General features: G+C 37.0%; 8 protein-coding genes, 1 long non-coding RNA gene and 2 pseudogenes across 18 annotated transcripts; 8 read left to right on the plus strand and 3 right to left on the minus strand.

The window, feature by feature from the left end:
- Positions 1-517: 517 nt before the first annotated feature.
- On the plus strand, positions 518-31,927 carry EDA25 (CCAAT-binding factor). The gene is made up of 16 exons (XM_088958043.1): positions 518-1,416; positions 2,116-2,191; positions 3,393-3,512; positions 6,903-6,978; positions 8,798-8,866; positions 9,084-9,164; positions 15,896-15,967; positions 16,409-16,501; positions 17,589-17,744; positions 22,657-22,740; positions 22,952-23,095; positions 24,709-24,798; positions 27,703-27,785; positions 27,886-28,281; positions 30,010-30,232; positions 31,081-31,927. Exons 1-16 carry the CDS (start codon positions 714-716, stop codon positions 31,669-31,671), a joined length of 3,057 nt encoding a protein of 1,018 aa, XP_088814169.1. The 5' UTR covers positions 518-713; the 3' UTR covers positions 31,672-31,927.
- Positions 31,928-35,386: 3,459 nt separating this feature from the next.
- On the plus strand, positions 35,387-62,931 carry LOC148842083 (alpha/beta-Hydrolases superfamily protein). Of its 7 annotated transcripts, none has more exons than XM_088959796.1 (12): positions 35,450-36,431; positions 37,336-37,612; positions 38,019-38,204; positions 38,649-38,786; positions 43,964-44,084; positions 44,172-44,434; positions 45,538-47,871; positions 50,426-50,637; positions 50,738-50,893; positions 58,091-58,325; positions 58,852-59,165; positions 61,893-62,931. In XM_088959796.1, exons 1-12 carry the CDS (start codon positions 35,659-35,661, stop codon positions 62,197-62,199), a joined length of 5,316 nt encoding a protein of 1,771 aa, XP_088815922.1. In that variant the 5' UTR covers positions 35,450-35,658; the 3' UTR covers positions 62,200-62,931. The 7 variants fall into 7 exon arrangements, 4 of the variants coding, with proteins under 4 accessions (XP_088815924.1, XP_088815922.1, XP_088815923.1 ...); XM_088959797.1 differs by having other exon boundaries at positions 43,964-44,066; XM_088959798.1 differs by having other exon boundaries at positions 35,387-36,431; positions 37,374-37,612; positions 43,964-44,434.
- A 2,123-nt stretch (positions 62,932-65,054) lies between these two features.
- Positions 65,055-65,753, minus strand: LOC148842084 (18.6 kDa class III heat shock protein-like). Its single transcript, XM_088957806.1, has 2 exons — positions 65,722-65,753; positions 65,055-65,331 (listed from the first exon to the last, which is right to left on the minus strand). Exons 1-2 carry the CDS (start codon positions 65,751-65,753, stop codon positions 65,055-65,057), a joined length of 309 nt encoding a protein of 102 aa, XP_088813932.1.
- Positions 65,754-68,619: 2,866 nt separating this feature from the next.
- On the plus strand, positions 68,620-69,664 carry LOC148842085 (auxin-responsive protein SAUR76 pseudogene; annotated as a pseudogene). The gene has a single exon (XR_016103756.1). The product of XR_016103756.1 is annotated as an auxin-responsive protein SAUR76 pseudogene (transcript).
- A 9,990-nt stretch (positions 69,665-79,654) lies between these two features.
- On the plus strand, positions 79,655-82,557 carry LOC148842086 (putative pectinesterase 63). Its single transcript, XM_088958238.1, has 4 exons — positions 79,655-80,990; positions 81,333-81,545; positions 81,829-82,064; positions 82,226-82,557. The coding sequence occupies exons 1-4, from the start codon at positions 80,460-80,462 to the stop codon at positions 82,383-82,385; spliced, it is 1,140 nt and encodes a 379-aa protein (XP_088814364.1). The 5' UTR covers positions 79,655-80,459; the 3' UTR covers positions 82,386-82,557.
- Positions 82,558-92,140: 9,583 nt separating this feature from the next.
- Positions 92,141-94,798, minus strand: LOC148842087 (uncharacterized). 2 transcript variants are annotated; one of them, XM_088958240.1, is made up of 3 exons: positions 94,061-94,798; positions 92,576-93,196; positions 92,141-92,478 (listed from the first exon to the last, which is right to left on the minus strand). In XM_088958240.1, the coding sequence occupies exons 2-3, from the start codon at positions 93,045-93,047 to the stop codon at positions 92,450-92,452; spliced, it is 501 nt and encodes a 166-aa protein (XP_088814366.1). In that variant the 5' UTR covers positions 93,048-93,196; positions 94,061-94,798; the 3' UTR covers positions 92,141-92,449. The 2 variants fall into 2 exon arrangements, with proteins under 2 accessions (XP_088814366.1, XP_088814365.1); XM_088958239.1 differs by having other exon boundaries at positions 92,576-93,199; positions 94,061-94,656.
- Positions 94,799-99,659: 4,861 nt separating this feature from the next.
- Positions 99,660-102,420, minus strand: LOC148842088 (cytochrome c oxidase subunit 5C-like; annotated as a pseudogene). The gene is made up of 2 exons (XR_016103355.1): positions 102,281-102,420; positions 99,660-100,011 (listed from the first exon to the last, which is right to left on the minus strand). The product of XR_016103355.1 is annotated as a cytochrome c oxidase subunit 5C-like (transcript).
- Positions 102,421-102,806: 386 nt separating this feature from the next.
- On the plus strand, positions 102,807-106,383 carry LOC148842089 (uncharacterized). Its single transcript, XM_088958241.1, has 7 exons — positions 102,807-103,157; positions 103,297-103,407; positions 103,896-103,989; positions 104,112-104,188; positions 104,312-104,368; positions 104,805-105,068; positions 105,877-106,383. The coding sequence occupies exons 2-7, from the start codon at positions 103,303-103,305 to the stop codon at positions 105,979-105,981; spliced, it is 702 nt and encodes a 233-aa protein (XP_088814367.1). The 5' UTR covers positions 102,807-103,157; positions 103,297-103,302; the 3' UTR covers positions 105,982-106,383.
- Positions 106,384-120,168: 13,785 nt separating this feature from the next.
- LOC148842090 (Dormancy/auxin associated family protein) lies at positions 120,169-120,769 on the plus strand. The gene is made up of 3 exons (XM_088957807.1): positions 120,169-120,418; positions 120,552-120,651; positions 120,742-120,769. Exons 1-3 carry the CDS (start codon positions 120,169-120,171, stop codon positions 120,767-120,769), a joined length of 378 nt encoding a protein of 125 aa, XP_088813933.1.
- Positions 120,770-128,267: 7,498 nt separating this feature from the next.
- On the plus strand, positions 128,268-131,763 carry LOC148842091 (respiratory burst oxidase homolog protein E-like). Its single transcript, XM_088958875.1, has 8 exons — positions 128,268-129,139; positions 129,355-129,516; positions 129,724-129,770; positions 129,937-130,050; positions 130,535-130,969; positions 131,048-131,194; positions 131,314-131,453; positions 131,590-131,763. The coding sequence occupies exons 1-6, from the start codon at positions 128,560-128,562 to the stop codon at positions 131,135-131,137; spliced, it is 1,428 nt and encodes a 475-aa protein (XP_088815001.1). The 5' UTR covers positions 128,268-128,559; the 3' UTR covers positions 131,138-131,194; positions 131,314-131,453; positions 131,590-131,763.
- A 474-nt stretch (positions 131,764-132,237) lies between these two features.
- LOC148842092 (uncharacterized) lies at positions 132,238-133,002 on the plus strand. Its single transcript, XR_016103511.1, has 3 exons — positions 132,238-132,323; positions 132,442-132,520; positions 132,728-133,002. It is a non-coding gene; the product is annotated as an uncharacterized LOC148842092 (long non-coding RNA).
- Positions 133,003-144,179: the final 11,177 nt, after the last annotated feature.

Raw genomic sequence — 144,179 nt, forward strand, 5'->3', positions numbered from 1 at the left:
ATTTTCAAATATTATTACATTTGGATAATCAAAATGTTCAATAACATTTGAAGGGTAAAACAGGTAAACTTTAGGGTACACTCAAATCTTGTTTACTTTTCCAAACATCAGAGTTTAATTTTGTGTTTTACCAAACACAACTTACGCAAAAGCCAAGGTTATTGCTTAGGATTTATCAGAAAAAACAGGGGAGGTTTATAGGATTGTCAGAAAACTCAGAGAGGGTTTTTAACTTTTTATTCCTCATATGTGTTTGGTACCATTTATGTTTATTTGTTGGTAAAACAAAAAAATGCAATAATTGCAACCGTTTATAACAATTAGACGCCACTTCAGCATAACAGTGAATAAATGACTGACGTTTCCAAAAACAATTTCTACAAATGGTTGGCACATAAGCCAAAGTTCAATTTCCACATTTTCGGTGTACCAAGAAAAGCAAGAGAGAAAAAAATGATGAGATGATGCCTATGTGACACCATCAATAAACGTTTACTGAATAAACGGTACCAAAATCACCGTGTTCCGAGTAAGTTGAACGACCAAACCCTAACCAGCCGGCCAACAGGCCATTTATAAACGGCTTTGTGGCCTTGTGGGGTGGGTTGGGGAAAAAAAAATTTCCACAAATTACCGTCATTTTGTTCAAAGTTCTAAAACCCTATGTGACATTCGACGTCTTCTGTTCTGTGGACTTCACTTGCGACAGTTCAATGAACCCTGTAAGAGAGGGTGGAGAGAACATGACGATATCCAAAACTAAGAAGCATGAGAACCCTGAAGACGTAGAGCTTTTGAAATCGGATGTAGCGTCCTTTGCTTCCTCAATAGGTCTATCTTCTGCAGTTTCGTCTTCTCTCCCAAATTTTGATTTTGACGACTCGGATTTTCGAAAAACTGGCCCCCTGAAACCTAAAGAAACAGAGAAGACTCCAAAAAACAAACCTACACATGGGGATAACAAGAAAAAGGAAACGAAAGTGGCCGAGGAAAAGAAGGGGAAAAATGGTGAACGAGCAAAGACAAGGCATCCTCCCTTATCACTTGACCATTATAAGCCATTTGATCGCTGGAAGCATCTTCCTAAGCTGCCGTTGATGAAGGCAAGTTCTTTGGGGGTTTGGCACGTGGATGCGGATGAATTGGAAGCAAAGGTAATCGGAAATGAAAGGAAGAGAATTGAGGTAAAGAACGCGGAAGAGCTGAAGAATTTGGTTGCAAAGAAGAAGGAACTTGGGGAAAGGTTGTTGTCACAATATACACAGGATTTCGAGACGTCGAGAGGACAGAGTGGGGATATAAAAATGCTCATGGCGACGCAAAGATCGGGAACAGCAATTGACAAGGTCTCTGCTTTTTCAGTATTGGTAGGAGAAAATCCAATTGCAAACATGAGATCACTTGATGCCCTTCTAGGTAAGATTTGTTTCTTGAGAAGCAAAGGTTCTATATTCTCTTTGGTTCCACAATTCCAACTTTTATGATAATGTAATGTGGTTTTAGAGGACAAGGGGAAGGCACAGGAGAAACTGGTTTCGGGCAGTGAGAAAAGTGTTATTAGTTCATTCACAAACTAGTTACTGGCTCATTCATTGTCAGAAGATATGGTCTGGAATAAGGTAGAATGACTATCTTGTCATTCTGACTTCACTTCTAAACTAAGAGTATATATTTGCTTCAATTACATCGAAGGGAAAAAAAGAAAGAAAAGAAGCTAGTAATTAGTATCCTGAATTTAATGTGAGGTGGGGAGAAACAAATTTTAGTAAGGTTAAAGCTAAGCTACATATGCTAGGTTTTTGTTGATGCTAGTTTTTTTTTTTTTTTCCTTTTAATATTTTGCAAGCTTCTGAAGTTTTTTTCCTCCTTTTTAATCTGGAACTCATGAGGTATGAAAAATGCATTTGATACTACGAGTTCAACTAATTTGACCAGAAAAGTAATTTATATTAGTTTATAGAAAACATATTGTTGTGAGTGCTTTTTGTTTACACCCCAATGTTCATATTTACTGGTCAAATAATAGCAACACATTTGCCTTTTAATCCTTTGTCATATCAACCTCTATTTGTATAATGATTTGCTTACGAAATGGCCTTGACCTTATAAATGCAGCAATGGTGACTTCAATGGTGGGGAAGCGCCATGCATTTTCTGGATTTGAGGCTTTAAAGGAGTTGTTTTTGTCAAGGTCTGCATTTTTCTTTCTGTTTTGTGGACTGCTTTTTCCTTTGTGTGCTATGCTAATTTTTGCAATCTGTTTTAGACTATTCTTTGCAGCTCTTTAGCCTCATTATGGAACTCTAGAATGACAAGAATCATGTGTTTATCTTTGAGGAATACAAATATGATTCTATTATTGTTTTACATATCTATGCAATATACCCATAGTTTGTGGTTATAAAAAGTTGATGTCAAAGACATATTTATTATACAATGGACCTTGGGGTTTGATTTCTTTTATTAGTCTAAGAGATTGGTGAGGCACCTTAGACACTCCAAATCGGATGATTACTATTAGTGGGATCCATAACTGGATCCCCAATAGGAATACACCTTCAAGTGTGTAAGCACAGACTGCTGCATACATACAATGCATGGCCTGTATTTACATGCTTGAAGGTGCATTCTTATTGGAGGATCTAGCAGTGGATCCTGCTAATAGGTAGCCAGCATATTCCTATGCTGTTGCAATGATGAACTTGAAAATAATATAGTTATGAATACATGAGTGTAAAAAATGAAACAAAAGCAAGATAGTATTTAGTTTTCAACAGTGTTTACCTGGGACATGGCAAGTTTTTGGGTGTTTGGCATGTTATTCGGAAAAATTAATAGCACTGAGACAATAAATAGGAAAACCTTAGAAAATCAAAGTGTATTGTCTAGTGCCAAGTCTCAGCATGGGTGTCCAAGTCCTATCTTAGCTACTTGCTTGGAATGTTGGAAAGCTAGATGATTTCTATTCGTACACTGCGTGTGCACTCTATCTCATCATCCACAGTTTGAGGCAAGCACCTTGATGATATTGCTGAGCATTCATCTAAAGGCTTTGGGGATTTCCTTGTGTTAGGTGCTAGATTAAGGTCATTAGGTAGTATTCAGATAAAATTTATGTTTCAAGTAATTGCTTGAGTTATATGTTTTCATGCTTTCTGGTAGGTGACAATTGTTCTTATGTCAAGATGGAAAGATTTTCACTGTTTTCCACATGCTTTTCTCTCGTCTAAGAAGCTATGCTCTTCTTGTTGTTCATTTAAAGAGTTCTGTCTGAGTTCATTCCTGTTCTTCTTTATGCCTGTTCTTATGCCCCTGGTACAAGTTAAGTGCTTTACTTGGACAGCAATGTGCTTCTCAGGATTTATTATTTGATTACCTGCTTTTCTTTTCAGTCTATTACCTGATCGTAAGCTGAAAAACCTCCTTCAGCACCCGCTGAACCATCTTCCTGAATCAAAAGATGGCTACTCTCTTTTACTTTTCTGGTATTGGGAGGAATGCTTAAAGCAGAGGTATGTTGTAACTAAGGCTCAGTTTGGAAGGAGTACAAATACAAATATATAGAGTGCAAAACCTTGCATTTTGTATTATTTTATATGTATTTGCACTCTACATATTTGTATTTGTAGTCCTTCCAAACTGATCCTAACTAACTATTTGCATGACAATTTTTGTTTCCTTTGGAACAATATATGCTAATATGCATGAGCTTCATTATTTATGCACCAATGTTTTAAAACTCAAATCCGACATTGGACCTGAAAGCTGACTGGGCCACTGATTCAATAGGGTTGTTCAGCCATCCAGCCCCGTTGGGCCATTCAAAATGCGGAAATTAGAAATCTTTTTGGTTACTGCTTTGACCACCCTGTCTTTTTTGGGTTTCAAAACATTGGCTTATAAAGAATCCTTAATTTTGCTATGTGTGCTCATGACAACTAATTGGCCTTTTAATGGTGACTTGCAAATCAATAATATATTGAAAATTCTGGATTTAGATTCTATTCTGTGAATGAATAGTCAGTGCAAAAACATGAATTTCTAGGATTTTATACCATAACTGTATGTGCATGGCAAATTCATTGTAGAAGAGTTTAAAGAAGATACAAGTTTTGTTACTCTTTTTCAAGATGCCCTGATGTACATTGTTCTTCTCTTTCTTTTGACAATACATGAGTTATTGTTGTTGTTGTTGTTAATAATAATAATAATAATAATACTAATAATAATAATAATAATAATTATTATTATTGTTATTATTTGATCAGTAACGAGAATTCATTATCTTCAATTTAGGTTACATTTCAAACATTATATTTTAATCTATGGGAAACATTCCCTCCTTCATTAGAAACACCATCCAGATTACATATGTGTTTGGTTCCGTGGGCTTTTATTGATGAGATGTTTATCAGATAAACGTTTATTTGAAAAATGCTACTTTAAACATTTATTGATTTTGTTGTTTCGTTGGGTGTTTTATTGGTGTTTCAAGTAACACCCCATAAAGTTACTTTTCACCTCATCTTAAAGTGCATCACGTAAGCATTTTGTTTCAATAAATGCCCATGCATTGGGGGAAACAAGAATTTGAAGTTTCCCCAATGCCTCATGCACATAAATCAAAGCATTTCTGTTTTTCAGTGTTTATTCGATAAACTTGTCATGTTGTGATCCACCTGATCCAAAGCTGAGATATACACTAGGGTTTCTCTCATCTCATTTGCAAGTTTCCAAGGACCACTTTTGACATTTTACCTCTAGTTGATTGTATTAACCAAATCACCTTCAGTGGCTAATGAAGTGAAGTGCCACTGCCTTACCTTGCCTAGAATGGGAGTTGGAGGGGTGGGGTCTGAGGGGAGAACCCAATGATATATGGTGGGTGCATTCTAAGATCATCTGAGATACCTATGGGATTGTTTGAAAGGATGAGTATCACAATTTTAAACTGTCTTTTGTAAATAAGTCAGCACTGATGTACTCCACTGTACAATGTACACAGAATTAACATATGATATATTGCTTTTTTTCCTTTGTAAATACAACCTTTGCCCTATTAGGAGACAAACTATACATCTAATGCTTCAAAGCACTCTAAACCTGGTTGTAAGTTGGATCTAGTGGTTTCAACAGTATGCAGGAAGAATTGATTATTTAAATGTTGAACTTATCCTAAAATATTCTTTTGTTCATTGATTGTTCCTACTAAATTCTGTGATAAGTATCTAGATCATGGTCATCTGGACTAGAGTTTTTGGTGTACTGCAACGGTCAAAGTATTGGTATCGGATATCGTATCGGACAGTTTGGATACGGATACAAATATGGATACGCTTTGGAAACGCATGGATACGGACGAAAGATAGGAAAACACATGGATACACTATGAAAATGATACAAATTTCATAAATACATCAACTACAATAATTTTAAAAGCCAAAATAACCACAAATAAAGCATAAATACATAAAGAAATATATTACTAATATAACAAGATACATAGTTATCTTGTAATTTTGTTGATAATCCAACAATCAAGAGTCCAATACTCATGTTGTATAGTTTTTACAAAGTAAAACATGCACAAAACCATTATTATGTTAAATTCCATAAGTCCAAAATACAAAACATATGCAATTATTATATTTTAATTACTATAACAATTATTTTATATTTTTACTTTTCAACATTAACAAAAAAGTCAATTAAATATTCAATTTTGAAATGTTTGATAATATCAAAATTACTATCATATGAAATTTATAATTTTTATAAGATACATATATTATTATCATATTTTTACTTTTAATCCTAACTAAAAGTATATCAAAATTATTAAAATTTCTAAGATACATATCATATGAAATTTATAAATTTTAATTATTAAAGTAACAATTCCATTATTAACATTTTTATTTCCTATAGTTTTTTTTTTCTGAAATAACAAATCATTTTTTTTATAATAATTTAAATTAGTGGATTTGATAAATTCAATTTAATATTATATTTTTGAATATTTTGTAAACATTTTTTTTTATTTTGTAAATAATAAATATGTTATTTTTAGTCTAAATTAAAATATCAATGAATAATTTATAAACAAATATATTGAATTTGAAGATACATATAATATACAAATTTATGAAATTTAAGTACTAAAATAATCTATATATATATACTTATTACGTAATGGATCTTTTCTCCTTTCTGCAAATGGAATCTACTCGTGCGAGTAGATCCAAAGTCGCACGTGAAAACAGTGCAATCGCGTGTTCTTGCTTTCGTGTGACACGTATCTATTATTAATATTTTTATTTGTATAAATTTATTGAAAGTAAAAAACAATTTTTGATATAAATGTAAATTTGGTAGATTGTTTACTTTGTTAATGTTTATAAAGTAGTAATTTTTAATATTATTTATTTATTTTAAGTTTAGGTTCATGCTAATGATAAAGTTAATAAAATTTATTTTAGTTCAACAAGTATTACAAATTGAATGTTGGCATAGTGGCCTAGAGTCCTAGCGCATAGTGGCATGTGTGTGCAGAGACTTGAGTTCGAATCCTCGTAGCGGCGCTTTTTAGACAAGATAATAAATGTGCGCGTGTATCAGCGTGTATCGAATCGTATCGGTTTGTATTGGCCGATACGATGCGATACACACCGATACACACAGATACGGTGTCGATACGCACGACTGGACGTGTATCGTACCAGTTGTAGCGTATCTCGTATCCGCTCTTATGGATACTGATATGATACGCCCCGTATCGGGCATATCGTGTCGATATTTTAATCCTTGGTGTACTGTTTGAGCATGACTTGAATCCATTTCATTGGATGTTTTTTTTTTTTTTTGGTTTCATTGGCATTGTAAATGCATGGTAACCTTTGCAGGTATGAGCGGTTCATTTTCGCACTTGAGGAGGCATCAAGAGATACATTACCTCCTCTCAAGAATAGGGCTTTGAAGGTTAGCGTGCTCTTTTATTTATCTTGTTTTCTATGCCAAACAAATTTATCCATGAGCCATGTATATTTGTATAATGTGCTTCAATTTTGTTTCTAATATTTGATTTGCTGTTTATTCTCAGTTATTTACTTTTACTCATTTTTCAAACCACTGTTTTCTAGATCAACTTGGTCTTTTTTTTATTAGAAATTGGTGCCAACTGCCAACTATTACTTGGTTGCTGTGTTTAAATGGTGATACCATGAATGAAAAGTATGCAAGATTTTTTTTTTGATCAGCAGAAGAAATTTTATTGGTGAGATTCGAAGATTACAATCAGGTTGATTAAGATACATCCCGTAAGAACAAGATTTCACAGAAGCGCCCAGAACAGCTTCTGTCTTGATGCCCCTTGTTTCGCTAGAGTGTCTGCCATTCAATTTTCTGTTCTTCTCACCCAATTGAAAGAGACATTCAGTTCCCTTTTAAATGATCAATCTCCCTATATGTTTGCTGAAAAGCCCAAGGGATTTGGACATTTGCTTTTGCCCAAGAAATAACCACCTGGGAATATTATGCTGGATTAGTATCAAAACTCTGCTATCTTAAATCTCTTTAATTTTCTTGATCATTAGTCTCTACTTAAAAATCTTGGAAGAGTCCCTGCAGACAATAGATTGTATGATGCTATTGTTATTATTGGCTTGAAATAATGATGTATTGATTCACCTGATGCAAATTTACAATTGCACCATGGATGTGCCCTGAAGTAAATTGTTAGAACAGTTCATCTCAGAGTGCATGCTGGATCACATTTTCTGTTACTGGTGTTTGATATTGGGCTTTATTGTTTGTTTAATCTTTTTTATTCAAATAAGGCCATTACCCAATGTTTGTCCTAGCTATCTGGGGCCTTGGGAGGGGTTGACTGGATAGAGTCCTAACATTTGACCTTATTTTTTGCACAAAATGGCCGCTCTCAGACTCAAACCCACATTCTTACACTTGATAGCCTGAGATTTTACCATTATACCAAGTAATGTGGGTCATTATAGGACCCAGCAGTTTTACAGGGAGTACAGATTACTAGAGAGCTGAACTTTGAGAGATTGCTAATTGAAGGTGACTCTAATCTGGTAACCGGTGGCTGAAGGAACTGGAGACAGTAGCTTGGTCCTATAGGGTATCTATGAGAAGATCCAAGTGGGATGGCAGACTTTCTGGCTAAGCAAGGGGCGCATAAGGATCAATTATTTTGGGCTCTATATTAATTCTGCTTTGTTTTTGAGGATGCATCTCGTGCCTCAATGTGGAAAGTCTTCATTGTGTAACTCTGTTGATTGGCCATTAATAAAATGCTTATTATTATTTATCAAACAAAAATGTGGGTCATTATTTGATAAACTACAGAGGTTAGTCAGGCAAATCCATTAGAGTTGGTATCTTCAGAATTCAGAATTTATTTTTATTTCTTGTATAATTTGATAGTTTGATCAATATTTTACTGTTTAAAAAAATCGGTAGTTTGATAATGTGTTTTTAATGGTGTTAACTGGGATTAGAAAGCAGCTTGAGAGGAGTTGGTAAATCTTGCAAAATGAGAATCTATTTTCCATTTAAATGAGTATTATGTGTGGCATCAATATTTCAGCATGCTATGTGCCCTGCTTCTTACTTTTTTGTCTGGTCAAGTGGAAAAGATCTAAGGTATTTTTGTAACTTGGTTTCTCTTCATTGGTCAAGCTGAAGACTATATTCTCTAGACTAAATTAGTTATCATTGTCTAGGAAATGACTATATTCATGGGACTATTCTTATGTTGTAAGGAATTTCTTTGCAGATTATGTATTCCCTGCTAAGAAGTAAATCAGAGCAAGAACGCAGATTGCTCTCTGCCCTTGTCAATAAGGTATGTCTCATTGAATTTCTCTCTAGATGAAGTGCTATTTCTGTAACTATTTTGTTTATGAACATTATGGTGAGATGGAATATATTGAGCCTTCTGTGTGTGCTTTCTTCTTTTGCATGCTGTCTATATGAAACTGATATAATTCCAGTGTTACATTATTGTTTCTCAATTAGATTTTTGATTATGAACCTTTTCTAATCTTTTCAATTACTTTCAGCTGGGGGATCCTGAAAATAAAGGGGCATCTGGTGCTGATTTTCACCTGTCAAACCTTTTATCTGAACATCCAAATATGAAGGTGGAGTTATCTAGTCTCATCATTGTTTTCAATGGTTTTTTGAACCTGTTGGAGATGTGTGTGGAAGTATGCAGCATTATAGTTGTATTAACTGCTTTTTAAATTGTTTTTTATCTGTTGGAATCACATAAAAAGCTGGAACTACATGGTTCCATCTAACTTTCAGATGTGGTCTTATGTCTAGAGTTCTTGAATGGGATTTGTGGAACTCTTTAGGGTTTGACAAATTTGAAATTACTTACCTTTAACTTTTTCCATGTATCAGTTGAAATATTGGGTGACCTTTTCTCTCATAAAGTGAGGAATGGAGCTTTGGTCTATTATCTTAAACTAATTTTCTTCTCTTCTATCTTCACTTAAGCTCACTGTATGCATCAAGCTTATTATTCATTGATGGTGGGGCCATAAGAAATGGCAATGGAATGGACATTTATTAGGTAACTTTTTTGCGTAGGCAATAGAACAAACTTCAAATGGTGTATGGATGTTATTATTTTGTCAAGGGGTGCAGTGAAGTGCTATTTTGGTCTGTGTAGTGAAATGAAACTTCTATTTAAATAAAGGCTGCATAAGATTTTTGATGAGATTACTCTTTGAAACCTGGTGCTATGTTGTTTCTAGAGACAAAGAAGATAGTTCTACTGGATGCAAGCAATCCAGAGAAGTGGAAGTGTGAATGTTCTTCCTGGGCCACTATATCTGTAAATACGCGTGCTTGGGTAGTGTAGTAGCAGATGGAGACTGGTCTTGTTAAATAATGGACATGCTTGGATGGTAGTTGGTAGCATTGGGGCTTGAGGTGGATGCTGGAGAACTGACAGACTATAATATGTATAGCTTGCGTGAGTTATTTTATTTGCTCTAAGTCATCAGCATTGGCAGGGGGCCGGGAACCTCATGCACTGGGTTGAGTCGTCAGCATGTTCATTATCCAATTTATGCACTCTTAGAATTTGATGTTTAGCAATAAGATTTTCTTACTTGCAGGGAGAAGTCTGAAAACATCCGCCTTTCAAAATATGCTAGTGTGAGCACCATAGATTCGTTTATTTATTTATTTTGATAAGAAACAGAAACCATAGATTCGTTTAAAAAAGGTGAGCACCAACTATACAAAATGTTGTGACTGAGATTTCTGCTTGTGGTTAACTGAGGCTAGTGACTTTCATGTAGCTATACATATTAATTTCTTCATAATCAATAAAAAAGTTTCACAGTTATCGATAAAAAAGTTGTGACCCTAAAACAGAAACAGAATGAACTTGACTACTCTCCTCTTCTCATTTATGTTAACTGTTCATTATGTCAATAAGCAAGAAGTAAAAAGGAAAACAATATGTAAAATTGTAGAAACGCCCCTCAAAAAGCAATGTAGCGTTGGAATCTCTTGAAGCTTCTAAGTTAAGAATTTAGTTTATGCTGGATTAGGAACAGGCTATTAAGCTACTCCAATCACTGCTTATAAAGAATTCTTGTTGGGCCATTTGTATAGGCCCAGCTATGTGGGCAGTTTAAAATATTTAATTTGTGCCTGCAGACCATTTAATTGGGCAGCAAGCCCTAAACTAATTTAAGCAAGGTATCAATCTTGGTTTTTTAAGTGATCCACTTTGTGAGCCTTTTAGGAAAGTTAAGCCTCTCTTTAGGTGGGTTGACGCATCCCTAAGGGTGATGGGGTGGGGTAGTTAGCTAATCACCTTTGTTTCTATAAAAGTCCCTCTCCTACAGGGAGAAGAGGTTAATGCTAAATTGGTAGTGAAATTTCCGCAGATCAAGAACAAGATGAGGAGCACAATCAAAGGAGAAACCTTAGTCCAAGTTAAGGTAGGGGTGAAGATGATCTTTCTTATCTTGACTGCTATATCTATATACCCTCCTCCAAGAGAAGTAAGGTTTTATTTCTACTTTTCTCCCAACCCCAGATCTATCTGAGGAACCTGTCAACAGATTAGCACTCCTAGGCACCCAATTGAATGAGGAGCTCAAAGAATCACCCAGAGAGTGAGCCTTACCCATGGCCTGAATTTCCAAGGTATCTGATCTTGTGCCTTCATCCATAGGATAATATGTTGACATATTATCCTTCAATTTCCAAGCTCAAAGAATCACCCAGAGAGTGAGCCTTACCCTTCAATTCATTCATAGGGTTTTTTTTTTTTTTCTACTTTGTTCTATAAGTAAAAAGCTCATTGAAATTTCATTGAATTCAATAACGATAAGCAACTGTTACAAGCATCCCAGAGAGAGGTGCGAGCTGCAGCCTCACTCTAAAAGAAAAAAACAGCACAAAGCTAATTACCCCTTGCTTAGATAAAGAATCAGCCACTGCATTGGCCTCCCTCCCCACCCATTGTATAAACAGATTCATATATGTTGTGTTAACCATTTGAACTTCTTCATTTCATCTCTATAACACCATATCACTGAATCTGGATGTTTTAGCCCTCTCCACAGATTCTTATGTTGTGTTATTTCTACTTTCTTCAAGCTCTATATAAAGAAATTTACTCATTTGGGGGGAGAAAGCCATCTACAGCCTTGTTCATGAAACTTGATTAATTATTGGCTCCCTACACAATATTTATTTGCAAATTCTAACAAAATCTTAACTTTATTTAGGGGAGGACAGTATTGATTTATGAATTTAGCAAATTCTTAATTTTATGTGGGGAGAATAGCCATGTACAGAATTTGTCAAAAAAAGGGTGTGACTCCTGAGACTATTGATTTATGAATTTTAACAAAACCTTAATTTTATGTGGGGAGAATAGCCATGTATAGTATTGTTCGTGAAACTTGGCTGATCATGACTCCCTATACAATATTAATTTTATAAATTTTAACAAAATTTTAATTATATGTGGGGAAGAAAATCGTCTATGTCCTTGTTAAACTTGGTTGATTATGGTTCTCTACATGAAATAAATGCTAGAACAAAGGCTTATAGCCCATAATAGGGTTGGACTGATTGCAATATATAAAAGTTCTATCTATTTGTTTATTTCCTCTGGATTCTTTCTCAAATGAAAGAAGGAGATATAAACCAAATAGGAGAGTTCTGCAGTTAAACCGTAAAGCTTCCTTTAGATCCCCCCAAAAATCAATGCTTTTTAGTTGGGAAGTTTGCCATGCTTGCATCAATACGTGCAACTTGTTGCAAAAGAAAAGATCAAACTGGTGCTTGTCTCTTAATTGGTGCTTCTTGTGTAAGTTGAATGATGAGAATGCTTACCACCTCTTAATCTCCTGCCCCTTTGTTTGCTGTATTTGGCAATGGTTTTGCTCTCCTTTTGATTGCATGTACATCCCTCCTGTTAGATTGGATAGACTCTTTAGCCCATCTTTCATGAGGAGCACTAAGAGAAGAGGTAGAATATTGTGGAGATGCACAAGGGCAACGGTAGTTTGGACAATTTGGGCGGAGAGGAACTCAAGAATCTTCGAGGAGAAAGAGAAGAATAAGGAGACAATTATTGAGATTGTTATTCTAAGGGTAGTACACTGGGTGAAGACCATGAAGTTTTTTTTTAGATTTTACAGTAGAAAACCTCTTCAGAACTCAGAAGTTAGGGTTCAATTGCTGGCTCATTGTCTAGGAAGCAAAGAATCCATGAGGTTTGGTCAACCCCAGATGGAGGATGGATGAAATTAAACTTTGATGGAAGTAGTTTGGGAAATCCGGGACCCTCTGCAATTAGAGTGATTCGGAATGGGGGTGCATATGTGGATTGTTTTCGGTGCAAATTGGATAAGGTGATTCAGTTAGGTCAGAGTTAATGACTGCTGTTTTGGGGGTATAAAAAGCCAGGGAAATGGGAACCACAATGTTGATTGTGGAAGGGGAACAAAAATAATAATTGGGTAGCTGAAGAAAAGAGAGTGGGTGATTTGGCAATACAGGAGTGATCTCAGGCTGTTCAAGATGTTGTCAAAAGCCATGAACATTCAAGCTAGTGTTTGGAACCGATGCTGTTTTCTTGAAAAGTAGCGCCACATCAGCTCCATGTCTGAAATCCGTTTTTTCAGAACACACCTGATGTTTGGTTATATGTTTTTCCAAAAAAATGTTTTCTCAGACCACACCTTGGAAATCAGCAAAGGTTTGGTCTGAGAAAATGTCCCTTTTGGTGTTTTCTCATTTTAGCAACAGTATGCTGATGTGGCATTGGAAAACACTTATGTGGCAGCAACCAGCAATGGTTCCAAACAAAAAAAAAGTTGAGAAAATGACAAAACAGTGCAGAACCGTTTTCTCACAAAACACCTCTCAGTAAAGGGCATTGGTTCCAAACATGGCCCAAGTTAGATGGTTAAGGTCCGCTAATGGATTGCTGATGGATTAGCTAAGCAAAGAATGCATAGAAATCACTTGTATTGGGCTCAATTGTAATGGAATGGTGGAGTTCTTCTGATGTAAAGGGTGTTAGATTTAACTTCTTGTTGTAACCTATTTCTTAATTAGTTTATAAGGTTTTCTTTGTTGCTGATAAAAAAATCTGCAGTTAAACCTTGTTTAGTTTTTTTTATTCATTTACACTTTTAAATCAGACTCAAAAAGTTTTCTCTGCCCTTAGCATAGATGTAATTAAGGGAATATTTGTGTGATATCCCGAATGGGACTTACCAAATACTAAAAATCCAATCACTAGTCTAATTGGGTGAATTGTTTTATGTGAGAAATTCATAAAAAAATTCCATTAATAGAATCCAATGCAAGTTTAACATGGTTACTTAATATGTCTAGGAAGGTACATGCAACTATCCAACACTTGATGACACCTAACTTACAGTACAGCACAGGGTTTTGGTCTAGGTTAGTAGGTAAGCTTTGTTAATTGATGACTGTTGGGCTGTTCACACCTTTTCACCTGACATCTTCTCAAAAAGCATTTAGGGGCAAATTCAGTGTTTCTTAAATGTGGCTCCTCTTATTACCTCCAAAGTTTTGTGTTTCTTTCCTATGTTAAAATTTTAATTTATTGAACAATAAAATTTCAAGTTATGGAAAAAACATTTGCAAGTAGTGTTAATGGCCTTAAAGCAAGTTTTATATTTGATATTTCAGCAGAGTTTGATTTCTATCCCACTTTTGACATACTACTTTTTGAAGATCAGAGTTTGTACACAGGGCTGCAAAGGGCATCTGTTTGCCCAAATTTGTATTTGAATTTTTTTTAGAAAGAGTAACTTTATTAAAGAGAAATGAAGAGTACATGAGATGATGCACAAAAGGCTAGCCTCACACAGGGTACATAAGCATTACACTATCACTATAGAGGTTTTCCCTGTGAGCACCAGACTTGGCTAAATTATCTGATATAGGGTTTAGAGTCCTGGGAATCCAGATTAAAGTTGCATCCAAGGAGTATAAGAGATCTCTAGCCTCGTCCAGGTAGTGAGCCAGTCTCCAAGGTCTGCCTTCCTTCTCCCCAAGCCACTTTATCATGTTGCTAGAGTCACCTTTGACCACCAGGGTGGTCAAGCCTAGTCTTCTTGTGATAGGAGGCCATTTAGCAGTATTTGAATTTTAATCTAATCTGATTAAGGTGATCCAAGTTTGATATGCTTATAATTGGGTCTAATAAGGATTTACCCCAATTCAATCTGATATGATCTGGTCCGATCTAGTAGTGTTTAATCATTTAAATTTATGCTTATATCATCATTACCCAAACCTTATTCCAACTATATGGGGCTGACTACATGAATCCTGTTTCACCATTCTATTTTATTCAGTACCATTATCCATTGTTAATTTTTTTTGATGAGTCATATACATTGTTAAATTATGGGTGCTTAATCATTTATTACTACTTCTCCCCAACTCCTTTTTGGTCTGCTCCTAGCTATTCTAGTCCCTTTAACGTGTAACGGATCACTTCTTTCAACTGGTGTCTTCCGTGCATGTAGTATGTATCTATTGGTAAAGTTGGTTTGAATGTTGTTTGTTTAATAAAGATTCATAAATTCAAGTCTCATAAAAGTTGTTTTGAAGTCGTTGTATTGATGATATACAATATTAAATTCATTTTTAGTTTATCTTACAAATAACATATAATTTTTTGATATTTTTACTTTAATTTATTAATCATTTTCAATATCTCAATTCAATCTGAATCTGATGGATAAGCAGTTTTGTTCAAATTCAAATGTTAATGAATCAAATATGGATCTAGGTATATCTGATTCCATCTGATCCATTTGCAACCGTTCATGTTGTCAGTTATCCTGTTGCATGTTTGCACACAACTATTATAAGATTATGTGGTTAACTTATCAACTCATTTACACTTGAAGGGGAAGTTCTTGTGTTGGTAAGGACCATTTTTTGGGTAAAATGGTAAGGACCATGCATAAAATATTCTAATGGTTCTAACCTAATAATGCCATTTATAAATTAATGTTTCTCAATTCCCCCACATAGCTGACAGCTCCATTTAGGAGTAGGTAGGGCTTTTTTATAGTGACAATTCCATTGCCATGTAGCAGTTTTATTTTACTTGGTATTATTGTTTTTTGTAGTGGGTAGAACTACTTGTTCATATTTTGTTAATTGATGTGCATCTCCTCCTATATCTTCCTTCTTTATACGTAGAATACAATCCGTTTATCATATCTTGAAGGGAAAAATATCATTAATAATGTATCTCCTTTTTTTACATGTAAATCTTTGATTTTCTTGAATGTTAGATTTTGTATTTGCATACTGATTGCAGAAAAATTTCCTACAGATAGTAGTGATTGACGAGGTGGATTCTTTTCTCTTTCGGCCTCGTTTGGGATTAAGAGCAAAGTACCATGCTGTATGTCTATCATTTTACTGCAATTTGGCATCATTTGAATTTTTTCTTTTGATCTCAATGTTTGTTAATTATTGGCTACTTTTGATATTGTTGGTTAGAAATAATTGCTATGCTTTGTTTGGGACCTATAACAGTGACAAATTTAAAATTTTTCTTCCTTATTTTCTGGACAACCAACTGGTTGTTGGGAAAAGAACTGTTTTTTTCCCTATGTTTTATTTTGTTCTCTATGCAATCAGACATGGCCTTAATGACCAACCTGTCCAGAACCCTGGTGGGAATAGGTTGCTTAAACAATTTATTCTTTGTTTGTATTCATTGTATTTTTAATTTCAATGACTTGGGAGTTGGAACTTTCATCTTTTTCCTGACTATATTTTGAAATCTTTTGGAAGCTTCAAAATAATATAGACCATGTCAGCTGATGTTGTCCATTTTCAGGTCAACTTTTTGAGCCAAATTCATTTAAGCAATAAAGGAGATGGACCAAAAGTGGCAAAGCGTTTGGTGGATGTTTATTTTGCATTGTTTAAGGTATGAGGGGATTTCTTGTATCGGAAATTCCAAATCATAATATTTACCTCATACTAAAGCATATTCTTGTTCCTTGGGGAACATACCTTTTGCAACCTTGTTACTAAGATTCTGATTTCACAGTACAAGAATATGGAAAAACTAAAATGTTGCACAGTAAAGAACATGGATTTGGGGAAAATTGTTGGAAACTTTGGGGCAAAGTTGTGCTTTCCAGCTGATGTGAAGAGTCTCATGAGTGCTTGGTGGCTAAGGGGGGGTTAAGTAAGGCTGGCATAGTAGCTTGGAATATCATACCTGCAGCAGTTTTTTGTGCAGTTTGGTGAAAGAAATAACAGAAGCTTTGAAGGGGAAGAATTCAAAAAAGTAGGTTTTCAAAAAAAGTTTTGGGCATGTTGTTTTTGTAGTTACCGAATCACTCTCTGTTCAAATTCAGACATACAAGTTTGTTTTTGGATAGGGATTTTCTTTTGGTCAGAAATATGTAAATTTCTTGTTGGTTGGGTTTGTTGTAATTGGGTCTGTTGGGTTTTCTCTAGTACAGGTTCTCTTTGTACAGGGGGTTCTGGGCTGATTGTATATCTTGGAATATTTTGTTTTATCTTAATACAATACATTAGCTTTTTCAAAAAAAAAAAAAAAGAAAAAACTAAAATGTTCTCAGCAAAAAAAGTGGTGGCTATAAACACTAGGTTGCAGATTGTGGGCAAACTATCTGCTCTTGTGTTGTGGTTTGTTATCTGTTCTTGTTCACCTCACTCTTGATTGTTTTTAGTAATATTATCAACTAAAAAGTTAGACACAGACTGAACTCCCTAAGGTCACTTTGTTTTATAAAAAACTTAAAACAAAATTTGGGAGTTGATTGTTGAAGCAGCAGGGTTTTGCATGTGTGTGTGTTGAACTATTGTTGTGTTTCAATATCTGCCTTTGCACTTCAGTATGGGAGCGATGCTTGTGCCCAGGCTTAATTGATAAACATAAAATACTTATCTTTGACCTGTTTTGTGGCAGTATATGATTCAAGTTATCTTGTTGCCTAGAATGGATTATTATTAACTTTTGCAGTCACATTTTATAATTTCAGGTCCTGATTGCTGAGGCAGGTGGGGGTGAAAAAATAGACAGTATCACGAAAAGAGATGGTAAAAATGGTACAGACTCCCCTAAAAATGGTAAAGGACAAAGTGCTATGGAATCTAATGTTGGAATGGATTCACGACTTCTTTCTGGTCTTTTAACGGTCAGTGTTGTTTTCTTTTATTCGTAGCTGCAAACTCCATTTATAGTCCATTTGAGCTTACTCTAAAACAATTAATCTCAAGTAGTAATGTTTTTGGTCATTAACAGATCCAAGAGAATGATATTATCATATAATATACGAAATGAACAATCTGCTATAACGTCTCCTTAATTGGAGAGCACCCTATTTTGAGCCTTCAGCTGCACTTTTCTTTTTTCCCTACCCCTCATCCAACCTCTTACAGAGTTTCACATACATCTCACGTTCTCAACTTGATCCACTCTATCCCTTGCTTGAGTTTTAGTAAGTACATTAATTGATTTATTAGGTCTTAACTCTTTCAAATGAGGAGTTCAAATTACAGGTCAGGAGTCCTGGGCAGTCAAGAAACATGTAGTATGGAAGAAATCCATATGCTGAGATGGATGAGTGGAAAAGCTAGAAAGAGTAAGATTAAAAAATGAAGTCATTCGAAGGAACCTAGGAGTAGCTCCAATAGGTGATAAAATGAGAGAAGCAGACTAAGATGGTTTGGTCCAGTGCATAGAAAACCATCAACAGAACCCGTAAGATGTAGCGATCTGTTGCAAGTTGAAGGGACTAGAAGGGCTAGGGGTAGACCAAAAAGGACATGGGTCAAAGTAGTAAGAAATGATTTAAGCGCCCATAATTTAACAATGGATATGGTATTAAGCAGAACAAATGACAAAGAAACCAGGATTCATATATCTGATCCCATATGGTTGGGATAAGGCTTGGATGATGATTTTTTTTTTTTTTTTTTTTGTTTTGATCAATAACACAATTCATTAATTATCACAATGGGAATTACAAAGAGGAAGACAAACTTTCTTATCTTTCAACTTCAGCTTGAGCCCCAAGAAATGAAAAAGAGAGAAAGAGAAAAGGAAAAAGGAAAAAACAGATTTAAATTACAACTGTGCCCAGAACATTGACTTCCTGTCCACCCCTTGTTTAGCTAACCCTTCAGCAAAAGAATTAGCTGATCTTTTTACCCAACTGATTTTAACTTCCATTTCTCGAACCAGCCATCTGAATTTCCTTCTCATATTGCTATATCTCCATAAACCACTATCGTCTTTATTCAGCCACCCTACCACCACCTCCGAGTCCCCTTCAATTATGAGTTTTCTGAGATTCATCTCCCTAGCTTTCTGAACTCCTTCCAAGACTGCATGGATCTCAGTTCGAAGGGAGTCGCTACTTCAATTAGTGAGTCATCCAAGACTCATCATTCTGGTCTTTATGGGAAGAAAAAAACTCCAGGATCTTCTTTGAAGAAGAGAGAAGTGCTGAAGATCTGAGGGTGGTTGTTTTTGTGGTTACCAAATCACTCTCTGTTCAAATTCAGACATACAAGTTTGATTTTGGATAGGGATTTTCTTTTGGTCAGAAACATGTAAATTTCTTGCTGGTTGGGTTTATTGTAATTGGGTCTGTTGGGTTTTCTCTAGTACAGGTTCTCTTTGTACAGGGGTTCCTTCCACCTGTCATCCACCTAATAACTACCTGTGAATCTCCTTCCACCACCAATCCAGATGGCAATAAGTTTGAAGTGAGCTGTAAAACATGTATAGTGATAGTAGATCTCTACTACAGTTGCGAACTCCAATGGGTCTGGAGTACACCAACTGTATCACCCCTTTGTGGTTCTGGAAGACCATATTTCCTGAACTACCTTGGTTCCAAACAGCGCTCCCTCAAACTTTTATTTATGCCAAAGACCCACCTTGAACTTTCAGATTCTGGCACTTTGTCCCCACTCTGTTAATGGCTTTGATGGTAAGGATTAAATTACGAAAATGCCTATCCAAGGTTCTGTATTCTTTTGTATTTTTCTTTTTGTACTTTCCTCTATTTTTTTTTCAAATTTTTGTATTTTTGTTGTATTTTCTAAAATTTTACTGTTTTTTTGCAAATTTCAGTGTTTTCATATTTTCCTGTTTCATGGTTCTTCCCCTTTTCTTTGGCTACCTTAGGAAGTTAGGATCAAAGAGAGTAGCAAGGTTTTGTCGAGGAGTCTGCCTACAACCAATGAGAGAAGAAAACCATTCCGAAATACTAGATATAAAAGCAGAAGAGATCAGTAAATGGGTTGTTCACCACTAGCCTTACAAAATATACAAGTGTGAGGGGAAAGACACCAAAAAGGCTTTCTTCTCTGAGGCATGCCACAATTCACAAGTGTTGATCCTATTTAGGTCCACCTCCCAACAAAAATTCCCGACTTTAGGAGGCACAGGCCAAGGCTGGAAGGCTGCACAAGCACATTGAAAAATGAGGCACAAACAAACAACTCAGAAGAAGGAGACCATATCCTACTACCCGCGCAAGAGAGATCCAGAAAAACTCTATTAAACAAAGCCAAACTATTAATAGATAGAAGAAAACTCTCCTAGGCCTCTCCTAAAACCCAAATCCCAATTTCCCCATTGAAAGAAAACACAGAAATGGGTCTCAAATTATAGGTAAAAAAAGAAGGTTTAGGAACTGCTCTTTGAGAGGAGATTCCCCCACCCAAAAGTCTTCCCAGAACAAACCTTATTACTATTGCAAACATCATACCTGATATGATTGGGAAAAGGACGGAGAAAGTGTGGACGTTGGGAATTGAGAGGAGACTTACGTGGAACCATTTAAGTCCTTTTTTTTTTTGATTGGAAACGGTAACTTCATTAATATTACTTAAAATAACTTTCCAGATTTAAGTACAACTTTCAACCCCTAAGTAAGTATTGAGCCCCCAGTAATCTCTCTTACAAAACTGCCCAGAACATACTCTCCCTCATAGTCCCTTGTTTAGCCAATATGTCAGCTAAACCATTAGCTGATCTCCTTGTCCATTTGAAGCATGCACCGATCTCCCTTGTTATGTTGAGGATTTCCCTTATGGGCTGTCTATAAATCCAGGCTCCCAACTTAGTAGATTGCAGCCACTCAATCAACAATTTAGAGTCTCCCTCTATCTCAATTTGGTGTAACCCCAAGTGTTTTGCATATCTTACACCTTGAAGCAAGGCCATCACCTCCGCTCTCAATGAGTCCTCCACTCCTATTGGTTCTTTAGTTGATATTGATGTTGAATGTGGCTTTTGATTACTTTTCCCCAGGCCTTTGATGGCTGTTGGTGGCTGATCTTAGATAAATTTGGAGGAGAAGACAATAGAAGAGAGTGAAAGAAGGAAACCTATGAACTCTTAGAGATTCTAGAATAAGTCTAGGGCTATATATATAGTTGTAATTATTATTTTTTGATTGGATATATAGTTGCAAGTATGCCAGTCAAAGTTCAGCTGAAAAATTAAACAATGACTCAAACTTATTAAACACAAGTAAACTACAACTAGAGAAACCAAACTATCTCATTGTACAAAGGACCATACGCTTTTGATATTAGTACAACACTTTTTACTTCACCTTTCTTGAAAAAAAACCAATACGTTGGCCCCATTTAACATATTCTAAAATCACCAAAAATACCCTGACTGCCTAAAAATACAAAAATTACATAAAAAATGCAGAAGTTCCAATTTTGACTTGTTTTCTTGTATACTGTCTAGTTTTCACTCAATGTTCAACTCTCGTAGTTATCGAATCAGTTTGTAAGTTCTGTCCTAGTTAGAGAAGATTCTCACACTTCTTTCTTCTGAAATGGTGTAGTCCAAAGTATTTGTTGTTGGAAGGGGCACGAACATTCAGCTTTAGTTTTAAGTTTCTGTTTATTCCTTACTTCCTTCCATCAGTGGGTCTAGATATGGTGAATGTAATATCAATTTGCAGAAATTGGTGAATCTTATTCTAAAAATCATTTGGATTTTAAAAATTTGATGGCAACCCCCGCTCAAGTTTTGTCTATTTCCAGTTTTCTTACTCCCCCTCTTCTTTTTTCCTCTTTCAATTGATATGGGAAGAGGGTATCAACAGGTTATTATAAACATTTTTCATGACTATTTTTTCCACTGTTTTATTTATTTATTTGTTTTTTGCAATAAATACTAAGGTACTTTTGAGACTGTGTTCTGTTCTTCATTCTTCTCAGGTCTCCTGTATTCACATTCACAGTTATTTTGTTTTACCTTTATAGTTGTTCCATACCATGGTTATTGTTTGGGAGAAAATAGCAGGAGTACTGAAAGCAATAATTTGATAATTAAAGGAAAAGCTGCAGTAACTTCTTGTATTTTGTATTTGACTGGATATATCAAATTATCATATTTGATCGCTGATAAGAGAAGTTACCATATTTGATGTATTCCTTGTGGTAGGTTTCTTTAAAGGACCCACTTTGAATGGTAAGATTGCAAGCTGGGATTATTGGTTCAAATTACAAAGATGGAATTCTTTAGGATGCTTTTGGATCTTGGGAACAGAACTGGTTGGAAATTCTGTTGCTGTCTCAATCCTGTGAGATGGCATTTAAAATTCTGCCAAAAATGGGTCCGATGATCTTCTTTTCATTAAATTTTGCCATGCTCATAAATGAACTCAAAAGAATTATAGATCCAAGGGACTGACAATTCAATCCCCTCACCAAATCCAAATCCATCCTAACCCAAATGCAACCTTAGATGATGTGATTGTTTGAAGCATTTTTACTTTAAGTGCTTGTATGGTTACATATTTCTCCTATGAGAGATAGAGCCAAAGCTCTGGTTGATGTGGTTCTTTTTCCTTATGTATGTTTTCTTTTTCTAGTTCTTTCCCAACAGTTTGCAAGTTCAAAACCTCAACTAACTGTTTGTGAGGTCAATTCTTAGGAAAGCATTATATGAATATTTGGAGTTTTATAAAACTTATTCAAATGTACAATGCTTCATATTAGATTATATGGAGGTTAATCTTGTTTCAACCAATACAGAAAAATGATCTCAGTTAGCTCTCATCTTTGCAGGGAGTCAACAGAGCATTTCCTTATGTTGCAAGTGATGAGGTTGATGATGTTATCCAGGTCCAAACACCAATGCTTTTCAAATTGGTAAGCTTGAGAGATTGATATCTACTTCAGCATGATCGACAAGCACTAATTCATTTAGTGCTTATACATGAATTTGTAATTGTTAATCTGGACATTTGGATATTTACTTTAGTATTAATAGAAATCAGAATTTCAATTCATTTTCCTTTTCGTTTTTTTTTTAAGGCTTAGGGTGTATTGTTTGTTCTTAAACTAGATCTTTTAAATGCAGGTACATTCAAAAAATTTCAATGTTGGGGTTCAAGCTTTAATGCTTCTAGATAAGATTTCATCCAAAAATCAGATTGTCAGTGATCGTTTTTACCGTGCTTTGTATTCAAAGCTTCTGCTTCCTGCTGCCATGAATTCTTCAAAGGTATCTGATTTTGGCTATTTATACCTCTTAAATTGGAAGGAAAATTTTATAAAACAGTTGTAAGGCCAGCTATGTTGTATGGAGCAGAATGTTGGGAATTCAAGAAACATGTCCAAAAAATGAGTGGCAGATAGGGCTGTACACGGGTCGGTTTGGTTTGGTTGCACACAAATTTTCCAACCGAATCGAACATCTCAGGTTGACTGTTACATCAACCGAAACCGACTGAATTAGAACAAGAACTGAAGTATAATAGTATGTCTCGGTTTGTCAGTTTGATCGGTTTATACCAAACCGAGTAACTCTTTTCCTTAATCTTGATTTGATTTGGGCCCACAACCCAAGGAAATTGATCTGTTTAGAGTTCAACATGTAAATAACTAAATATTTTATTCTTTTGTTAATAGTTTAGACAATGAGTAGAAATTACAGCCTATACACCCCTAAAAAACCTAATATTATTGCTTTATACTTAATTATTATTCAATTATTAATCTCTCTCTCTCTCTCTCTCAAAACAATATATTATTTATTATTATCATTTTTAAAAGTAAATCAAGGATTAATATGAGATATGAGAGAGAACAACTAATAAGTTTGACTTTTGATAGGGAGAATAATTATGCCTAGGGACTAGGGGTCAAGTCACTTCTCACTTATATAATGCCTAGGGGCTATGCTGGGTCAAGTCACTTCTCACTTATACAATGCCTAGGGGCTATGCCTAAGGATCAGACCTTCACACCAGTCATTAATTAACTGCCTCTTACGAATTGGGAAATGGGAATTGAGACATGGGAGTGGTTGAGTTAAGTTAAGGTCACATGTATTATTAACATGTACTCGGTTTGGTTAGGTTTTATTTCAGTTTACAGATTTATAAACTGCAACCGAACCGTTCAATCGGGTTATGCTTATTTCTAAACCGAAACCGACTGGCTTATTTGAGAACCGACCACGTTGGTTCGAGTTGGATCGGTTTGGTTGGTTTTTACACTAGTGTGAATAGCACTAGTGGCAGAAATGTGTATGCTGAGATGGATGAGTAGAAAAACTATGTCAAATTCTTCTTCCCTATATTCCCTAAACCCAAATTTCTTGCCTTTCAAACAACTTCACTACCCTTTTCAAGTTTCTTGCCTTTTGTGGGTCCTCACCTTCATAAAAATTGATAGTATCATCTGCAAATTGTAGGTGAGTTACTGAAATGTTGTTCCTATCAGTCCCCCATCCTCTACAAAGATCCACTCTACCTGCTTTCGTCATTGTGGATAGCATCTTTTCTATGTTTTCTTTATACTGCTTATACAGTTGCTTTTTAGTGTTACTTCTTAAAAGCACAAATGTTATATTATCTATAAATAATTTGTAGTGCAAGAAATTGTTTACCAGTTTTTTCCCCTTAGGTTTTTATTCTGCCTATATCTAGAAGTTTTCTTGGGGATGAACATTGTTTCCTCTATTATTTTTCTATATAGAAATTATACTTCACTTTATCCTATCAAAAAAAAAACTTCAATTTATATTCTTACATAAGCTGAATAAAATCCTTATAGATTGTCATTCTTTTCTGCAAAACTTGCTTCTTTGCATTAACCTGATTTTATTTTCAGGCAGAAATGTTTATTGGGCTGCTCTTGAGAGCTATGAAAAATGACATAAACTTAAAGCGGGTTTCTGCCTTTTCGAAACGTCTTCTGCAGGTTTGTGATGAAAGAGATTCTTTCTTATTTTTCTTTACTGGATACATGAGTTTCTGTATTGGAGGTCTATGTATATCTTAGAGTGTGAATTTATACTTCCTGAATATCCAGATAATCCTTGCCTATGCATATTTTGCATTAGTTGTAAACTTGGAATAAGGCTTTGTCGAGTACTTGAGTTGATTTGGTTCAAGTTGTTATGTGTAGAACTGTAGATACCCATCTTATCCATGAATCATGGTGACAATACCTTGTCGAGTATTTGAGTTGATTCGTGTAGACAGCCTCATATAAGGCTTTGTCGAGTACTTGAGTTGATTTGGTTCAAGTTGCTATGTGTAGAACTGTAGATACACATCTTATCCCTGAATCATGGTGACAATACCTTGTAATATTTCATGTCTAGGGCTCTACGCCTCTACCCTATAATGTACTAATATAATTTTCACCTTACCTATCAAAAAACAATGGATAAAATGGGTAATCAGTTGAAAAGGGTCCTCAAAATGGCTGATGGAAGTAGATTGTATGCTCCCATAGCCTGAAAAGCCAAGTGCAGTATTTGGTTGTAACTCTGAAGGAATTACAATAAAGGCCCAAATGAAGTCTGTCTTTGAAGGAGACTGGTACTGCAGGTGCTGTTACTGTTATAAAATATACTGCATTTCATTAAAATTGATTATTTAATTGCTTGAGCAGGTTTGTGATGAAAGAGATTCTTTCTTATTTTTCTTTACTGGATACATGAGTTTCTGTATTGGAGGTCTATGTATATCTTAGAGTGTGAATTTATACTTCCTGAATATCCAGATAATCCTTGCCTATGCATATTTTGCATTAGTTGTAAACTTGGAATAAGGCTTTGTCGAGTACTTGAGTTGATTTGGTTCAAGTTGTTATGTGTAGAACTGTAGATACCCATCTTATCCATGAATCATGGTGACAATACCTTGTCGAGTATTTGAGTTGATTCGTGTAGACAGCCTCATATAAAGCTTTGTCGAGTACTTGAGTTGATTTGGTTCAAGTTGCTATGTGTAGAACTGTAGATACACATCTTATCCCTGAATCATGGTGACAATACCTTGTAATATTTCATGTCTAGGGCTCTACGCCTCTACCCTATAATGTACTAATATAATTTTCACCTTACCTATCAAAAAACAATGGATAAAATGGGTAATCAGTTGAAAAGGGTCCTCAAAATGGCTGATGGAAGTAGATTGTATGCTCCCATAGCCTGAAAAGCCAAGTGCAGTATTTGGTTGTAACTCTGAAGGAATTACAATAAAGGCCCAAATGAAGTCTGTCTTTGAAGGAGACTGGTACTGCAGGTGCTGTTACTGTTATAAAATATACTGCATTTCATTAAAATTGATTATTTAATTGCTTGAGCAGATTTGTGATGAAAGAGATTCTTTCTTATTTTTCTTTACTGGATACATGAGTTTCTGTATTGGAGGTCTATGTATATCTTAGAGTGTGAATTTATACTTCCTGAATATCCAGATAATCCTTGCCTATGCATATTTTGCATTAGTTGTAAACTTGGAATAAGGCTTTGTCGAGTACTTGAGTTGATTTGGTTCAAGTTGTTATGTGTAAAACTGTACCCATCTTATCCATGAATCATGGTGACAATACCTTGTCGAGTATTTGAGTTGATTCGTGTAGACAGCCTCATATAAGGCTTTGTCGAGTACTTGAGTTGATTTGGTTCAAGTTGCTATGTGTAGAACTGTAGATACACATCTTATCCATGAATCATGATGACAATACCTTGTAATATTTCATGTCTAGGGCTCTACGCCTCTACCCCATAATGTACTAATATAATTTTCACCTTACCTATCAAAAAACAATGGATAAAATGGGTAATCAGTTGAAAAGGGTCCTCAAAATGGCTGATGGAAGTAGATTGTATGCTCCCATAGTCTGAAAAGCCAAGTGCAGTATTTGGTTGTAACTCTGAAGGAATTACAATAATGTCCCAAAGGAAGTCTGTCTTTGAAGGAGACTGGTACTGCAGGTGCTGTTACTGTTATAAAATATACTGCATTTCATTAAAATTGAGTATTTAATTGCTTGAGCAGGTTTGTGATGAAAGAGATTCTTTCTTATTTTTCTTTACTGGATACATGAGTTTCTGTATTGGAGGTCTATGTATATCTTAGAGTGTGAATTTATACTTCCTGAATATCCAGATAATCCTTGCCTATGCATATTTTGCATTAGTTGTAAACTTGGAATAAGGCTTTGTCTAGTACTTGAGTTGATTTGGTTCAAGTTGTTATGTGTAGAACTGTAGATACACATCTTATCCATGAATCATGGTGACAATACCTTGTCGAGTACTTGAGTTGATTCGTGTAGACAGCCTCATATAAGGCTTTGTTGAGTACTTGAGTTGATTTGGTTCAAGTTGCTATGTGTAGAACTGTAGATACACATCTTATCCCTGAATCATGGTGACAATACCTTGTAATATTTCATGTCTAGGGCTCTATGCCTCTACCTCATAATGTACTAATATAATTTTCACCTTACCTATCAAAAAACAATGGATAAAATGGGTAATCAATTGAAAAGGGTCCTCAAAATGGCTGATGGAAGTAGATTGTATGCTCCCATAGTCTGAAAAGCCAAGTGCAGTATTTGGTTGTAACTCTGAAGGAATTAAAATAAAGGCCTAAATGAAGTCTGTCTTTGAAGGAGACTGGTAAAGTAGATTGTATGCTCCCATAGTCTGAAAAGCCAAGTGCAGTATTTGGTTGTAACTCTGAAGGAATTAAAATAAAGGCCTAAATGAAGTCTGTCTTTGAAGGAGTCTGGTACTGCAGGTGCTGTTACTGTTATAAAATATACTGCATTTCATTAAAATTGAGAATTTAATTGCTTGAGCAGGTTGCACTTCACCAGCCCCCTCAATGTGCTTGTGGATGCCTTTTTCTTCTGTCTGAAGTCCTTAAAGCCAGGCCCCCTCTTTGGTAAGGCTATATTTGAAATATTTTGATCTATGGATAACTTCCTCTTGCTGTGATTTGAGTTTAAAGTATACCCTCTTTAATATTTGCTCTGGTCATGCAGGAACATGGTGCTTCAGAATGAATCAGTTGATGAAGACCTCGAACATTTTGAAGACATAATAGAAGAACCTGAACATAAACAAGGATTAGGTCCTAATATGCAACAAGAAAAGGCTGTTGATGATGTTGTGAATAGCAGTAATGTTGGTAAAAGTGGCAGCAATTCATCTTCTGATTCAGAAGATGAAGACACTCCAGCCTCTTATTCTGAAGAAGATGGTGGATCAGATGGAGGAGAGGACCTGCTCATGGGAGATGGTATGAATGTGGTTGAAAATTTTAAAACAGTATCTAATTGTGACAGGGGCCATCCTCAAAATCCCAGTACTGGAGAGGACTCTCGAGCCTCTTCACTGCCTAGAGGGTACAACCCATTGTACAGGGAACCTTCTTACTGGTATGTTTTTTTAACCTTTTTCATTTCTTTAGTACTTTGTTTTTCCATGTTCAGAAGTCATGGTCCTTTGAATGTTTGGAAACTAGCAGTTTGAAATTTGAAGATGTTTAATGCAAAATCTACTTTCTATGGAAAGAGAATCAATTCTAAAAATGATTAATATTCAGTGCTTTGAAAGCAAGAGGCACAATAAAAGCGCAAAGGCCTTCTACCATCCAAGGCATAAAGTGAGGTGCATGTTTGGACGAATCAGGGTACACATTTTTGAAAAAGAATTTAAAAATAAAAAAATAGTATCAATTTTATGAAAACCTGGATTTTAAAAGAAATTAGATGTTTTGAAAAGCTTATTAGCTCAATTCAAAATACATAAGCATGTGAAACTCTTGATGTGTTTGTCTATCTCTTAGTTGCATTTTACTTAAAGTATCTAGTGTCATGTTAAAGTCTTACATATCTAATCCTAGGGTTGACCCTCTGCATCCACAAAGGCCCCTCAAGGCAAGCCCAAACAAGCCCTTGTGAGGGTTTTGGTGTGGCACCTCACCACAAATTGTTAGCTTATATATATAAAGTATTGATTTTGTAATCTTGGTCACACTTCATTCTATTTTAAGGTTAGGGATGAGAGATTAGTTGTATGTTGCTTTAGTGAAAATTTTGCCATTTGAGATCCTATTTGCAACAATGAAGGCTTCAGGTATTCAGAATTTCAGATGCTCTTTGTTTTTGTTTCTTTTAAAAGTTGATATTATCATTGCTGGTGTAAAAGCACTAATGGAAGACAAATTGAAGTTAGATGACTGTTACAGACATGTAAAATGCATAAGAATATATAAAACGTAATAAAAGCAACTTATAATAGATATGTGCCTCAGCTTAGGCATGTGCCTAGGTGTGCACCTTCTAATGGGTTGTCTCCTGGGTTCAAGTGAGGTGCATGCTTTATAAAATGTGCTTTGATGTGCACCTAGGACCACCTTTTAAAACATTAACAGTGCTATCCATACAGGCTGGTTAAATTGTATTTGCATTTGGATGTTTGAACACCATGGATCTGCTATGCTATATGGGGTTTGTTGTATTGCACTGGACCTAGGGGTGTCAATGGACTGGTTTTGGGTTTGGACCCATCCAAATCAAAATTAATTTGGACGGATTGGACGGACCTATACCGGTTGAATTGGACCAGTCCTGACTTAATGGTCCAAAATATTTATTGGATTGGATTGGACCTGCTCCATCCATAATGGATTTATATTGGATTGGGTCAGATTGAACCAATATCCGATCCATTGATAGAAGATAAGGATACAGATGTCAAAGGACCAGGTTTTGGTTGGAACCAATCTAAATTAAAACTAATTTGAACAGATTGAATGGTCCAGACATTGAATTGCACTGGTCCAAAATGGTCCAAAGTATTCATTGGATTGGATTGGACCTGGTCCAATTGACACCCCTAACTGGACCCACATGCAAACACAGTTTGATCAATCCATATGGGTATCATTGCTCATGTAACAGTAGTAGTATACAGCCAGTTATAGAGATGGAAGGTACTTGAGTCTTAAAGACAATCGAAAGGTAGTTTTGACTCATTGTTGTATCATGAAGTATTCTTCATCTTGGGTGATATTTGAATCGTCTTTCTTGTCCTCCTATACATTTTGTCTTTCTAAAAGCAAGTATGTTATATCCATTTCTTTCTTTTGTTTTATGAAACAGCAATGCAGACCATGTTTGCTGGTGGGAGCTGATGGTACTGGGTTCACATGTGCATCCATCGGTTGCTACTATGGCTAGGACCCTGCTTTCTGGGGCTAACATTGTCTATAATGGGAACCCCTTAAACGATCTTTCACTGATTGCATTTCTAGACAAGTTCATGGAGAAGAAACCAAAGTCAAGCGCATGGCATGGTGGTTCCCAGATTGAACCTGCAAGGAAGGTTAGTTTCTTTATGAGCTTATGCTTTATTCTAATAGTTTCATATCTATCTTCTTACTTTGTGAAGCCGCTTGAGTTATGTTTCTTTTTTTCTCCATTCATGGTAAGGTACAACCCTGCCCCTGAAGGCTGAAAATATTTATTGCTACTTGTCCAGTCGATTCAATTCGAAGCTGCACTCTGGTTAAGGAGATGCTCAATATTTTGAAAACAGGGAGATTTGGTGGATCATAGCAATGTTAAAATAATTAGAGAATATGGGCTTCTAACAATGTTTTGAAAACTGATCCAGAACTGGAACCGCTTTGGCACTGGTTTCTGGGTCAGTGGTTTGACCGTCTGGTCCAAATGGATGGCCTGTTGCAATTTTTTTGATAAGTAATTGCCTGTTGCAATTTAAAAAATAAAAATAAAACAATTAATTAAAATAAAAACAGCCAAAAGCTGTCCAGGTCAAACAGGTCAACGGTATGACTGTCCAGGTCAGCGGGTTGCTGACCAAGTCAATGTTTAGATTGCCTGGGCGGTTTCCAGACCAAATGGTCCGACCGCCCGGTCAGTGATGGTTTGAAAACCATGGCTTCTAAAATGAAGGAAAGAAAAAGGTTGATTACCTGAACTCAGCTCGGACATGGTTCTTTGAGTGCTAGTTTAGAGTTTATGTTGTTAAAAAGTGGAATTCGTGTGATATGAATGCCAGGTTTATCTCCCAATATTTTATTTGCTATGGTGCTTCACATCCCTACTGACGGTTTGAATGACCTATAACTCCATATCAATTGGTGGAAGCATCTTTCAGATGGCAATTTCTCCTTGTTTCAATTGCTGATTGAGGCTATGTTTTTACAGTTGGAAATGAATAACCACTTGATTGGAGCGGAACTTCTTTCATTGGCTGAAGTGGATGTTCCACCAGAGGATCTTGTCTTCCACAAATTCTACATGAATAAAATGAGCTCTTCAAAGAAACTGAAGAAGAAAAAGAAGAAGAAAGGTGCTGATGATGAAGCGGCAGAAGAGCTATTTGATGTGGATGGTGGGGATGAGAGTGACAATGAAGAAATCGAGAACTTGTTGGATTCTGAGGAGGTTCCTCTGGAATCTGAAGGCGATTATGATTATGATGATTTGGATCAAGTCGCCAATGAGGATGATGATGACCTAATTGCAAATGAGAGTGATGTTGAGACAGACCTCCCATCTGATCTTGGGGAGGGGCAAGAAGAAGAAGAAGAAGAAGAAGAAGAAGAAGATGGTCATTTAAGTACTGGCGGTGCCAATAATGACACTTCCATTTCCAAACAAATAAAGAGGAAACGGAGGTCTGGGACAAGAGCTGGCGTATCCCCATTTGCGAGTCTTGAAGATTATGAACATCTAATGAATGATGATAGTTCCACAAGAAAGAAGTCTAGATCAAGAAAGAAAAGAAGGCAGTAAGGCTAAACTCGCCTTCCACTTCGTTACAATATTAAGCATGGGCGACAAAATTTTGTAAATTTTATCCATTCATCCATCTGTGTTTTATGATGTTTAATTGATGATCCTCTAAAGGTGCTTGGGCAAGAATTTTGTGCATTAGTCCTTCCCACAATTTTTGCTTTAGAAAGGAAATACAAAGGGTTAAGGAATGGTGAGAATACCATGTATTTTCTTTAAATTATCAATTGATTGCCATTCTAGAACTTTATGGTTAGTTTTTATATAAGTATTGGAGGTTTGGTTGGCGTCCCTAATAAATAAAGTTCCATACAATGCCAAAACTACTCCTGTTAGTTCTCTGCTTGGGGGAAGCTTTGTATTTTAGATTTTCCACCAACTGAATCCAAAGTGCTTTGGTACGAAGTTCAACAATTAATCGATTTTAATAATGTATAGTATTTGAAGACCTAAGTAGGAGGTCTTTCTTTAGCTCGTTCAATTTCTTTGATCAAACCCGAAATGATAGAAAAGATGTTTTATAACACATAAGAGTCCGTCAGATAGACCAAGCAATTGCCGGTATTTGTTGGGATGCTGTAAGTTATTGACACAGTTTGGATGGGTTTAAAATGAGTTTTTCTATTGATGATAATATTACAAAAATGATAATTTAATAAAATATTTAGGGCATAGTAATCAGCAGAACATGCCATTCAGCCGTTAGATAACAGCTGATGTCTTAGGTTCAGTCTGTTCATTGTTTGTTCGAAAATATCGCATCAACAAAACACAAAGTCCAGTTGCTGATCTCTCTTTTAGTTCACTGATAACTGTTATGGTTTTAAAGGCTTGGTTTGGAAAGAGTATAAATACAAATATATACAGTACAATTATATACAAATAATATAAAATACAAGGTTTTGCACTCTACATATCTGTGCTTGTATTGCTTCCAAACTAAGTCAAAAAGACGGTAGACATTTTTAAGCTGAGAAGATATTGGCTTCTAAAGGAGAAGAGTCCCCCCCCCCTCCCTCACAAGATGCTTAAACTTTGACGCCAAATCACCATCTTTTTGCCTAAGAGGTGGGTAGTCCATTTTTATCTAAGAAAATTTAGAAACATCTCCCCATGAATAATAAGTAGAAATATTGAGATGTGCTCTTTGATGATCAGATCCAGACTCATCACTGCCACAGGAGATACCCATCATTCGTTGGAGAGAGCTTTTTTTCTTCCCATTTCTGTGTCACTGTTGCATTTTTCTATGCCCTTCCATCGGTACAAAATATTAACGAGAAGCAGAAGAGGGTTATCCTTATCTTCCTTGAAACCATTGTTGATTTGAGAGATATGCTAGATAGTTAGATTAAGGCATACTCCTTGGTGTTGCTAATGAATCAGGGTTTAATTTCATTAAGGCACATTGGACTTCTTTAGATTGGGTATTTTTTTTTCATGATAAATTGTTTAGGGTAAAATATAAAAACCTCCCCTGAGTTTTCTGACAATCTTATAAACCTCCCGTAGGTTTCGACCCTGACAAAAGCCTCCCTTAACCTTTTGAAAATGGGTATAAACACGTCCCTTCCATTGGTTTTATTGACGGAAAACGTCAATGTAATACATTAATAGTTTTAAAATACCAAATTCATCCCTGATGTGGTTTATGCAAAATCTATGATGAAATGAAAACTATGAGGAAAGAGCACAACAACAACCAAAACCAAAGCTCTCTGTCACTCAAATCTAATGTGATGGGGACTGGGCAGGGTTTTCTTTTCTTTTTGGGTTGATCCTAATGGAATATCAGGGGCAGAGGTTGAGCCTTTGGAACTTTCCTTTGCTTTTGTCTTGAATGCTCATCGATTGTGAGAGTCATCATGCTTATTATTCTAGTGGATCAAAAGGCTTTAAGGTTTGATGAGATTCTTAAATCTTAATGGGGAGGATGATAGAAGAGTCCAGGGTCATTGGGGTTCACCAGACGCCAGAAGATGGAAAGTGTGTGGGCTAGCTGTATTCGCAATTGCAAGCCAATAAGTGGGCGATGATTCATCCAAAGTCCAAAAAGTAGAGTTGTTTGTATAAGGGCATTTTAGCAATTTCAACATCTCAATTAGTGAAAATCCAAGAAAAAGGAGGTATTTGTACATTTTTCAAAGCATTTAGGGAGGTTTTTATTGAAGTCAAAACACATGAGAGGTTTATAAAATTTTCAGAAAAATTCAGGGGAGGTTTTTATATTTTACTTAATTGTTTATCCTGTCTATTATAATAATCATGAAGGCTGATATTAATTATCTTGTAAGATATAAAAGAGTAGGAAGTATTGTAAGGCTTGGCTAGTCCAATTTTGACTTTTGGAGCTATTATCACAATTCTACAGCCTAAGAGAACTGAAATTCATAGTTCATCTCCCTTCTTCGGCAACAATCTGACTATTCTTCTCAAATGTATGATGGTGGAAGCCGATAGCGGGCTCGCCCAGGCTTTTTTGCCCAAAACAGCCGAAGTTTTAAGTTTTTTTTCCCCTCTTATTATAGTATTGTAAGGTCGGACTCACACAGAAGTTGGCCTACTACGCTTATCATTATCACTCATCACTCATCAAAAAGGAGCTCTGAATTGGATTTTTTATTTTTCCGGTGCCAGCAGCACATGGCACATGGCAGTCCAGTGGGTGTATCAGTTATCTCCTCCTTGACTCAAGCTCATCCGCCGTCCGATTAGAACTCTTGTTATGGGGAATGTGGGGGGAATTTTGTATTGTAGTCGTGTAGACATGTTTGAATACACAAGCCACACGCAAGTTATGAGATTCTTATCCAACGGTTCTTCTTATCATTGTTCAACATTGTGCCTGACCGCTGTGGAGTGTTATAAACTTATAAGGGAAAATTCCCAATTACTACTCAGTACTTTGGGCCTAGTGCCATCTTAATTCCCAAATTTTAAAATGATAATTCAGTATCTAAACTTTTAAAACCTGATAATCCAGTAATTAAATTAGCTATTAATCAGCCTTAAGTGATATTTGAAAAAGACACAAATGCTTTTTAGGTGTTATTTAAACATTGACAAAAAATTAATCGTCTCAAATCTTTGTTTTTTACATTCAAGAAAGTTGGGGTTATGTTTAAGTGGGCATTCTGATGTCCCCAATTTTCTTGAATAGAAAAGACAAAGATTTGAAACTATTAATTTTTTGTCAATGTCTAAATAATCGATAAAAAAATTAGATAACACTAAAAAAATATTTATATCTTTTTCAAATACCACTTAACAGCTAGTTAAAAGTTAATTAACAACAGATACTAAATTCTACTCATGTTTTAGAAGTAATAATAAATTATCTCATTTTAAAATTCAGGGACCATGGCATGGCATAGGCCGAGATTAAAGGGTACTAATTCAGAAATTTCCCAACTTATAATCGGTAAAGCCCGCTGAAGTCTGAACAGCTAATCTATTTCTCGCTCCTCTTCAATCTCAAATTCTCAATCACTCCTCTTCATTCTTGTCGTCGTCCGTCTCATCCTTATATCTCAGGCTCAGCTCAGGAAAAGTGGCCAAGTGGGTTTTCGTTATCCACCGTACAATCCGACGGTTGAGAAGAACAGACATCATTACCTAGATGATTGAGTGATGGGTAGGTCCATATGTCGACGCTCCCAACCGTTCGCTCTGCCTCTGGCCCTCTGCTTAGCCCACGCGCCAATGCCCATGGCCCATGGTCCCACGATCAGACCACCCTCCCCACCTTCAAAGGGATATCCTCCGCCAGGCGCCAACCGTGAACCGCCATCCACCATCTCTCTATTGTTTCTGGAGTTATTGTGCATTGGCTTTGCTCTCTCTCTCTCTCTCTCTCTCTCTCTCGCGGTGGTTTAGACAAGAGATTAAACAACTCTAATCTCTAGGCTCGTCTCAACTTAAGAAAAGAAACTCTAAAAACAATTTCGAATTCGAGGGATCTCAATTCATAATCGAAATCATACACATATGAGCTCCAAGATAAATTATGTTGATCTTAATCTTCGACCCTCATGTTTCTTACCAGTCAACAATCTTACCTATCGTCGTCCAAATTTACAATTCCGTGGGTCTTGCGTTTGGAGGCGTCGAAAACTAAAATCCCCGCCAAAATTCACTCTAAGTAACCGGTTAGGTCCTTCAATATTTTCTGCCTTGGACGATTTATCTCAGGCCCTGCTTTCCCTCTTCCCTTCCGTAAATTCACTGGATTTGATTGCTCCGGCGTTGGGTTTCGCGTCGGGACTTGCTCTGTATTTCATTCATTTGAAGTCCTCTCGGGATTTTGCCGTGTCCCATATTGGAAGCTGGATTTTGTTCACTAGTCCTACGCCGTTTAATCGATTTGTGCTGCTTCGTTGTCCATCTTTATCCTTTCAAGGGAGTGAGCTGCTCCAGGACGTCAATGAGAACCTCGTCAAGGAAGACCGGCATTTCGTCAAGCTCAATAGCGGCAGGATTCAAATCAAAGAACCCGCTGGCGTTTTCGAGGGAAAACTTCTTTACCAGCGAGTTTGTATACCCACCGATGATGGAGGGGTGATTTCCCTGGACTGGCCTGCGAATTTGGATTTGACCGAGGAACCTGGAATGGATACCACTCTGTTGCTTGTTCCCGGAACAACAGAAGGAAGCATGGATAATAACATACGCATGTTCGTCTATGAATCTCTGAAACACGGATGTTTTCCAATCGTCATGAATCCCAGGGGATGCGCAGGTTCACCACTGACCACTGCTCGGTAAGCTTTACTTAACGATGTATTCTTCCTTTCAAGCTCTGCTGTTGTTCGGTTGCACGGAATTGCTTTGAATAATTTGAAAACTTCCAAGTTTGAGTAGTCTGTTTCTCCTATTATCTCACCATCTCTACTGACTGTTCCGGTAGTATGTTTATTTCACAGTTTACGACCTTTGGGTTATTGATATTAGGTCTAATTAACAGATGCAATATCCTTGTAAGTTTTATTTTATTTGTACACCAAGTGTTCATTAAGAGAATTTTGTTTATAAGGGAGGGAATTCCAACGTTCAATTATGAATCCAGCATAACCGGCCTCTACTCTAACATGGAACTGTAGCTCGGTTCTCTGTCATCCATTTACTGTTCACTATTTATTTTAATACACATTTTTCCATCTTCACTTGAGGTGCAATTTGCCCTTTTTCTTTGTTACAGTTCTGCGATGCTCCAAATTCCCTCCAGCTTCCCATTTTCCAGATTATTACTCCAAGCAAGGAGCTTATGGTCAACTTACTAGTATACCAAATGATCAAATGACTGACTTTAGTCCTTGAAAACACTCAGTATATCCCAAGAAAGAAACATTTAGAGCCTTGAACTACCTTAACTGTTTTGCACCCTAGCATGTCCAATCAAGGTTTCTATGTTAGACCCCAAGAGCAAGAGATGATCAACATGGAAAGAACCTTGAAGAATCGAAAGTCTGATGAGATTTAAATATTCCAAGTTGGGAAAAAAATTTACTTCTTTTATTCTTTTCATTATAGGATGCATCCCATAGTTTTGCCTTTACACCATGATAAACTGCTTATTTCCCTTGATCAGGAAATCATTAATCCCAAGTTCCCTATGTTTGCACTATAAAGCTGATTATAGGACTTTTGGTTACTTCATTTATGTAGGTTATTTACAGCTGCTGACAGCGATGATATCTGCACAGCTGTACAGTTCATCAACGGGGCAAGACCGCGGACAACCTTGATGGGTGTTGGTTGGGGATATGGTGCAAACATGCTGACAAAATACCTTGCAGAAGTGGGAGAAAGAACACCTTTTACAGCTGCGACATGCTTTGACAATCCATTTGACTTAGAAGAAGCTACAAGGTCATCTTCTCATCACATTGCTGCAGACCAGAAGTTCACTGATGGCCTGATAGATATTCTGCGTTCTAACAAGGTGAATTCTTTCAAACCACAAATTATCATGTTCAGAGTTTTTTTTGGTTTCTGAAAGAAAGCATTTTTTTTTTAACTGTAATGAAAAAAGTTTTTAGGAGTCATTGTTTCATGTAATGGTAAAATCTTGGTCTGACAAGTGTGAGAACATGGTTTCAAGTCTGAGAGAAACCACTTTTTGCCAAAAAAAAAGGCCAGAGGTCAGGTCTGTGTCCAGTTCATGTCTCTCAAAACCCTGGATATCTTCAACCAACATTTGGTAATGGTCTATAAGGCAAAAAAAAAAAAAAAAGAAAAAACCTTCATGCACAGGCAGTTTGATTGCATTTTATTATTCTTTTTCTGTTTCATATGGTGATTATCTTCTTATACACATGCTAACTACTACAAAATTACCATGTGTTCAGGAACTCTTTTATGGAAGAGCAAAAGGGTTTAATGTGGAAAAGGCTCTATCAGCAAAATCTCTGCGTGATTTTGAGAGTGCAATCTCTATAGTTTCTTATGGGTTTGAATCCACTGAGGAGTTCTATGCAAAAGCTAGTACAAGACGATTAGTTGGGAATGTTAAGGTTCCCCTTCTCTTTATACAGGCATGTGCCATGTACTCTTCATACTTCATGGATTGGTTATGGTGTGCTTTCTCTGCATTGCGGTAGCGGTGCAAGACACTTCTTCCTGTGCATCAGTTTTTTAACTTATTTAGGACTAACATCTTCCTCAAGTGCAATTACTTTGATACTTACTTTGTCTTATTTATGTATACAATGTTAATCTCTTTAAGGTTTCAAGTTACTAAGTCAAACCTCTCAAGAGGTGAAACTTAGTAGTTTCAAATATTTTGCAGTTGATACCAAGAAGAATTACTTGCAGAACTTTCTTTTTCAGTATGTTACATGCAGAAATTCTATACGTGTATAAGCTTTATCTAGATTCTAGTATATATTACCAAGTATATTAACTCTTCATATTATCTATGAACCAAGATTTCATATTGTAACTTGTATTATTTTCTTACAAATTTCTGTTTTTCTCAGAGTGACAATGGGACAGTGCCGGTGTTCTCTACTCCACGCAATTCCATAGCAGAAAATCCATTTACAAGCTTGCTTCTCTGTTCTTGTTTGCCTTCTAGTATGCTTATAAGATCTTGGTACCATCAACTTGCAATTGAGGTGAAGAACTCTCTTCCTTGAGAATTGAAAATCAGACTAGTATTATTTATAGAAACATTTGGAACTGAAGTGTGTTCTTCATGGGTTTGCTCATATTATTAATTGGCATTGTTTTCTGAAGAAATGTTGTGGTTATTATTGTTTTCATTTGGTCTACTTTTGGTAGTTCTTACTTCAGTTTCATAGATCATGTGATGAAACAGGACTTTCCTAGTCAATCCTCAATGTTAGGATGTAATAGTCATTCTCCTTACCCCATATAGTTGGGATAAGGCTTAGGTGATGATTTTTTTTTTTCTTTTTTTTTGGGGGGGGGGGGGCGGGGCTGAAGATACTTGTTTTTGAAGAGGGAATGTAATGCTGGTAATAGGATATGCTTTTTATTTGGTGGAAGTTTGAAGGGGAAATGTTTCAGTATTACAGTAAGAGCTGACTTGTCTTTCACCCAAAAAGTAGAAAGAAGGAACAAGGTCTTCCTAGACCACTCTGGATCTGGTAGTTTTGGACTGGAAGGGATTTTCCTTTGAGTTCACATGGTTTGCAACATGCCAAGGATTGTTTATGTCAGAAGACCTGTAACCAACAACAGTATTTGCTTTTTGGTTAACAACTTTTCGACTTGAAATAAAAAAAAAAGAAGAAATGAGACAAAATCTTCAAATGGTGACAAAAACTGGCAAAATTAATCGAACCTCTGGGTTTTCTTTTTTTAATTTCTTGAATTCTTTAATTGATTTCTTCAGTTTATTAAAATTTTTCAACAAAATAGAAATGAGATATTAAAATCCTGAGAAAACTTGGTCTTTAAGACATTTGTGTAACATATATTTTAACAGAAACACCAAGCATATAATATTATAGGCAAAGAAGGGACCACACCTTATCTAATAACTCTTGGTGTTCTACCAAAGGATGATAAGGTACTTTGAAGGATGTCTCTCAGTAGGCTAAGTATGATTAGTTGTAAAATGTTAATGAAGCATTTGACATAGTTATTACTGTGATTTGTACTATTGTATCGTTATTATAAAGAATTAGTTATTCTTAAATTAACCGTTCAACTAAAACTTTTAAAAGAGCTTTATATTCTGAAATCCTAGTTAAAGTTGTTGGGATAAAGGTCTATAATTAATAAATCAAAATATCTTTTACTTAATTTTATGCAAAAAAAATTATTGAGCATTTTCTATGTTTCACAATGGTTTCCCATTGTTTTTTTTTTCAAAACCAGTAAAGTTTCCTAATATTTTGACAAAATTTAGAATATTTGCATGTAACAAATTGATTTTTTCGTTGCTATATTAAATTTATTTTGAAATATCAGAGAAATTTTGAGAGATATTTGGGAATTGGTTCATTTGATTAATTAGAAATTGGTAAGTAGAAGGGTAAAAGAAGAGGGTTTAGGATTGGGGAAGTAGCGCTCAGAAATTCTCTCTCTGGCATATGGTCGAGTTAATGGCCTCTCTGGCAAAAAAAAAAAAAAAAAGAAAAGAAAAGAAAAGAAAAGAAAATCCAAGTTTTGGTGAGGGGATTCTATCCTTGAAGATAAATCCCCTTCTATTTTTAAATTATCTACTTAAAAAAGATTGCCTTATTTTTGAATGTGTCAATGCAACTGAAGCTGTGGCTCTATTTCAATCTTGGTTCCTCTAGTTCCAGTTACTTTTCTTGTTCATCTTTCTTTGAGGATCTTTCATTAAACTCTAACTTATCCCCTTATTTCCCTTTAAATGCTATTTGGTGAGGACCAGTACCGCCAAAGATCAGCTTTCAGCTGGGAGGTAGTTCCATAATAAAATCAATACTTGTGAGTTCAGCCAATGAAGAAGATCTTATTGGACATTTTCTCCTAATGTTTTCCTAATGTGCAAAGCAAATTGTTAAAAACACTTCTACACTTACTAATCTTCTGTAAATTTCTGACTGATTTTCAGAAGCATTTGTTTTCATTGTTTAGATGCAGGTAGTGTCTACCTAGTGGTCTACAAAATCTACTTCCTTTTTTCTCTCCTATGAAAAGGAGAGGAAAAATATTGTGGAGATGTACAAGATGTGCAGTGTTATGGTGTATTTGGGAAGAAAGGAATGCTAGACTCTTCAATGAAAAGACAAAGGGGATTGAGGAAGTGATATATTACATTATTGTGAAAGTGGCAATTGGGTGGAAACCTTGGATATCGTTTCTTTATTTATAACTGATGAAATCATAAGAAGCTGGAAAATAGTGGCAGATTCCTCTATTCGCAGAACTACTATAAGCACCAAATGGAGTTCACCACCAGCACCATAGCTCAAATTCAATTTTGATAGGTGTAGCATAGGCAATCCAGGACCTTCAGGGGTGGGAGGATAATCAGAAATAATTAGGGTAATGTGCTGGCTTTGTTTTCAGGACAATAGGTTTTGGAGATTTGACAAGGATGGAGTTGTATGCAGTGTTGTATGGATTACAAAAGGCAAAAGCACCAAATTGCAGGAAAATAATCACGGAAGAGGATTCTAGGGCTGTGGCAGGAAGGCTACAAACAGAACAAGATGGCTCATGGATAGACCTGTTCACGGGCCGGGCTTCGGGCTGGGCCCCATTCAAATTTTGGTAAAATTCAAGCTCAAGCCCAGCCCATGATCAGGTCTACTCGTGGATGTATAGACATGTTACAGGAAATTAATGCTTTGATGCAGGAATTGTGTTCAAAAGTTAAATGGATTTACAAATCTGTAAATAGCTTAGCTGATAGCCTAGAAAAATAAGGGGCAGAAGGGAGCAGATGTTTTGAGGTCAATTACCCTAAGAGGGGAGTTGTAACTGATGGAACTCGGTGGTGGTTAGCTGAGGCTAACTGCCTCTCTTTCTCATTTGTAATTAAGTCAAATTTTCTTACAAACAAATAAAATGTTATCAGTTACTGATCAAATTTGGAATTCTTTATTCCATGATGTCTTTATTTCGCCCCTTTGGGGAAATGGGTAAATTTCACTATGTTTTAGGGAAATTGTGAGCCCTGAGTCACCGACATAGGGATGAGGATCAAGTCTTACCTTAGTGACCTAAATAACTTTTTTTTTTGATAAATGAATGAATATTATTAAGCACCAAAGATAAGGAATACAAGCATCCCAAGGAGAGGCACGAGATGCGACCTCTCCGGAAAAGTTAGATACAGCTTTCCAGACTTGCTTGGCCAAGGAGTTAGCCATGGTATTTGCTGACTTTCTTACCCATTTCACATCAACTCTAATGGTTAGCCACTTCACCTTTTTGAGGAGGCTTCTATAGCCCCAAATGGCAGTGTCCGGCTTTGATAGCCACCCTACTACCACTTGAGAATCTCCTTCAATTAAAAGATGTTCCACCCAAGTTGGTTGGCAAGCTGGATCCCTTGAACAGCAGCTAGTAACTCAGCTCTAGAGTCTCCCACTCCTACTGGTCTTGAGAACAAGGAAATAATGTTGCTATCCTTATTCCTTAGAACACCCCCTACACTCAAAGGTCTAGAGTTACCTTGGCTGCTCCCATCAAAGTTCAATTTAATGACACCTTCTGGAAGAGGTTACCACTCTACCACCCTTCTATTCTTCCTAGCGAAGGTATTAGTCACTTCTAGCCAATTCCTCCAAAGATCATCCAAGGAGAATTCAACAAACAGCGCTAATGTCTTCAGCCAATGGATTACTCTAGTTAAGATACAGTCCTTCACTTCAGCAAAACTTCTTTCCTTCTCTAGGAAAGTTCTAGCATTCCTTTCCTCCCAAACAGTCCATAATATAGCTGCTCTGATACATTTCCACATGATTTTACCTCTTTTTGTGTGCCACCCAAAAGTAGATCGATTAAACAACATACTTACATCAGACGGCGGGTTCCACCTACATCCAAATAAACTAAAGCTCCAGCTCCATAAAGCTGCAGCAAAGGAGCAAGAAATCAATAGATGGTAACAGTTCTCATTCTGGGCCTTATACAGGAAGCACCAATTAGGGGAGAGGCAAAGATAAGGTCTCTTCTTTTGCAGGTTTTCCAAAATGTTGATTTTCCCATAGAATACTTTCCAGCAAAAAAACAATTTTTTTTTTTTTGGGGTGGGGGGAGGGGATAGGTCTTATCCAAACTTCTTTAACTGGGAACACCAGGGGGTTAGGGTTGGCAGGGGTCCAAACTCTTTGATCAGATTTAGTGGGGTCCAAACAAACTGATTCAAGGGCTGATAAAAAAAACCGACTCAAGTAGCTGAAGCAACTCAGAAACCCCAATCAATTCAGCATCCCTTAATCCCCTACAAAAGCCAAAGTTCCAATTTAAAGACAAGGGAAGTACCAGACTAGGGAGAAACTTTGAAATAGGCTCATTTTTGTAAAGGGGGAGGGAATAGAGAGAGGGAAAAAGATCCTTGAGGGGTTGGTTACTCACCCAAACATCCTCCTAGAATCGAATAGAAGTACCAGAGCAAGCTTCATACCTGATAAACCCGAGGAGTTCTGATATTTAGTTGAATAGAAGTAGCCTAAATAATTTTGATAGACCATTTTTCCTGCACTAGTCATCATAGAGGAATTCTGATATTTAGTCTAATAGATCTCCCTTAATTTAAGGGCCCATAATTTAACAACAGATACAGTACTACGAGTTGCCACTTTGTGCAAAACTACTTAAATAATACCAAAACTAAGTGAAACCAACAAATTCTAGTCCTCCTAAATTTAGGCTACAAGAAAGTGTTCTGATTACAATCTCATTTTTCCCCAAAACTAAAAAAGTTATTGTTAAGACTCTTGTAACTATTCTAACTGTTTAGATTAATTCAATGTATTAAGTACGAAGAACTTGAAAATAACTCAAAGAAAATAAAATTGATCTAAACAAAAACAAAAGGTTATGAAAATGTGACTGAAGGAGAAAAATGGAGTGACTTGATTTTTTTTTTTTTGATGAATGTATGACTTGATTTTTCTCTCCATATCTCCTTTTCCTTTTGCCTAGTTGGGTTTCTGTCTAATAAGGAAGCAAAGATATTTTGGTAGTGATGGCTACATCATATTGGATCTTTGTCTATGCTATCATCTAATTCTTATATTTAAATAACGAACATATATGCTTTTAATATATTAATTTACACCTAAAAATACTTGTGCTAGTATGTGCATTTGGTTCTGATGGGTACACATGTTCTATGCAGTGGCTTACGGCAGTGGAGCTTGGACTTCTGAAGGGTCGCCATCCTCTGCTCAAAGATTTGGATGTTACCATCAACCCACCAAAAGGTTTAGCTCTGGTTGAAGGTAAAACATTAGATAAAGGTAAAACTGTTAACAATTTTTTGAATCTTACCCAATCGGGTGCTTTAAATGGATATTCTGTTGATCCAATAAGGGATATGCTTGAAGAAAGTGATACTGCAGTTAATTTTCATTTAAGATCGAGAAGATATTTAGAAAAGGAGTTGAACTTTGGTGGTCTAAGATGGCAAGAAGAGAACAACCGTGATGTCTCACAGCAAAATACTTCAGTGGATGTGCAACCAGTCAAAGAGGAGGGGGATAATCCAGTTAATACCGAAAGAGGCCAAGTGCTACAGACTGCACAAATGGTCATGAATATGCTAGATGTGACTATGCCTGGTACACTAGCAGATGAACAGAAGAAGAAGGTTTGCTTAATTATCATGCTCTTGTTTCAATTTTTTGTTCTATTGCTAGACACGGTTGTGGTGGATATTTGCTTTTAATGGTATTTTATGTGAATTCAATGATCCTTTTTGGTAATATTCAATATGCTTTATAAATCAGGATTTTAGCATGCAACAAGAGCTGTTAAATTTTGGGGCCTCTATATTCATTTTATGTACAACTACTAGAAATGGAATTACATTCTACTACTGATTTAATGTTATTAAATTTGTTCTGTGGCTTTTCAACCCTCATATTCCAAGTGTTGCTTTTACTTATTGTAATCAGGTATAAGGATATATTAATAATTTTGTATAGGACAATGCTTGTTTATTTTCCTCTGTTAGTTGTTACTGTTAAAGCTTGATGCAGTAGTAAAACCTTAGGCTGACAATGCATGGATCGTAGGTTCAAGTCTAAGAGTGGCTGACTGGCCACTTTTTGTGTAAAAAATGCCAAAGGTTAGGTATGTATCCAGTTCACCCCTCCCAAGACCCCCCAGGTAGTCTGGACCGAAATTGGGTGATGGCCCTAACAATATTATAATTTTGGCCTTTTTACTATTAGATTTGGACAAGTAACTATCATTAATATATTGTTCATATGAGAGTAGTTCCATTATGTTAAAATAAACAACATGGAAGTCATCTTATGTTTTCATTTCCATGGCCATGCGTATCTTTGCACAAGTTGGACACATGTTTGTTATTTGAGGTAGTAAACAATAAGTAGGTCTTGACAGTGCATCCATCAAGGTATTGAAGTCTTAGTAGCTTGGATCTAGTTAATTAAAACCATCAAAAAGAAGTTGGTATTTCAAATAGGTAGTTTTCTTTTCTCCACCCTCCCCTAATGATATTTTCTTGTTCTTTTCCTTTTGTGTGTGTAGAGGTGATTTTTCTTCTATATGGGTTTCCTCTAACACATTTACCAAGTTTATGCCCAATGACAATCCATACTGAACACTGGCACGTTTTTCTTAGAACCATTTCTTTTGGAATATCTTTTGTTATTGCTCACACAGGGATTTGATTCTTTACCCTGATTTATCACTCTGTGGGTATTCACTTGTATTCTTATCCAGGTCCTCAGTGCCGTGGAACAAGGAGAAACACTAATGAAAGCTTTGCAAGGAGCTGTACCAGAAGATGTTCGTGGAAAGCTTACTGCTGCTGTTTCTGAAATTGTGCAGACCCAAGGAACTAAGAAGATTGGTGAGATTCGCAATGTGCCATCCAAGGGAAACTCAAGGGTCCAAGAAACACTTGGAGGACTATCAAATTCTGAAGTTGTGTCTAATGACACTCATCCTTCAAAACAGACAGAAGGGGTTGATGATCCACCAGGTGATTCTGTTAACAATCAACCTGACATGGAGAAGACTGGTGGGGAACTAGAACCAGAGCTTCAACCTACACAGAACTTACAAAAATCTGTAGATCCAGGTTACTCTCAATCTGGGAGTAATCATGCAGGTGATATCTCCAGTCCAGAAAGGAAAGATGGTAATAAGTTGGAGAATAATCATGTAAAGAGTGACATTTTAAAAAAAAAGGCTGCCCAATTTTCTGACTTTGAGGAAACAGGAGAAAGAGGTGTTAATCTCAACCACCATAACAGGTCCAAGATGGCAGGTGGAACTGAGGAAGGTATCTGTGAACAGGATGGAATGAGTCAAGGCAGTGGAATAGCTCATATGAAAGTGGAAGAAGTGAATGACACTCAGAACAATGAAGATAAAAAAAGGATACTATCATCCATTGGTATTGAAGAATCATTGTCAAATTCCAAACCCTTTCCTGAGTCTCCATCAATGGAAAAGAAAGGGAATGGTAATGAGAAGAATGAAGACAATGATATGCAGCCTGCAACTAATCATAGTAAACAAGGTTCCATAAAATCTGAAGAAACTTCTCCATCACTTCCACCAACTTCTAACACCCCCTCTATCAGTGTTTCTCAAGCATTAGACGCATTGACAGGATTCGATGATTCTACCCAAATGGCTGTGAACAGTGTCTTTGGAGTTTTGGAGAATATGATTACTCAGTTGGAGGAGGATAAACATGACAAGAATGATGAAAATGAAGATAAGAATGAGGATGGAAAACCAGGCTCTACATCTGAAATACATTCTTCCAATGCCAATAAATATAAGTTGGAAGCAGAAGAAGAGTGCAAAATTGAGTTGAGCTCCCAGTCTGATTTATCATGCATTCACCCTGTAAGTAATTTCCATGAGAACTGTGCAGAATCACATCAAGAGGGAAGTAAGGGATGGAATGAAAATAAGCTCACTCAAAACCCTATCTCATCCTTCAATAACACTATTGCTGATTCAAATAGAATTAATCATGTCTACAAAGAGGACAAAAGGGAGAAGCATCATTTTTCTGGACCCAAATATTTGGTTTATAACTCAGATAAGGTTAGACATGTCCGTAATATTCCACTATATGTAACTGTAGATCCATATGGAGACTCAATGTACAATGAATACCTCCGTAAATATCTTCTTTCAAGGATTCCAACTACCAAATCACTAGATTTAGATACAACTACTGATCTATTGCTTGACTACTTTCCAGAAGAAGGTCAATATAAGCTATTGGATCAATCGGAAAACAATAGAAGTTATGCTGATGACGGAACAACTGATGTGGGCCTTGATGGAAACAGTCAGGCTATCCTATCGCCAGATCAAGCCAATGATACAGACACATTTATTGAGCCATCTTATGTAATTTTAGAAACTAAGAAAGAACAGGAACCAGTTGGAGAATATGAGACCATAAATACTTGTAATAAAAAGGATGAACTGATTCCTTCTAAATTCTTGGATCTAGTACAGTTAATTAAGAACATTATACTTGATTCTTTGAAGGTGGAAGTTGGTCGCAGACTTGGTTCACCTGATATGGAAGCAATGGAGTCCAATCTTGCCCAAGATTTGGAGAAAGTTGCAGATACAGTGTCTTTGGCAGTAGAACATAGCAAGGAGGTGAACTGGTCTTTGGAAAACAAAGATACTGCTTCAGGAAAGGTTGGCACTCTTGATGCAGAACATGTTATAAGAGTAATTTCCTATGCTGTTCAAGATGCTAGTTACTTGAGAAAAGTTCTGCCGGTTGGTGTTATTGTAGGTTCTAGCCTAGCTGCTTTGAGAAAATACTTCAATGTGGCTACACTGCATGATAATGGTCATAGTGAAGCTGAAAACGTGAGGGAAAAGTTTTATGATAAAGTGGTTGATGTAAGAGACAATCATAAATATTTTGACAAAAAAAATCAATATTTTGATATAAACAGCTCAGTAAGCAGTGGCAAGGAGAAAGGTGATGCAGAGAATGATGATAGAGTCATGGTTGGTGCTGTTACAGCAGCTCTGGGTGCATCTGCTTTGCTGGTACACCAGCAGGTAAAGTTATCAAAATCCTTCTCAACCTTTACCATAGCTTTCATATTCTCATTGTTGGTTCTTCTGTTCTCTTATGTGATTTTTTTTTATATGTCAGGAAGAGGCTCATCCATATAATTTCCACAAATTACTGTTAGTAGTAATTAATCAATTGCTATAAATATCATCCCAGATATGATCTTAAAATTTGATTTTCTTTGTATATCTCTATATGGATATGGTTTGATTGGCACAAGGAAATTGGGAAATAGCTTTCTTTGCACATGAGCTGTGATGCTATTACAAAATCAGTTTATTCTGTTGATATATATATATATTTTTCTTCCTTTTTATCAGAAATAGAACAACACAACTTTCACTGAAATCAGAGAAAAAGCAGAAAAGAATATAAGGGACTAAGGGAAGCCAGCAGCTTCCAACAAGCAATTAATCCTATAGTGTAGATAAAAATAAAATACACCCTACCCCCACTTGCCAGGACACCAGTACAAGGAATCCCTCTTAACCCCTTTCCCTGGCCACTGTATCTGTATGTCAGTTGGAAAGTCTCTGTGATGCTTACCTGAATGTAGATATCAAACTAGAGCTAGATATTGTGCGTCCCTGATGGAACATACATACATTCAAGGACAAGATATCCCCTCCCTGATCCATCCAATAACCACTCGAATGTCCATTGTCCCCTTCAATTTCTAACCTTGTGTATAGCCTAATAAAATGAACAATCTTAGCCCTTGGAGTAAGGACAATAGTTTATCCCTCACTGAAGGCCCAATCCCAATTGGACCCAACACCCAAGTAGAGTAGCAAGGTTCCACTTTGATGGTCTATAAATATCCTTCTTACACCTGAAGACCCCCAGTTTCCCAATCTACAACCATCAAACTTGAGTTTAATGAAGTTCAGTTGTGGAGGAGACCAAGATGGTAGGACTAATCCTCACTGTGTGGCCTTAAGTGTCTAAAACTCCAATTATCCAACAATTCCATTTCTTCCTGTCAAATTTCAGGTTTCTGTTTGTTGAGATACAGGTTTTGAATTTGACCAACATTTTTTTTTGATAAAAGGTAGAGTAAAATTTTAGTTATTGAAAAAAAATGATACAACAATACAGACAGGAGCTCCCAACTGAGGGGCCCCAGACACCACTCAAATTACATCCCAGCTACTAGGGAAGAACTGAGAGCCACTCAAACAACTTCATGAAAGAAACAGGTCAACTTGATACAGGGACCACAGAGGAGTGGTCATAGAAATATGCTTAGAGACTGAAGCCCATAAGACAATTATGCCCACAGTTATGTTAATGAGTTCCTCCACAAATTTGCTATTGACTCTAAAGGTTCTGCTATTCCTTTCAGACCAGACTATCCAAAGAATAGCCGCTGGTACCAGAGCACAAATGGTTTTTATCCTAGAGCTTCAGCTTGGGACCTGCCAGGCCTACAAGACTCCAATACTGAGCCCATTGACCAACTTAGGTTAGCTTATTTGAAGAAATGAGTCCAGTGCAGGAATTGATGACTGATTGACTCCAGCTCTCAACCACACATACCACAAGACTAGTCCTGGATCCACATCCCTCTTCTAGTTAAACTGTCCCTTGTAAGGCCTTTTCCTAGAGCAGCAGACCAAAGAAAGAAGGTAATTTTGGACGACACTAACGAGTTCCAGATCAGCTTGCTGGGAAAAGTGACAATGGGCTGAGTTCTTCAGTCTGTTGCATGAACACACAATGAAACAGCCAGACTTTTCACCTTTCTGCTTTAACCAAATTTATATTCTGGAATTCCAATAATTGCATCAGTCCAATAGCACTTTCTACTTTCCAATCCTGTAAATTCCTTCAAAGTATTGGGGACCAAACTACTCGGGCCTCTTGTTCAGAGTAGTAATCTGACACTAAGCCTCCTTGTTTTTGGCAAATGGGTACTGTGGAAATGACTCTAGGGGGTGATCCCGACACCATCTGCCTTTCCAGAATCTGATTCTGTCACCTCTTTCCACCCTAATGGTTACCTCTTGCTAGAAATATGGACACACTTCCAAAATGCTTTTCCAAGCAGAGCATCCTTGGGATGGTAAGCAGTCACCCAAAACCCAGTTACCTCTGTCAACACCAAATTTATTTGCAATAAGCTTCCTCCACCAACCTTTACTTCTGTCCCATAATGCCATAACTGTTTGCTCAAAAAAGCCAAGGTGAAATCCTTGATTCTTCTAATTCCTAAATCCCCTTCACTTTGAGGCAGGCTCGTCCTAATTTAAAACATATAATTTTTTCTTCTTGCCACCCATGCCAGAGGAATTCCCTTTTTAATTTTCTTTTTTATTTGGATTTCTGGACATTTGCTCTTAAAGCTTTCATGTGCTTAGTTTTAGTTGATATTATGTTTACAAGAAGTGTTCTTATGACGCTTACTGCAATAAATCTGGTAGTATCATTTTAAGCATTGTTTTATGTTTTTCAATGCCATTCTTTTATTGTTTTGGCTCTTTTATGTTATTATGTCAGATTTACTGCAGTAACTCTGATTGTAACCACTAATTGCAGATAAAAGAACCATATGGAAGTGGCAATATTTCTGAAGTTTCTTCCAGGTTTCCAAATGAAAAAGGGAACCATGAGGCAGAATGTGGTAAGTTTGAGGAAACAGTACCACAAAAGAGCCAAAGCAATATAGTGAGTAGCCTAGCTGAGAAAGCCATGTCAGTTGCTGCTCCTGTGGTACCTACCAAAAGTGATGGTGAAGTGGATCAGGAAAGGTCAGCATCATGGCACTAGCACTTTTTTCTTTGAATTGTCTGTAATAATAATCTTTCTTCAAAATTTTAGATCACCTTCCAATTTTCTACATGTGAACAGGCTGGTCGCAATGCTGGCAGACTTGGGACAGAAGGGTGGAATCTTGAAGCTGCTTGGTAAAATTGCTTTGCTTTGGGGTGGCATACGTGGTGCTATGAGTTTGACTGACAGACTTATTTCATTCTTTCATATTGCTGACCGCCCTTTGTTTCAGAGGTAACAAAATTATAGCATGCTTATTTCTGTTTTTCCTTTTTTCTCTTGCTTTTAGTTTGATGAGAGAAACATTACTATTCCAATGAAAACACAAGAATACAACCACCAAATGTACCCAAGATGGAATCTCTCATAATAAGAAGTAGGCCATTCTATTGTTCCCTTGTCTTGTTCTTTCATGGATGAAAATAGAAAATACAGAGCTTGGATCTGATGAAAGCAAAAAGTGTGAACACACTGAGAGCACAGCATCCAGCCGCATATCGGGAACATTCCCATACTTGTATATTAAGTTCATGGAGAGATGTCCCCATTGGATGCTGTGCTCTCAGCGTGTTCACATTTTTCTTTCACCAGATCTGTCTTTAAAATACAACCATCAAGCATACCCAAGATGGAAGCTCTCATAGTAAGAGGCATGGCATTCTATTGTTCCCTTATCTAATTCTTTCACTCCATATTAAGCCGTAGTTGGTTTTTGGTATTTTTTTAATCTGATTTTCCTGGAGGCTCTAAAATATCCTCTGGTAATTATGTAGAAGAAGCCTTCATATGGGTATAGGGCCTATAGGCCCTCACTCTCTGATAAAAGATGGTGCACAATGTGCATCTGTTTCTATTCTAACTTACCCAACGAAGTTCCTACCATTTTGATTATCTAGTCTGATTATGTAAAAACCAGTCCCATCCCCATGTTCATTTTCCATCGAATTTATTTGATTTTTTAGTTCTGTATGGTAATAACGGAAGCATTGCGTACTTGTGAGAAACAGACAATGTAAACAGTGCAATGGATTCACAAAACAGATACAATCATGGAAGAATCAGATTTGCTAACATGAAAGTTTAAAAATCAAAAGAACATATTGGATCTTCAAGAGTTTGTTTTTGTAACTGTATCACATCTTAGAAGAGTTCGGACTTAAGTGGAAATTTAATAATCTTCGATTTTGTTTTGTTTTATGGGTATTTTCCATTACTTTTTTTAGTTATCTTTGTCCATTTTTTGATAGGCTAAGTAGAGGTTACATACATTTAAAAAAAATGCAAGTTTTAGTTTCTATAGGATTCATTTGATTTTTTTCTTTGGATTTGTTTTTGATAGTGAGTTAATGGCATAGGATGGTACTACTATAGTGTATGTGGTGGGTAAAGAAACAAACCAGGTCTTATATAGAGGGAAATAGGAGTGTTTGCTGAAATAGGGTTGTCGAATGAGAGAAGAAGAGGAAGAAGAAGAAGAAGATATGAGATGGGCGGCAGAATAGTCCTCAGCCAGCCCTAATCTATTATATATAAGAACATTACATAGTATTACATAAATAGACAAGAATGCCCCTGATTAGTGATGGGACACCTAGTCAAAATAAACACTAAATAAGATTAGGTTCAGTAACTAAGGCCCAATAACTAATGACTTAAGACCCAACAAAGATAAACATACAAACTAAGACAGCCGAACCAACACTCCCCCTCAAGCTAAGCATGGATGTCAATCATGTTTAGCTTGCCAAGTAAGTCCACGAATTTCACTGTAGCTAGCCCTTTAGTCAGAACATCTGCAATCTGCATCTCGGAGGGAGTATAAGGAATGCAGAGTTCTCCTGAGACAATTCTTTCTCTAACAAAGTGACGGTCTATCTCAATATGTTTCGTTCTATCATGTTGCACTGGGTTATTTGCAATTTTGATGGCAGCCTTGTTGTCACAGTACAACGTGAGAGGACACTCAATCTTTATTCCAAGTTCACCAAGCAGGATCTTAAGCCATAAAAGTTCAGCAACACCATGAGCCATAGCTCGGTATTCGGCCTCTACACTAGATCTAGCAACCACATTCTGTTTTTTACCCCTCCATGTAACTAAATTTCCTCCAACAAAGGTGCAGTACCGAGAAGTAGACATTCTGTCCCCAACAGAGCCAGCCCAATCTGCATCAGTATATCCTTCAACTTCAATTTTACTGTTTTTCCTGAACAAAATCCCTTTCCCCGGGCAAGACTTCAAATATCTGAGGATCATTTCCACAGCTTTCATGTGAGGGATTTTAGGAGTGTGCATGAACTGACAGACAACATGTACAGCATAAGCAATGTCAGGGCGAGTGAGGGACAGGTAAATCAACTTCCCCACCAGCTTTTGGTATCTTTCCTTATCAAGGTAGTCCTCTCCTACTGACTCCTGTAGACCATGATTCTGTTCTATTGGAGTATTTGCTAGCCTACACCCCATCATGCCTGTCTCTTGAAGAAGATCAATGATGTATTTCCGCTGACATATATAGATGCCCTCTTTGGACCTTGCAACTTCAATCCCAAGAAAGTATCTCAGTTGGCCCAGGTCTTTGATCTCAAATTCAGCAACCAAAACCTCCTTTAGTCTTTTAATCTCTTCCTGATCATCCCCTGTAATTATCATATCATCTACATAGACAATAAGTGCCGTCAGTTTGCCATTTCTCTTCCTTATGAATAGGGTATGATCTACCCCACTTTGAGTGTAACCCCCTTTCTTCATGACCCCACATAGCTTCTCAAACCAAGCTCGAGGGGACTGCTTAAGGCCGTATAGGGCTTTTCTCAGTCTACATACCTTCTTGCCAAAACCATAACCTGGTGGAGGATCCATGAACACCTCTTCATGCAGGTTGCCATTCAAGAAAGCATTCTTCACGTCCAACTGATGTAGCTCCCATGAGAAATTTGCAGCTAATGATAATAGAACTCAGATTGTGTTGAGTTTTGCCACCGGAGCAAAGGTTTCTTTGTAGTCAATCCCTTCTTTTTGAGTAAACCCTTTTGCTACCAGTCTAGCCTTATACCTCTCAATGGACCCATCCTCCCTATGCTTCACAGTGAACACCCACTTGCATCCAACAGTGCCTTTCTCTTCTGGTAGATCCACTAATTCCCAAGTCCTTGCTTTCATTAAGGTCTTCATTTCTTCGTCCATAGCCTCTTTCCATTTTGGGTCAGATACTGCCTCAGAATACCTGGTAGGAACATGCATAGAAGAGAGAGCAGACACAAAAGAACAATAACGAGGAGACAAATGTGAGTAAGACACAAAATCAGCAATGGGGTGTCTGATAGTACACGAACGAGTAGACTTACGAAGGGCAATAGGAAGATCCAAGTCAGAGGAACTGATAGGATTACCTTAAGTTTCTGAGACAGGTTGATCCGAGTCCAATTGGTTGCTGTCATGAGTTAGAGGACCCTTCTTCCTTTTGTTGTAGGTGATTCTGATATCTCTTTGCAGCCTGCTGGAGTCTTCAGTAATATTTGCAACATCACTAGTAGTAGTTGGTACAATGGGAGCCTCACTAGATTCACCCGAGATACCACAACTAGGTGGATCGGGAGGAGAAGATGGAAGGCTTGAGGTAGAGAGAGGTACAAAGAATGGGGGAACAGAAGAATCCTCTTCCATCCCACTAGTCTCCCCCTGAAGAGGATTCTGGGAAGAATGAAAATAGGATTGGGACTCAAAGAATACCACATCCTTTGTGACATATTTTTTCTTGGTGATTGGATCATAACACTCGTATCCCTTCTGAGTAGGGGAGTACCCAAAAAGATTCCCTTTGTAGCCCTAGGATCCAATTTGGTCTTCTTTGGATCCTTGACACGTATAAAGCATACACAACCAAAGACTCTCGGTGGAAGAGAAAAGTCAGGAAGATGAGGGCAAAGAACAGAGAAAGGAGTTTTCATCCCCAATACCTTGGATGGCATTCGATTTATCAGATATGGTGTAGTAAGGATTGCTTGAGACCAATGGTTTTTTGGAACTTTGTGCTGAAATAGTAAGGCTCGAGCAGTCTCCAATAGGTGCCTATTTTTGCGCTCAGCAACCCCATTCTGTTGGGGGGTACTAGCACAAGATGACTGATGAATCATTCCAGCATCCTCCATAAACAGATTCAAGGACCTTTCAAAGTATTCTGCAACATTATCTGACCTGAATTGTTTGACCTTCGTACCAAATTGTGTTTCAATCATTTTGCAAAATGTCATGGTTACCCGCGATTCTTCTTCTCGTGCTTTTAATAAGTAGATCCATGTGCATCGAGAATAGTGATCAATAAAACTGATAAAGTATCGAAAGCCATTAACAGAAATAATGGGAGAGGGGCCCCAAACATCAGAGTGGACTAAGTCAAAAGAAGCTCGAATTTCATTACTCGAAGTTGAATAAACAGTTCTACATTGCTTTGATAGTTGACAGACTTCACAAACTAACTCTTGACTTGAAACACCTTTGAATAATTCTGGAAACAACACTTCCAATGATGAAAAAGGTGAATGACCTAGCCTAGCAAAACACAGATGTAACCTAGCTATTGATTCCGCATTGGATTGACTACAAGTAGTAGATGTTTGCAAGGCCGAACTGATGTCTGCATCAAGGTAGTAGAGACCTCCACACTCATGACCGCTCCCAATCGTTCTCTTCGTCAATCTGTCCTGAAAGACACAATGAGTAGGAAAAAAAGTTATGCTACAATTCAAATTTTTGGTAAGCTTTGAAACAGATAAGAGATTTGAAGAAAGATTGGGAACATGCAAGACAGATTTGAGTGAGAGGTCCTTGCTTAGGTCAACCACTCCTTTCCCAGAGATGGTAGAGAGAGAACCATCAACAGCCCTCATTTTATCTTGGCCAGACATTAAATGATAGGAAGAAAATAGAGAAGACATGTGTGTCATGTGGTCAGTTGCACCAGAATCAATAATCCAAGAGGCAGGATCAATAGTACTAGTTGCACTAAAGGCAGAGACAATACCTGATCTGGCAAGGGAGGAGGATGGAAGAGAATTGGTCCTTAGACGGGCTAGGGCCCGGCTAAGTACCTCTACCTCATCGGCGGTAAAACCCAAGGACCCGGTTCGAGGGGAATTAGTAGTTTGTCCCATGGAAGAGGAAGTAACTGTAGATGAGTGTTTTGAACCATCATCACTTTGACCCATAGCCAGATTCACACTTGCAGATTGACCCTTCAGATGCTTCTTATCTTTCCTCAATGCAGCTGGCTTCAGATGCAGATGGAGAACCCAATAGGTCTCTTTCACATGCCTTTCCCCTCCACAGTGGGTGCACTTCAGATGTCTCTTGTCAGAGTGCCTGTTTTCCCTTTGATTTGTAGAGATTAGGGCCGAATGTTCCACAGACTGTTCAGCTAGTTTTGTTTGAGTATCAATCTGCATCTCTTTTCTTCTCACCTCTTCATTCCTCACAAGGTAGTAAACATGATGTAAGTCTGGCATTTCATCCCTTCCCGAATTTGGGACCTTATGCTCTCATATATAGGATCTAGGCCAGCTAGAAACTTAAATGCTCTACCCTCTTCAACTTGTTTGTCATGCTTTTCCTTGTCTCCGGCACTCTCCCAATCAATAATAAGGTGGTGATCTAACTCTTCCCATAGTCCTTCTAGTGTAGCAAAATATGTTGCAACACTCATATCTCCTTGCCTCAAGGCAGCAATGTCTTGATTCAGTCTGTAAATTCTGGCATTATTCTTTTACTGCCCATAGGTTTTAGAAACTTTTTCCCATATCTTGGCAGCCGTGGAGAAATGTTGAACAGTCCTAGCTACTCTTGGAGTCATTGAAGCAAGTAGCCAAGGCATAACTGTAGCATTCTCCTTGCGCCAAGCTGCATATTCAACACTCCCCACTTCTGGTTCCTTCTTCTGCCCGTCCAAGTAACCAGTGAGTTCCCGGGATGTGATGAAAAGCATGGATGAGACAGACCATTCTCTGAAGTTGTACTCATCCAACAACACACTTGTGATCTGTAGGCTGTGCAGATTTGGATTCTCCAGATTAGGAGACCTCCCACAAGCCCTAACATCTCTAGAAGACACTTCCCCGGATATGGAAGACATCTTCACTTACTCGTAAATGTCAAGACTGTAAACACAATATATAGTGAACTGTTTCACACTTACGGAACTTGCTGCACTGTAAACTCAGTCCTGAGAACCCGACACAGAGCTGAAACACCGAGTACTACACTGCACACTGTGCCCTAATTACTGCTGTCACAGATTATACTCTGTTGTGCTACCTTCTGCTGTGTTCTAATCACTGCTGCCGCAGCCTGCAACTTGCTGTGTTGGCTTCTACTGTGTGCTAAGCACTGCTATCGCAGGTTATAACCTCACCCACGAGCAATTCTAGGACTACTGAGATTAGTCCTTTCGCCTAGATATGTTCTACACAGATCTATCTTAGCCAAATGGCTACAGTCTGCTGTACTGCGTCTATTAGGGCATCAGCTTCTGGGTTTAACTCCCCTTGGGCCCTACAACCAAGGGAAACCCTAGATGTAGGTCTAGCTGTGTGCTACGACCAACCCTAGGGTTTCTTTGCAGCAACAAAAAAAAAAGATGAGAGAGTTAACTGCGAGTAGAAGAAGAGGCGGCTGCTGTAACCAGTTGAAAGATTAGTGCTCTGATACCATGTTTGCTGAAATAGGGCTGTCGAATGAGAGAAGAAGAGGAAGAAGAAGAAGAAGATATGAGATGGGCGGCAGAATAGTCCTCAGCCAGCCCTAATCTATTATATATAAGAACATTACATAATGCTACATAAATAGACAAGAATGCCCCTGATTAGTGATGGGACACCTAGTCAAAATAAACACTAAATAAGATTAGGCCCAGTAACTAAGGCCCAATAACTAATGACTTAAGACCCAACAAAGATAAACATACAAATTAAGACAGCCGAACCAACAAGGAGAATATAAGGATTTCAGATTTGAAATATATAACTATTAAGAAATGTTTAGAATCAAATGGTTTACAGATATATAGGACTAAGAAAACATGTACTTCAATTTTAGCAATAATCAGGGTGGAAAAGCAGATATAGGATAAAATCAATTGCAGAGAGATGCCTTTTTTTGATCAATAATTGCTGAGAGATGCCTTAAGCAGTTATTTCTGCTGCCTTGGTTTGATAATCTTACAGTGAGGGAGAAATTGAAGAGAATGTTGCTTACATATTTGGAGCATGAAGTTGAGAGTAGAGAGGTGCTTCTGGAATCTTGTCCCTTTGACAAACCAATAAAAATGAAAGATATTTTGTAGGAAATAGACAAGTTCCTTATTCTGAACCCTGATACCTGCTTGTGCTTTAATACCCCCCCCCCCCCCTTTAACAAATTTCCTACTTTGGTTTGCAGAATTCTTGGGTTTATCTGCATGGTGCTTGTTCTATGGTCACCAGTAGTTATTCCTCTCTTTCCAACACTAGTGCAAAGCTGGGCAGCACAAAATTCTACTGGAATTGCTAAATATGTTTGCATCTTAGGCCTTTACACTGCTGTTATGATCCTTATTACGTTATGGGGTAAAAGAATTCGAGGATATGAAAATTCACTCAAGCAATATGGGCTGGATTTGACATCATCACAAAAGGTATGTACTTAGCCATAGGCATATACAAAAACAAAAATCAACTGAAAATCCTTGAATTAGGAAGTGAAGACTTTGTGTTCTGTATTATTATTTTTTGTCCTTAAGGGCATTATAACCAACTGTCAATTGATTATAAGGTTGAATGTTGATAGTGTTCTATCAATTTTTTTTAAATAGTTATGTTCTATCAAATTTTGCAAATAAAAAATTACTTATTTCCATCTCCCCACCCCTAGAAAAATGAAGTGTGAGCTTAACCAGAGGTACCTAATGCATAACTAAGCACATGAATAATAACTCATGTAGGTATTTTGCATTTTGTTTATTGTTTCTTCAACAGCATCACCTGAAAGAAAGAATAAATAAGAAACCAAATGAGAACCGAATGAAATAGGAAAATAAGATAGATCAATGACACTGTTGGAGTTACTCTGTCTTTGCTTTTTATCAAGCTCACTGTTTCTTATTCAGTTTATGTTTAACTTGAATTCGTGAACTAATCACTGATGCTAGATCTTGTGTGCAGCTCAATGATTTTTTAATGGGTCTGATAGGAGGAGCAATTCTAATCTCATTGATGCACTATATAAACACATTACTTGGTTGTGCATGCTTGTCTTGGCCATCAGGACTGACTCCAGCATCACCAGATGCCATGTCATGGATCAAAGTGTATGGAAGGATGATAATACAAGCTTGTCGAGGAATTGTTACAGCAATTGGTATTGCCATAACAGAAGAACTGCTTTTCAGGTCGTGGTTGCCCGAAGAGATAACAGTGGATCTTGGTTATCACAGGGCAATTATTATTTCAGGATTTGCATTTTCTATACTTCAGAGGTATGCTCTTTATGACATTCCATTTTTTGTGAAAGATTTGTCTCTATGTTTTATGTAGCTAGAAAAATTTATTAAACAGGGGCCATCTTGGGTAATACCAGATAATTATCATTTCAGGATTTGATTTTCTATACTTGGGAGTTATGTTATTGTATCTTCAGTGCTTTTGGATTGAATGTAGTAGGTAATTAAAAACTTAATTAATGGGGGTCATTTGATAATACATTATTTTTATCATCAACATGTAAGCCTCCTCCCAACTATATGGAATTGGCTACACAAAACCTTTTCTGCCATTCTGTCCTGTTTAATGCCATATCCATTGTTAAATTATGAACCCTTAAATTATTTCTTCCTACTTCAACCCATATCCATTTTTGTCTGTCTCTGCTCTTCTTGCCCCTTCAACTTGTAAAAGATTACTTCACAAGTGCTGTAGATGATTCCTCTGCACATGACCAAACCATCTTAGTCTGCTTTCCCTCATTTTTTCACCTATTGGAGCTACTCCTAGGTTCCTTCAAATGAGTTCACTTCTGGCCCCCGTCTTTTCTAGTTCATTTGATAATTATATTTCAATAAAACAGAAAATATTTACAATAAAGTGCAGTGGGGAATGAATGAGAAAAATAAGATATTTCTTTTGCTGTTCAATGCATGTTTAAAGATGATACTCGGTTCTTTGCACCTTTGACGTTTCCATTAATGATTTAACATGGTTGTGGACTACATAAACAAAAGAACTTTCTTACAAGCCCAAGTTCCACTCCACCTTTTCTCTATCATTTTCCTTGCATGTTCTTTAATATTCCTGAGTTCATAATCTTTCCATCCATCCTCCCCTCACAGGTGGTATTTTGGTTGAATTATCTTTTAGGGGTTGCAGTTTATAGGCCCATGGGTCTAGACTAGAGTTAGGGCTGTGAAGGGCCTTATTTTTTATACCATGTCCAACCTGGCCTGATCTTCAGCTAATAGTGGGCTAGGATGGGGATGGGTAATTAGGATTGTCCCCGACATAGTATCCATGTACCATACTATACATGGAAAACTGCTTTCTAATTGTGTCATTAGGAAAGCTTCCTAGACAATCCCATCCCTTTCTACTGCATTGTGGAATCCAATGGCTGATCTGAATTGCCATTGAAGATACCCCCCCACACACACTATAATGTTCATTGCAAGAGTAATCCTGCAATTACCAGCAACAGAAACATAAATTTTATTAAAAGAGGTAAATTTACATCTCTTGAGTAGCCTCAGCCACCCCAGTAAAACTTAACAACAGAACATTTTCTTAGAATTACAATTGAGCCTAGAAATAATGCCCTCTATTAACCCCTTGCTAAACTAATTGATCTGCTAAGCAGTTTGCTGATCTAGGAACCCACTGTATAACCATTTGCATCTTTACCATTATACCTTCGATCAAATTTTCTTCACTTCTATTTTTCTCAAAAATTCTCAGGTTTCTTTCTTTCCAAATTGTTCAAATCACTGCAGCTCTTGTGTAGCTCCAAAGTAATCTTCCCCTTTTTTTCATCCAATTGAAAGTAGGGGGATTAAACAATCTGTCCAAACTAATTGGAGTGTTCCACCTGCAACCAAATAAAGAAAAAACCAATCCCAAGCATAGCAAGCAAAAGAACAAGAAATGAAAAGGTCATGGGCAATTTCACCATTTGATTCACACAGAACACACCAATTTGGGGATAGGCACCAGCCATGTCTCCTCCTTTGTAATAAGTCGCTTGTGTTGATTGCACCATGGAAGACTTCCCAACAAAAACACTCATCCTAGGGGGGATTGGATGACACCAAGCTTCTTTAACTGGGAACTCAAAGGAGGATGAGAAGAAACCAACACTCCAAAAATTATCAAAAAAAAAAAAAAAAAACCAACACTGTAAAAAAGGAAGCACAAGTGAAAACCCCTGACGGATGACCAGTCCACAATTTGCTATCCACTTTACTGTTATCAAGAGAAACCCCATCCAGCAATTGTAACAACTGTGACACAAGACCTACCTCTGAATCCCACACATTCCTGGAGTGCACCCTGCATTTTGAGGAATATGATGTGTAGTTGCTGAATTATGAATTGTCCAAGCAAAGGCTTATTTTGGCAATTCACTGAGGTAAAATTTAAATTGCCCTATGATTAGATAGAAGAGAAAGAAGCCTGTAGGATGAAAACAAATTGCCACATGGAAGATTTCTGGATTCTTTGACCCCACTGAACCACACTGGTGGCAAACCTGTTTCCTTCACATAGCAAGCAACGCTGGGGTGCATCACCCTAGTATCAGCGCCAGCTCACCATTTTCTGTCCGGTGCTGAAATGAGGGAGATGCACCTTGCTGTTGTTTATAAGAATTATACAAAAATTCATGAATATTATTTATAAAACGTACTGAAAGTAGGCAATATTTACAGCCTAGTTAGTGGGCTCGTATGCCAGTGGCCTATTTGGGGGGTTGGCAGATCTATGGATGGGCCTAGGTCGCCTGGCCTGTTCAGCTCAATATCTTTTTCATTCTTTTTGTTAGCCTAAACTAAAATAGCCCGAGCCTGATCCAGCCAGGCAGCCACACAAATTCTTTATCTTTTTTCTTTCCCATTCTTCTTGCGTTCTCTCTCTGTCTTTGCCTTTGAATTTTAATATCGATTATTATGTTCCAATCATAATTAATCTAAAGTTTTTTTTCCCTCTTGACGGAATTGTAGGTCTCCCCGCGCCATACCAGGGCTATGGCTGTTATCTTTGGCTCTGTCTGGGATTCGGCAAAGAAATGATGGTAGTCTCTCCATTCCAATTGGGATCCGTGCAGGAATGTTGGCTTCAAATTTCATTTTACAGACAGGTGGCTTTTTAGCATACAATTCAAATTCTCCGCTCTGGTTAACAGGGGCCTATCCTTACCAACCATTCGGTGGAGCTGTTGGTCTAGTGCTATCCTTGTTATTAGCTTTAACTTTCTATCCACGGCAACCTCTTCGGGAGAAAAAAATTTCGGGGGCCATCCAGGAATAGATTCAGAAAACATTGATCTGAATTCTGCACGCTCTCTGAGTATGACATAGTGGATGAGGGCATACTAGGGACGATTTTCTGACTGTACACTAGTGTACACCTTTGTAGCTCTGCGGTTTCAAGCTTATGGGTTGATACTTCCTTCGGCCAAGCCTGCGATCGTGCACAGTTTCGAGAAGAAATTGAGGCAATCCTCCAAGGAAAGCTTTGTACAAATTGCCCCCATTACATGTAAAAACTTTGGCTGTGGTCTGTTTCCCAGCTTACTGCACACCATACCCAACTCAGGTCCTTGCTTATTGAAAATATTCTTTTTGTCCATACTCATGATAACGTGTAAATGTGTAATGCGCAGAAGGGTTCCCAAATAGCCAGAGTTCACCCTACATAAGAGTGCATCTTCGTAAGTTCCGTTCAACTTGCAACGAACAAGAAAATGGATGGGATGCATGTCTGTTCAACTTTCTCTTCGTAGATTCCTGCAGTCAGCAGTTATGTCTCACACATTTTTATGTGGAGTGGTCAGTAGCAGTGTCCACCAACAGGAAAGAAATGAAAGCAATACAAATACAATTGCAAAATATGCAGTGTAAATATACAAGGTTTTTCACTCTATAATCTATATATTTATTTTTGCATTCTGCATTTTGTATTATTTTGCATGTGTATGCACTGTATATGCTTTGTAATTATACTCTTTAACTCTTAAGAGAATTACTCTCCAAGATGAAATCAGATGGGCCAATCTCCAGAGCAAATACAAGTGCATCCTAGTTCCCAGATAGCAAAAGCTTCAACCTCCAAGGGTGAGCTAACGTGGAAGGAAGCACGATTAAAAACAAAATGGTCTGAGTCATTTTTATCATGGTTTTCAAAGTTGGATCGGACCGGACGGTCGGACCAGAAAATTGGGAACCGGTGACCGGTTTCATTTTCCTCAAAAACCGTTGATTTTGATCAGCGAACTGCTGAACCAGGTGGTTAACTGTTCGAATCATTCAAACAGTTTTGACCGTTTTTTATTTTTTAAATTATTTTATTTTTTAGTCAGAATGAGCTGAACGTTTGGTTCAAACAATTGAATCGTTTGACCCGGTAACCGGACCTCTGACTGATTCAGTATCCAGGTCAATTTTAAAAACCATGATTTTTAGTGACAATACCTGCAGAGGCTGCAACAGCCTTCGAAGAGCTCTAGTCACAGAACATTGATCTTCAAGACAAGACGTTAGTTGGGGGCTTGACCCAAGTAACAGTGTATCTGTATCCACAACCCAACGACGAGCTAGTCACAGAACTAATGATGCTTAAATGGTTGGCTCTCAAAAATGGGCTTGTTGGAGTGATTCTAAATATGTTACATTGGCAAAGATAGCATTGGAATGCATGAGATGTAATGTCCCACATTAGAAAGAAATAAGAGGTGCAAGTGATTTATATATTATGATATAAGCTTTTACGTTAAAGATGATGTATATTTCTTTACGTCTAATTTTACTTCTACATACTTGTATGAACTCTCCAGTTTTAGCAACTCCCCTCAATATACAATAGATGGGTATTCATCAACGAAACTAGTGGGGAAAAAGTGTTGCACTTTTCCCAAACTGAGCCTTGTTTTCTTATATAGTCAGTTCTGTTCCGGTTCTTGCTTCATTGATGCTTAAACATCATCATTGGTTTTGTTTATACTTTACTAGGGTATTGGTAACGATATTTTTAAAACAAGACTTGGCACCGAAACTTAAAGGGGCCAATTCAAGCTTGTCCCAGTTTAACTAAGCGGTTGAACCTCTAAAGCGCCTAAATCGTCCGGTTCACTGAACCAGATTGGTTCCTGATTTTCTGATCCACAGACTGATTAACGGCAAATACTAGATTGTTATATTTTAAAAATTCAGATATTAAATTGTCAAATTTTAAAAGTTTCGATACGAATTGTTACATTTTAAAATTCAGAAACCAAATTGTCACTCGATAAATGATATGTTTATGTCAGGACAAGGACAGAATTCAGGGTAGATCTCTGTAGTTTATCGAAGAACCTACGCAGGTTATTGACCTTACAGAGCGACGAGGCCAAGGTGCAATGCTAGTTTCCAAACAAGCTTAAAACTCGTAGGCGTTTGAACAGGTTGGAGACATGGAGTGAAATATTGATTGAACCTGATAGCGAGATGCCTATTCGTCTACACAGCCTCTGGTATCTCGTGCTGAAATAAATTGTTTCGAAAATCAAAATTGTTATTTGTATATCAATAGGCTTGATAGAACACAGTAACTAGCTCACTAAGAATTGTTGTCAAATTATATAGGTTATTTATGTCAGGTAAACGATATCTGGGCTTCTTGCCCCCACTGGTATTCTTTGATCACCGCTATTCATACTTACCCAAAGAAGATCCGATAGAATTTGGATCACTGCCCCAAACGGGCAAACAGAGCACCAACTTGAGAATATTTTTTTTACTCTCCTCTAGTTATAATTTAGATTTTTACTGGATTTACGTGATTCATATAGCCTTACAGAGTTGTAGCGGCAAGGCCAATGAATTGAGGATTAGGAAAAAAAAAAAAAAAAAAGATTTCATCTAGGATTAAGGATAATTTGCCTGCATTACATTGATAACAGGAATATAACTAGACTCTAGACCTAAGGAGGGACAAAACCAATCGACTATGTAATTTTAGGTATATACAGGAGGGTCGCCCATCGTGACGAAAATGGTTGTGCAAATAAAGGATTCTCTAATCACCACTACTACTGTACTACTGTTGAAAGCAAAGAGAGAGAGTGAGTCAGTAGACGACACTTAAAATCTCAGGTGCTACAAATACAATTGGTTTCTCGAGAGTCAAGATATGGTGACTTCAACGGTCTTGGACTTTCGGGGTGGGGGGAGCTTCTCCACCGTCACCGTCAAAACCCCATTATCGCACTTGGCTGAAATGGTGGAAACATTGGAATCGTCAGGTAGCCGGAATTTTCTCGTGAACTTGGGGGATGCTCTCCTTTCCAGCCGGATATACTTGCATCCCTCCTCCTCCTCCTCCTCACGTTTCCTCTTTCCATTACTTCGTATCACCAGAATGCCCTCATCTTCAACCGTCACCTGCAAACCATTTTTTCTACTTTATTTATCAGACAATACACAAAGGCAGCAACGGCAATAACCTCTCGTCAAAATCAATACGCCGACCAACTAACAAATTCTTCCTACAAAAAAATAAAATAAAATAAAATAAAATATATATATTCGAGCTGGCTCATGATCCTTACGAGCCGAACTCTAGTAGGCTTGAACTCTGCTCGTTTAATAATCGAACCACTGAATACGATTCGCGATCCTTACGAGCCGAACTATAGTAGGCTCGAACTCGACTCGTTTAATAATCGAACCACTGAATTGGGCTTGAGCTCGGCTGAAACCGAGCCAAGCTTGAGCAGCTTGTGAAAAGCCGGCTCATTGCCACCCCTATCTAAGACTCACCATGGGTTTTCAATATTTCTCTTAAACTCACCACAACTTTTCAGAATGTCTAAACTTCACCATGTCAGCAAGTTTTTATTTTCCAAAACTCACATTCCGTTAGTGTACCGTTAATGCTTCTTAACAGAGGTTTCCATGTCACCATAAATAATAATTTTCATGACCAAATTACCCTTGAATGGTGAGTTAGTGGAGAAATAGTGTATTCCAGTTTTCAATTTGTTTTTGTTTTTGTTTTTTTTTTTTTGCATTTTTAGTGTTTTGTTATAATTTCCAATGTTTTTTATAATTTCTGTTTTTTTTTTATTTTTTCAGTCTATAAATTTTCTTGTAATTTTTGTGTTTTTCTATAATTTTTGGTGTTTTTGCTACAATTTTTATTTTCTGATTTTGTTTTTCAATTTCTATAGTTTCTATAATTTGAAAATAATTTTTTATTTTGTTTGAAATTTCTATAATTTTTTATTTATTTTTTGTAATTTCTATGTTTTTATGTATTTTATATTTGAAAATAGTTTTTTGAACTTTTTTCTTTTTTCATGTCTAAATACTAAAATGGTAATATATTAATACTTATTAATCTATTTTTTGTATATATTTTATATTTTTCTATGAAGGTTAAAATGGTAATATATTAACACCCATTAGTTTGTTTAACATCAAGTTAGTGACATGGTGAGTTTTAGACATTTTAAAAAGTTGTGGTGAGTTTAAGAGAAATGTTGAAAACTCATGTTGAGTTTTAGACAATTTCCCCCCCAAAAAAGGATTTTGGTGTAGCTGAAACACAAAACATCTTACACTAATGATTTCACCAACTAATTAATTAAACACATCACATGCTTGAACACTACATTTCCTATATGCATATGCATCAATAAGTAGGAAATTGCAGTTATATTAGTTGCAGTAGGCATGTGTGCCCTTGAATTTGGGGGAATAAATCATGTATGGTTATAGTTAACAACAGTATCCCTAAATCCTAGTCAGTCATAGACAAGAGTAGAGGTGAGCATTATTCGGTTAAAACCAAATAATCGAATTGAAAATTTCAGTTTTGGTTTTTTTGGTTTGGCGTTTATGATTTTGGGTTAAATCGGTTTTGGAATTAGAATTTTGGTTAACCGAATTAACTAAACTTTTTATTATTATTATATGTAATATATAATATATTATATATTTAAATATTAATATATAATATACTGAAATTTTATTTTATAATATATAATATATTATATAATAAATATAATAGAGTATATATTATTAAAATTCAGTTTTAACTGAAATAACTGAAAACTGAACTGAAAATATTGATTTCGGTTATTTTGGTTTTTCTAAATTCCTATTTCGATTTCGGTTTTTATTTTTTATAATTCAATTTTAAAAAATTTTGATTTATTCGATTCGATTTTTAACTAATAAACCGAATCCTTACCCCTAGGCAAGAGTCGTGGCACTGTTTAATTAATATTTAACAATATTATATATATATATATATATATAATTGATGAGAAACTAAACTAATTAGAGTCGATGGACATTGGGATATGTTTGGACCCACGTACATACATTTCATTTATTTTAATTTCCTTTACATTACATTGTGCACTTCCAACTTGGAATTTATATATGCCACAATTAAATGATTGTTCATGTGTGTGTGTTAGACTTTTAGGTGAAAATCCGGGTTTAATTGGATATGTTTTGTGCATGCATGTTGATGGTGCTAATTAACATGCAACATACATATATGGCAACCCGGTAGACTTCAAATTAATCTGATCGACTAACATAAATTACAATATAATCCCAGTCGAATCAAGCTAAGAGATTAAGCCTGATCAAAACCTCACCAAGACTGACCCACACCAAGTCACACCAATTATGTTTAGGTGTTTACCATTTAATTATTGTTCCAGTACTGAATACTGAGTACTGATGGAGGTTGCCCATCTACTAATATTTGGTGAAAAATCCAAATTGATCGACCATCAATCTTTATTTAAGCCAATTGGAAGAAAATATCAGTTAATTTATGGTGGATTATTATTCTTGAAATTAAAGCAGCTGAGCTGAGCCTGAAGTACATGCATATACAATAATGAAATGGGACATCGGGGCGGGGGTATGGAGCAATGCTCATGATCAGTGTGCGGATAATATAATAGCTTCCGATCCGATATATATACTTTTGGCAGCTTGCTATCTTGCACATGTCTGTCGCTTTCGCCATTAACAGTTTTCACTTGCAGATGAAATGATACAGTGGCCGGCCGGGGTGAGCTTTTATCCTCCTATCCCATATATAAAACAATTCCATTTACAGGGGAGGAACGAGGAATCTACCGCTGCGGGCGGTTTACCAGCTAGCGACCAACAACCAACCACGTAAGACTTGACCAAGTTCAAAAGTGTAACAAAACAGCCTTAGCAACATTTGTTATTACACAACACTCCTCCAACTCCAATCTCCAATCTCCAATAATCTCCATCTCCAAACGACGACTATATATAAATCTACAGATTATAATTAGATACGTCTGTCCATACTGCTGAAATAAAAGCCCACCAGGCTTGACTCAAAGAGTGATTATTACTTATTGAGTGTTCTGATCAGATTATATATATATACAAGGCAAAGAGCTAAGACTAGAAAGCAAAGGAGAACCAAATTAATTAATAGCTAGAATGACGCAGGGGGGGGGGGGGGGTAATAACTGCGTACGTTAATATAAATAAAAAAGCAGGAGCGAGCAGAGCAGGACCGTCTTTAATTTGAAGTATCTAGAGTTGTTGTATATATATGCAAGATCCATTCCAAGAGTCAAAAGTCCGAGCACAGTGCTGCTGCTCTGTCTGCCTGCCTGCTGGCTTAGTATGCCACTGATTTCAAGTTGTTATCATTTTACAATGCCCCCCCCCCGTCTGCTCCATCTATTTCCTTTTCTCTTTCCCTTTCCCTTTTCCTTTTGGCCTGTTAAATAATTCCTCTCGGCCCCTTCTCCATCCCAAGATGCCAGAGACCAGAAACCCCCATTTAATTTAGCAGCTATTAGACTACTAGCTAGACATAGCATCTTCTCTTCCTCCATTATTCTCCTTTCTCCTCTTTCTGACTGAGAGCAATTGCAAGTTGCAACCAGAATCTTATTTTCACACTTGCTCTTTTTCAATATTACCAATATTGCATTTGATCCTTTTAACCAGACTTGTCAGTCATCTTGGCCTTTTAAGCCTGAAAGAACCTCAAATTAAACCACCTGGAACTGGAAGAAATGGCTACGAAAGGCAGTAAACTAACGAAGCTGAAATCAATGTTAAAGAGATGGCCGTCGATGAGCAGGATGAGTAGTCGCAGCCATAGCAGTAATAGCATCAGCAGGTCGTCCTCTGTAGTAGCCGCCAATCCCGTCGTGGAAGATGATAGTTACAATTCGGTGCTGTCGAGTAATAATAATGATAAAAACAATATTGTTGGGGATGAACATGAGGATGAGGAAGGGCTACAAGCAGTATATGTGGGGAAATCACGGCGGAGGTACTTAGTCAGCTCCCAAGTCATCGATCACCCATTGGTGCAAGTGCTGGCGGGCAGGTCGTCGGACGGGATGACGGTGGAATGCGAGGTCGTACTGTTTCAGCACTTGCTATGGATGCTGGAAAACGCTGACCCACAACCGGATTCGTTGGACGAGCTCGTCGACTTCTACGCATGTTGATTTATGAATTAATTGATGATGATACATGCATAATGGGTAGTGAAGGAATGACCAAATCAATCACCATTATCTATATATATATATATTCCATCCCATCCCATGTATCATTTAGGCTCATCATATCCCGCATTCATCCTTAATTTATTTGTTCTTTAAATCTAAATTTATTTGTTCTTTCTTCTTCTTCTTCTTTCTCCTCCCTCATATGTAATAGCATGGCATGATTGAAATAAATTATAGTTCCATTAATTTGAAGGTTTAAATGATCCATTTTGAAGAACGAGAGGATTTTAGCCAGATTAATTATTGATGTCTGGTGGTGTATGTTTGACAAGGCATTTGTACGTGTGCCGCCGGCGCCGGCCAATTAATATTAAATCAGGACAGAAAAATTACAAAGTGGTGCGCACAGATAAGGATAAGGCGGCGCTACTTAGTAGTAAGGATAAGGCGCCTCATACTCCGGGTTTTTCCCGAGGTTCTCTCTTTTTTTGAGAGAGCTTCTGTCCTTAAGTTCTTTCCTTCTTTCCATTTTCATTTCTTCCACTCAGTCTTTCTTACTTTTTCCATTTCCTTCACTCTTCTCAAATTCTTCTTGATTAATTCGATCCAATCATCTTTTCTTTTTTGTTTCTTTTCTGTTGGTGGTTAAATTTTAAGTTAATTATAATTTCGACGATAACAGTTCAACGGTTATGGTTTTAGATTTTTAAATTTCTTTAGTTCCAATTCAATAAAGTTTCGGTAGTTATGGTTTGAGATAGTTAAAGTTATGATGAATCACTACTATATTTATTCCTTTCTTTTCATGGTTGGAGATGTTCTCATTTATCTATTCTGTTGGTGGTTCTATCTCACTTTTTATATATTACAAAAGTTTTTTCATTTTCTTCTTTATTTATTGTGAATATTTTATTTTTTTAGAGACAATTTTTGCTTGATTCTATTATTATTATCATTTTTCTATATAATTTCATTATAATGCTTCTATACTTTCTAACTAATACTCTATATTTATACAAATTTCATAGATGAATGAAATATGATGTTTTATTTAAAAAAAAAAAACTAATTGTAATCGATCATATAAATTACTTGATTTGGATTAAATAACATCCAATATTCATTTGCAGCCGTATTTAATTATCATATGCTTGTCATGGCCTCACGTCACTAGGATAGGATTGATTAGAGCTGACTTTTCCTTCTACCATAAAAAAAAAAAAAAGCATGAAGCGACCATCGACGGTGGATGTTAAAGCCACTTCATCCAAAAGTATCACACTTTTCAGAAATAATAACAGGTGGTCCAATCATTCACCATGGATTATAGTCGACTGTTACCTATTTTATAGAATTGAAAGGAAGAAAAAGAAAATAGTTTTTTCTCATTCAAATTAATTCCAAAATTTTTGTATTATGTGATTCAAGAAGTTAAAAAAGAAAGAAACATGAACGAATATATGCATGTTGTGGGGTAGGAGAACGTGAAAATCTTAAAGCAATCAGCAGAATCCCCATCAAAGAATTTTGATGAAAATACCAACTGATTGGGTACCACTTTTTACGACACGGGCTAATTGGTTATGATCACCTTCTTTTAGATATAATGATTTGGCAGTTTCTTTTCTTCTTTTCTTACTCGTGAGGCAATTAAGTGTCTAAGTGGTAAATAACGCTAATGGGGCTTGATTTTTTTTCTTTTTCAAAAGATAAAAGAAAAATTTAGGGATGATACCAAAAAGATATGGCACGTCAAAAAAGGCCTTTGACCAATCAAAACTCACCTGTTTGGTAATTGGTACAACTTTATGGTATCGGTTGACTATAAATTAGTTATAAAATTTTCGATATCTTTTCGGCATCATAATCGAACATTACATTCCTAATAATGCACTAATTTCATATTAACACGAAAATTGAATACATGATGAGTTTCACATAATATTATTACACACGTGCCTTCATCTGCATCACTTGTAAAAAGTGACTTCAACGACAAGCGTCTGTCTCTTTATCAGAGCCTGATCGAGGTCGTTTGATAACGATATCGTAATGTTCGTCAATTCGTCATTGTGTACTGTGCGTACCACCAGGTCCATTCTTAATTACATTACATATTATTTGATTTGATGGTGTTTGTTCGGTAGTGATATGCGATATATAATACTTTCTCATTAAGCAATGATGTTTGATAAGTCTCTGTTTCATGTATTAATTAATTAGATAAAGTCCAAATCCTATTAATTGAGGTCTTACTCACGTAATCTTAATTTGCATGCCTTCACCCATAAGTTCAACCGCACCGCTTAAGAATTGAGGGCGTATTTGGTTTGCACTTTTCAGTTGGAATGGGAATCGAAATTCCTTGGAATAATCTATTAGTTTATTTATTGGTTTCAGATTAGAATTAGAATCAATATCTGTATCAGGAGGGACGGTCACTCCTTCAAATAGGGGAATTTCATCCCACTATAAATGGAAATTGATCCAATTCTGTCCAATCAAATAATTTGTATTAGAATGGGTTATTCTGTTTGATTGCAATAGAAAAGAAGTCGATTAAGATCTGACGTAAAACAAAGTAAAGGCCAAAACAAAATGAAACCAAAGGAAGCCTAGTTGTCAAACAATATCATCCAAAAGTAAATAATTTAGTTATTACTAAATAATCAGCATTAGAAATAGTAATGATATTTGTTGAATGGAAGGAAGGCCTGAAGGCCACTGGGCCAGGGTGGGTTGGGGCTTATCCAACATATCCACAAGGCTCACTCAACGGCTCAGCATAGTGTGATTGACTGCATCTGCATACTGCATGCAGACAGATTGCGGATTGCGCGCGGCCGCTTGACGCTTGTGACGTCTGGTATGGTCTACTAATACTAATAGAGATAGCTCTACATGATCACCACCAACATGGCATGTTCCATTCTGATTTGGTAGCTGTCATGTTTCATATCCTTCCTTTTTATTGTTATTGTTTACTCCAGAGTCCAGAGACCATCGCCCACTCCTACTCCTGGTCCACTAAACTCCAATGTTGCGTTGATCAACTCACTCAGTATTGACCACCTTATCTTGTATCATCATATCATCACTTCATGATCACTTCACGCACGTCATCCATCATCCATTCAAAACACAGCCACCATCCCCACTGCCATTTGCCAGTTGCCACCAAAGTATGGTCCTCATCATACCATCCATGACCCATCATCATCACCCACCCTCAGATTTTTTTCTTTTTTTTTTTTGGTTGTCAGAGCACGTGCTAGTTCCTACATGCACCATTACAGGACAGGACAACACAGTCTCCTTGCTCTCTCGCTCTCGTATCCAAAATAATCCCTCTCTCTTTTAAACTTCTTTGCGGTATATCATCTGGCGGGGATGTGCTGTGGAATATTATGGAAAACAACCTTGTGGGGGGGGGGGGGGGAGGGGGCTGATTTGATCTCCACTGTTATGTCATAAACGCGCGTACATTTGTATGCCACGGTTTTATACCTTTTGTGCATTGGAATTCATAATTGAGAAAAACAAAGCTGCACTGCACATGTACATATATTAGTTATACGGAACCCCCCTTACATCTTTTACATTTGGTCCCTTTTGGCTGTTTATTTTTTGGCACCATACTTGTTTCTACCTGAACGAATTCAGTAAATTCCATGTAATTTACCAATTTTCAATTAATCTGGATTCTGGACAATTAATTAAAGTAAAACACCAAATTTTTAAATATCTAAACCAAACAAAGTGATTATAGAATTATGAACATCAAGATGGATTCCTGTTAATATCAACTGTGTGTTTAATTTCCATCCATTCACATTGTGCATCAAGATTTCAACTAGTTTAGGGGAGAGGGTGAGTGCAATTGACGGCAGACAGGTAAGGAGTGAATAGGAAAAATGAGTAGAAAATCCCGTTTGGTTATCCAATACCCCTATACTTAATTATGATCCAAAAGAAGCTAAGTCGGTACGTAAATTAGGTGGCATCCCTATGCCTTGGGCCTTGGAGGCTTGGGTCCAGTGGAAATTAAGGCGGAACTCATATTAAGTATTAACCTAGCTACTTATTAAAGTAGGTCCCGTCTAGCTAGCAAATAACACGAGGCCAAATTAAGCTGCATCATATGTTAAAAAGACATCAATATATACATGTAATCCTTCCAATTAAAGTGGTATTTTTTTACTAAGACTTCAATTGTACGCACGCAGTGAAGAGCGAGGTCAATACATGCCTGTAAAAACCTTAAAAAACAGCCCATGTGACAGTCCACCGACAAATCAGATTTTAGATAGTGGAGGGACCAAATTCATCATGTCTTTTTCTACGCGACGCGTGTATTTGTTTGATTGTGTGTGTATGGGTGTCAAATTAATGCCGTTGAAGGCGGAAATGAACAATAGCATCGCTATCATTAATACACGCGACGCGCCCCCTAACAATGCAAGAAATAGCCTCCGGCAGAACCAATATATACTTGCGATCTTTTATTAACCTATAATTAACTTGCCACGTGTTGGAAATCTAAAATTTCAGTACCCAGTAATCAATGATCACATCTAAGAGAGGCCCCACATCAATGACGGCCTCTCAAATCTTAATTGGAGAGGCCCCTTCTATTCATATTTTAAATGAGATCTGATTTAATCTATATGAATTATATGTTACTATACATTACCAAATCTTTCCCGGGCTTCACCTCAAAATAAATAAATAAATAAATGATGTTCCGAAATTATTTTAATCCATTGGATTCCCCTATCCACTCTCTCTCGCTCTCCTCTAAGTCATGCATCTTTGAACCACTCAACCTCAACCAATCTATAGAGGACCCATTTTTCTCAAACTTGAATTATTTGGAATGCATAGAATTAGAACACGTGGCTATAAAGAACCAAGTAGAGGTGGTTACAATGAAGAGAAAGTCTGTGGTATCATTGCTTTCTCTCTTCACAAGAAAAATACTCGCATTTTACATTCGCTTGTTAACCTTATATATAGCTAATTAATTGCGAGATTACTACTCCATGTTATAGTTTCATATATATATATATATATTTTTTATCGCGTGCCCATACACCAATTGATTATTGATGCCACTTCTAAAACCTAAATCGTATGAAAAGCAAGTAAAAACCCAGTGGTTCAGTGGTTGAACCATTTTGCAATTTACTCATAAAAAAACATTTCCAATCTTGTGAATGATTCACGCCTCAAGCTATGCAATTAGAAAGGTAACATCAACTAGACGGGGTCTTTAGGTATCCTACATCGATCGGCCATGTCTTTATTCACCGATGTTTGGAAAGAGAGAGAAAGAGTTGGGACAAGACATGACATGTGATGTTCGGAAAGCGTCGACTATTACTGCATTGACCAACCAATGGGTGAGAAACAAAACACAAACCGAACAGAATCCAATTGGATATCTGAAATTGAATATTGTTGGGGACACACAAAGATAGAGAGTGAGAGGTGGGCCCACCCATGCCTGGGGAACTTGTTCTTATTTCCAACTTCCTTCTTTCCCTACTTAATGTGATTCCATCAATAATGCTAACCAAATAAATTTCGTTTTTGTTTTTCTATCATATATAAATACTGGGCCACAACTGCACTCGCATTTAAAATATTCATCAACTGGGTAGCACACTAACACCCCACCGGGTTGTCCCCACATCTACTCATTTAATACTATGTTCCCAGTTGCCTCTTAGGTTCAGCTGTATAGGATTTGGTGGCTACTGACAACTATGGCTCGACAACTTCAATCGAATCGCATATACGTAGATGTAAATAATTTGAATTTAATTCAGATTAAATAATATAAATAAATTAGACTATTTTTTATCAAAATATTATACATCTTTAATATAATAAATTAAAAATGATTTTAATATTATAATTTATGAACTAAATAAGTTAAAAATTATTTATATGAAGCTTGAACCTATGATAATTGAGTAAAAACACAATATTCTAAACAATTTTACTGATAGATATAATATAAGTCTGACAATGTCTATTCGTATGGACATATATGTGCGTACAGGGACCAGACAAATCCAAATAATCCTTTACCTTGTTTTTACTCTTTCGCTTGGATTTTAGAGCTATGTTAATTACAGTGTCATCTGACAAAAATGTCTGTCTTCCTTCGAAGCTCCGAAATCGAATACAAAACTTTAACTTTTCTTTTCAGAAATGTTTTCGAACCGCGTTCTGAAACCATTCAGGTAATTTTGGTTCTATTTTATCTCAAATCCGATCTTCGATAAAAAATTATTGAATTGGTCAATAATCTATTGATTCAGGTGGTCAAACTGTTGATTTGTTCAACCAGTTTAATGGTTTTTTACCGTTTCTTAATTTTTCTTTTAAATTTTTAGATTTTTTGTCAGAATGAATTATTCATTTGAATTGGATGTTCAAACCATCAAGCCAGAACAATTCCAATTCTGAGTCAGTTTTTAAAACGTTATCATTTATGCTTTATTTGTTTTGAAAGAAAAGGTGGAGAAACAAGGAACTTAAAAGGTAGGGAAACCTATACAAGGACTTGGCCTTTCCTCTCCTTTCCCTACCTTTCCTTTCAAACCCCACGCAGCCTAGCCTTAAGGAAAAGCTTGGGCCAATTGGGTTGAGTCTAGGCCCAACATAAGCCTAGATCGAGTGGGATCGACACTTCATACCCATGCATGGTTTGTGGACCTAATTAAAGCATTGACTGATTAATAGACATTGATATTGCAGAACCATGTAAATATATATGAATTCACATGCTTCTTATATTCCTCTCATTTTTTACACATGTGATTATCTATTTTTAATTACAAAATGTAAGAAGTTACACAAAAAAAAAAAAAAAAAAAACCTCTTAGGTCTTAACTTTTTCTCTAATAAAATTCATGTTAGTTACTCTCTAATTAAATCACTCTTGATCCCGTCCTCTCAATAGTTAATGTTTATAACATCTCCTTTCTCCCATTAAATCCCTTTTTTCCTCTTAGGGGCATTGGTTAATGGGATTTTGATTCTCATTGACTAAGAAACCCATGTTCTTTTTTTCAGATTTAGGTGGGGAGCAAGGAAAGTTTATTTTCCAAGGTATCACTTAACGATACCCTTCTCCTAGGTGGGTAAATAACTCTCCCATATAGAGGAAAAGTTGGTAACACTTGAATGAGACAAAAATGCCCCTTTTAATAATGAATTTTTATGGGTAAAATTGTCATTGCATTATTTACCTAGGAAATAAAAAAACATGAATAAATGCACTTAACTGTGTAAATCTTGCATGGGAAACATTTACCCAGATAAATAATTTACTGGAGAAAGAACGGGGCCTTAAATCCCCATTGATAAATAACTTAATGAAAAGCAAACCATTTCTATAAAAAAAAATAAAAATAAAATAAAATAGGGGATTCAAACCTAACTAAATTTCTATTCAACCCATGCATTTGCATGGATTTACTTGCTAGTTTATAGTAATCCAGGTGATAGTAAACGCGAACACTAGGGTGGAGAATGCTAAATTAGAATCAAGAGCTTGGGTTTCACGTTTAGGAAGCCCTTGAATTACAACAAGACAAGACAATATCACATAAACACCCACCTTTTCTATTTGCACATATTAACTTACTTTTCACGTTTTGTACTGTTGTGCAAAAATGTCAAAAATTCAGTATTAATCTGATAATCATTACTTCTTTTAGATGTCAAATACAAACATAAATACCTCAATTCAACATTTATATTACAAACAAACGGGATCTAAAAGTCTCAATTTGAAGGAATACAAATACAAATATGTCGAGTGCAAAAACTTTGGTATTGCTGAATACTACAAATATGTAGTATTTCCATAATGGGAAATACTACCACAAGGAAAAACTAAACTTTACGCCACATAAGCTTTGGTATTGCTGAAGATTGTACAAACAATTGACAACCGGGATATGTGCGTGAAGATAACCGTATAACAAGTACCTAACTTACAACTTCTAAAATTAGTTTTAGCTGAAACAACTTTTTAAATACTTGTTTGCACCATTTGAAAAAAATCAAATTACCAGTCATGAAAATCCTAATTTCTGTTCAAATAAATAACATCTTAATAAAGATATTATTAGGATATATGTCTGAATTTCAAGAAGTAAAAGAGTCCCACATTAGAAAAATATATGAAATACAATGGCCCAGAACCAAGAGATTAGGCTTTTGGGTTGCAATATGTGTAAGTCTCATTCCTGGGTATGTGCACACCACAGCTCCCCTCCCTGTATGGAAGTATAGTGCCAATTGGCTTCAGTGCTCAAAAGACCCTGTTCACATCATTCTTACAGTCCCTTACAGCTTTTTATTGAGAATATCTCTCCATGAAAAAAAGAATATATACATACGAGATATTCTTAATGCATGGTGTAAATGATTGTGCAAACGGTGTAAGCACAGTATTGTGAGTAGGGGTGCTATCGGTTTTTGGAAAACCGGTAACCGAAGCCAGTCGGTTAACCATCAGTTCGGTTTGTCGATTTTTTAATTTTTATAATACATATTATAAAAATATATATAAATATAAATATATAAAATATTATATTTTAAATAATAAATAATATATCATATATTACAAATATATATTTATATATAATAAATATTTATTAATTTATAAAATATAAAAATATATATAAAATATATAGAAATATATGTATACCGGTTGGTTCGGTTAACCACCGATTTTCTATATTAGTTAACCGAAACTGAATTGATACCTTCGATTTTTTAAAAACACTGAACTGAAATCAAACCGACTTGTTCGGTTTTTCGGTTTTTTTTGCTCACCCCTACTTGTGAGCACTGAAGCCGATACCATGGTTAAGTTTAAGAATTGATCCCAAAATGAATGGCTTTTCTAAGTCCCTCTAAGTGGTAAATTAGTGATTTAACAATCAACCATTGTTTTGCTAGGAAAAAAAAGGGTTGGACTATGATATGAAAAAAATAACTGAGCAATAAACTGAAATCACAAACTTGGGAGCAAATAAGGTGTTATTTATCAAAATTCATGGATGGGTTTTAATTGGTCAAAACTCTTTCCATATCATATCTTTTCTGCATCATAAATTTTCCAAAAAAAAAAAAAAAAAGATAAAAGCAAATACTGATTCCGTTAAAAGACAAATTATATAAATTTTACTCTGTGCTCTAATATAATATCAAACATACCTTCCATTCCTTTCCATATTTATGATGATTTATGATCTTTTCATTAGGGTATTTTTTATATTGGTTTCGGTTCTCAGATTTCAAAATTCAGTTGACAAAAAATAACAAATTAACCAAAATATAGCACATTAAGGTTAGGGTTTTTACTTTAGGGTTGTTTTAGGTTTTTGTGTTTGTATAAGAGATTTTTTTTTAAGACCCCTAAATTTACTCCTGGTTGTAGAGTGGCCACCTTAAAATTTATTAATCAAACAATATCGAAAGGGAGAAAGATTAAGAAAGGGGAAGACGTAGCCCATCTTGCCCTGAAGCCCAAATACAAAGCACACAACCTCATCCTCTCAATTCAACCCACGTGCTCAGTCGGAAGGAGTACAAATGCAAATATGTACAGTATAAATATATACAAAATAATACAAAATGTAAGATTTTGCATTCTAAATTTGTATTTGTACTCCTTTCACACTGATAGTCTCTGATAGTCTTCTTTCAAAAGCTTAATTTACAAGGTCATGTGGAGTATTCTCTAAAGAGCCATAAATGAAAAATAAATAAATAAATAAATTGGTATAAGTAGGCTACACTCCCCCTCAAAATTTATCCGATCAAGGTTACGTGTTTGTATGAGAGATTGGTAACTTCCCACAATGAAATCCAATTTAAACCGAAATAACCAAATAAGGAATTTTGTTCAATTATTTCGGTATTTCCTTAATTCAGTTTGGTTTCGGTTTTCCTCTAAGATTTCTGTTAATTGGGGTTTGATATATTCAATTGGGGTTTTAACTAAACTGAATGCTAACCTCTAGCCAGGACAGCAAATGTGTCGGATCTAATCTAATCACGAAATCAAATTTTCTAAGTTATTGGGCCGAATTCGGATATGGACTGATTCAATCTATTAAGATCCAATCCAGTTGTTATTGTTCTCATATTGGTGACTAAGGTTGAGAAGTGAACGCTAGAGATTATATAGAGAGGAGTAATGATAAATTTGCAGGCCCCCACCTCTTTCTCTCTCCCCGCTCCATCTCGTCTTCTCTTGGGTCTTCATCTCTTATTTTCATTTTCGTTCTTTCGGTTTTAGATGAGAGAGTAGACGATGGATGGCGAACACCTCCATAGGAAACCACGCAAGTAGCCAAGTAACCAAAGTATCTGCTATTTATTTGATCCAATCCGTTTGGCAATTGCAACCCTAAATTACCATGTCTCATTGTATATCTGAAAGGTTATTTTATCTCCTTGTTTCCAGCTTTCACTTCAAGGCACCAATCAATCCAAACACTCGCTTTCTCCTCTCCCTTTGTCTCTATCTAGATATGTGCAAAGAACATGAACATGGGAAATCATGGATTTATTTGAGTTCTTCGCATTGGAGCATACGAGTGTGTAGAATCGTTGTGAACTGTTTGTAAATGCTCCATGGTTCTCCTAGTTGTATGAGCTTGCTGGATTCCTTCTGAATCTGAATCCGTGGAATTTCAATTTCTTATCAAATGGAATTCCATTCGGGTATACTCCTATTTGGGTCCATTTGCCGCCCTATTTGGAGCTATCTATATTGTTATTGTCAATGAAGTTGAGGGGGTTTTAGGTAATTTCCTTACTAAATTCCATATGTATCGGACAGCCAATAATGAATGACGAAATTTACGATAAATGCATCTCCATCTCCATCTTTGGGAAGGAGTCTCTCTCTCTCTCTCTCTCTCTCCTATCTGTTTAAGTTTAGCTCGTCGCCTATAAAACCGACTCTACCCCGCCCCTCCACTTCCCTCCTATCCAAACACAAACAGACAATATGGCGGGGAATACGAAAAGAGTCGTCCATCGTCTTCAGGTGAGTTATATGATGATTACGATGTTGATTGTGCTTGCCCCCATCGTGTTCTCCCAAGACCAAGAGCCAGAAAATACTTCCAATGATCCGACCAGCTTCGACAATTGGATTGAAAATAGCATGAAGACGTTCTATGAACGTAAAGATCAGATCAGACAAGGGGAAGACGTTGTTCTCGATGATGCCCTGGCTCAAGCTGAGAAATCCAGCAAGGTGATCAAGGTGAGAAAGGATGGCACCGGCGACTTCAAGACGGTGGCAGATGCCATCGCAAGTATTCCTTCCGGGAATAAACAACGCATTATCTTGTGGATAGGACCGGGCGAGTATGCGGAGAAGATAACGGTGGATAAATCTAAGCCATTCCTCACGTTCTACGGATCGCCCGAAAACATGCCCATTTTGTCCTCCCAAGGTGCAGGTGGAGCCGGCCCCTCTGCTTCTGTCACAGTGGAGTCGGACTACTTTATGGCCGCTAATATCATCTTTAAGGTCTCCCTGTCTTTCCTAATTAAAAGAGTCTATTAATCCCTTATCCTTCCTCATTTCAAATATACTCTCTTACTGTGATGTGCCTGTTCCACCGACACACGTATCCTTCCGGCCAGTAAGTGGAAGTGGAACCAATCAATCATCAATATAGATGGTTTTCACCGACACATCACCTCACACGCAGATTGGTGGTTTTGACTTTTCATTCCATGCACCCATCTCGCATTTTCTTTAACCAATTCGAGAGAAATGGTCACTCCTCTAATGCAGATGCATCCCTCATGAGTCAGTCATGTCGTAGCATTAATATTTTGTTCGTTTTTGCTCCTCGTGTTGTTTCAGAATTCGGCTCCAGAGACCGACGGCAAAGGTGGTGGACAAGGAGGTGAGGCTGCGGCAATGAGAATCTCTGGTGACAAGGCGGTGTTTTATAGCTGCAACTTCACTGGCTCCGACAAATCATTGTACGATGACAAGGGAAGGCATTTGTTCAAGGATTGCTACATTGAAGGCACACTCAATTTCATCTCTGGGAATGGAAAATCTCTCTACATGGTTCGATAATAATCTCCCTCTTCTCTCTCTCTCTCTCTCTCTCTCTCTCTCTCTCTCTCTCTCTCTCTCTCTCTCTCTCTCTCTCTCTAATTAATTTGTTGATGTCGTTGGATGGTTGGGGTGGGGTGGGTGGTTCTTCTTCTTCACACATCACACCCGCTTCTGCTGCCACTGGCACGTCACGCCCTTGCGAGTTGCAACCCCACAAACCCAATGAATTGAAATCCGAGGAGAGCACTCCAGACTCCAGAGACGGAAATTACTTTAATTTTGTTGTATGCAGTTCACGGAGATAAATTCGAAGACAAAAACTAATGCACTGATCACGTCATCAACCAAGGAGAAGGAAAATGAAGATACTGGCTACTCTTTCGTTTACTGCAACTTTACGGGCAGCGGGCATATTTATCTGGGTCAGGAGTGGAGAGCCAAAGGGAGGGTTATCTTCGCCAACGCCGACATCGGCCTGCAAATCAGTCCTCAAGGCTCCTCTGACGGTGGAAAAACAACCGACGATAAGTATGCCACCATGCATCTTATTACCCAGCTATCAACATAATTAGTAATTACTTATGCTTTTGATACAAATGAAGATCCTAAATAAAATGAAGTAACTAGGATAATCTTTCAATCCCAAGCTTTTAATTTTTTCGTTAACAAATAAAATATGATAAATGCAGGACAATATACTACGCAGAATACAATTGCAGCGGACAAGGATCATGCGCAGATAAGCCTCCACCTTACGTCAGGATGCTAAGCGATGCCGAAGCCCAACCATTCGTGAGCATGACCTACGTCCACGGCAGCACTTGGCTTCTCCCTCCTCCCATTCTGTAAACCAGTTCACGGCGGTTATACTAACATCGTCATTATCTCCATTGTATTTTATTGTATACTTGGATGCATGCATGTTAACAAAAAAAAAAAGTTAAAACTTATTAAAACAGCTTCCGTATGAATGAATGCTCAAATAATAACATAGTAATTAATTAAAAGTACAATTAACAAATTCTTCTTCTTTTTTTTCATGTTGTTTTCTGCATAGCCAATGGTCATCAAATAATACGTACAACACAAGGCTTGATCAGTCCTAACTCCTAAACAACATAATCTAAATTTGTGTAATAAGGGTCCAAAGATTTTATTAGTGTAATTCCTTTGATTTGATTGGCGTTAATGTTATGAACTCCAAACTCTTTAGACCACTCTTAAGGTTGCTAAGCCTCTCAACATCTAACTACACCAAATCACAAGAAGAGTGAACTTTCTTTTTTTTTTCATCGGCAAACGGATAACAATGCCAGCCATTGGAATTTGGATGACCCCATAGTATGGTCCAAAACCTGGTCCATTGACACCCCTAGTTTTCCATTGCTAATGTAATGAATAATGACCCCATAGCCATAGGATAGCATTCTTCCCTCCCTAGTTTGTCCAAGTGTATTTGTGGCAAAAAATTTAAGGCACTCAATCACTTCCATGCAAGAATTAAAAAAGTTATGATAGCCACTTTGTCCTCGATCGGAAGGATCTCCTTGCTCAATTCAAAGACTAGTTTCCTCTTCAAAATTCAAATGAGCAAAGCCTAGTATAGGAGGGTACACCCAAGAAACAAGAGCACAAGTAGAGAGGATGAAATTAATTGTAACTTGTGAGAAGAAGAAACAGATCGATCATAGTGTGTAGGAGGGTACCCTGTGAAACGTGTGGTAAGACGGGCTGTGAGCAACATGAAGTGCCAAACCATAGCTATAATAAAGGAATAAACAACCATAGAAATTGTTGGAAATGTAATTTCAGAAAACAGGTGAAACTTCAAGCTGTATCTAATTAAGGATATACTACTATGTTTAGAATGTTATTTTCCTCCATTTAGGGGATTGACTTAGTTTTAGGCGATAGGCAAATTCGCTTTCATCAGGATATAATTGAGCCCAACTGAGACTGAAAAGTTGCAAACAGTAAAATTGAAGAATCTCTAAAAAAAACTTTAATTTTACAAGATAAAATCAATTAAATTTGTTCTGTAACGTGAACATGTGCTTCTTAAGTTTCTCATAACTTGCACCTATTTTATATGAAAGTCTGAAATCTATTTGAAGAAGCTCTTTATATAATTGTAAATTCGAATTAAATGATTGTCACATTGATCACATCTGACCATTGAATAAAACTTAAAACGTAAGAAGTCATGATTTTAGCCCCTAAAAAATGTCCTATGGAATATTTGTGAATTCGACTAAATTCCATTGCGGGAAAGATGCAACCAAAACCACGGCTAGAATTGCATTTCCGAATTCCAACTGTGCACCAGAAATCTCATGTGAATTAGCACCTAGATCCGTTCATGGGTCGGCTTGCCTGATGGCCCGGCTCGGTCCCCAGATGGGCTTGGAAATGTTTTTAAGCATGCAGGGTTGACCTCAAGCCCAAAACTCCAAGCCCGATTAATTTTTAAGCCGGGCTTGGGATTTGTCAAAAAAAAGCCCGGCCCGGCCCGAATTTTATTATAATATAAAATATATAAGTATTTTTATTTATTTTGTAAACCCTAAGTCCCTAATCGAGTTAATTAGCCTTTCCATCCCTGTCTCTCGTCAGTCTTCATCGTATTCTCATCCTCACAGTTCTCAAGTTAGCAACCACCGGCACCAACGATCTCTAACGGCAGCAAGTCGGCAACAAGAGAGCAGTGGTAGGCGGTAGGCCTGCAGCCATTCTTTTTGGCCTTCTCCAGCGAATAACAGCGGCAGCCAACAATCTCAGGTAGTCGCAAACAGGTCCTCTCTCTGTATTCAAGCTTCGAGCTTTTTATGAAGGCCGGGCTGAGGCCCAAGTCGTAGGTTTGCTGATAGGCTTGGGCTCGGACTCGGGCATATGTTTGACTCGTAACATAAATTTGCACGTTTATTTATGAAATTCACAAAATATATAGTTTCCCTGCATGAGACAATATTCAAAAGAGAAAAGGCAAAAGATTAAACCAAAAATTTAGTAAAAAATCTCAAATTAAAAACCATCTCTCTATCCGATGAAATTAAAAAATTTAAAATACAAGAGGACGTACATGACTTGGGCATTCCGGTGATGATGCCCCACACAAAGAATGAACCATTAATCCAAACTGGCGTGCATAATTGTCTAACAATTCTTGAAGATCCTCTATGTTCAAGGGGAAGATGTGGATCACCAACCATATAAATAAATACATCATTTGATTAATGTCAGATAATCCTGCCAATTAGACGGAGTCAATATGGAAGGGCGAGTCTGCACTCCAAGATTTGAAACCAAGAAAAGTTAGAGGCCCGAGGAGTTATCCCTGAGTAGATACTCCGACACTCAAGTTAGTCGAGGAAGGTGGGCGGTCGGGCCAAGCAATTAAAGAACGGTGCTAGCCCGAGTAGAGTAATGGAATGGAAATCAAGAGTCAAATCCCTTACTTTGAGCGAAATGTACCTTTTTATGCCCAAAGATCCGTGTCTTGGTCGGATGAGGCTTCTAGGGATGTGGGATGAGGTTAATCGTCGAGATCTTCGGGATAAGACCTGATCCCAAGCAGAGTCCTCATCCATACGATGTTCTCTTGTGTGGGTCATGCTTATCCACACGACGTGGCGCTGACGTGGCCAAGGAGATAAAATGGGTTGCAGAGGTTAGGGGTGAGCATTCGGTTTATTTGGTTAAAAACCGAACCGAATAACCTGAAATTTTAAAAACTGAATTAATAAAATAAAAACCAAAATTGAAATCAAAATTTAGAAAAATCGAAATAACTAAAACCGAAATTTTCAGTTCAGTTTTTGGTTATTTTGGTTAAAACCGAATTTTAATAATATATATTATATTATATATTATGAAATCAAATTTCAGTATATTATATATTAATATATAAATATATAATATATTATATATTGCATATAATAATAAAAATTTCGATTAATTCGATTAACCGAAATTCTAATTCAAAAAACCAAAATTGAAAAAGCCAAAAACGAAAAACCAAACCAATTTAATCAAAAACCAGAAAAGCCAAACCGAAAAAGAAAAAACCGAAACCAAAATTTTCAGTTCAGTTATTCGATTTTAACCTAATAATACTCACCCATAGCAGAGGTGATGCGACACTAACGTAACTTAGGAGCTAAGATGGCCATATAAACAATATATGGCGTATAAGACCAGCTCAACCAAAACCCGAACAGCAATGTTTGTGTTGGACCCTTCACAAATAACCATTAATCCATGCTTTCCTCGTTTCTCTCGTTACTCAAACCTATTGTTTGTCATGGTCAGACAAATTCACCAAGGAATCTCCTTTAATTTAAACTGCACTGACTCATCCCCAATTGCATACTTCAAACATGGCTCGGGGGCTCGGCCATGCATCATTACTCTTTTACTCTCCTTAGACCCCACAACACATCGAAGCTTAAGCCTTTAGCATAGAGCCATCGACAAGTTTCCCTCTCCAATCTCCAATCATAATACCAAATAAACATAGTTAGATTGGTGCCCCACAGGCGCACCACATGTAACATCTCACCGTGGATTGGGAATATCCCTGTATTTGTTGATTTTTCTGTGAGGCACATGTGTGGTGCATTCTGTGGCTACCCGGTCTACCGGATGGAGCCTTCAGAATAGGTACAGGAAATGAGTTCGGATTTCCTGCACTTGGTTACATGTGTACTGGGGGCTGGGGTGCACTCCCAATTAAATTGAAACACGTCAGAATTTACATGGCATCTCACATGTGTAAGTCATTTAAACGGACCATTTGCATCACTTTTTTTTTTTTCATATTAAAAAGTAAACGAAAGTGTAAAATAGACACTTTGACCGCTGCTAAGTTCGTGAGACGGTAAAGACTAAAGAGGAAAAATACAGAACACTGTTACAGACCAAACCCTTTCGAAGGGTGGATGCCATTAACAAACAATTGCAGGGGAAAAATTCTGGTGTTGTAATGTTTCTATTAAACTGCTCGCATAGCTCCATATTAAACTTGAGTCAAGGTTCAGTGTCTTTTATTCGGCAAATGAGAACAGAAGCAACAAACCGGTAAATCTTACTGTTTTGATGACTTTAGTGTATGCTATATCCAATTGATTGAGGTAAAGATTCAGAAGTCTTGAAGTTGAGATAAGTTCAAGAGCAGAATTAATAAATGTTAATCACCCTATAAAAAGGAAGCCATTACCGAATCCAATTCAAAATGAGGTGTAGGTGTTTCGAAAAAAGTAGAGTACTCAAGTGAAGAAGAAATGATGGGCACCTGAAACAATTACTTGCAAATGACTTCCTCCCTTATTTAGTCAGCAATCGTTTGTTAATGCACCAGGTTAGAGGCGACTTGGTTTGCAACAGTTTTCTTTGTACTCATCAGTCAAGATTTCATGTGCTTCACAAATTTTTTGAGAGTTTTCTATAGCAACGTCTTCACCTGTGGAAGTCGGCATTTATGGAGTTCTAGATTTGTGCCCATCGACAATAAACTTTTCTAATTTCTTCATCCCATGTTTCAGGAGATATGTGAAGTAGAGCATATAGCTCTTTATTTGGACTTCCGATTTTTTCTTCTTTCATTCTATGTTAAACAAAGAAAAGGATATTAGGGTTTTACAGACGAGATTAAATTTTGAAATGGAATATAGTCTTGCCGATAAAGTTTTCACTTTTCCTTTTATTTTTTTAAGTATTAAAAAGCAAAACTAACAGATTTAAACTGATTGTTTAAATGACTCGTATATCTGAGTTAGAGTTTTATACAAATTCTGGCGTGTCCCAATTTGATTGGGAGTGCACCCCTGCATAAAGGATACCGAGTGCAGGAAATCCTAACTCACAGGAAATGAGGCTATTGGTTTCACAATACTTGTTAAGGATTTGTCGGTTGTGCATGCAGAAGGCCAAACTGTCAAAGCTGCATCAGTAGCCCAGGCCGGATGGAGAGCAGTAATCGAAGGGTTAAAGGCAGCAAGCAGGCTTAAAATCTGATCAGCTTTAGTTTTTTGTGATTTAGCGAATGCGGTACGAGCTATACAAGAAAAAGGCGATGTAGAATGGAACCAGCTGTTACATCATCTCAGAGATCAACTTCGAAATATTTTGCTTGATTTTGATAGTATATGTATAAATATAACAAATCCTAGTAGAAAGTAGCAGCAACAATCCTATATGTAATGCTTCTGTTATATCCTAATGAAGTTACAGCTTTTTGGAAAAAAAAAATGGAGAAGTATGGATTTGTCCAGTGCAGATTTCTGAATTATATTACAGAGTTATAAACATTCAAGAGGACCACAGTTCACATTCTATGCATCAACGCCTGCCAGTGAATTAGCATCAATTCTGAGCTGACACCTACCGGATAGTACTTTGAACTTACGAATTCTAACCCTGAGATGATCAGTCGTTCTTTCAAAAAAAATCCACTGCAAATTACCAGCTAATAAAACACATTCTAACCCTCTACTAATATGATCTTATACCCCACTTCATATATGTAATAAGTCTTACTGTTATCGTGGGTCTCAATCTGATGGTAAAATGTATGGTGTTAGATCAAGTTGTTAAGTGGGTTGGAACGTGTTTATCGGCAGAAAATCTCAACTCCTCAGATATGGATGCACGAGGGGAAAGGCTGCCCAATCCAGTACGTGAAAAATGAAGGCCCAGTCCTGATAGACCACCGCCTTTGTCATCTTCCTGGCGAATTGCTGTACACCTGCAACTCTGATGTATGTTTGGTAATTAAAAGAAGGGAAATTTCCCTCTAGGTACTTTGTATTTTAGGCCTAGTGTCAATTAGTATCCGAACTTTAAAACGTTATAATTACCCGAACTTTTATTTTAGGACAATCTAGTACTTAATGGATTGTCAGTTATGTATATCACATGACTTAATGTGGGATTTAAGACTTTTAAAAATATTAAAATTACCCTTGGATACTGTTCATCATCTTCTTTCTCAAAAATATAAAAAAGAGGCAAACAACTGCTTCAAACTCTAACAAACCTCCAACCTCCAAGCACCGGACAACAAACATTTTCCATTGAGTTCTCTAATCCAACGTGCCAACATGCCAAGAACATCCAAGCACAACCCTAGTTTTAGCACGTTGATCAGGCATGTCGGACTGATTGAAGGTGAAGGATTTGTCCCGGAAAGTCCACTTCCACCTCCAAAAGGTGGTGTAAGACCACCACCACTGCTACCTCATGAAGGAGGGTTAGGGTTACCAGTGTAAGGCGGGTACATGGATTACAGAAACATCCATCTGCTATACATCAGTGGAAATTAACACATTGAACAGAATGAAGAAAATAATACGCCCAAGTGTCCTTTCGAAAGCTTGAGCCCACTGTTCTAAATGCCGAGGCTAAAATAAAAAGTAACAACACTGTTTTGTCTTCTCTGCAACTGCTATAGCTCTTTTCTCCACCACCTGATCTGCTTTCCCAATCACACGCTCCACCATTTTCATTTCTTTTAAGAAGGATATCCATATGCTTCATTTAAACTAGAGTTTCGTCTCTGTGACAAAGCAATCTCTGAAAAACTGTCAAGTGCCTTAACCGAAGACCCCAACTGATCTCCTTCTTTTTGCACTGCAGCTCTTATCTTTCTTGAAACTTCACTCGCCTTCGTTTTCATCTTCTTCCCTTTTTCTCCCTCACCCATCACCAACTTAATTACTCTTTCCACCTCCCCACTCATGACCCTACCGTCTGGTCCCCTTGCCAATTCCACACGCTCGGCAACCCATTTATTAAGGGCTCTCTGTTCAATCCAATGTTTCAATTGTTTAACAATATTACGGCTAATTCTTCTCTTGTTTCGTGGCCATATGATACCATTATTAGCATTGGCCAGGCAAATTGAGCAACGAACAGGCTACGTCATCACCACCGCCACCACTCCCAAGAACGTCGTTTACCTCCGATCGACCATCTCCTCCTCCTCCACCACCACTTCTACAACCATTCGTGTTGCCGAGCTGCCCTTTTGCAGAACCGACCATGGTCTACCACCCAACACCGAAAACACGGAAGCCTTGCCAAACCGTCACATGATAACCCTCTTCCGTGCCTCACAAACCCTTGAGCCTTCCTTCCACAACCTTGTCTCCACCATCATCCAGCAAGACGGCCAGCCTCCATTGTGCATCATCGCCGACGTCTTCCTTGGATGGTCAGTTAATATTAACAAGCGCGTCGATCATTCCATGTCGTTTTTACCACCTGTGGAGGCTACGACACGGCCGCATTCTTCTCTTTGTAGTTGAACCTCCCACACCGCCACACGAACTCCGATGAATTCACCGTACCGGGCTTTCCTGAAACTGTGAAACATACTGTTTCCATCGCTCATAGCTTCATCCAAAACTGAGATCTACCGATCAAATGGCTTCTTGTGTAACACAGCCGAGGAGATGAAGTCATTTGTGTTGGAAATATTGAGAAAATTCCAGTGCATTTTGCAGTATCCCAAAGAATAACAACAAAACAAAAAGATAATGGTGAGTGAGAAGAAGCAAGTTGAAGGACATTTTTATCTTTTTTCTTCATGCCACTTAACACGCCGGTATTAAATCATCGCAAAAATAAAAATTGGGGTATTAAATTGGCACTCAACCTGAGCCTAAAGTACAAGGAATTCACTTTCGCTCATTCAAGGACGGACGAAAGCATCCGTCCCAAGATTTTTATTGGGCCAGCTGGATCTATTAATCCACGTCAGAATTGTTTGTCCCAATGCGTTTAAATGAGAAACGATTGGTTACGGCGTTTGTCTAACGACGTCAGGTTAGATCCAATTTGAATAACTCCAATTATTTTCAACTTTTACAGCTTATATCTATTTGGGTTTGAGTTATTTCCCAAAATCAAAAGGCAGAGAGAAGAGGGAGGCCGAACTTACTCCTCCCCATCACCATTGCAAAGCACATGAAAAGCACAACCATTTCCATAATATGAACCGGTTAGCTTTTATTTTTTTTTTGGTTTTATTTTTTATTATCTTTTTTTTTTCATTATGGTTTTTGTTATGCCAATAAACCTTTTCATTTCTGCCAATAACCCCTTTGTCTAAGTTAGCTTTAAGCCTTTAAACAAAAAATCTTCTTTGTTCTGCCGATAACTTCATCAATGACCAGGTTTAATCTTTAACATGAATTGTTCTCTGCCGATAACTTCATCTATAACTTATAGAAAACAACTTTGTTTTTAATGCATGAAACTTTTTGTTTGTATCTCACCAATATATAAAGAAAAAGACAAGGGTAATATTTGGCTTGTTAACCTTATGTTAATGTGTTTCTTTCACATGTAGGGAGTTGTTAACGTATTAGATCTAAAACCATATTTCATCTTTCCTTTTTTTTTTTGCTTGATATTACATTGTTTTCAGAATGGTGAGATAGAGTTATTGGCGCAACAGAAATCAGAATGAAAAAATAGACAATAAAAAAATAAAACACAAAAATAAAAGCTAACCGGTTCGTATTACGGAAATGGTTGTGCTTCCTTTCTTGTTCTCTACATTAATGGTGAGACAAAGGAGATATTGGCGTAATAGAAACCAGTTCGTATTACGATAATGGTTGTGCTTTTCATATGCTCTGCAATGGTGATTGGGAGGAGTAAAGTCGGTGTCCCTCTTCTCTTTGCTTTTTAATTTTGAAAACAAAAAAAAAAACCTCAAACCCTAATAGATGCAAGCCGTAAAAGTTGAAACACCACCATAACCAACAGTTCATTTCAATATTGGGACAAGCAACTCTGACGTGGATTAATAGATCCAGCTGGCCCAATAAAAATCTTGAGACGGATGCTTCGTCCGTCCTTGAATGAGCGAAAGTAAACTCAAGTACAAGATGCCCATCGGGTGTTGCCATTTAGGGGGCAATTTGGTTATAAAATTTGTAGTTATGCATATGTGGATAATGGAAAATAAAACATGGGATTCCCTTTTTCTTTTTTAGTTGTCTTACTGTATATCTTTTTTTAGGGGAATAATCACTGCCAGTATAATATCACATTCAACAGCTCTTTTAATTCATCCAGCCACCAACTGGGCTTACTGTATAGTAGGATCTGTCTTTTGCTAATTTCATATCTCACTTGTGATTGCTGCAACCATTTTACTTATTGTAACAAAATAAACTAGAAGGTGATCTATCATCCAGAAAACTCTTCTTTTATTTATTTATTGTTACTAGTGAGAATACAAATTAACAATAATCGTCCCGAGTGTTGTTCAGAAAGCCGTCTGTGAGCTTAGCACACTTGAAACCTTTGAAGAATACCATTACAATCAACCGGTAGTAACAGATGAGCAGTAGTATATTCATGTTTCAGATCAGAGGAAACGAAATTAACAGAATTTTGAACAAATCTAAAGATTGAAGATTGAACCCTGGAATGAAGGGGATAAAAAGTAATCAAGTTTTAAACTTTTTAATATGCTACGCTTATTGTTATTCATCGATCCTTTTCTACCTGTGCAATTATTATTGTTTTTGGCACTAATCTGATAAATCAAGGTGACAAGCAACACATGTTAATGGAATCTTCAGTCAGAATCGTACAAAACAAATTGCATATGTTATTCAAAGTTGAAACATTAGGTGTGGCTCAGAGACCAACTGTGGGTTACATCATTCTTACATCAAACTTCCAAGATTACATCTTACATCTCCATTTCATCATTCTCTCCTCTTCCGATGATTGTTTTGCACCGATTGTGACCCAAAAATCCTAACTAAAATTCCCTATTTTGCTTTACTTGAAACAAAGCACAAATCTTCGTAAAAGGAGACTTCTTTACGCCAACATAAATGGAAGAAAATCCTAAGTTGTGGATTTTTAATTTATACAAACCATGTGCTAATGATCTATTCTTCTACGGTCGACGGTGTTTCCTCTGCAAAATCACAGCTTGTATTACGGTTAGTAAAATTTTAGAAATGAAAAAATAAATAAATAAATAAACAAACAAACAGAAAGGTTTGACCACATACCAGCAGCATTATTGTGATCATCAGCATCAGGGTGTTCCTTATGGTAGTTGTCCATGCAATTAAGGAGATACTTGAAAGTCTCGATCTCGCAGGGAATAGTGAGACCGCCCTTGTGTTCAAACCCAAACTCCTCCTCAACCTTCTCCAATAACACCTTGAAGACAGGGAGGGTGAGATAGGTGGTGGGGATGATGAACCTCCGAAGCTCTGGTCCGACATATACCGCCAGATAGCCTTTGGGAACGCCAAGCGGTGGTGACTCAGGGCAAGGGCTATGGCAACTCTCTTCATCGGAATCGCAGATTGTGTAATTTGTGACGTCAGGGGAGATGCCCCCTCGACTTTTATTGTCGGAGGGAGACCCACTGTTTCCCCTGTGGCTCAAGGTGATTGACTGCCATTTCTGGATTATTTCCTTCAATCGAACTATTTGTCTGATCCCGGTCACTTTGCCAGCCTCGTAGTCACTCATTGTGGTGATGAGAAGACACGAGACACGACAGAGAATCGGGGAACGTTACTTTATTTTATTGTCACAAATTCTGATAATAATAATAATACTGATTTACCCGAGGTTGAATTTCGACCGTCCTACTCCTGACTCCGCCTGTCTCATCACAACTTCTAAGGTTCCACCACAAATATTACCAAATTTATTAGTATCAACTATCAAATAATGTTGAACATCTAATCCTTCACCAAATAAGAGAAAATAATTTTGAACGTGTCTTCCCCTGTTATTATTATTTTTGTATGTAGGATTCCTACAGATTACGGACACTAATCAGAACGGGATCACAGAATATATATTTCATATGTTAGTTGGTGGGAACTGGTAAGAAAGATGGGCTACGACCACGAGAATAGATGGGTTCAGGCACAGTTAAAACTCAAAAGTAACAACCTAAAATCATAGATCAGTTTGAAATTTGAACATTCTGAAAAAGCCATTATTTTTGTAGAAGAGGAAGATACAATTAAAAGGAGCGAGGCCAGGCCACATCCCAACAATCAGAACGGACAATAGCTGTCAGATCAGCCCAAAATCTGGACCTTTCTTCAGACGTGAGATTTCCGGTTTTTGCCTAAAAAAAGCCATTCCGGAGGATCCAACCATTCATAGCTAAATAATTCTATGAATTCAATGATACAGGATTTCACCTAATTAGTCTTAATTACCACTAGTCGTCTACAGTTTTATTCGTAACATTGGGCTGGTTATAATCGCCATGTCAATTCCCACTATAGTCTATAGTCCGGTTCCGTTAGAGGATTGGGTCACTGGGACGAACACAACAATGGGGAAGAGGAATAGAAAAATAGCAAATAAAGAAAAACGATTGGGCAAATACTATAAGATTCAAGCACACGACAAGACTTGAAAGAAATGAAAGGGAAAGAGAGAAGAAAGGGAGAAAGAATAAATAAGATACAGAACTGATCAATGTATGAAACTCAAAGGAAGCAAAGATTAGAACCATATACCTGGTTAGGCAGTGGATGTGAGTCCATTAGTTACGACAGCGGTGAAACTCCATTAGAGAAGAGCTCCGGAGGTTGGTGGTGCAGGGGCGAGCTCTTGTGATTCCGAGATGGAGATACAAAGAGACGGAGGGGAGGGGAGAGAGAGAGAAATAAGGCAAAACAGATCTCATCAAACCAAAATTGGATATAATATGTTTTATACGATAAATCAGTACCGAAGAAATTCTCTCTTCTCGGCAATGCCGATGGATTCGGGGAGGAGAATTAATGCAAAACACGGTAGACGGTAGAGAGAAGAAGAAGAAGAAGAATATCTCCTCCAAAAAAGGGGGGAAATTGTAACAAGGATGCCACAGTTGGCAGGCAGGATGGGAAATAGGAAGGAATGAAGAGCGAGGGGAAAAGCCCAAAGTAAATAGCTTAAGCTCTGCTGCCCGCCCGTGTTTATGGCGAGAGATGGTGTCTAACACTAACATAAATCGAATGTCGCACTCATTTCGTTTCGTGGATCGTGGACTCGTGGTACGCGAAATCGGATCTGCTCCCCACTTGATGTTCTCAATGTACCTCCGGATTCGCTATTTTCTGATATTTCCGAATTCCGAGACTGGATCTGTTCCCAATAAAACACCCTTCCTGCATGATCAGATACGATGGGGCTCACGTCATAGAATAGACTGTGGATCCCAATTTCATGGTGAGATGTGTGAAGAAGGATTGGGAGCATATCACAACTCTGTTTCTATGGAGGCCATAACACAAATCTATATCTATACGGAATACATCACATAGTTGTGATTGTAATGAATAAATAAAGTGATTAATGAAGAATGTATGACGAGGATAGAAGATACCAATCCGACTGATGTTGCTCCTTCATAAATTTGTTTTTCCCCCCTCAAAGCAATTTATAAAGTAAAAAACCGTCGATTCCACTCGATTGCATGCATGTGCTGAGCATGAATGTATAAAAGCTTTTTTTACTTCATCGACAATCAGTTACCTTCTTTTTTTTTTTTTTTTACTTCTTATTACGAAATAAATAGAAGAAACGGTTGTGTTATTAAGGATTTATATAATACTAATATAAACACATTGAGTGGCTGAACAGGAGACAGATCAGAATCAGATAGATAGTGGGGAAAGAAAGAGTGAGATTGATAGAAGAAGTTAAATTTATAATGGTGGTCTGGACGTGACGCCAAGGCAAGATTTAAGGGAGAGGAGCGGGGTAGAGAGGTATAATTTGTTTAGCTGCTCTTTATTTTTTATTGATAAGGTATTCATTTAATATAATTGTATATTATATATTATATTTTATAATTGGTGCCTTGTCTTTGTTATAAGTTGTTGCAGCGTTTCATGGGAAAACATAGAGCACGGGAGTGACATTAATTTTTTTTTTTAAGAAAAAATTAATTTAATTTATAACATAAAAGCATGTATAGATTCTTATTCTTTAGGTGAAAGCATTGTTGGCATAAAAGCCTAAAACTGTGGACTGTGGGGGATATATGAAGCAACAGCTAAACTACCGGGCGTTTCAATTAAGCTTTTTAGAACTTGTTTTTTAATTAATAATAAAAACATAGGCATGATATCTTCAGATCTTTTATTTATTTATTTGTTATTTATTTATTTTTTAATTCTAAAACCGTAATCATTATTTGTCAACAAATGGCAGGCCTCCCCATAAACATGCAGACCAGCTGGGCCTGGGCTGGAACTGTTGGTGCGAGTGGAATGCCCAACACAGTTTCTTAACTATATATTACTTTGCTTGGTTTTATATATACTAAAAAAAATAATAGACAAAGAGACCTGTACTGATTAGGGGTGCAATTTGGGTGGGCTCGAGCCCGGGGCGCCAACTCGAGTTGCGACCCTAGCATTAAAGATTTGATTGTTAAAATGCCCATCTCTCTCTCTCTCTCTCTCTTCTATGTTTAAGCCAAGGTTTAAAACAAAATCCAAAGGTTTTAAATGTCGGAAAGAATGTTTTTTCAAAAATTTATTTATCATTATGAACTAATATAATATTAGCCATGGATAAAAGAATTATAAAAACTTTAGAAAAATATCAAAACAACCATCAGGTTTTGATGCTTGTTTAATTACTACATAAAGCCGAAATTTCCAATTTTACAGTGGTCTGGTCTCATATCAAAACAATCATCCCAAAATTTTAGCCCCATTTATTTTTTTTTTATTTTCGTCTCTCTCTCTCTCTCTCTCTCTCTCTCTAATAGTTTGTATTTTGCTTTTGTTAATTGTAGTTTAACTTTTACTTACAAAAAAAAAAACTAATCTCAGTTAGGATCACTGGTAGAAAAGCCATGCATATGCATAGTTGCATACATATACGAGGAACGAAATCACAAAAAAAAAAAAAAAAAAAACAAGCAAAGAAGCCCATAACCCTCGGCTATAGATCCAGCATTTGGACAGGTTACATGGAAGAAGTAGTTCAACAAGCATTCCCTGTGTAAAAGCAGAAGTATGTCGCCGTCTCCGATGAAGCAAGGTAGATATGCCTGGTGTCTTAGACGCTATTAAGAGGCAGAGACTATAGAACATGCATTTATCTATGACTTGTCCATATTCATGCTCATGGGTGGTGTGATTTGGTAGCTTGATGGGATTACGCTTGGATGCCTTGTGAAGGGCCCGCTGCAAAATAGCAATCGAGTGAAAGGATCAAGGATGTGGATATCTACCTATACTAGTATTACCAATGCTCATTCACAGACACACATTGAAGAATTAGGAAGCTCATATTGCTACAGCTAATACTGATGTCACACACCCTAGCTATAACAGCTTCTATACCTACCTTTTGGACAAGGCCTCCTCCTAACTCCTAAGTCCTAACTGGGTGAAAGTAAATAAATTTTGATCCATCTCATGACTTATTTACCTTCTGATGTGATTCGAAATCATTTTGGTGATTTGTTATTTTTCATAGCGTGTAAGCTTCCTAAAAGATTTGCAATTGAAACTGAAGCTCCGGCTATTAAATTTAGTTTGGAATTGCAGTTTTCAGAGATAGAGATGCTTTAGTTTAAACATTACATTACTTGAGCTATGTCGGAGAAGGAGAATCACAATCCTCCTTGCCAACTGCGTTAAACTTTAGCCGATTCTACTTTCGTATTTGCTCCTACATACATCACCAAACAAAGCGGCCCGCCCATTGTTTAGCACGCTATCAACCCCTTCCTGTATCTTCTTCTGTTTTTACTTGGCCCTCAACTCCAGCCTCTTTGGAGGCTTGTATTGCTGATGATTTATTCATGACTTCTTTAAGAAACAGAGAAAGAGAGAGACATCTATGACAGGCAAGGCAAAGAAACACGAAAAAACAGAAAAAAAAAAAAAAAAAAAACAAACATACAAACTGCTTACAGACGATCACAAAAAAAAAATCTATGACTTCTTAAGGCTCATTTTGAAAGGAGTACGGATGCAAATTTATAGGGTACAAAACCTTGAACTTTGTATTATTTTATATATATTTAAACTGTATATATATGTATTTGTACTCTTTCCAAACTGAGCTTAATGAATAAATTTCACCTCATCATGCTTAAATACACCCACACACAAAAAAAAAAAATAGAGAACAAGCAAATATATTTTTAGGAATCAAGGTGAACTTGGAAAAGAGAAATTAGTAATTTAGGAATTAAAAATATGTCAAAAGAAACCCTCAGCAGTGATTTGTGTAACGTGGTTTTTATCTTTTATAATTGAGAGATTTGGTAATGTGGTTGGTATTTGAAAGAAAAACACTCTAACACCCATCCACCCCACTGAACCAAAACAAGGGAGAAGTATATGAAACAAAGAGAGGGATCCCTCGCCTTCCATTATGCATAACCTCACCTGTAAATTAAATCTTATAATTTTTTGTAACTATACCCTGTATATTTAGGCTATGTTTGGTTTGAAGGAAAAGGTAGGTAATTCTATATAAAGTTTGCAAAAATTTTCTTACCTTTTCCTTGTTTTCCCTACTTTTTTTCCTTCAAACCAAATACAGTTTTAGAAAACTACTTATATATATATATATATTGTTCACCTTTCAAGTTAAGTCATACAGATGAATTGTAAAAGACCCAAATGTTTCATTAAATTTTCAAAATAGGTCATTTCTTATTCTTCTCTTCACGGTGGTATTTTCACAATAATAATGGAGGCCCACTTAAATAATAACAAAAAAGGCTTCAGGGACGGTGGTCCCGGTGAGGATGAGCAAAAGAAAATGACAATGTAATGAGCTAGCCTTTTCGTTCTTTTAGGTTTTTCTCTTCTAAAAATTAATCAAAATTGTTATCTCCCCATTTTCTCCACTTCTCTTCCATTTCCTTTTCGTTTTCATTTTCCCCCACTCTCCATTGCTACGATAATCAAATCATAAACCGTGCATTGTCCACTGTCGGAATAAACTCCACTTGCATTGAAGTGAGCCACTGTCACCAATTGCGTCTCCATTGTTACCATCAACCACCGAACACCTTCTCTTACTTCCTCCTCCCTCTTCATTTCTACCGCCGAACGGAGGTCACCCTCTACACCTCTTATTTGGCTGTATGAATCCAGGTTTTTATTTGAAAAATGAATTGCGTATTTTCAAAAAAAAAAAAAAAACTATCTAGTATATATACATCTTGAGTCTTGACCTACCTAAGCCATTATAAATTGATCCACATGGCTGCAAAGAAACCAAGAGAAGGAAAACAATAATATAGTAGTAGACACGCAGCGTGAGGCCGAAGTCTGACGTGTGCTACCTTTGAAGGAAACAAGGTCGTAAGTCGCAATTGACGGAAAGTCAGATGTTCCATCACCACTTAATCTGAAGCTATATTTCCAAAATCCAGATATCAAAAAGTTCAAAGATAGAGATCGACCACATGTTCACTACCATCGATCGAGGCGTCCGGATTGAAAAAGGGGGAGGGAGAATAAATATAGAGGGTAGGTGGGAGGGCCGAGGGATGAACCATTGGCATTGGGGTGGCCCGTGGCCGGGTGGGGAGTGGGGCGAGGGAGAAATATACATGGAAGAGTTTAATTCAAGCGGGGATTTCTGGGGCATAGGGGGGCCATGGCTCCCCCTGGCTCCGCCCCTACATCTCATTTATGTTAGGGGGGCATTTATGTCAAAAGCTACCGATAGGCGGTAGCCTTCAAGTTCAAGCTGAATGGTGGGCATTACTGCTTGAACACCTCCAGAAAAAATCGATAGCTGTCATTTCTGACTCGATGAGTGTATTGTGAATAGTTTCTATGGAAACGAAGATATGGACTGGCCTATCAAGCCTTTATATGAGGAAATCGGCAACCTCATTCCTTTTTGTTTTTATTTTACCCAGATTTAACTACATTAACAGATCGTGTAATGAGGCTGCCCATGATCTAGCTTATTCTGCCTGTAAATATAACAAAATAGTCTGCATGTGTAACAGTATAACAGACACTCTATGTACCCTTTTGCTACATCTAATGAATGATATCTCTCTGGAGGTTTCTTTTGGCAAAAAAAAAATAAGGGTGCCATAAACCAAACACTCGGAAATGTTAGTGTGGTCATCACTTTTTGAGTACCAATAAGTTTATTGCTCCCATATCCCAAACTGACAAAGTTTTCTCATTCGCATCTTAAATTAGAAAATAACTTCAGGGAAAATAGTGACAGTTTTTAACTGAATCAGAATTGGGGGGTAATCTTGTTACTCCTCTGCAACAACACTGATCTCGCCTTTATCTAGCATGTCATAAAATGCTCTTACTTTCCTCTGTTCATTTCAGTGATGCATTTTCCACATCCCACCTGCGTGCAAGCCAAGTGTGATTCCAATGCAGATCTCCTTCACCACACTTGGTCCTTTCAAAGTAGCATGAGCAATCTTGTGGGCAGCCATTTCTGGATTGCAAGATTATACTCCCTGACACAGAAGTAGAAGCAAATCATTGGACGACCATATCACTGTATGAAGTTGTCACAATGTACCAAAGTTACCAAGGAAAACAAGATCATATTTTCCATTCTCCCTTTTTTATATTAAATGAGAAGAATCAGAAAACCTTCCTCCATCCTCAAAATAGATACAACCTATTAAACCAATCTCTCTGTAAGCAACAAGGTTGGGTATCCACAAATGGCTCCAATTGCTGAAGGGGTTACTATTCATTAATAATTAAAAGCACTACAGAGAATAATTCTTACATTGATTATTGGACTAATTTAAAGAAAATTTACCTTTCCAACTGGGATCATAATGTTCCTCAGTTTTATTATGTCAAAGAAATTTAAAAAAAAAAAGGATATTTAGCTTTCCAGTTGGGATTTTAATGTTTCTCAATTTTATTGGTTCCATAAATTTTTGGATTCTTCCAGTTTCATCTCATTTTCATCGTTTCTATCCTGCCCTTGCCTTCTAACTTAATACTTCTTTTATCCTAGATTCAAGACCCTCTCCATCTTATGATAAGCTCATGGATGTAATGCCGGCAATGCATTTTCTGACAAAAGCTTAGGAGTCCCTTTTCTCCACAAGAAGTGCATAAATCCTGATTCCTGATCTTCTTTGTTTCTTTTCCCTCTATTGCAGGTTACTAGAAAATGAAAACAAAGTAGAAAAAGAATACATAACCACGTAACTTTTTCAACCCAAAAAAAAAAACTAACTTTTGTGATAGAGATAAATCTTTAGCTCTGTATTTGGTCCAACTTCACATCACTTATTTGACATCCTTTTTCTTAATAATGAAGTAATTAACTCTATGTTGTTGGTTGATGAAAAAAATTATGTAGTTGAACTGATGAAGTACTTGAAGAATTGCAAGTAAAGAAAAGTTATGACTCACTACGGAATGCAATGATAGAAGTTTATTGAAAGCCAACATAGGATAGTTAGAACAAAGCTTGGCCTTAACTAGCTAAGGTGGGTTGATTGAATTTATTACCCATAATGGCATAATCTGCAAATAAAATGAAAAATCTCTTCTGGTTGGTCTGAAATCCTACAATTAAACTCTTTCAGATAAATATATTCTCAAATTCAAACTATAATTTCTATTTCAAATGCATCCCATATTCGCTACCTTTCCTTCATCTTCAATCTTCTACGTTCTAAAACTTTCAAGAATTCGTTTATTGAATACCCTATTGGCCCAACAGCTCACAGTTTTCACAGAATGAAATTTATTTTTTGTCAAAACAGGGAGTGGAATTACACCGGCCCAAGTAATTGGGTGAGAACAATCAACAAATTGCATAGCACAATAATATCTAATATCCATATGACTGAGAAACAATTAACTTCTCTTCAGAAAAAGAAATGGAACCCTGAATTTGTCTTATTGAAACAACTAAAAGTTTATTTCAATTAAAAAAAGTAAAACAATACAATGAAATTTCAAGTAAGATCCATGTTACAGCTTCTTCCTTTTTCACGTTCTCACTGAAAATGAACAATGTAGATTTGCCCCTTATAGGAAGGTGCTGCACCTGCGTAAATTTTAATTAGAATAAAAGTCTCTATGGACATTCTCTGAGAACCTTAACTTCCTATTCTTTATCTATCTTCACCTGATCTATGTGTATGTGTCTTTGTTTCATTGTTTTCGTTTTGCTCTTTTTTCCCCTTGCGGGGATGGAGGAGAACAAAAGGATTAGTAATTGATTGGTATGTTTCTTTTATTATTATTATTTATTTATTTATTATTATTATTTTTTTTTTGTAAGCACTAAGCAACCAAAGACCGGTTTTAAGGCAAGGTCACCGTTTAATGAAGACTAATCCAATTGTATCTAAGCATAAAGTACTAATACCCCAGAAACTTCTATGTCCAGATTCTTACTAAAGCCTGTGATCTTTAATGTATGTAGTCATAGTCAAGATTCGAGAATATATGACCTAATGGAGTAATGGTTGCACAATTGCAAATTTGCAAATATGAACCATCTAAACTATTTAACAGCTCTTAGAAAGACCCACAAATTCCTAAAGCAGGACAGAAATTATGAATTGGACGAAACGGTAAAATAGGGAACAAAAATATAGAGATTCAAATAGAGAATGGATATCGAGAGAGAACGATACGAAGTAGCATCATGAACTCCTTGTGAATGCCTTGAAATTATTTTAAGGTTTAGAGTTTCTTAAAATAAAAAACACCTATATCATCTCTAATAAACCCTAGAATTCATACCCGCAAGCGGCGATCGGCAGGAATACCGGTTACAGCGAATAGCTCGAGTCGTGGCGTGTCCGCAAGCGATAAGGAGATGCTCTGGAATGAGGTCAACACGGGCGGGATAAATAAGTTTTCAAGACGGGAAATAGGCAACCGCCAACCGACGAGAAAATTGAGAAACCAGGATGGCAAATCATTCACTTGTCACAAACTCTAACCGGGAGCGTAGGTGTTCCGTTCTCTCAAGTCTCAACTGATCAACTCTCAACTGCGGTTTCTTCTGGTTTCCGTGCAATAACGATTTGTTGCGCCGCGCCGGTACGAAACCAATCACTAGTCAGTCACGAGACTGACGGTGACCGGCCAAAAGAGTAAACTGTAAATCTATAACTACAAAAAGAAAAATGGCGAAAATAAGTGGCATTCCCGTAATTTTCCATAAAAGAAGGAGCATTATTTACTAGAGTGGGCCATCGACCTTTTTCCGGTAAAGTAGATGTGGATGTAGAGATACAAAAACTAGATATAGATAGCCAACCTGGGGGGGCTTGGACACTGAGAAGTGGGCCACGTTTGTATTATTATTTTACCGGTGCCACCAAAGAACCTTCTGGAGAGTGTAGAAAACAAATATCTGCGCCCACCGGAAAATCTAAGCCGTCCATCAAATCCCATCTAAACAGCCAATAACCCAGCAAAGAAACCAATGCAACTGGTTAAAATGCCGGCTTCCGGAGAGTTCTGATTTCTGAACCTTAGCGTTTCGGGGGATTACCCTCTCAAAATTCATCCCCCTTTCTGAGTTTTCCGCTTTCTTGCCACGAAAACTAGGTTTTTGAGGTTCCGTGTTAAAATCTGCAAAGATGTAGCTCCATATTACCAAATTTTAATTGTATGTATTGATTCTTTATATTTCACGGTTCCGGGTAAAGAAATTTTTCGACAATTCATAGTTTAGCTAAGTTATCATTTCTTCTTCTTCTTCTTCTTCTTCTTCTTCTTCTTCTGGTTTCTTCTTTCTTTGTTCCAAGGAAATAATGGCTTCCGGAGAAGAGAAAAGCAACGATTTTTACGCTGTTTTGGGTTTGAAGAAGGAATGCACTGCTACAGAGCTTAAGAATGCATATAAGAAGCTTGCATTGGTTAGAACAAATTGAAGCCTTTATAAGTTCTTTAATGGCCCCTTATCATTTTTTCGTAATTTTTAGATTGTTCAATAATGGTCCAAGGGGATTTGGAAAAGATTAGTCTTTGTAGAAGAAGGGTGGAGTGGTTTTTGTTATGTTATGTCGTCTGAAAATAAAATGAAACATAAATACACCGTTGTTCGTTTAGGTATAACCTCTGTTCTGCCTAAGTTGGTTTCAAAAGCATTTTAGAGGTCGAAAATGTAAATTATGGTGCTAAATTAGGCCGATCAAATTATGGATCTTTGCTAGTTTCTGCAAAGGTTTCCAATTTTTTGAGAGACAGGCATCGCACTATTGTGTTTTAGATAGGAAAGTAGTTTGTTTTTCGGCTTCTAAACAGCAACAACAACAACAATGTTAAAAAAAGAAGAAGAAAAAGGGCTATTTGTTTTATTATCGTAACGAAGTATAATTTTGGAAGGATGAACCTGTTGTTGCAGAAATGGCATCCGGATCGATGCTCCTCGTCGGGAAACTCTAAGTTCGTGGAAGATTCAAAGAAGAAATTTCAGGCAATTCAAGAGGCTTATTCTGGTAAGCTGCGTGTATATTACCTTCTTATCAATCAGTGTTACTTTACTCGAAGAAGCCGTGTTGCTAAGAAACTTTGATTGTTGCCGTTATGGTTTTTCCATTTTTCTTTGAAATTATGACAGTTCTATCCGACGAGAATAAGCGATTTCTTTATGACGTTGGAGTTTACGACTGCGACGACGATGACGATGACGAAAACGTAAGCCCGGGCCATTAGCCCAGTACTACTTCTTCTAAATAATAATAATAATGCAAAATTTTCACTTTGATTGCTTTAAAACCTTAAAATTATTACTGATTTGATTGTGTGATTTTTGTTCAGGGAATGGGAGAATTTTTGGGGGAAATGGCGACTATGATGAGCCAAATTAAACCCAGCGTAAGCCTCCGTTTGCTTTTGCTTTTGCTTTTGCTTTTGCTTTTGCTTTTTGCTTGTATTAGTATTTGTTTAGTTAGTCATGTGAAAATTTGAATAATAATAATAATAAATCATATAAACATAGGCAGTATTCCATCCAGCATGGTAGCATTTTGGAAAAATGGAAGCAGGAAACTTATATTACCGGAATGCCCCCTACTCGAGTTCGGCTCGCCCACGGCCAGGGGCGTTGCCAGTTGCCAGTTGCCACATAAAGCAGAATCCGCTTTTTGGAAACTCCATCGAGTGTTCTGTATTCATGATTCCCGATATTTGTCTTTTAGAAAGAGGGTCAGGGTGGTCGTAAATTAAATCAAATCATCTTTTGGAAGCCGAAACATTAATGTTACTTTTTTTGAAAGCTCAAACATATTTTTGGGGTGGAATGGATAAACAGGAGAACGGGCCGGAGAGTTTGGAGAAGTTGCAGGAACTGTTCGAGGAAATGTTCCAAAGGGACATGGATGATGGTTTCTTCTCCCCCTCCCCCCAATGCGCTTCTTTTTCTTCGTCTTGCTCATCTTCTTCGTCGTCGACGACTTATTTTTCATATAATAACAACAAGCACGACAATAAAAGGAATTGCTCCGGCATCAGTTCCATGGACGATTTCTACACATTTGGCACGGATTCTATACAATTCAGCAATTTCTGCATTGGGGTAAACCACTCTCTCTCTCTCCTTGTTGTTTTTGAATTCCGATTGCACTGCACCTTCCGAAACAGTAGTTATTGGTAACTCCCCATTCCCCACTAACACTAACTAGCAAATTAGTATGAGATACATACTATCCAGTGACTAGTCTAATAGCATTAACAGCTGTTTATGTATGATATTTGGTATGTAAATTCAAATCTAATGACCTATAACAAAATCAACCAAGTATTAATAGATAATAGATTAAAATAATAATTTTTTTTAATGATAAATATTTTGTTGAAAGCATGTTCTCAGGGAATAAAAAGGTCATTCACATTTTACAATAGATTGGGCGGGTACCTCTAGTTTTACCAGAAATAGGAATGGCAAGACTGGCAAAGGGGAGGGTGCCACTCCCATTTCCATCCCCACCATTGGGGTTAGGGTTTCCTTCTCTTTGTCCTCATGGATGTATGGGATGCTCTTTGCCATTTTTTTTTAATTTTAAAAATAAGATAGTTACAATTTACAATTCTATCAAAATATATCTAAATATATTCAAACATATTTTTGAACATATTAACACAAATCCATTTAAATTATTCATAAAAAATAAATACTCAACATAAAAAAAGGAAAATCTATGATATATCATTTGTTGTTATTTTGGATTTTAGGAGGGGGAAAGTTGAATGATGTTATTTCGGTTCCTAGATACCCGTATGCATATGATTCAATGCTAGTAGAAGTTACATTATATATAGGTAGAATTTAAATTGATCGTATCAATCATCAAGGTTCCATTCTTTTTTTTTTTTTTCATTTACAGGTGGAAGGAGGAGAAGATTCAAAAGTAAGAGGAGGAAAGTCAAGGAGGAAGAGCAACAGGAGACAAAAAGTTCCATCGTCTAAACACGATCCGTCGTGCCGTTAATGCCAACGTGAACTCTATCCACTGCAATGGGATTGGGATCTCCGCACCAGACTTCTGGTCGTGGATGGAGCTGCAATCACCAACCAGTAAAGCCAATAGGTTTGGTAATTCGTATAAATCTCGACACCGAGATTCCCAAACCTTGTGGTCTGGCAAGCTTTTTAAGTGCTTCGTCTGGCTACGGGTTTAAGCTTGCTGCTCGCCTGCTTAATTAAACAGTTTAATTGGCCCATTCTGTCTGTCTTTGTTTATCAATTTTATCATTTATTTGGGGAGTTCCTTTGATAATCATTTTAGAAGAAATTCATCAGCCAATATTTTCTTCCCCAACAGTTTACAACTTTACACTATTAAATTTGAGAGAAAAATTATTAAGCCCCTCCCCCTTGGTTTCTTATAAAAGCCACCCTTCACTTTTTCGCTTGTTAGTTGCAACAAGGATGGCTCAGAGTATCAAGTGTGTAAACAATTTGATACTCTCTTTTTAGTTTAATAGTTTGCAAATAAATAGATATATTAAAAAGACCAGCTCCATATTTCGGGGTGTAAACAAATAGAATCGAATCACACAATATCCAAATTTAAATCTGATTAGAAAATTCAATAATAGTATTGAAAATTGATGTTTGATTAATTATATAGGTGACATTTATGTATTTTGGTTTTTATGGTTTCTTTACAGAAATGCCCCAATAATTATAAAAAGTTAGTTTGGGGCATTTTGGGTAAAGTGATAAATAATTTTACAATGACTAAAGTACCCCCCTCAACAACTGAAAAATAACTAATTTTTAGGGTATTTTGGATAATTGAATTATTTTCAATTCTTATAAATAGTTATATCCTCTACCATTCTCAACACACCATTTCAACAATTCTCTTAATCTTTTCTTTAGTTCTCATATTTAAGTTATTGTAACAAAGGTGGTAGTGGTTATTTGGGCATGAGGAAGAAGAAAAATAAGAAGCAGACAAAGAAGGAGAGAAACAATACAAACACAAATTGGGCAGGGGGATTTGGTACTTTTAAATATTCTCAAAAACAAATGAATTAATAATTATCAAAATACATTGTACATGTTGAACAACCATTTTTGTCAGTTGTAAATACTAAACTTGAAAAATAGTTACGTAATTTTGTAAATTCACAATTTAAAAAAAAAATCTAGGAATATTATTAGATAGATGCTTTAAAATTTTTTTATTAATATAAATAAAGTTTAATTTATATGTTATCAAATCTTAATTCTAAATGTGCAATTACTTCTGATATTTGGACATATAAATTTAACATAAGTTATATTTGTGTTACCAGTTATTGATGAAAATTAGCTTTTAAGTAAAAGAATTTCAAGTTTTACTAGGCTTGAAAGGCCACGTATTGGCCCAACTATTACTACAAGTATTTTGAATACTTTACATGCTTATGGAATTGATAATGAATTATTTTCTATTAATTTTGACGATGCTAGTAATAATGATTCTGGAATAAATATTTTAAAATCTTAATAAAAACCATGTTTAAATGGTAAATTATTTCATATCAGATGTGCATGTCGGATCTTAAATTAATGTATTCAAAATTCTTTAAATATCATTTCTACTTATATTTCTAAAATTGGAAATTATATTATATATATTACAAGTTCTAGAGCAAGAAAACAAGAATTTAAATATTTATGTCAAAATGATGGTTTAAAATATAAACATTTTATATTAGATGTTAAACATAAATGGAATTCTACCTATACTATGTTAGAAATTGTATTTCTCACAAACAAATTCATAGTGATTTTTATAATACAAAAATGTCTACAGATATTAAATTTGAGGAAGACTGGAAATTGGCAATTTGTCTTAAAGATTTCTTAAAACATTTTTATGATGCAACTAATGAATTATCGAATATTTATTATCCAACTAGTAGTAATTTACTTTATCAATTAATGATGATTATTGATTGTTTTGCAAAATATAAAAAGAATCTACAATTTAAAAGTATTGTTGAAATAATAGAAAATAAATTTAAAAAATATTGGGAGAATATTTCTCCTCTTTATTGCTTATCTACAATATTATATCCTAGGATTAGGAAAGATGGTTTAGATATTTTACTTAAAACATATTGTGAAGATATGAATATTGAAATTGGAAATTAAAAAGAAGAAATTAATAGTTTATTATTTGAAATATATGAATATCGTTTTGTTCCAGATATGGGTATTTGTCCATTTCTAGATCTGTTGTGGGTATTTGTCCATTTCTAGATCCCTCGACTATGCCATGTCATTATAGGTGAGAAACGATGAATTTTGATCATACTGTTTTTTTTTTTTTTTTTTTTTGAGAAACAAACACTGAATACAAAAATGGAAAAAAATATATTCATTTTTCATCTCATCCTTTCTCGTCAACCAAACACACCATTAGTTAACAATTTTGACTTTTCATTTCTCTATTGTACTTCTCATTTGCAATTTACCTCCGATTCAGTCCGGATTTGGACCTTATGTCATTGTGATGGTATTGTTGTTAAAATAGTTATTCGTATATCGTATGTGGGAAATATGAAAGAAAAGAAACAGATTTCATTTTGATGACGATGATGATCCATATTCAGTAATTCTTGCTATTAACAAAGGTTCATATTATCGGTTTCAGCTTGGATTCCTCGAGATGAATGTAGCAGTTCATGACATGTCTAAATTGAGTTCTCATCCGCGCCTTCGGTCAGCCGTCTTTGTTAGGTTATTTGCTCTGTTTTATTCTGCAGTTGTTAATTTGTGGTTTTCTCGTTTGTTTTCTTTAATGAATTATCTTTCCTATCAAAGATTTCACAAACAGAGTAGTAATTAAGGCTGTGTTTGATTTGAAGGAAAAGAATAGAAAAAGGAAAAGCAAGGAAACATATACAAACCTTATATTTTCTTTTCTTTTCCTACCTTTTCCCTTGAAAGCAAACACAGCTTTTAAGTGTAAGTGCTAGAAGTCACAATGGCAATAACGGGTAAAACGGTCAGGTTCAATCACTGTTTTCTCTGACATGGCACCATTTTCTGAGAAAATGTTCGGGTTCAATCACTGCTTTCTAAGAAAATGGTGTCTTGTAAGAGAAAACAGTGTTAGAAACAATGTCCTCTTGTTTGGTATCATTTTCTCAGAAATATATAGAAATATATATATGTATTGTTCTAGACCACACCTTGGAAATCAAAAAAGTGTGATACGGAGTAACGTCAAATTTGATATTTTTGAGAAAAACGATACATTACTTCTAATAATGTAATAATATCGCATTATCTTTGATGTTGGATAATAAGATTAATGTTGAAAATGTTGGTACCAGCACTGGTATCAAACAAACTCAAAAAATGCCTATATAGCATAACTGGTTCCAACCAGAAAAGAAAAATAATAATAATATTGATAATTCCACGTGCCCAGCACCTTTTTTTTTTTTTTCAGAAAACAATACGTTATAATCAGCACCGATGCCGAACACCTACTGTGAAACTGAGATCGAGAGAATGAAAGAAAAAGCACGGAAGATGGCATAATGGTGGATTGTTTTGAAATGAAGGGTAGTAATTCATGGTAAACAAGTAGGACACAAAGATCAGACGAAGAGGTGTAACAACTGGGTCTTGAGGAGCTGCTCCAAGATTATCTCTTAATTTATTGCTGATAAAAATGGTATACACCGTCATTTCACTTTTCGGTTTCGTGAACGAATGAATGAATGAGAGAGAAATGGGCCCCAGGTTGCAAGTTGCAGGTTGCGGAACATTGAATTGGGAACGGCCAAGGGGGCCACCAGTCCAGGCCCACCACTAAAAGCAGAGGTTTTACCTCTTTTACAGTTTTGTTTTAATTCTTCAAATTGCCAACTTGATTCAACTGCAGATGACTCGCGATTTCTGTCCATCAATTCCTTGAACCACAATATTAAACTAACTTATCTGAAAAAAATAAATAAATGAAGCATCACCATCATCCTTAATTTAGAAAAGATGTTGCAATGAAAGCGCCCTCGGTATAATTGCATCGGCGGTAGCTCTAAAGTGCCACAGGAACCCACTATCAAAGGGGTTTCACCATAAAATTAAACAAACAATAGTTGGGCAGAAATTTACAGTATTGTGGATTAAAAGACTTAAATAGACATCAAGTTTTCAGAAATTGACTTAAATATACTGTGAGGTTTTAAAATAGACTTGAATATATTTTGTGGGCTGATCTTACTGGACTTAAAAATACTTTTCATCGATAAAAGTTAAATATAAATTTATTAAAAATCTTTTTTTACCCTTGTATACTATTTAATAGATGAGTCCTACTATTTTAAAATCTGCTACAACCCCACACTCACACCCAATAAGGATTCTTACAAATAGAACAATCAGTAAAAATAAGTTTGTACTGTCATGTTTACTGACAAAGGCCAAATGCAACTAATCATGATGATAAATTGTATAATGCACCACCTAAGTTCAACCAGACAGTAAGAAAATATGAGTGTTCAACCCAGGTGAAGCACAAAACCCAGCCAGCTATTCATGATATAATGAGCCCAGCAATCAATAATCTAAAACCCAAGGCTTTCTATGAGGTGGCATGCTTTTCCAAAAGAAAATACCGCTTCAATTGTTAAACCCAGGTAAGCCCAAAACCAAGCTCTAATAATAACAGTGAGAAGAATCATTCTCATTAGTTTTAAAATTTTTCAATTAGGCTTTTGTTACTCACAACCTAATACTAACAATAGAAAGACTTGTACAGGATAGGAATTAAAAACTATACACTAAGAAAATGGTTTTATCTTCTTTTTTGTTCTTTTTGAAATTTTAAAAGAAAGTGGAGGATAAAAAATAGGTCATAAGCTATGTTTAAGTCCATTTCTAATGGACCATGCAGAGGTCTGCTAAGGTCCAGTTGCCGGTTATTCGGCTAATGTGAGATGGGCCTAAAGCTCAGCAACAGCAACGCTTGTACAAAGTTAAAAGCCCAATTTTAGTATCGCAGGCCAACTCTAACAGCGGCTCTAATGATATTGGATCTAAAAGCTGTGACTTTAGTCTTAATATAGGACCAGACCACCTAATTGTATTGAAGAGAAGAGAAGGGAAGAGAAGGAAGAGGAACATCAAAGATCAAATTACCTGATCTCCATGAGAGTCGCACACAATTACCTGTCCGTCCTTACATGGTGTTCATTTGTAAGTAGCCTCACTCACCACTCACCACTCACCAGGGACGTTCTAGGACGTTGTAGGGGTAGAGTATCTTAGCTATGGGAATGGGACCGAGGGAGTGCCCCGCCCAAAGAGATGTGACAGTAAGAAGGTGTGGAATAAGAACCCATTAAAGTTGTTGCATGCAGTAATATTAGTAGTTAGTTCTAGTCCCTATATCATATCATCACCTCATTCAATTATATTATAACCAACCTCAAGTAAAAAAAATGTAATATTCACACAACTTGTATATTAATTTACTACACAACAAGTCAAGAATTCAAACGTGGTTGCTGGTTGGTGGCCATGCAGCAGATTCACACTCCAAATTTCGTAGCCATTAATAATGGTACGAAAATCTATCATGTTTCTACTAGTAATGGCAATGACCATGGGACAGCTCCTTGCTGATGCTGCTCTGTGTTTCAGCAAGATCTCTCTCTCTCTCTCTCTCCATGCCATGCCACTACTCGTTCGTATTCATCATGAGGTTCAAGTCTTTCAAAAAGAAACCCTTCTTCTTCCCAAATCTTTCCATGCAGATTCATTAATTCACGATCCCAAATGAACTTGTAATTTGATTGAAACGACAATGCATACTGCATAGCATCAAAGGCCTTGAAGAAACCAGGGATTTTCTGAAAATTACAATGGTTTCAGGGCTCTTGTCCCCTTGCGATGAAGACACACGTGACGCCACTCACCAGTCACCAGTAGTGAAGTTTATTTATTTTGAACAAGGCAAACCCATTGAATGAAAATTTGGACCGAGACTGCTCATTAGCTAATGGGCCAATTTCAGGCTGAAGCTCGCCCTAAGTAGATCATGGGCCCATCTTGTCAAACTTGAGAACTAAACCCAGAGACTAGGTCCATATTTGAGTATTGCAGCAGCAGACTTGAGCATGACTGCTTGCTTATTCATTACTTCCTTTTACTGCTTTGATACATCCTTTTTATTTTAAATTTTAATAAATATTTTTATAAATTGTGTTTTTTTTTTCTGCATAGTACTATACAATGGGAGCAGCCCATCCCAAAACCCATAACCACCAACCCTGATGGCAACCGGATTTGATCCCGTCCCACAACTCCACTACAACTAATTAAATTAAACATCCCACCAATTGAACCACCATTAGTTGGTTGGTAAATTGAGTTTAGAATGGTCATTATCAATGGGAAGTGGGATTATAAATCATTACAATAATTAAATAACAAACTTATTTTGCATAGTAAATTCTTACTGGATTTGGAATGATTATAACCAAGGCAAATATCGGCTATTATTATAATAGTATAGATATTGTTACATCTGATCAAATAGGAGAAATCGAAACCACCTCAAAAGAAAAACTGACATATCGTCTTAAAAAAAGAATAAGCAAATGAAACAGTGGTCAAAATAATTGGTATGCCAACTGCCAAGGCTTAAGTAAGATAATATTCCTTGTAAGCATGCAATTGTGAAATCTTCTTTTTTTTTTTATTAGAATGTATTATTATTATTATTATTATTATTATTATTATTATTATTATTATTATTATTATTCGATGAAATGGCAACAACAAGGTTACAAAATTGGTAGATAGCTTATCACAAGGATAGACTACCACTTGGGTGTGTGGACTTTGGATGCTTATTTTTTAGTGCATGGACCCCATGAAAACATCAGAAACAACACAAGTTTCCTTGATGAAAGAAACGTTGTCGCTTGTCCTTATGTCTTATTTCCACAACTCCATGTCAACACAGAGAGCTCCCTCTCACTTATATTGATCCATGTCCACGCGTAGGTAAGTTGTTATTTTTCGGAGACATGACAAACAACACTCGCATCTCATTCCAGAAATGAAAACGTATAGGCAGTTTTATTTTCTCTCTACCCTTCAATTTATTTATTGCCCCAAAGATGCGAGAAAGAAACAGAGATAGAGGGCGAGAGAGATGGTCTAAGACTTATGCACATCTCACTACATGCAAACATCTCCCTTCCTCCTCTCGTTCTTGACACCAATTCCCTACTATAATCAATGTTGACAATATCTATGTTCAATCGCAATATAATAGTGTTAACATTGATTTGGATGTTGTTATTGATATTGTCCATGTTTTCACCCCTATTACTGCTACTAGAGGTAAGGAAAATAAAAAAGAAAATATTAGGTTGATTAATCCGATTTGGACAATATTTAAAATAAAGAAAGTTGAGGAGAAGGGAAAGAGAGTCATTTGTCAAAAATGTATAAGTGACTTTAGCTATAATAGTAGTGGTTGTACTAGCTACTTAGACAGACATTTGAAACACCACTTGATGAAAGAAGAAGAAAAAGAAACTTCACAACTACAAATAGGAAGTGAATTATTTTATACTTTTAAATGTTCCCAAGAAAAAATGATGCAAAAATTAACAAAACATATTGTGCATGCTTAACATCCATTTTTATTAGCTAAAGATGCTAAATTTGAAAAATTTTTACGTAGATCTGTAAATCCACAATTTAAAAAAAAAATTATTCATATAAACAAAATGTAATTTCTATGTTATCGAATCTTAATTCTAAAATTGCAATTACTTCTAATATTTGGACATCTAGATTTAACATAAGTTATACTTGTGTTGCCATTCATTTTATTGATGAAAAGTGGATTTTAAATTAAAAAAAAAATTAAGTTTTACTAGGCTTGAATGGCCACATTCCGGCTCATCTATTACTACAAGTATTTTAAATACTTTACATGGTTATGGAATTGATAATAAATTATTTTCTATTAGTTTTGATAATGTTAATAATAATGATTCACCTATAAATATTTTAAAATCTCAATTAAAACCATCTTTAAGTGGTAAATTATTTCATATTAAATGTGCAAGTCACATTTTAAATTTATGTATTCAAGATGCTTTAAATATTATTTCTCATCATATTTCTAAAATTAGAAATTTTATAATATATATTAAAAGTTTTGGAGCAAGAAAACAAGAATTTAATTATTTATGTCTAAATTATGATTTAAAATATAAACATTTTGTATTAGATGTTCGATGGAATTCTACATATTCTATGTTAGAAAGTTGTATTGCTTATAAACAAATTATTAGTGATTTTTATAATGCAAAAGTGCCATGTGATCTTATACTTGGGGAAAATTGGGAAATGGCAATGTGTATAAAAGATTTTTTACAAATTTTTTATGATGCAATTAATGAATTTTCAGGTGTTTATTACTCAACTAGTTGTCTTTTAATTAATCAATTATTTATAATTAATGAATCCTTTGCAAAATATAGGAAAAATCCACAATTTCAAAATATAATTGAAATCATGGAAATAAATTTAAAAATATTGGGAGAAAATTTCTCCCATTTATTGCTTATCTGTAATATTAGATCATAGGATTAGGAAAATTGGCTTAAAAATTTTACTTGAATCATATTGTAAAAATATGAATATTAAAGTTAGAAATAAAATAGAAGAAGTTAATAATTTATTATTTGAAGTGTATAGTTTATGTGACTGGGCATAAGAAATCTTGTACAAGTGCAAGTTCCACTTCTGAAACAGTTAGTTCCATTTCCAGTAGTGGAGACAAAATTCGGTCTCTACTACATAAGAGGTAGAAATCTACTATCAGTTCATCAGCAATTTAATTTACTTAACTTAATTTTTATTTACAAGCAAGTGTTTCTACTTTAATTGATTCATCCAACAATGAGGGATGGGATAATTTTTTATATTTTAGACTGGTGGAAAGGACATGAAAAAAAAAAACTATCCAGTCCTTGCCACCATGGCACATGATATATTAACCCCTCTGATGTCTATAGTTCCATTGGGGTCTTCTTTTAATGCAAGTTCTAGGGTGCTGGATGACGAAAGAAATTGTATGAATGATGAATCTTTGGAGATGTTCATCTGCCTTAAAGATTGGTTGGATGATGAAGATAGATTACAAGATAAAGGAGGGCATGACATTACACCTGATGTTTCACCTGAAGCATATGATCAACAATCAAGGAGATGATTAGATGAAGATGTAGGTGGAGGTGGAACTTGAAGAAAATTGATGAAGTCGATATTTTTTATTCTTTTGTATACTCAATATTTCATTATTTCAATTATTGTAATTTTTTTCAATTTTACTTATATTAGTTCTTATTTTTTAAACAATGTAATTTTTTATTTTCAATTTATAACTGTATTATATTTTTTATACTTTATTCCATTTTCTATATTTCATTCATCTATTATCCATTGACCATTGTATTGTTCAAATTCAATAAATAAAATTCATATTTTTTCCAATTTATTGTCCATTTTGTAATTTATTAAGTATTTAAGTATTTTTTTAATTTCTTTGTAAAATTTTCTTTTTTTCCAATTTGTTCTCAAAGTTCAAAAGAATTATTGAATTAAGGAAAGTGAAGTATTTTAGCACAAAAATAAAAAAAAAATGTAAAAAAAAAAACAAATTGCCTCGATTCAGCCTATGCCCAAGCCCCAACCTGTAGCCTAGTCTAACACAAGTCGGGCCCACTACATGGCCTGCAATCCGCCAGGCCTAGGCTTGTGGCACAGCCCGGCACGAGCTTGAGCCATGAACTATAAAGGCTGACCCCCCAAAGTATCCCAGGGGTCGGAAGTATGGGCCGGTCTGACGCGCAAGCTAGCACGGGCGATACACAATACAGCACGGCCCAATTTACACCTTTAACCACCATGTATGATAACATCTCCCGTATTTATTTTTTATTGTTCATGATAAATGTTCTCAAAATACGGTTGAATGTGCCTGTAACGTCCGTATAAGGTGCATTCTTTAAAGAATAAATTCACTTAAATAGATATTTACAATGCACAGTTGAGATGTGCTGTGTGTCATACGTTATAGGGCGTAGATGCGAATTCAGCTTCGTGTTCCTTCGAATTGAGTTTGAGAGATTAGGGAAGGAAGAGAGAGAGAGACATGTGATATTTAAAAAGAAAATTTCATGGCTTGAGAAAGAAAATTGTTTATTGAATAAACCTAAAATTTAACGATTTTGTTTTCAGTTCAGATCAGGAACAGGATCATTAACCTATGATTTATTTAATTTTATGCTCAGTTAATTACTTAATTAATAAGTAAAGGTAATTATCCAAATTAAGCATACCATATTATTCGGTCTTATCCGATAACAACCCCACTTACTCGACGGGCGGGGGCTTGTAAAGTTGTAATTCTCTCTCTGACCACTGATCGCAGTTTAAAACTGTCCGTACTTTTCCGGGTTCGGGTGACCGGGTGGGTGGATGTTAGGAAGCAAAGACCGGCAGATAAAGCCTTGCATCACGTGACGTGATAGGCAACCTGGGTCCCACCATGTGTAACGTCCTTTTATTTTGGGTAATGATGTCAGCGTCCTGTTGGTGGAATCCGATTTCGATCTTATCCGATGACCCGTTAATTATTGATTTAATAATAACAATAATATTTAATAATAGGGTAAATTGCTGAATTACCCCTTTGACAGTTGGGATTCAGCACCATATTTTATGATAGTTGCATTGTCGACCCTGAACTTTTTAATTTGGTTTCATCTACGTTCCTTCCATTACGTCACTGTTAAAAAGTTGACAGAATTTGTTAATATCATCAATTAAATATTTTTCAATGTCAAAATAACCCTTGTGAGAAAATGGGGATTTATACTAAACAAATCTACCTGAGCGAGCGAGCGGTCTCTCCGCCGAGAACCCTTTAACCTTGCAACGGCATCAATAGTTCTTCTAATTTCTAAACAAATTTCTATTTATATAATTCATCAAACAATTCAATAAAATATCATAAATCCACCTACATGCATTCGCCAGCGAGCGTGAATGGCTGATTTTCTAAACAAGTGATTCCGAGGGAAGTGTGTGATCAACCCATGGTCCAGCCCAATCTAACCATAGTTTTTTTTTTGGTAATAATCTAACCACAGTTTGATTTCAACAAAATTGGCACTCCATCATCAGACCCTCAATATACCCGCCGTTTGATTTCAATTCTTTGGTCACTCTCTCTAATACAGCAGACCGGTGTTTTCAAAACGGAGCATTCTATTTGTTTTCTGCAACTTCATTTCTTTCCATTCTTCTCCTGCCTAGGGGAGGGAGGTTATTTTTGAAACCTGGGTTATTGGTTTTTGGAAAACCGATAATTGAAATTTAACTGAAGCCAATAGATTAACTAGTTGATCAGTTCAGTTAACTATCGGTTTAGTTCATCGTTTCTTTATTAGTTGTAATATATATTATAAAAATATATAATCAAACATTAAAAATATATAATATTATATTTTAAATAATAAATAATATAATATATATCATATATATAGTTATATATAATTAGACCTGTTCATGGGCCAGGCTTAAGTCGGGCTTTTACTCTGCATTAACATAATTTTCTAAGGCCCGAGCCCGATCCCAGTCTGACCATCGGGCCTATAGCTTGGGCCTGAGCCCGACCCTCATAAAAAGCCCGAAGCCCGGGCCTGGGCCCGAACCCGAATTTTAGCCTATACTGTTAGCGGTTGAATAGAGAGAGAGAGAGAGAGAGAGAGAGAGATTATAAAGAAAAGAATAGAAAATGTATATATTAAATTATAAACATATATTTTAATAAATATTATATTATTTATACATTTTATATAATATATAATGCTGAGTCAAGTCGGGCCACGCTCGAGCCAGGCTTTTTTAACAAATCTCGAGCCCGGTCCGAAACATAGTCAGGCTTACTATGTTAGACCCGAGGTCAGGCCCTCAGGCCTAATTGCATGACCAAGCCCGATCGGGGTGCGGGCCGGGCCATTGGGCTACCCGGCCCATGAACAAGTCTATATATAATGCATATTTGTTAATTTATAATGTATAAAAAATAAAAAATATAATATATATAATATACATAAAAATGCATAATATATATATAAATATATGTACATCGGTCGATTCGGTTAACCGCCAGTTTTCTATTTTGGTTAACCAAAATCGAACCAATACCTTTGATTTTTTAAAATACCAAACTGACTGATTTGATTAACCAAATTTTCAGTTCAGTTTCAATCAATTTTTTTGTTCACTTCAATTTTTCGGTTTTTCTTACTCACCCCTACTACTACAGCAAAACATTAAAACACTTAACAGAGCCGGTATCATTGGTTTTCAACTACCGTTCACTTTCGGTGAGTGCATGTTTTGAAAATTTAAGGCTGCATTGGATGGAATTGTGGTTTAAATTAAACTGTTGTAAATGGTAAGTGGATTTACCAATATAAATATTTATATTTTTTTTATTTACACTGATTATTGAGATGTAAAACTTGACATGAACGGAATTTTATATTGAAATTCCGCAAAGGAAGTAGAGTGGTGGCAGATATATTTGATTGTTTGGTAAACAAAAAAAAAATCAAAACGTCATGGAATGGAGCTTCCAGTCATTTTGCCCCTTCTGTTAGAAGATTTTAACAGAAGGGGTGTAAATGCAATGATATGAAAAGTTTAAGAGAGGATATTACAATTAACATAAAGTAGGACACTGAATCTCAAATATAAAAAATCAAGGATGATTTCAGCAAATTATCCTACAGTAAGTAGAGTGGAGAGTCTGAAGGAAGACCTGGTCATTGGTCAAGGCACAGCTCCCTGAAAAATTGGGCTTCTTCGCCCCTTCGGCTTGGGCCGCTTAGCCTTTGCGTTTGGCTTCCGCATTATTTACCTAAAACCACCTCTTTTAAGCAAAATGAAATAAAAAGGTCATCAAGGGTCCCTTTTCATTTCACAAACACAATCAAAATGTTAAACTCAAATAATACTGGCTGTCTGCACCAATCCTTTTGCACTACCGGTGAAACCCACTTGATGCAAAGTCTTAAGCTCAAGCATTTGAAATGGACAACTTTTATTAAAAGAAAATATATTCAGCTGCTCAAAAAACAAGGAAAACATATTCAAATTGTCAAAAAAACAATTTGCAAGGATGAGGCTTCATGCCTATTATGTCTTCTGCTATATAACATTCATGCAGATTGGAGACCTAAGCAAATCATAGGGTGATGAGGTGCATTTACTTATTTCATGGAACTCTGGCTTCTTCTTCATTTATTTCTATGACCTCTGGGAAGGGCTATCCTCATGAATTCACATCTGCTCTTCACCGTCTTCATATCTACATCCCATCCCGTCATGTATTGAGAATATCTTTACATAAATAATAAATATAAATACCTTTAGAGAAGGACTATCATCATAAATAAATTGGGACATACTCCTTGCAGGGCATGCCTCACATTCACATTTCATCCTGTATTAAGAATATTTCTGTATAAATAATAAATACAAGTGTGGGAGATAGTATGGGAGATGCTCCTTATGAGTGGCCAAGACATGCTGTGTGATCAGTGTGAGACGCCATCTGTGAGAAGCAGATCTGGACTCTATCCTGTTTGATTTTTGTTTTTTTCTGTTTTTCTTCCTTTCTATTAATAAAATGCAGTAAAAAGGAAAACAGTGAGGGTGCCAAACTAAATCGGATGTAATTAGACAAACTAAAACGTAAGAGGGGGAAATGTGAAACTTTAAATCAGGGGCGAAGGGTGAATTAGTAGCTTTTCTTAGGCAAGCTAAAAATAAACATAATTTATTGGATGGAAGGAGAGCCACACCCACATGAGCCGAGCAGATGAACGGGAGAGAGATCAGCCGTCGGAACGTTATAACAATAATATCATCTCCTTGGCTTTTCTCTCTCTCTCTCTCTCTCTCGCTGGCTATAAAATCCCCTGGCTCCCCCCGGTTGGAAGAAATCTCCGACCATTTTCCGTATCCGATATCTTCCCACTTCGTTTCCTTCCTCCCTCTCTTTGTAACAATCTGTATCGGGCTACCTCCGACCTCCTCCGGTATTACATTTGTTACAATAGATATGGGTTTCCTCGATAAGCTCTGGGACGATATAGTCGCCGGTCCCAAACCCGAAACGGGCCTCGGCAAGCTACGGAAGTACGACTCTTTCTCAGCATCACGACCCCCTCCACTTATCACCGACGATATTCCAATATCTCGGAGCATCACCATCATCAAGACCAACTCCAAATTCCGCAACTTTTCCGGCGATTCGGGTTCCGTCCCTTCTTCTCCCGCTGGCTCTAACACTCCTGGGTCGCCGTTCTCACGTACGTTAGCTTTCTTTCCCCTGATTGTTCATAGTTAGGGAAGGAAGTCGGATTGCTTCCACTTCCACATGGTTCTAAAAGGATTTACTTCAAAGTCTTAACTTGTTTTTTCGATGTTGTTGTTGTTTTGCAGCGGCTACGCCGGGAGAGGATTTTAGGAGATTGATGAGAAGGAAATCGACGTCGGAAGTGCTCGAACGCGCACAACCTAGAAGCCCAACAGTTTACGATTGGTGTGCCCCTCTCTCTCTCTCTCTCTCTCTCATCTGTGTTTCCACAGCTTAAATTTATGTCTTGTAATGGAGTTTCCTTGGCTGAAACAGGGTAGTGATAAGCGCGCTGGATCGTTGAGAGAGGAAGCGGCGATTTTGTTGAAGAATCGGCACGATGTTTCTGTATTACTGTATATAGAGAACCAGAACCATTGCAAATATCACCTATTTATCTATCTACTATAAATAAAACAAAATGTGCCAATGGAAACTCTTTGGAGTTTTGGATAGAGTAGACAGAGCAGCAGAGAAAGAGAGAAATTAGGAGAGGAGAAGCTATCATTTGGCATTTGCTCAGCGATGGCTTGGCTAGCTCTCCTCTCCACCACCCTAGCTACCTTGCTGGATCTTATTTTTCTTTGTTTCTTTCTTACTTTTCTCTGTACATATATTTTTTTCTTCTTTCCTTGGCTTTATCCTGACTTTTGTAAATTCGCCTATGTATCATCAAACTTATGTCAATATAAAGAAATATAAAATTAGTGGATCCCACTAACAAAAATCATCACGATCGGCACATCTCTCATCTCTCTCTCTCTCTTTCTCTCATTTTCTTTTCACATTAAACAGTAATCACCGATTTTGGCCGTCCGTTTAGATGAATATTTATCTTGGCAGGACTGTATCATCAAACATAGGTTTCTTGAATAGTTGTCTTAAAGACATTGCTATACAAATGTTCCGATTGGTGCAGACCACGAGTTTGTTCTTACTTCCTACTTCCGAAACGAGACTAATTCTAAATCAACCATTTTAAGATGTAAGATTTAGGGTGCATCAGAATTTCAGTTTTGTTGAACTTGATCTATCCATCTTCCTCTCGCCCAGTCGTCCTTCCAGCCATGACCATTTGGTGATAATTTTGACTTTTGAGATTTTGATTTCCAGGTCCACTGGCCGTCTGGAACCACTTTAATACTCTCCTTTGTTGTGCCCAAAAACTTTTCACGGTTGCAAGGTGGTAGAATTGCGCTTGAGATTAACCTGAGCTGGAAATCTCAATGGTTGGGCCGAGTCCTCCGATCCCCGAAAAGAATTTAAAACGATCCTGACCCATAATAAGCGGGCTCTGGCTTTAACTGGACGGACCATCTAATAAGGGACCAAAATACCAGCCCACTAATATAACTTCGGCGTTCCTCTATTTACAATGTTTTCCTTTGATGACATTTTATTATGCTTCTTTTCTTTTTCTCATTTTCAATAAACTTAGGGGGTATTTTGTAACATGAACGTTCATACTTTCATTCGTTTTTGAAATTGTCATATCAACAAAATATAAAAACACGTTCTTGAACCGCATTTTTATTTTGATTTTTGAAAAGCAAAAGCATGCAAAAGGATTTTGTTTCAAATAAGGCAATTCATGTGTTCGAAACCATCAAAATGATTGTTTTTAAAACAAAGTCAGATTTTGTGTGTATATATACACAATCATGGTTTTCAAAATCAGACCGAACCGGACGGTCGGATAAAAAAAAAAATCAAAAATCAGTCATTTGATTAGTTTCACTTTTCCTCAAAACCATTTTTTCCCCAAACCGTTGATTTTGGTCAGCAAACAGCTGAACCATCCAGTTAACTGTTTGAACCATTCGAATGATTTTATTTTAAAAACCATGTGTACAACAAAGAAAATGTTTTCTCTGTTTTTTGTTTTAACTATCAACATTTTTTTCAAATCAGATGGATTTGATTTCTCTTACAATTGGCAACAACAAAAACAATTCAGATTTGAAAATACTCCCCTTATAGATTTTCTTTGAATAAATCCATCACCATAGTCTTTCAAAATAGAAGAAAATCCATGATGACAGAAAGGTATGATACCAATCAAAACCCCTCATGAGTACATGACTTAATCCTAGGTCTCCCTTACAAGTTACAACCATTTAATTAAGACTTTACCAGCACACTTGCTCGCATAAAGCGCAATAAAAATCTGCTGACCACAAGATGCTATGGCATCCTCGCCACAAACACACTACAGTCGCACATGCAGAACATCCCCCATGACATAGTCACATAAGGTAGATGTTTCAATCTTCAAATCCGACAAAAATCAAAACATATATATGTCCACACTCCACATGCCACAAGGTACACCAGACCATAAATGTTATTAAATGCCAACTAATAAGTTGATAGCCACCCAACCACCTACCTACTCCCTTATTTTAACTGTTTAAAGAATATATTTTATTCTTTTTTATAGTGCGGCACATGTAGTAATGCATCGTGCCTCTATACTTATTACTAGCGGAGGGGCCTGCATTGCAGGGGCTCGTTCATAAACTATCAGTTTCGAGCTCAGTTCGAATTAGAGAATTGAGTTTAAGCTCGAATTTGTTTCGAGTTAAAAGCTCAGAAGCTTGAATTACCTTTGATTGCAGGTCTCTCAAGTAGTCGAGGTTCCGAACTGATGTCTCCCTCAATTGCTAAGGTGCCAAATTGAGGTCTACCTCAACTGCTAAAGTGTCGAGTTAAGGTTTCCCTAGCATGCAAGGTGTCAAGCTAAGGTTTCCCTTAGTTGATAAGGTGTCGAGCTGAAGTCTCCCTCAATTGTCGAGATGCTGATACGAGGTGCTGATAAGAGTTCTCCCTCAATGACCAAGGTGCCAAGTCGAGGTCTCCCTCAGTGGTTGAGGTGTCGTCTAGCTTGAGCTCAATTTGAATTAGAGACTTGAGCTTGAGTTCAAAAGTTCGAACTCGGCTTGGCTCGAACTCGACTACCTTTGGTTGCAGGTCCCCTAACAGCTGAGATGCCGAGTTGAGGTCTCCCTCAGTTAGAGAGAGAGTGGCATTCTTGTAATTTACAAGGAGAGAGAGATGACATTCTTGTAATTTGTAAAAGAGAGAGAGAGAGAGAGAGAGAGAGAGAGAGAGAGAGATTGATAGGAGAGAGTGGCATTCTTATAATTTGAAAGAAAAAAAAAATCAAGAGAATGAGAGTTGGTATAGAATGGGATTCTTGTAATTTCTATGAAAAAAAAGGCATAAAATACTATTAGATTCCATTTCCCTCCTTACTAGGCCTTCTTACGTATATATTTCAGCTTAATACATTTATATAAATATTTATATAGATTCTCAATTATCCTCTGTGATGTATAATACTGTAATTGACTATACATAAAAGTATCATCCACACCCAATGAAACATACTCAAAATATTCATTTTGGGTTTTTTTTTTAATCCATGCCTTGTTCAGTTTGGCATCCCCACTGTAGCCTATCTTTTGAAGAACAACCATAAGAAATGAAATGCGGTATTATCTTTTGATTAGAATTATCACACCATCGCATATAAGATACTAATTATTATATGTTGGATTCATATGACATGTTTAATTAACTTCATCGCCAATTTAAATAAAATTACTTAATATGGCATTATATTTGATGAGAGATAATTTGGCTTGATCAATGATGTGATGACACATGGAGTAATAGCCTAATTTGGTGACACCACAACAACTTCATACACCTCAGCGATCCTGGTCACTTCAGGCACCTCAAACCACCTAGATATATCGAGACCTAAGCAGCTCACTATATTCACCGACCTGCTAAGGTGTCACATAACCTCCTTCTAGAAAAAAGCTAACCGTTTTCGATCTTCTTGGGATCATGGCGTATGTCAACAGATCTTATCTTCATCCTACCCTATTCGAATGGATCTAGATAAGTCTTATCAACTTACATAGAGTACATCGTCAAATACGAAGCTAACTCCAGACTAGACAGACCAATGATTTCGGACATGCATCATGAGAACCACGACAACTTGCCTATATAAAAGCTTTGCCTCTAGCCTCACAAGGTAAGCATGATTTAGCTCTCAAATTCCATTATTATTAAACTCTCAGCTCTCTCAAATTTTCATTGCTAACTTAAGCATCGGAGTGCCCACACCGAATAAAGCACCCCGGAACACTCGAACTGTCTTGTTTTACAACTCGATCAGGCAACATCACTAGCCTTACATTCGAACTGTCCTCTAAGAAGGAGCGTTTAGATCACGTATCATCAATATTCAAATTTAAACCACTTTGAAAAGCTTAAATCTGAAGCTCATAGACCTGCTCTTGGAAATAAGTCTTACACCAGCAAAGATAACCCAATTTAATTGCAAATGATGAATGTAGTTTGAGTGATTTAAACTCATAAGTTCACTAAATAATGGTAGTATAGAATTGTAACTCTTATGTGTGCTTGTAATCATCCCTTGGAAAGCTGCTTTAACGAAGGATGGTTGTAACTAGGGTGGGTATGGAGATCAGCATAATCACCCTATTTTTTTTTTCAATAGAAGTGAAATTAATATCATTCCACCCTAAAGTCGCTAAACCCAAAAGTTACTAAAATTAAATAGCAGAAAACTATCTGATTCTGATTTTTTTTTCTTTTTTTGTTTTTTATTTGTGTTTTTGGCTTTCCATGGTCTATTTGTAATTTAGAAAGAGCGATGGCGATGTAGCTCAAATGGTAGAATGCTCGTTTTGCATGTGAGAAGTATAGGGTTCGATACCCCATATCTCCACGAAAATAGTACGAGGCTCAAGTTTAGTTCGAGCTTGGCTCGAGTAAAAAACTCGTAAGCTCGAATTCGGTTCGGCTGGAGCTCGATTTGAGGAAAATGTTTTATAAAAATAAAAAATTATATATAAAAATATGTTTATTTGATATTTAAAAAAATAAGAATTAGAGTAATTAGTTATTATTGTATATAAAAATAAAAACATTATACATATAATATTTTATATTCTACTACTACTACTACTACTACTACTACTACTACTACTACTACTACTATTATTATTATTATTATTATTATTATTATTATTATTATTATTATTATTATTATTATTATTGTTGTTGTTGTTGTTGTTGTTATTGTTATTTGAGCTCGATTCAATTATTAAATGAGCCTATAAATTGAGATTGAGCTCAGCTTGTGGCCACCCCTAGTTCTACCTTTTGTCTCCTCCATTTGCCATTTGCTCCTAACTTAAAAAAAAAAATGAAAAGATGAACTCCATATTGAGGAGTTCATAGTGGCGATCGAAGGACTTAAGTGGAAGATGAAATGGGAATGTAGAGAATGCAATGATGGTGATGCAAATAATGTATGATGAGAATGTGGGGTGGAATGGAATATTTGAGGGGGGGTTTATTTGTCTGAATTTTGAGAGGGGAAAAGCTGGTAAATGGGATTGGGATTTTTATTTCCATTGACCAAGAAACTCGTGTTCTTTTTTTCAGATTTATGTGAGGATCAAAGAAAGTTTATTTTCCTCGATATCACTTATGTGGGTAAATAAATTTTCCACCTAAAGAAAAGTTTGGCAACACTTAAATTAATGGGACAAAAATACCCTTTTTAATATTGAATTTTTATGACTAACATGATCATTGTCTTATTTTTATGGGAAATAAAATAACACAGGTAAATGCAGTTAACCAAATAAATCTTTTAGAACATTTACCTGAATAAATAATTTAACAAAAAGCGAAGTAGCGAACAATGGCTTGATAAAACATCAATCAAGTTACCACATCAATAATTTTGGAGAACGCTGGCATGGCTTGATTGAGGTCCTGTTGTAATTGTCTCTATAATCTAGTTAATTTTCTGTTAATTGTGGCATTGATCTTAAATAAATCGAGAGATATTATTCATATATATAATTTTAAAAGTTCAGAGTAGTTAATTACTCCACTAATATGTACACATGAAAATTCAGTCTGTTAAATTTTACTACCCAAAATATCTGGTAATTGCAATTTGCATGCCCAAGTATGCAAAATGGGGTATTGCTTCTGAGACAATTAAGTAATTACTTTGGCATGTGGGCTTGTTTCACATGGCTGTTGATATCGATTCTTATGCAACAAATCCAAATCGCGATTGGACGTCCTCCTAAGTCCTATCCTTGGCTTTAAAAAATTGCCATAGTTTATATTTATTATAATAGGTAATTAAAGAGATTAATTTCAAGTTCAATTTGTTTCCAATTAATCTTAATTACCCACAATAATAAATAAGCGGCAAGTGCTAACTACTCCATAGACAAGTAAAGAGGGGAGAAAAAAGTATTCTTCTGATCGCTCTATATATGCATATAGACAACATTATATTATTCTATCTAAGAGAACTCAGAACCTACGTATGTATGTATATGCTTCATTCCTCTCAATTTTTTCCAAGTCCAAAATTCAGCATTATTTGGAGTTCAATTTCAGTCCATTCACAAGGATGAAAGACTCCAGCCGGGCTCTGGATATCTGTTACAAACAAGGCAACGAAATTAAGGCTCCATACAGTTACATTGTCGCCCTTTGTAATAATCATTTTCTTCAAGATTGCATTAATTTTAATTTTTCTTTGTGAAATGGACGTAAATTTTGTCAACTGAGATGTTTCATCTATTATCTTTGCTCCCCATCATTCACATATATAATTGCATCTTTTATCATTTCTTCTGGCATCTGTTTGACTTTCATAATATATAAGTGCAATGATGATCAGTGCATGTTAATTGGGACCAACTAGCATTTGTGAGACACAAAGGATAGACAGATCTGTGTTAATAAGGGCATTTTAACAGCAAAAGGAGGTCCTTAAAATAAGGAATGTCAAATGCACCCTAAGCTTAAATTCCAGAATTTGTTGATCTTCTTGCTGCATATATACTCTTCTATAAACACTAAACAGTTATAATTAACATAATAAAAGATCAAATCATCTTTTTGAAAGAATTTCTTTTCTTTTCTTTTCTTTTTTTATTTTTTGGATTTCAAATTCCTTTTCATTCAGTATAATATGCTACTCATTGTTATATTATGAATATACCTAATATAGTTTACATGTTTATTAGGAAACACATCCTGCTTTAGTAGTATAGAATCAAAATCCCTTAATTGCCTTTGGATGCAATGCAAATAAATTTTGCACTATTGCAAATGATTCCAGTGTAAATTTTTAGCTATTTCTGTTTTAAATTTTAGCTTATTTTGTTTGGTTACAGTATAAATAAAGTAAATTAAGATATAAAGCAGAATAAAATAAAATGAAACGAAATTTTTCATGCACTTCCATACATTTATACTGATATAGATAAAATTGCACTGCAACCAAACACAGTCCTAAAATTATTAATTAGTGGATATTAGATTATTAATATTAATTATAATATAAATATAATCAACAAAAGAATATAGTATATAACCGAAGTAGTTTGTGTAAACAGTGTAATAAAAATTTGACCGTAGCTTTGACAACGCATCTTTTTGGGGGAATTAATAGACTTTATAGACCTGTTGTCTTCCGTTTCGCAAGCTACCATGCAGATCGTACAAAGATGACGCAGCACCCCAACCCGGCCGGTTGAAAAACCAGACAACGCCCGCGGAATTTCAACGCTTTCCGTTACACGTAAAAGCTAAACCTCTCTCCCTCTTGGTTGGGGTCGATAAAAAAAAAAAAAAAAATCATTAAACAATTCGGATTGGCATTTGATTTGAAAATGGAGGTGTAAAATAACGGGATATATAGAAATTCCACTTACCAAAAAAAATTGAGTTTCGTCCACAAATCTCAATTGCCAAGCGTTGAATTCATGTGCATTAAGATTAGTTTGCGAGACGTTTGTTTAATTTTCCTTAAGAAGATCGATCCCTTGGCATGTGAAGCAAAGGGAGGCGCCACCTGTACTCGAGTCTGTCTTGAGAGAGACAGACAGACAGGGCGAAGGCGGCAAAATGCTGCGACCACCATGCACCCAGTTTTCAATACAATTCAATAGCTAGGAGTTCAAATTACAGATTTCCCTGAGGCTGACGGAGTGCCAGAGCCAGAATCCCTCGATGGGAGGAGCGATGCTACCCATCTTCCACGACGATCTCATCAAACATACCCAGCACGATTTGGTGGCAGTGACACCAGAGCTCGAAGACGATTCCATCCTTGTATGTAGTGTCACTCCCACTTTAAGCGGAGAACCGAGTGGAGAAGGCACCACCTCCTCTCCACCATTTTTCCACCGCAACCTGTCGTTTACGTCCAGGATTCGCCAGAAATTCCCGTGGCTGACATCGCCATCCGCACAAGCCTCCTCCCACTGCACCAGTACCCCACCATTTTTCCAACACAATTTGTCGATAACGTCAAGGATTCGCCAGAAATTCCCGTGGCTGACATCTCCATCGGCGCAAACCGCCTCTCAGTTCGAAGAGCCAACTGCTTCAGCTCGGGATGCTCGGAAGATCACAGCTCAACTTGAACGGACGACGTCGAAGGCTCGTCGAACGCTTACGGGCCTCAGGTTCATAAGCAGAACAACTGACGACAAAGACACCACCGAGCTATGGCGAAAAGTCGAGTCCCGGTTCAAGTCGCTCGCCAAGGATGGTTTGCTCTCCCGAGAGGACTTCGGTGAATGCATTGGTAAGAATTTAGCAATCGGCTTTTGTTATTCTGTATACTCACTCTGTCGTAGATGGTTGCTCGAATGGCTCAAACGCCACCTGTCCCGCCTCTACAGTTTTTTGTACTTAGATGAATTATTTTCTTTTTTTTCCATAATTGTCGTCGCCGCGGTGACTTACGGCATCGATCATGAGTAATGGTGAACTTCTTTTCTGTTGGGAATTGGGACTCAGGGATGATTGACTCGAAGGAATTCGCAGTGGGGATTTTTGACGCTCTAGCTAGACGGAGACGTCAAAAGATAGAGAGGATTACAAAAGAAGAACTTTACGACTTCTGGTTGCAGATTTCGGACCAGAGATTTGACGGTCGCCTTCAGATATTCTTTGACATGTGTGTCACTGGTTCCACCGATCGCTCTTTTTCTTTTTCTTTTTTTTTTTTTTTTTTTTTTGTTTTTGCATTTGTATCACATCACCGTTGATTAATTTGTTAGAATTTCGAAGCCTAGCTACCTTGACCTTTTGGATCAGTTGATGGTGATTGAAATTTATAATAACGAAGTCTTAGGGCTCTGCTGATCGACTGCTCTTTCTGCAGAGCTGACAGCAACGAAGACGGGAGAATCACAAGAGAGGAAGTACAGGAAGTAAGATTTCTTAACTGCTCTCTTAATTATTTTCTTCTTCACTCCCTCTCCATATAAAAGAAAATCGAGGATGGGGCTCGATGGTAGACGGTGGGGTCTCTCGTCGGAATATGCTATTATTATTTTAATTAACCAAGAAAAAAAACCTCATTTTTTGAATTTGCAGCTAATAAAGCTCAGTGCTTCTGCAAACAAGCTGTCCAAATTGAAAGAACAAGCAGAAGAATACGCCTCTCTAATAATGGAAGAATTGGACCCAGAAAATCTGGGGTACATTGAGGTAAATGCACAGCATATATACACAACCATACTACCATCTTGCCCTTTCATTAAGAAAATTACGAGCACAAAGTCCCGACCTCTGCCATCCTTTTGCGTGGGGGAGCTATCTGTTTTGTCTTATTATTCAAGCTATAAATAAGTTGGTATTAGGCCATAAAATCGATCAGTTCCCCACCAAACAGCTCGATGATCTTTAGACACATCCGCTCTGGTCTCTGGACAAGTAATCAGTAATTAACAGTAAACACCTTTGTACATAGATTGTCACAAGTCTAAACAAATAAATTAACAAACAAACAGTAGTAATATCATCATAGTCCATGTCTGCTAAATTCAGAATTGGGATGTTTTACTTTTATTATATAGGGTACAGAGTTAATGAGAAGCCCACCAAAACCATGCATTATTGTTGATTTGTTTATCTACAAACAGATATCCCCTGATGAGTGAGGAGATGAGGAGTTGTCTCTGTTTTTGTTCAGTTGTGGCAGTTGGAAGCGTTGCTTCTAGAAAGAGACAAGTACATGAGTTACAGCAGAGCCCTGAGCGTGGCCAGCAGCGTAGGTTGGAGCCAGAACCTAGAGACTATCAAACCTAAGAAAGTGGGAGTGGCACGCAGGATAAACAGCAAGGTTCTTCGGTGCCTTATCCTAGAGAAGTGGCAAAGGGCATGGGTCATCACGCTCTGGGTGCTGGCGATGGCCGCTCTATTTGCCTGCAAGTTCAACCAGTACAGGAAGAAAGCGGCATTCCAAGTGATGGGGTATTGCTTGACCACTGCCAAGGGCGCTGCCGAGACTCTAAAATTAAACATGGCTCTCATTTTATTACCAGTTTGTCGAAACACACTCACCAGGCTCCGCTCCACCAGAGCAAGGCTATTTGTTCCCTTGGACGACAACATCAATTTCCACAAGGTAAGATGATGATCGCGCGCCTTGCGCAACATCGATCGATCAACGGCCTCCCTCATTGGTTGCATTTTTTATTTGCAGATGATCGCCTGCGCAATAGTAATAGGAACCCTCCTCCACGCCGGTACCCATCTGGTGCGCAATAGTCATGTCGAAGCCCCAAGGTTTTAAATATAAGAGTGGGCAATATATATTTCTAAAATGCCCAATAATCTCTCCACTTGAATGGTGAGTACGTAAAACAAAACCGTAGTCTGGAAAGAGTCCAATACATTAATTCCAAATTCTTCTGCGATTCCACTCGTTTTTACCTTTCAATTAATAGACATGTTTGAATATGGCTGCAGGCACCCCTTTTCCGCGTTCACATCCGGACTGTAGGGGACTGGACAGAAGACTTAAAACGGGTTCTAACAGAGACTTGCGATTCCCCGACTGTGATTGGTAGAGCCAAGTTTGACCACCTTGGAAGAATTTATCAGAAAGGGTAAACTAATTTACAATAATGATTTTTTTTTTTTTAAGTGATGATGATTTGAGCCCATCATTGAGATGGATGGATCATAGCCTTGGAAGACTACTGACAGAAGAAATGCATGTGTGCATTAAAAAAAAAAAAAAAGGATCGATGCAGCGTACCTAGGCTGCTAGTGGATGGCCCATACGGGACTCCGGCGCAGGATTATCAAAACTACGACGTATTGCTCCTTGTCGGGCTGGGTATTGGAGCCACCCCTTTTGTAAGCATCCTCAGAGATTTACTCGACAACATACGAGCAGCCGAAGAAAAAGAAGAAGTAATTACTATAGATGTGTTAGCTAGCTTATATTAATTTTTTGTTTCCACATTATGCATCATCATGTTGTAGCATACAATATTCATTTTGTTGGTGGGATTCATGGAGTGCTTAATTAATTAATTAATTAGGAAGCAGAAAACATGGAGATGAGCAGATCATCATCATCATGGGAAAACGGGCTAAATAGAAATGCATCTCCCACTTTAATAGCGACATGGGCAACTAGTGGCAAGAAGAAATCACAGAGGACTACCAATGCTCATTTCTACTGGGTGACAAGAGAAGCCGGATCTTTTGAATGGTTCAAAGGAGTTATGAACGAAATTGCAGAGATGGATAACAAGGTCAGTCTCAGACTCAGAGTCCCCTGCCACCAGTAGAAATATGTAATATTTGAGTAATATAAATAAAATGATAATAAAAAACAAGGAGTGGTCGAGATGCACAACTATCTAACAAGTGTGTATGAAGAAGGGGACGCGAGGTCGACGCTGCTTACAATGGTGCAAGCTCTAAACCATGCCAAATATGGCGTTGACATCCTCTCTGGCACTCGGGTATATATAAATGAATTAATCCTTTCTATCTATATCATTCATTATTATTACAAAAAGCTCATCACTGTCCATTAACTAAACGCATATGCATGCTGCCGCTTGTTAAAACATTGTTCAGGTTAGAACACATTTTGCAAGGCCAAATTGGGAACAAGTGTTCGCCAGGTTAGCTTCAAAGCATCCCCATGCCCGAGTCGGTACGTGCTACTCCTACTTCTTAATTAGAATTTAGAAACAACCAGAACCACCACACCACTTGTGTTGTGATAAATGCTCCTTTGGATTAATATTGAGGGTAGACAAAAGGATATATTATTTAACATTTTTCTATTTAGGTTAAGAGAGAGAACAATGTTAATTCAATTTAAGAAAACCAAGTTTTTATTATTTCTTTTACATTGTAGGTGTGTTTTGCTGTGGGACGCCCTTCTTAGCAAAGGAACTGAAGAAGCTATCACGCGAGTTAACCCAAACAAGTTCCACAAGGAGTATTTCTAACTCATCAACATATATATGATCAGATCCACCTACCATACTTGATATACTTTTATTTACTTTTCTTGTAATTATACATATACACCTAACTCAACATCCGTAGTCAATCCATTAAAATGTAAGATGTAAATACCCAATATTCTCAACCATGAGACAATAGAATGCCGGTTGTCCATAAATGAATTAAAGGTGGGTTATTTACTTATTAGCTTCACATTGTTTTGTGGTATTTTATTGCTTTTGCTTACATACAATCTTATTCTTTAATATTTAAATATACTTTTGAGAATCTCGTCTCGCTGTCAACAAGTTATGTATTTATGTATGTAAGTAGTACATATACGGGTTTATTTATCATTTTCTACTTAATTACACGAGATCCAAAGTCTAAAACCACAACCCAGGAATCATAGTAGGTAGTTACGAAGAATTCCATCTCTCTCTCCCTCACCCTGCAATGTTAATAATACTATCACCGGGAATAGCCTGAACACATGGTTACCCAACACAAGCTTTCCACATGTCTGGTGAGAAAAAAAAAATTGTGGGAAACGGAAGGGAAAAAAATAAAAAAGAAAACGTTGGAGATTGAGAAGAAGAAACAATTTAGTATACCCACCATACATAGTTAATAGTTGAACAGTGAACACCATTACTATTAATCACTCTAATTAGTAATTGGCATAACAGTCGCCGCTGTTGATGCTAATCAGTTGGCAGGTTAGCATGCGCGTCAGGAGAAAAGCCAACCAGTTGAATCAGCAATTAGAAAGAGAGAGAGACGCTTGGTTTCTCCTTCTATGTCGATCCAGATTATGACAAATAGAAATAGATATAAAAGAGTTCAACACTTTAATGGGACCGCCGGCGCTCTATCAAAAGCTCTTTCTGTCGCTATAAAGTATAAACATTTGACGACATTAATCAAAAGAATGTAACAATTGTCATTACCAAAATGAATCAATGGATCACATGTCACACCTTCAGCGGAGAGAGATCAAATCAGCAATCCACAAGATTGCCTCTCACAACGTCCCACAGCATTCCCCATCGTGTATTGATGATGTCACCATCGAGATGTTCTTAACACATGGTAGGGATATGCTGTAGGGGGTTGATTTGAACTCGTGTGGTACCGGGTACGTATATATGCGTCAGAAACCTAAGAATTGCATAAACTCCTTCACTAACTTTCCTCACGAATTACTGTTACTGTTTTAGAAAGCCTTCGCTACGTACGGAAAATGCTTAGAAAACAAACTATGTGACTTAGTAGCAAAAGGGGGGGATAAAGTGGACTAGATTACGAAACTATGCAGATAAGCCAGGGCAATTATCAGCATTACATAAAAACGCCTTTCCATTGCTCTAACTACGCTACTGAAAATTTTGATAACTAAAAACAGATAAAGAGCAATGGAATCAAACAAAAAGTGTTGTTACTCCAGAAAACATCCTATCTGACAACTTTTCAAACAAAAAAATATATATAAAACATTTTTTCAGAAAACGGTACTTCCAACCCATAAAGAAAACAGAACTGTATCTGCAGCATTTGATGCCAAAGATATACCAATATCATAAAAGTTATAATCAATCAAGTGGTATTTGTCAAAATTTACAGGAGAATCATGGCCTTGGGCATATTGATGTGGCCCACCAAGACGCCACTTTCATCTAATTCAAGGTGGGCTCTACCAATAATGCATCAAGATCTCACGATACTGTCCTTTTTAGGGCGGCACCAGGGCATTGTCATCGTAGCAAAAGTGATTTGTTCCCTTCTCATTATTCAATCAATGTTTTAGACTTGAACAAGCAGCCATCAACCCATAAAGTTGGCTAGGTGACAGATTTGGCAGTTTAACAAGACAGTTGATTCAGTCAAAACCATGAAAAAAATCCAGCATTCGCGTGATCACCAGCTCAACAACCCGGAAAACAGACATCATTCCGGTGACCCAAATTTCAGAGGCCTTACCAGCTCAAAAGTTGCTCCCTTCAACCTCCATACATTTCGAAATCCATGAATCAAACTAGAAAAATGCTAGTATGTGAATATCACTTTGAACTTTGATACCCACAACCCTCTCCCCCACCCCCCCACCCCCGGCCCAAGTATTGGCATGCGTTTCCACTTTATGAACCGTATCCCACAAGGTTAGAGCTGAGGTTCCTTGTCGAATGAAAAACTGTTCATTTTACAGGCTAGTAGTAGGAGTCAGTAGTCATCAGGCCATCAGAGAGTTTCATGCTTGCATAAACTCGTTCCCTAGGATGCCTCGGAGATGATCAAAGATAGAAACCATGCGTCAGGGTCAGGGATTTAGTTAACCCACATATTAAGCTAACAGCCATTGATCATCTTGGTAGGTTAACCGCACAAATACCTCAAGCTCAACCAATCTTTCCAATTTAAGATTCCATAAGCAGGAAAAAAAAATGAAGAAGCGTTGATGCATCAAAGATCAAGAAATATGACATGGCCACCTGGCAGTTCAGTACATTCTTCCATAAACACCCACAAGAACAGTGACCAAATGGGAAGGGTCTGACCAGGTAGTCAGGGATTCCAATGAAGATCAGCATCAAGAGATTTTACTTAGAAAAGTAACCATGCAGATTACTAGGACTCAGTTGAAAGTCAAAGGCTTGGTGGTCTCAGTCATCCTTCAAACGTCTGAGAATTTTTGCAGCCCATCGCCGGAGACGTCGCTTTAAGGTGAAGCCAACAACAACACCGACAGCAAAGCCAAGGGCACAAAGTTTTGTGCATGTCCAAAGTGAAACTACTTTCCTACAAATCCACAAAGAAAACTAAAATCCATAACACACTAAATGCGATCCTAGGCATAGTTTTGGGATATTATTAGATTGCTACCTCAACGATTTCATCAAGAAGACAGATTCCATGTAATAACTTGCAATTTCAATTTGATCTACACGATACAGATCTTTTTCTTTTTTTGAGAAAGGTCTACTTTGACCATAAATGAATGGTCTAAAATTCACCATCTAAGATTTCTAGTTAATCTGTTCAAACCTTCCTTTTTAATCAATTAAAGTTCATCTTATAGCATCAGGGATGTAAAAGATTCCCTGACCACGGTTACACTGTCAGATCAAGGAATTGACCATTATCATGATTGTTGAATGACTTTAAAAAAGTCCATATTGCTAGAAGTGGGAATACTGATCCCAGAAAATCAAACCTTCTCTGATTTTCATGGATGAGTTCCTTTATAGATATGGCCTGCTTTTAATGAAATTGGAACACACACACAGATTCCAATCATCAATATAGCATAGAGAATAAAACTATGCAAGAAGTCAGGAAAGGTAATATAGTTCAATGAAAGCGTGTACATCTCCCAGTATTTGTTATTTCTGACGTATTGACAAACCGAAAAAGTTACAAAAGCTGAAAACTGAGAAAAATAACCACCTCATTTGGTGCACACTGCAAAAGCACAGATAGTAAACATTTGCCGGGTAAAGTAGATAACTCTATACAAGCATACAAATGGTCGTTCCTTCCCAAACTCAAACAATGCCTCCTAAAAGGCTAAAATATAGATGTGGCTTCTTGCAAGAGGGCCTCTAAACACACACAAAATGACAAAATGAGTACCACACCAACCCACACGACCAACCTTGCACTCAACCTCTTTAACACTAATTGTTAGTTGTAATTAATTTTGAAACTTTTTAATAGTAATATTTCAGTAAAATAAAAGAAAGCACAAGAAACACCACAAGAAATCAGTTGAGAGGGAAAAACATGAACAAACTGCAAATATAACCCAACCACAATACACCCAAATCAGCATAAGGTAATTAATTATTCCCTCTGTCACAACTTAACAACAGAACCGAGCATTAGCCTTACACCCCCCCCCAACACCCAAGGTTCAAAGTATTGACACGTATCGGTCCGAGACCTCTCCAATACGCCCCTACAGTGGGTGTATTGGGGGTCTGACCAGTTCAGGGGGTAAAGGAGTTCTAAACCGGCCCCACTGAACTGGTTTTTAAAAAATTTTAAAAAAAAAGTATAAAAAATAGGTATCGATACACCCCTACCGGTGTATCGGGCATATCGATATTTCGAACCGTGCTAACACCAGCCCAAAAATCAGATCAATACTAATGCTCTCAAGGAATTCCACAAATCCCTCATCCGTAGGGCTGTAATTGGAACGGATCCAGCTACATACATTCACATCCACAGCTGATTAGTAGCAAGTCTTTGGATCCGAAGTCCAATATGTCGAACTTGAATTGGATTTGGATTTAGTATGTATTCATCTCATTGTATTTAAAAGGACAAAAAATGAAAAAAGTTCATAAAAATTTAATTATTTCTAATTTATACATGCATAATAAATGTGTATAAATAGAAAATATTAAATTTATCAGATATAAACTTTATATAATTGTATACAATTATAATTCTTATCAAACCATGTTTTAATCAGACTGAATGAGGTCAAATCCATATCAGATCCAATTATTAATCAGATTAAAACTCTAACATCCAAATCTGAGATAATTGGATTTGGAGTTGAATTGGATATTGGACTTTTGGAGTTCATTGACAGCCCTATTTCACTAGATTGCCAACTCCTCTCAAGCACCTCTTCACAAAATCAACACCACATTACAAATGTCACGGGTACAGATTTAGACATTCTCTCCTCCACCACTTTCAGTTGCTTCCAATAAATCACCACCGCCTCACTTGCAACCCCAGACAGCAAATTTTTGTCACTATCTTTAATGATACCAGGCAAATCAGCCTTTGAATGATTTCCCATATTCAAGGAATAGTAAATAACAAAAACATAAAATAACTGAATGGAAAAAAGAAGAGTTTTCGGAGTGGAAGAGGAAGAAGAAGAAATGTGAGAAAGGGAAGAGAAGCCAATAGTAACCTGGCCGCTACTCCCATTAACTTTTATACTTAAGAAATATAAGTTGTACAATGTCAAATATGCCCTGAATAGAGTCGCTACTGTCATCATACTAAAAAAACACTTAAAGCAGCAACTTAAATCTAATGGGCCTTGGGCCCAATAACAGCAATTAATTAACAAGAAAATAAATGACAGAAAATCCTAAACACAAGGGGTCCCCACAATCATTCTCTGTCAACACTCAACAATAGTTCAATTCAAGAGCTCCAAAAATCTTTGATCAGCAACTCATTCTGGAACTTGATGACGCAAAAACACACACTTGGTTAGATCAGTTGAAGCCTCTTTAGAAGCCCAAAAAGAAGCTAACAGATCTTAAGAGAAGGAAGAAATGGTTTGAAAAAGACTTTTGGCCTCATTCTCGCCTTGAAGTAAACTTACAGGAAAAGAACAAGCAAAGACTAAGTGGGGTCTACTTAATTTACTTTTTTTTCGAAATTACTGTTAAAATTCAGGTCTGCCTTAGAGTTCGGCCTGACTGAGTTCAGTTATGTAGAAGAAGAAAATGTGATAGAGAAAGAGAGAAAGAGAGAGAGCGAGAGAGAGAAAGAGAGAAGAGAGAATTCTGGTTCAAACTGACAGAGTCAACATGACTTCTCCCAGTCGGCTTGTAAGTATTTATATTATTATTAAAACAATACTAAAAAGACCTATGTGCCCTTACTTAAGTTAAGAGCACATGTTCCAACACAACACTATAAATCATCAACATCAACCAAGGTATAAAGACAGAAATACCCCTACGCTAACACTCCCCCTCAAGCTGGTGAGTATATATCATATACTCCTAGCTTGTTACATATGTAGTCCACTCTTCCCCGACTCAAACCTTTTGTAAATAAGCCAGCCCACTGATTTCCTGTATTAACATGTGTATTGTCTAGCTCTCCATTCAGCACCTTCTCCCTCACAAAGTGACGGTCAACCTCAATGTACTTGGTTCTTTCATGAAACACTGGATTAGAAGAGATATGAACTGCGGCCTGATTATCACAATAAAGCTTCATTAGAGTGTTAATGTTGTACCCTACTTCCTGTAGAAGGTTCCTTAGCCACACTAATTCACAAGCGGTGCGCGCCATAGCCCTATATTCTGCTTCTACACTGCTTCTTGCCACAACTGTCTGCTTCTTACTTTTCCATGTCACCAGGTTACCTCCCAGAAACGTGCAATAGCCTGTAGTAGACTGCCTATCAGACATAAAACCGGCCCAATCAACATCAGAATACCCTTCTATTTCAAGTTTTCCCCCACTCTTGTATATCAGACCGCGACCCGGAGCCCCTTTTAGATACTTCACAATTCTCAGAACCGCATTCCAATGAGGAATTAGAGGTTTTTGCATAAACTGGCTTACCACACTAACTACAAACGAGATGTCTGGTCTGGTAATGGTTAGGTAGTTCAGTTTGCCCACAAGTCGTCGATATCTGCCAGGGTCTTCAAACACTTCACCCATATCACTGCTTAGCTTGGTATTTGTGTCCATGGGTGTTTCAGTTGGTTTGGCACCCAACAAGCATGTTTCTTCCAACAAATCAAGCACATACTTCCTCTGACACAAGTTAATCCCATACTTGGATCTCGCTACCTCTACCCCAAGAAGTATTTCAGTTTACCTAGATCCTTTGTCTGAAAGTGATCCTGCAGATAAGTCTTCAGCCTGTCAATACCAATGTTATCATTCCCAGTAATAACAATATCATCTACATACACCACCAACAGTATTTTTCCTCCCGGAGAGTCATGACTAAATACAGAATGGTCAACTTTGCACTATTTCATACCAAACTTCTTTACCACCTCACTGAACCTACCAAGCCATGCTCGAGGAGACTGTTTAAGCCCATAGGCAACAGTCTGCACACCTTACCATCCTCCCCCTAAGCAACAAACCCTGGAGGTTGCTCCATGTAGACCTCCTCGAGTAAGTCACCATGCAAAAAGGCATTCTTAATATCAAGCTGATATAGTGGCCACTCATACATGGCTGCAAGAGAGATCACCACACGAACGGACTATATCTTAGCAACCAGTGAGAAGGTCTCTGTGTAGTCAATGCCATAGGTTTGGGAGTACCCTTTTGCAACTAATCGCGCTTTCAGGCGTTCAACACTACCATCAGGCAAATACTTAACCGTATAAACCCATTTACAACCCACAGCTTGCTTCCCAGGAGGAAGAGTAGTGAGGTCCCAAGTATGATTATGATGAAGGGCTAAGAGTTCTTCTTCCATGGCACGACACCACCCTGGAGAGGCAAGGGCTTCATGAACATCTTTAGGAACAATAACTGATGATAACAAGGTAACAAACTAGCGATGGGAAGCGGAAAGGTGAGTAAGAGAAACATAATGAGAAATGGGATGAAGGGTGCAAGTACGTTTACCTTTCCGCAAAGCAATGGGTGGATCAATCTCAGATGCTAAGTGCGGGTCTGGTGCCGGATCCATTGACGGAGATGTAGCCGGAGGAGTAGTAGCTGGTGCACGTGGGCGATGTGTATACACATGATGGATAGGTAGGCGTTCAACAGGTGGTGGCACCGGAGGCAAGGATTTGGTCACGACTGGAACAAAGGGAGGAGGATCGACAACGGGAAGTGGAAGAGGAGGTGATGAGGAGGAAGAAGCATCACCAGACCCTAAAAAGAACGGAGTAGACACAAAGAAACTGACATCAGCACACACAAAGGACCGTCAAAAACCAGGATGGTAACACCTATACCCTTTCTGGGTCCGAGAATAGCTAAGGAAAATGCACTTGAGAGAACGGGCATCAAACTTGTCGTTCCCGGGACCCAGATTATGGACAAAACAGACACACCCAAAAACTCTCGGCGTAAGAGGGAAGGAGACAAAGTGGGAAACAAGAGATAAGCACTGCATCACTCCAAAAAGGTTTGGGAACATGCATGTGATGCATTAGGGTTCTTGTTGTTTCAAAGAGATGGTGATTCTTTCTCTCAGCCACCCCATTTTGTTGTGGGGTGTAGGTAGACGAGGTCTGATGTATAATGCCGTGTTGGTCCAGGTATTCCTAAAATGATGAGGTTAAATATCCGCGGCCATTATCAAAACGAAAAACTTTGATATGGGTACCAAATTGCTTACGAATCTCAGCATAAAATTTTTTAAAAATGGTAAACAATTCACTTCTTTCTTTCATTAAATAGAGCCATGTCATCCTTGAAAAATCATCCACAAAAATGACAAAATATCTGTGTCCATTATATGATATCACTTTATAAAGACCTCAAACATCTAAATGAACTAAAGAAAAAGGACTCGACACACGGTTATCAACCCTAGAACTAAAGGGAACACGATGGTGTTTCCCAAACTGACACGACTCACAATCCAAAACAGAAAGTTGACTCAAGGACGGAACCAAGAACTTCAAGACTTTTAGCGACGGATGACCAAATCAGCAGTGCCACTGGAGAGGAGAAAGAGATGACAGGAGAGCTGTTGAAGTTCTACCACCACCACCGTCAAGATAATACAGTCTACTTGCTTCATGCCCTCCACCAATCTACATACCCGTCTTGAGATCCTGAAAGACACACATATAAGGATAAAAGACACACATATAAGGTTAAAAAGCAATTTAGGAACATACAGAACTGATGAGAGGGATACAGGATCTAGGTCAACATTACCAACACCACAAATTGAGGATGTGGAACCATTAGCAAGGGTGATAGATTATGATGTTGAGCAATGAGATAAGGAGGAAAACACACCTGGAGTCCCAGTCATGTGATCAGAGGCTCCAGAGTCAATGATCCAGGGATTGGGTGTAGATGCCAGACAAGCCATACCTGAGTGAGCAAAAGTCGTCGTGTTCTGCTGTGATTGGATAAACCTCTCATATTCATCACGGGGAACACTCACCATCTCCTTCATGGGGCCATCTGTGGATGTAGGAGGCAACTGGTCAGATGAATGATTCTCCTGTCTAAAGCTGGAACTTGAGTCACCGGTCGCGGCATGCTTGGCCCAGGTTAAGGGAGGACCATGTAGATCATAACAATAATTGATGGTATGTCCATCCATACCACAGTGAGTGCACTTCCTCGGGCCTGAGCTATGTCCTCTACCACGGGCTCCCCCTGAATCTCTGCTCCCAGTACGACCACCACCACGATTATGAGTAGACCCACCATTGCCACTTCGGCCATATGCAGAACCACTACCACCACCACGGCCAGACTGAGCTCCCCGAGCTCCACCTCTACCACCACGGCCTCTCGATGCAGCAAAGGCAGATCTATCTGAGATATTAGAGTTCTTAGTAGATCCGATAGAAATCCTCCGAAGTCTAGCAAATACCTCTTGTAGGGACGGAAGAGCTGATCCCCCTAATATCTGAGCCCGTACTGGTTCACATTCAGACTTTAGTCCCACCAAAAATCTAGTCACATCAAGCTGCTCTCTCTGTTGTTGCTGAATCTTGACATCAGAAGTGAGGATGATAGACATTCAACTCATTACGTATGTTCCTCATGTTGGCATAGTACTCCTCAAGACTCTGATTGCCCTGTTGCAGATTGAAGTACTCTTGATAAAGCTGATAAACTCTGGTTGTATTGTCCTGCCTCGAATACAATTTCTTCGCATGGTCCCACACATCTTTGGCAGTATCAAGGAACATGAAGTTCACACTAATCTTGGGTTCCATATTGTTCCACAACCATGTGATGATCTGAGCATCCTCTTGCTCCCAGTCTTCATACTCGTGAGAATCAGATGAGGGTTTCTCCTCTCTGATGTGTTTTACCTTCTTCTTTGCCTTCAGAAAGACTTCAACGGATTTAGCCAAAGGCACATAATTCTCTCCATTTAACTTAATGGAGGTCATCTGAACATTCAGGTAGTCTGTAGGCACCATCACACTAGGTTTATAATCATTATTGCCTCCCATTATGTTATCACCAATTATGCACACTTGTTGAATTCTATTATCATTGAGATTTGCACACTACACACCACTAGGTCACACCTGTCACATTGATTGCAGTACTAATTGTTGCTGGAATGTGTGCTCTTTACACCACGAACCCTAGATCACACATGTCACACTGATTTCAGCACTTGTTGTTTGCTGAAAAGTGTGCTCACACCACAAACCCTACTCCTACAACTACCTGAAATCTCAACACTATATGATTATATCTCTTCCTTCAAAAAACACAAAGAAACCAGCATAAACCCTAGCACTTACTGGCTGAAACCCTAGCATATGGTCTGAAACACACATCCTATTTAGTCCATAACAGATATCGTGCACTGAAATCTCTTACCTTATCGCTAAAGTAACACCCATACGAGCAGGAGAGCAGCCCACACACAACAGTCGCTTCACACACAACCACCACACACAACAGCCACTGCCCACACAGTTCGGCCCTCTATTCTTCCTCTACTAGGAGAGGGCAATCTCATAAATCATAGCAACCGACCACAAACGACCTGACTGGAGGCATAGAGACCCCCAAGGGAAGAGGGCGATCACTCCTTTTCAGCCCTTTCCCTTATCTCCAATTGAACACAGAAAAAAAAAAAAAAAAGAGGAAAACCCTAGATAGGGTGCGTAGAGAATGAACCCTAGGCAAGCAGAAATCTAGGCAGATTTAACCTGCTCTGATACCATGTTAAAATTCAGGTATGCCTTAGAGTTCGGCCTGACTGAGTTCAGTTATGTAGAAGAAGAAAAGGTGATAGAGAAAGAGAGAGAGAGAGAGAGAGAGAGAGAGAGAAGAGAGAATTCTGGTTCGAACTGACAAAGTCAACATGACTTCTCCCAGTCGGCCAGTAAGTATTTATATTATTATTAAAACAAGACTGAAAAGACCTATGTGCCCTTACTTAAGTCAAGAGCACATGTTCCAACACAACACTATGAATCATCAACATCAACCAAGGTATAAAGACAGAAATACCCCTAAGCTAACAATTACTATTTATGGTAACCTTCGGGTTTACTATTTATAGTACTTGAGTATATAGTGCAACACCTGAGTTAATAAGTTGAGTCTATAAACAGTCACTGTAATTGGAGTTGAATGAGAAATGAAATAAAATTGCCAATCCCTTATTTACTGCATCCTACTTGCTTGTCCATTCATATTCTTCATCTCTACTCTTTTTTATCAACCATATTCTTCATCTCTAGTCACCAGCAGCCCTCATTCACCCCCACAAAGCCCACCACCAGTGGGGGTGTCAATGGATGGGATTTGGATTGGACCATGTCCAAGCCAAAATCAATTTGGACAGATTGAACAGACCAACAAGATATATTGAATTGGACCAGTCCAGACTTAATGGTCCAAAGCATTTATTGGATTGGATTGGATTGGATTGAGTCAACATCCGATCC

This window comes from Nelumbo lutea, chromosome 8, assembly GCF_056320005.1.
Source record: "Nelumbo lutea isolate HS-2025 chromosome 8, American lotus-T2T, whole genome shotgun sequence".
In the NCBI taxonomy this organism is placed as follows: domain Eukaryota; kingdom Viridiplantae; phylum Streptophyta; class Magnoliopsida; order Proteales; family Nelumbonaceae; genus Nelumbo; species Nelumbo lutea.

Excerpts from the sequence above, each read along its gene's own strand:
- EDA25 (XM_088958043.1), top strand. The coding sequence starts at position 714 with ATGAACCCTGTAAGAGAGGGTGGAGAGAACATGACGATATCCAAAACT. Across the intron at positions 6,979-8,797 it reads TCAAGAATAGGGCTTTGAAG|ATTATGTATTCCCTGCTAAG; the intron begins GTTAGCGTGCTC and ends ATTTCTTTGCAG. Across the intron at positions 28,282-30,009 it reads TACAGGGAACCTTCTTACTG|CAATGCAGACCATGTTTGCT; the intron begins GTATGTTTTTTT and ends TTTATGAAACAG.
- LOC148842083 (XM_088959795.1), top strand. The coding sequence starts at position 35,659 with ATGAGCTCCAAGATAAATTATGTTGATCTTAATCTTCGACCCTCATGT. Across the intron at positions 37,613-38,018 it reads ATATTCTGCGTTCTAACAAG|GAACTCTTTTATGGAAGAGC; the intron begins GTGAATTCTTTC and ends CCATGTGTTCAG. Across the intron at positions 38,205-38,648 it reads TTCCCCTTCTCTTTATACAG|AGTGACAATGGGACAGTGCC; the intron begins GCATGTGCCATG and ends TGTTTTTCTCAG.
- LOC148842084 (XM_088957806.1), bottom strand. The coding sequence starts at position 65,753 with ATGGTGAAGTTTAGACATTCTGAAAAGTTGTG. Across the intron at positions 65,332-65,721 it reads AGACATTCTGAAAAGTTGTG|TAGAAAAAATGGTTTGCAGG; the intron begins GTGAGTTTAAGA and ends TGATAAATAAAG.
- LOC148842086 (XM_088958238.1), top strand. The coding sequence starts at position 80,460 with ATGGCGGGGAATACGAAAAGAGTCGTCCATCGTCTTCAGGTGAGTTAT. Across the intron at positions 80,991-81,332 it reads CCGCTAATATCATCTTTAAG|AATTCGGCTCCAGAGACCGA; the intron begins GTCTCCCTGTCT and ends GTGTTGTTTCAG. Across the intron at positions 81,546-81,828 it reads ATGGAAAATCTCTCTACATG|TTCACGGAGATAAATTCGAA; the intron begins GTTCGATAATAA and ends TGTTGTATGCAG.
- LOC148842087 (XM_088958240.1), bottom strand. The coding sequence starts at position 93,047 with ATGAGTGACTACGAGGCTGGCAAAGTGACCGGGATCAGACAAATAGTT. Across the intron at positions 92,479-92,575 it reads TGATCACAATAATGCTGCTG|AGGAAACACCGTCGACCGTA; the intron begins GTATGTGGTCAA and ends GTGATTTTGCAG.
- LOC148842089 (XM_088958241.1), top strand. The coding sequence starts at position 103,303 with ATGGCTTCCGGAGAAGAGAAAAGCAACGATTTTTACGCTGTTTTGGGT. Across the intron at positions 103,408-103,895 it reads CATATAAGAAGCTTGCATTG|AAATGGCATCCGGATCGATG; the intron begins GTTAGAACAAAT and ends CTGTTGTTGCAG. Across the intron at positions 104,189-104,311 it reads ACGATGACGATGACGAAAAC|GGAATGGGAGAATTTTTGGG; the intron begins GTAAGCCCGGGC and ends ATTTTTGTTCAG.
- LOC148842090 (XM_088957807.1), top strand. The coding sequence starts at position 120,169 with ATGGGTTTCCTCGATAAGCTCTGGGACGATATAGTCGCCGGTCCCAAA. Across the intron at positions 120,419-120,551 it reads TCCTGGGTCGCCGTTCTCAC|CGGCTACGCCGGGAGAGGAT; the intron begins GTACGTTAGCTT and ends GTTGTTTTGCAG. Across the intron at positions 120,652-120,741 it reads AGCCCAACAGTTTACGATTG|GGTAGTGATAAGCGCGCTGG; the intron begins GTGTGCCCCTCT and ends TGGCTGAAACAG.
- LOC148842091 (XM_088958875.1), top strand. The coding sequence starts at position 128,560 with ATGGGAGGAGCGATGCTACCCATCTTCCACGACGATCTCATCAAACAT. Across the intron at positions 129,140-129,354 it reads GGACTTCGGTGAATGCATTG|GGATGATTGACTCGAAGGAA; the intron begins GTAAGAATTTAG and ends ATTGGGACTCAG. Across the intron at positions 129,517-129,723 it reads TCAGATATTCTTTGACATGT|CTGACAGCAACGAAGACGGG; the intron begins GTGTCACTGGTT and ends CTTTCTGCAGAG.